This window comes from Stylophora pistillata, chromosome 8 (assembly GCF_964205215.1).
Source record: "Stylophora pistillata chromosome 8, jaStyPist1.2, whole genome shotgun sequence".
Classification (NCBI taxonomy): domain Eukaryota; kingdom Metazoa; phylum Cnidaria; class Anthozoa; order Scleractinia; family Pocilloporidae; genus Stylophora; species Stylophora pistillata.
In genome coordinates, this window is record NC_142526.1 from 4,458,774 (window position 1) to 4,578,533 (window position 119,760).

The following is a 119,760-nucleotide window of genomic DNA, read 5'->3' on the forward strand; positions in this document are numbered from 1 at the left end:
CTTAGGCAAGACACTTTACACTCACAGTGCCTCTTTACACAAAGAAGTAGAAATGGCTGCCACTTGTCTGTTGTAGAAACCTGAACAGAATTCTGATGGGGGGGGGGGTGAGGGGGTACCCTGCAATGGACTTGCTTCCCCTCTTGAAAAAATAGTTAATTAGCTAAATTGTACATGCCTTTGATTGGTTTTCACTTATAATTAGTTCTATTGGAGAACAGACACACACGTATAGATGAAGTCAACATTAACAACACTTTGTTTTTTCATCACATGCAACAAATAAATTCCATGTTCCTGTGAGTTTGTAACAGATCAAAGAAGGCACCCAATTGTGGTAACAAAATCGGTGACAGGCTCAGCTGCACCTTGCATGCCACTCACTACATTTATTCTTACTACATTTTGTCGTCCTCTGTGAACATGTATAACTCAACAGACACTCAAACATGGAATCCATTCGCAAAAAACACTCTTGTAAATTATAAAGGTTCACAACACAAAAAGAATCTAACCTGTTCTTTTGTCTTTAGCTCTGTATACAACCCCATATGTCCCCTCTTCAATTCTATTCAGCCATTGAAACTCTTCCACATTCCTACAGCCACGAACCGCTGGATAGTATGGAGGCAGTTTCACTTTTTCCTCTTCTTCGTCCTCCTCTTGTTCACCACCAGAAAGCTTCATTTCAACATCTGAGGGTGCTCCTTCTTTATTGTCTTCCGCACTACTACCCTCACTTTCTATGTCAACAACTTCATTGGTAAACTGTCTCCTCTCACGATCTGTTAGGATCAGCGATTTTCCTTCCTCTTTCTTTGGTTTATTTTGCTGGGTATCTTCTTCACTGTCTCTACTTTCCTTATTGGTCTTCTCCAAAGCAGAACTACTCCTTTTACTTCCACTGTGGTTTTTCCTATCTTTGCCTTTTGTTTCACGGTTTGAAGATTCCTCGGCAGAAGGCTTGATGCGCTTCTCTGAGTCCTTTCGTGATCTATCCTTTTTTCTCTCAACGCTAATCTCAGACTGTTTTTCTCTTGCATGTGGTCTCTCTGATTTTGGCTTGCTGCTATCTTTTGAGTAAGACCTGTGCTTATCTCTGCTTTCCTTTTGTTTAGGATCCACTGCAACCTGATCAGATCTTCCCCTCTCGTAAGATCTTTTCTTATTTTTGCTTTGTGAATGTCGACTTTCCTCAACAACTTGATATCTTGCTTGGCTGTTTTCTTTCTCCCTGAACCTTTCTTTATCACTCCTAACATCAGAGGAGCCTTGTCCCTTTCCTCTGCGTTCTCTTTCTTCATAACGACGTCTCTCTGTTTTTAGTTTATGTCTTTGTCTCTCATCACTTGGTCTTTGACGTTTCAGCTGTTGTAATTCCTTATGAAGATCTTCTGTTTCAACCTCCTCTGTCTTCATGGTTTCAGTCTTTTCTGTAACTTGTTTCTTTACTTCTTCTTGTTCACTTTCTTCGGAACTTTCACTCTCACTTTCCTCTTCTTCACTTTCTTCTTCTTCATTGTCTTCCTCACTGCTGTCTTCCTCTTCACTGGAACTTTCATCTTCTTTATTATTTTTCTTTAAAACCACCTCTTTTGGTGCATTTTTCTTCACCCCAGTCTCCCTCTGCTGCTTTACTTTGCTTTCTTTTTGCTCACCCTTAGAAACTTCTTCCTGTATCTTCTCATTCCCATCATCATTGTCATCATCATCACTGCTACTCTCTTCACTACCACTCTCAGATTCAGAGACACTGCTTTCTTTCTTCACCTCCGCTGTCTCCTTCCTCCCTTGCTGAGCTCTTTTAGTAGCAGCTGCTGTCTCAGTGTCTTCTTCACTTTCTTCGTCATTAGAAGACTCTTCTTCACTAGACTCATCTGTCCTCTTTTCTTGTTTTATATCTACATGGACAAATTCAAAATTACAATACAAACAAGGAAGCTATAAATGTGGCAAAACAAAAACCAAAAGAATCGCACCAACCCTTCAACTCTGAGATGTGATTAACATGTTACTTCTCCCTACAATATACATTCATTAGCCAGCAAACAGGTAGCGAGAATTTCAAACTTATCAGGTAGAAGTTGTTCTCTTGATCTAACTCCACACTCTTATAACTCATTTACCAGGAATTATTATAACAGCAAGAAGGGAGAATACACAATCAGATCTTGGGAGTTTGAGGGTTTTACACACAAAGGCGCATTACAAAAGGAATGTGCCTTGTCAATCAACTGTTACGCTCTACAGACCTGTATATTCAAAACAGCTTGAGCTGCAGCCAATCTGAAGCAAATGAACTGCAGGTGGATTTCTCAACTAGTATGTTTCTTCAATGTATGTTTTCATCATAATAGAGGAATTTGCAGAGGTTTGTACCACCTTCCTCCAATCAAAATCATCCTCATTTGTGAAGGTAAATTTGAAATTCAAAATAATTTGCTCTGTCATCACAAAATAATACCACAGCATTGTTTCAAGCCTGTTTCTAAATACTGTACGTAGATGATGGCAACAATGAAAAGGAAAGGGGCTGAAACATTGAAGGCCCTTCTTCAACAATGGTCTGATTACTGCATTTGAGCTGAAACCAAGGGGCAGAACCAAACTATTTGTAGTGCGCCTTTGTGTTTAAGGGTTTTAGCACCCACTAATGCAGTCTTACCTTTATCTCTTGGTTCTGCTGCTTCAATTTTCTCATCAACATCAGGATTGCTGATCAATGAGTACCTTCTGGATCTATTCTCCCCCCTTCTACTTTCTGAATCAGATGGGTCGCTTACAATTTCACCTTCCTCTTCTTCTGTTTTTCTCCTCCTGTTCACCTGGACTCCACTGGTTGCACCGTCATGGTGTGAAGGTTGTTTCAACTTTTTTGGAGTTCTGCTTGGCGATGATGCTGAAATTATAACAGTCATGATTGAAATTATATAGTAGGGCTCACGCAGAACAGGAACTTCTGAAAAATCATTCCTCTCAATTTCCAGGCAGAGTTCACAGGTAACTGTCTATTCACTTTATGGTCAATTCACCCCCACAACAAACTGGATTTCACTGTGTTTGTGTGCATTTTTATTATTATTATTATTTTTTTTTGCATTATTAAAACCAAAACAAGATCTGAACTTGCAAAACAAGATCTGAGCTTTCATATGATGAAAGTTTCATTAGATTTGATTTCGAATTGCGGGCTAGTTAAGTGTTCTGGTCACGTTAGTAATCATTTGTACTGATCTACCTACCTGAAGACAAACTAGTTTGTTCAGGACTAAGCTGATATATGACTTCGCTTTCTGTTCCCTGAACCGCCGGAGAACTTTGTTTCGAAGAAGACTTCTGATCTCGTCTAGCTGAATCTACTGGGCTAGCAGTTCCCAAAATGTCTGTTGGTGATCCATTGCGTTCCTCTCCGGTTGCATCGTCTTTTTCCAGGCGTCTTCTTTTTTCTTGTCGAATTTCATCCAGAGTTTTTATCCGAAAATGTTCTTCCGCCTTATCCATGCTTCCATCTTCTTCATCGTTGATTTCTGACTCAGCGGCTCTTTTGAGGCTTTGCTTAGAAGGATTTGAAGACATACTGCGCTGAAATGACAGGTGAAGTATCAACAATCTGTCTGTTAACTTTTCATTCGAGAACTTCAGAACACACGACCGCCATCACAACGTTCCTTGTTAGTTCTCACTCTTCTTTGTGGCATGCGAGGATGCTAAGCTTCCGGTCGAATTGTAGGTACGTAATGCGCGCAAAAATAAGTCACTCGATCATCTTACTGAAAATGCATCATCAAAGGGGGTGAAAAGAAGGAAGAGAGGAAGTCTTAAGCACTCTAAACAACAAACATGTCTAGTCACAATGATAAGGTTGAGATCGGACGTCGGCATTATTAGGCGCCTCTGGCAGCCGCTTCAGTCCATGTAATGATCTCACCTTCCAGCTTCCCGCCCATCCCACCCCAGTGGAGGACATCCACCACACTGATAATCTCGATCGTGGGAAATTAACGGTTTATTCGTCTTCATCCGAGAAGACTAGAATATCTATCCATTTCTTGATATTATAGAAAGCTAGTAAATTCTCCTCAGTTATTTTAAGACCATGAGTATTGGTCCGGCCGAGGCTCGAACCCTCGACCTCCCGCACAACAATCCGGCGCTCTAACCGATTGAGCTAACCGGAAGGAGGTTAATCAAACTCGGGGCTGCCTATCCTTGCAAAATCGAGTGCTTTGTAAAACGAGCATTTCATAACCGTTAAAAAATTGAAGAATAAATTCATCCAGTCCAAATTCAAAACTCGAACGCCGTAAATTAGGCCGCCATTTAACAATCAAAGCTTTTTTAGTTGGTGATCATTTCCTTTATTCTTATGACCTTAGATGAGTGATTCAGGGGGGATACCCTGGGGAGAAATTAGGTGTCAATCACTCTTGGAGTTAAACGGGTTAAAATTGGGACGATACCTCGACAAATATTTTTCTGGTCCTTGTTTCTCTCGCGACATAACTCTTCTCAACTGCGCATACAGAAACAAATCCACATAAAATATAAAAGGTGACATCAAATTCTAACTTTATTCTCTTCTTCTCCTTACAGAAAGTAACTTAAGTTGGTATATTTAATTTACTTTTTAGTTTAATATTATAACTACAGACAAATTTCAGAAAATGTTTTCTGACTTAGTTCATAAATTACAGTGAAAAGCTTATTTCACTTGTCAACCATAACCAAGGCAATTCTTAACAACGAAACAAACGTTAGTGGACTTATTCAAGAAGTTCTTTTTTCGAGAATCACAATTCAGAGTGTGGAGATTCTCTGTGTATGGAATCCAAGCTATCTGATGGTAGCGTTTGTCGCATGATCTCTTTATCTTCAGCCAACTCTTTTTCATAGAAAATTCCTGAAAGAAAGAAAGAAAAAAAAACTGACAGCGTTCGGAGTGAAACCCTCCCAAGTTTGCAGTTAAAACGATTCGCGGAAAAAACAGGGGCATCAGAAAGGATGCTGACTCCGATAAATAAGAATATAAGTCGCATTTTCTGACTGGAAAAATAAATTAATTCAAAGGTTTTTCATATTTAAGAACTTTTTTGTAGTTGCCCAGCGCGCCCTTCTTGGATAATTTCAACGACGTCTCAATCATGTTCAAAATGATTTCAATTTTTTTTAAGACTTCTTGGTCACATGTTAAATGCAATTGACTAAGTTTGATCGGGCCTGACGGGGTCGTTTTTAACTTTCGTTTGCAAAGCACGGACTTCACTGCGGTCTTCCCACTAAGTCAATACATATAGGAGCGCTTGAGAGTCGTAAAACCAAAACCAAATGAATCACAACACCCAATCAGAAAAAAGGAAAAATTCCCAAAGAGCCAGTGACAACTCAAAGTAAAAACAAGAAAACTGCCTAAAGCGCGGGAAAACGCGGCGACCAAGTCGCGACTGGTTTTAGTTTAGCATCTGATTGGCTGAGTAAATGGCGCGAGTTTTCTGGACCAATCACAGAGCGGAGTGAAGCAAAACCAATGCAATCCCGCGCTACTTTCGACACTCATCTGAAAATTACCCTCAAATTTTGAGATAGGTTTACAGACCTGATTTATCGTCATCTTTCTTTTTCAAATAGAGCTTCAAGACATGATCAAGACGCTCCCTCAATTCTTCTTTCGACACAAAATCGGCATTTTTAGGCTGAAGCATGTCGTAAAGTTCCCTCGCCACTTTAGCAGAGCCACCGAAATCCTGCAAGATACGAATAACACTGAGTCGGGACTATCACGGAAAACAGTACATTATTAGTAAATAAGCCCTTTTACGCAGCTGGTTTGTCGGCTGATAATATCTGCGGCTGAGAGCTTGCCCTTAAAACGAATATCCGGACGAGTAATTTCTGAGATTCCTGGACAAATTATAAAGCGAAGTAAAGCAACCCAGTGGAAAATTGTTATACCTGCCAGTGTTTTAGTTTGACAGCAATTTGAACAATTTGTAGATTTCATTTTAATTACCTCGTAACGTGCTATTAAGTTGTCCACAGTCAGTTTTCCACGTCCATCATGCAAAGCTTGGTCAAAAACAGACCTGAAAGGGGGAAGGAAAACTCCTATGAGAACTCGGTTTAGCGGAAGGAAAAACATAGGAGACCACGAGAAAATATCTGAGGGAGGACTGGAACCAACAATAGACACATCGAAGTGACGTCAGGTCTGACCACAGCGTCATCCCTGTTTGTTGTCGCAAACAACACCAACCCCCCTCCCCACCCAAATTCGGGGAAAACGGACGGAAAATGGGAGGTTGGAAAAATGGGACGGTGGGACGATGGGACGGGGGCAGGTCTATCTACAAGTAGGCTACCCTTCTTCTTCCGTTCTCGTCCCACTAGTAGTCTTTTTTCCCGAATTTGCGTGAAAATAGTCCCTTCATCAAATTCTAGAAACTGACGTTAAAAAAGGGGGAAATACAGCGGTATTGAATTAGCAAGAATTGTTACACATCTCTTACTTGACTTCATTCAGATCAAAAATAGCAAATTCATATTCCTCAGTGTTTGCAGGGTCTGGATCAACCTCATTTGCTATTTGTTTCACTTGTTCTACAGTTAGGGCCTCGATGTCTTGTTTGGTTACATAACCTTTGTTGCCAGCATCCATTATTCTAAGAACCTTCAAAAGTCAAAGGCAAAGGGTAATTTTCATTGAAATGTCAAAACTAGTCTAAGATTTCATTAAGGTTTTACAACACTTCTCTATGTGTTTTACCAAAGGTGCAGATCGCTAAATTACAGCGTGTTCAAAATGCAGCACCAAGACTTATCCTTGGCATCGGAAAGTTTTCTTACATTACACCGGCGCTTTTTGAGTTGCACTGGCTGCCGGTTTCTTTACCAATTGACTATAAGATTTTACTTTTGACTTTCAAATGCATTTATGGCCTAGCGCCAACTTATCTTAGTGATCTTATTAGTATAAAATCGAATTCATTATACAATCTTAGTTCTACTGGTAAGCTCTTATTGGACCATCCCAAGGGAAAGATGCTTACGACATTGGGAGCAAGATCATTCTCAGCAGCAGCTCCGAAACTCTGGAATGGCCTACCTATGGAGCTTCCTCAAGTAACATCACTAAACAGTTTTAAATCTCGACTTAAAAACCTATCTTTTTAAGAAGTATTTTTATAGTTTGTAACTTAGTTTAAAATGTTTTTATTTTATTCTCACAGTAATGCATTTTTGCTTTCTCTTAAACATGATTGTAAAGCACTACTGATCACCACGTGTAAATACGCACTATATAAATTGGTAAATTATTATATTATTATAATTATCTCAAAAACTTGAACCACTTTCTCAACCAACAGAGACATTTTCAATGGAGCATTGAAAGCATGCACACACACATGCACACACACATGCACACACACGCACGCACACACACACAAACACAAAATAATTGCCAAATTTGAAGTGAACACAATCGCTCTTCTCTTTACCTAGTATTTGTGTCTTTTCAATGGTAATTGTCAACTCTCAGCTTGTTTTCACTCATCCCCCCCTCTTTAATTTGACTGTAATATTTCAACTGTTTTCCAAGTCTGCTGCCGTTGCCCTATGCCATCAGAAATTTTCTAACTTACTTTTTCAGAAATGTTTCTTCTAACATCTTCATGCTCTTCCATAACTTCACCCTGCAAGGACAGCAGATCAGTAAGTCCTAGAGTCTGTACGCAAGCTAAGCGGTCAACCAGCCACAGCTTATCTTGGTTTCCTTGGCATAAAGTGACTAAGGAGAAAGAATTATTCCCCCCTGAATGGGATACCAGTCCATGGTAAGGTCACTCCCCAGCATTCTGTCAGGTTTCACCCCCCTGACAATTTTCTGGTACAAAGCACTCATATATTATAGTTGAAATTTAAAAACGATCTCTGGCTAAAATGATTAAAAACTATGAGCTTTCAACTGCCCAAACTGCAGTCTTCAACGGGTAAAATGAATGATAAGAAAGCGATGAGAAAATTTAAATAAAGACATGAACTGCGAAATAATGAGAATGTACATGTAAATTTTCTCATCACTTTCTTATCATTCATTTTACCTGTTGAAGACTGCAGTCCGGGCAGTCGAAAGCTTGTAGTTTTTAATCATTTTAGCCAGAGATCCTTTTTATATTTTATTTCAACTATGTTTCATCCTGGCTACGGCCCTCCAAGATTTTCACTCATATAATTTATACTCCTGGCGGAGAGAGGAACTGTGAGAGTAAAGTGTCTTGCTTAACCCCTTTGACTCCCAGAAGTGATTAACATGTAACTTCTCCCATTTAATATCCATGCACTATCCAGCAAACAGGTAATGAGAATGTTCAAACTCGTCAGGTAGAGTTTGTTACCTTGATCCAAAACCACATTCTCGTAACGAATTTACAAGAAATTGTGTAGCAGGTAGAGGGAGAGGTAACAATTAGATCTTGGGAGTTAAACACAAAGGTGCGCTATATAAGGAAGTCTTCCCTGGGAAGACCGAGACCCATTTGTCACTCACCGTTGACGTGTGTGGATCAAATTTAAATGCTGGTAGACGAACAAAAGGAGCTAATGAGATATCTATTGTTTACTTCCACCAGCATGGTGGCATGAGGTAACGTGCGAACCACCTACTTCGATCTCAAATTTACCACCACAAATAAAGTCAGTTTCCACTGGAGAAAGGAAATACAAATCTCAAAAATTCTTAAATTGTGATGAAGATATAAAACAATTTTGAGGAATGCGCCCACTGTTCTCTACTTTGGAGTATCTGTAGCTCAAGCTGACTTGACTCTGAGATTTCTATATCACATGAAGATTGATTGACAAATGGTCCTGTGGAACCTAAGGCTCCTCTCCTTTATAGCGTGCCTTCGTGTTTAAAGACTAAAACCACAACACAATGATCTGGCCAGGTCTTAAACCTGGACCTATGCACTACTATGTTCCCCACCTGTGGCTAAAGTGGTATCATATTATTTATATTCAAAAATCATTCTCAGGATGCTCAAATACACACAGGTTTCCTTACTTCAGTGAGAAGTTGAAAAATGTCCTCTAAGTTCAGTCTCTTTCTCTTGCTACTTTCCACAAGACTGATATAATGATCTCTAAGAAAAAGTAAACAAAGATAAAACCAGCAGTAACCCCAAGGAGCATAATGTCGTACATGCATGCAAGATCCATACGTACTTTGATCGGAAATAACAGACTTATCGAAGAGTTGGTGAAATGGAGATGCATGGAAAACTTTTAAGTTGATTGAACCAAATAATAAGATTGCTTTGGTTTTGTCTACCTTTGCTTCTGTAGGAAGAAATAAGAATCTCCATTGACTCAGAAGAAAAAGGACTAACTCCTCAATCAAAAGTTTCCTAAAGGTCTGTGTGAATTTTTTGTAACACCTGGGATATTTGACCTGTTGTGAACAGTTCCCAGTCGAACATGTAATCTGACCAAACAACATGATGGTGTCCACATAAACCTGGCCACCACTGCTATTACTTAGTTTATTGCTACTAATTAATACATACTTCATTTCAAATGGATCTAAGTTCCCCATTGTTTGTGGCCCATGTCCTGGGTAGGTCCATACCATATTCACATCAGAAAGGGGAGTGTATTCTAGCTTGGCATTCTCACATCCAAATGGGTCAAACTCTGTCAGGCGTGAGAACAGAACTGAAACAGCCATGTTCTTTGAACCATATGATCGTACTTGATGCCAGTAACCTAAAACAATAATAAAAATTCATCTTTAAACAGTACAGTTAATGGAAGGTAACTTTTCAACTCTTTCAATTTTAAGATCTCATTTATAATTCTCATTTCTGTCTGCCATACAATTTGCATATACATATTGTAATTTTGGAAAATTTGGTATTAGATTAAGTACTAATCCCAATTGATATTTTCTTCATTCTCATCTCTTACCTGCTTGATATTTCACAATTATTCGCCAAAGGTGAGGTGAATATCGTCGAATAATCCCCGAGATAAAGTCGAGGGGATTATTCGACAATATTCACCTCACCTCAGGCGAATAATTGTTTTAGTATAATTTCAGAGCTGAACAACAGAGAAATTTCTAAAATCAAAACATTTTAGTAGCATTTATTAACATTTTATTTTAACATTTTATATAAACCGCACGGAGCAGTTTACATAGCGTCGTATAAGGAACCACTCGACCAATCAGATCGCTGGAAGCTCTTTGCCCAGCTCTGAAATTATACTAATGTATTGATAATGTCAGGAAAAATTCTGTCTTGGTCACTCATGGGATTGAAAGAGTTAAACAAGCAGCAGACATTTGTACTCACTTAGTAATGCACTGATTGTGAACATGCATGGTGTTTCAGAAACTATGTACATACCCATTTACTTCCCTAAAAAAAAATTTCCCCCAAAATTTACATATATACACATTGCCTAGTCATTCATGAAAGGATACACACAAATACAAACCCTGCTCTTGTGTGTTGTTTGTGTTGTAAATAATCAAATAGTCTTAGTATCAAATGTGAGTACTGTTAGAATGGTAGGTACTGTGCAAGTAAATACAATACTACCAGTAACAGTGTAAAATTAAGTAAACATTTAGACCACATGACTGGTAAGTAGTGCTTACTGTAAGGCAAGAACAAGCAATCCCCTGGTGTCATATTGGCATATTTCCATCTCACTTGTTTGAATTTGGGATACTTGATAAGATTCACACTTTGAACATCCAATGTGGCAAAGCCTCCATAGCCTCTGTCCCCATCAGCGACTGGTATCTGCAATCCACAAATAATGGTAAAGACAATGGATCTCCTGTGAATAGCTGTTATAACTCAAAAGCTTGTGTCAAGATTGTTTTCCTTACATATGGAAGCAAGAACTTTCTTTTGTATCAGGATATTTTTCCTAAATGAGTTGAGAACCCAACTCTCAAGTTGAGAATTTCCTTAAAACTTACTCTAAAGTTTCTTAACTGTTCTCTCTCAATAGTATAAATTAAAGTGTCAACTGAAGAAAGCTCAAATATCTGGAAAAAATGTAGACTTAAGGGAAAGAAAATATCCTCTTTAGAAACTGCAGTTGTCCACAGGAATATTCCATATTTCTTTTGCTTTGCAAACATTTGTAAAAATCCAGAGGCTTTTTCAATTAGTTTTATATTTTCTAAAGATTGTGAATTAAAAGAAATATTTAGTGGACTGTTTCTCGAAGAAATCGTGTCTATACAGTTGTATAACTGTGGATATTTACCGAGCTTGGTTTACCACGATCGGTTATTAATTACTCAGCGGAGTTCATGAGAATTTAAAAATTGAGCGAGTAAAGGTACATGTTGAATTGTTACAGATTTTAAACACTTCTTCCTTACCATGGCAAAGGTTCATGTTGTGAAAAATTGGTTTCTAAGGTAAATTTGCGAGCAATGTGATGTTTTGGAAGGTGTCAATGACAAACTAACAACTTTTTTGAGATGCAGATTTCTGTACGTACAAAAGGTCTGAGCACCGGAAGAATTAAAAAAGGAAGCATAGAAAATTTTCAACTCTGATTGAAGCGACGATTTTCAATTCAACTAGACTTGTTTTTGTCAAAAAGCACCTTTTCAAGTCATCTTTTCCTCAACAAATTAAAAAAGAGATTTAAAATAATTCTTATCGGCAAGATCGTACGTTTGGTTCGTTCTCTGGATGAATGAGTATCCAATCCTTAGTGCCATTCAGTAAGCAATTAATGGCATTGTCTGCATCTTTATGCAACATACTGCGAGTTCCGCCTGAACTCAACCAAAGATTCGCTTCTAAAATTCTCTCACTGAAAGAACCACACATTAGGGAGGGTAACACAAAAACTTCTGTTGACAACGGGTCTGGTAGCTGAGACACAGTATAGGTATCTTTTAGTTTATAAGTTTCAAGAAAACTTCGAATCGTGTCACGACCAAGACCTCTTTCTCCAACGGGAACATGATCTTTCTCGCGTTTAGCCTCCAGTTTAACTTCTAGCTCTCCATAATTTTCTTTTAAATATTGATCGGTCCATAAGTGGAAGGCAGGAAATTTTTTGGCGGCCCCGCGAAAAACAACGGGTTTTCGCAGACTTGCGTATTGATCCCAAAACTCTTGAGGTGATGGAAGTTGATGTAAAATCTCCACATGCCCATCGCTTTCTCTGTGTTTTCCAAGTTCTTTTCCATGGCCGCGAGGAAGTTCTTGATGATTCGCAGATGTTAGAGTTTGTCCCAAGATAAACAAAACAAACAAGAAAAACTTCATGTCGAAAGTGTACTGCAGTATATTTTAAAAACTTTGTTGTTTTGAGATTATGTGTGAACGAGAGAACCCGGTTCTGAGCATGGAGGCGAGGCAAACAGCTGGTAAAATCTGACTTATTGTCTTGGACTGGATTCACAGATATACGGTGAGATGCCCTATATTTCCTCTTTCATCAAAAGCCTTTGGAGTTGTCTACTGCCGCCTGTAGGACCTTTCAGCGCTATCTGTTTATCTTGCAAGCAATTTGCGTGGTTGAGTTTCTCCTTAAGGTACAGACGTGAAAAAAGAAGAAAAAAATATCTAAAATTTTGCGAATCTTCTGGAAATAATGTAAGTGATACATGAAATATTTTAGGATAAAGCAAGTCGGCGGAGGAACACCAGCTGAAAAAACGGCCAATTATAAGGTTGCAGTACATTTCATTTTAAATACCTCCTCCAATAGGCAGAAACACTGGAAGTAAGATAAACTATAAAACCTGATTTCGAAACCGCAAACATATTTCATTTCTGTTGACTATAGCACACATCGACACGCTCGAATACTTTCATTTGTGTTTACCTAAGGCCACTTGCGTTAATCGATATGGTATCACAAAAGACAATAATGATTCGCACCGATAACACACCGACTTTGGGACAATTACTTTAGAAATCGGAGGACCACCGCTGTTTATTATTTTTCGATTCTATGCGGATTTTAGAGAAGATAAATGTGAAGTTTGAATCTTGAAGTCATGATGTAAAGAACCTAAAGCATTTTTAAGTGCTTTTAATGAGATTGATCGGCTGAAAAATGAAACAGATTGACCTCGATGACAGATGGTATTATAGTAATGCGTTGACAAGGTTAAGGGTTCGAAATGTAAACAAACATAGTAAAGAATGTGGTTTGGTGTATGATCGCATGTTGTCAGCTGCATTGATCTTGAACTGAAACAACAATTGGTGTACAGGAAAAACAAAAGAAAAACACTCGCAACGTCTGGCGATAGGATGTTAACCCAAGATGCTACCATATTATGGAAAACCATCAAATTTGGAAACTTACCCAACGACACCGAAGATATACCGAAGAGGATTAGCGAAAACGTTCTTTCGTCGTGGGCAGAGGACCGACCCAGAGCGACAACTTAATCCCTCAGAAGATTCTGACGGTATTGCCTGTGAGACTCTGCCACGCAAGGAGAAAAAGATACGATTCAATGTCTGTGGAAAATCATACATAATCACTGTTCAACAACTGCTGCGATTTCCTACAAGTTTGCTTGCAGACCCGGAAAAAAGAGCACCTTTTTACGATGAAGAGAACGACGAATTTTTCTTCGACAGAAATCGAACGACATTTGAAAGCATTTATTACTTTTATGCAACAAATGGAATCCTAGTTTTTCCGAGTAAAACGTTCTCGCTGCAGCTTTTAGCAGACGATTTTTATTTCTTTGGCCTGTACGACAATTTGAGCTCGGAGGAAAAGCAAGACAGGTTGCCAATTCCGATTGCGCTTTTGCCCAAGAAAGTGATATCCCCAAAGGTAGTTTGTCGTAAAAGGTTTTGGGAAATTTGCGAGTTTCCAGATTCAAGCTTTGCTGCACGAATCACAACGTTGTTGTCGCTGATGGTAATTTTGCTCGCAACTGTTATTTTGTGCATTGAAAGTCTCCCAAGCATACGAAACTCGAATCTTGTTGAGGAAGTCATCGATAGTCGAGTGAAGTTTAACATCAGTAACACTTCAATAGTTACCCGCGATAGCAATTCCTTTACAGTGAAATATTTTATCTCAAGAGCTGAGGAATTTTGCATTGCTTGGTTCACACTGGAACTACTTATTCGTTTCCTTGTGACGCCGGAAAAGCGAAGATTCCTGCTCAAATTTCTAAACATCGTGGACATTGTCGCTATTTTGCCATTCTACATTCATTTGATCGTGTCTGCAAAGTCAAAAGCACCCCCAGTTTATCTGATCAAGGTCTTTCATATCTCAAAAATATTTCAAGTGCTCAAAATCTCTCGCTGTGCTTCAACGATGATAGTGCTTAAAAAAACTGTTACAGCTTGTCTGTCAGATCTCTGGACGATGGTTTCGTTAACTTTAACGGGGACAATTCTTTTTGGGATCCTCGTGTATTACTGCGAACTTTGGGACCAAGAAACGGAATTTCGAAGTATTCCTCACTCGTTCTGGTGGGCTGTTGTGACAATAACCACCGTTGGGTATGGAGATATGGTTCCAAGCACTCTTGGTAAGTGTAAATTTATTGTTTCTGTATCAAAGTACCACACAGTGAATTTCAATTTTTCAAAGTAAAGTTTGCGACGTAATCTCTGCGATGTAGAGATGAACGTCGATAGAATAAGGACCTTCATTCCTTCAGACAGCTCCAAGCTTTACAACCAATCAAAAAGGCCATCAGTGCACGTGTGACTCGTGCGACAAGTGCACGATTACAAGGTATGACATCACTCGCTCAGAACTGATTGGCTGAGGCAACGGATACTGAGATAGAGATCCAAACTGTTAGACGCTTGTCATTTACTTAATTCTTAGAGCATAAGTGACTTTCTTATCACGATTTCATGATCTTTCTAGAATAAAAGTTCTTGCACACGGCCGCGTATGTCTCAGAAGACATAAGAAACATGTTTTTTTTTTTTGGTGCCGTCTACGCTGCCATTAAGAAAACGGATCAATGTCACTATGTCAGGATGAAGTTGCCCTTTCTGTACTTGAAAGGATTCTATTCTTCCTTTTTCTGCAGGTGGGAAGATTCTTGGTGGACTGTGCACTGTCTCAGGTGTTATATTCATTACACCTCTTCTGCCCATCATTTATAATAAATTTGTCCGGTTTCAAAAACTGGAAGACAGCAAGCCGTTCTGTCAATGTCGCTAAAGTTAACTGGTTACTGAATTGAATGTGATACACGTTGTGATCATCTGATGACATGAAAACAAATTATCTTACACTTTTTCGTAATTATAAGTTCCTCGTTTAGAGTTAGAGCTTCTAGTTTATAACGAGCCCATTAATATTCCCCCTCTTAAACTGGCCCTGCTCAGAAAATGAGCCTGAATCGGAAGGGTAGAATACAGGATCTAATTTAGCCCACATTCCCGACTCCGGCTCCATCCGCTAAGCAAAAACTCTATAGAAAAACGCGTGGCTAAAATATGGTGTGAGATTTCGATGAATCTAATTTTATTTTTCTGCGGCTTACGCTGTCAAGTGTATACTTCCTCTAAGACAGTTGTTGTGCCTCTTTGCCAGGTTTTGATTTTAGGATAAAGAACATGTACGTGTACTTTTAGATTCAGTGATTCCCCTGATCACGTGTGCAGATTTTAATAAGCAATGAGCAATGAAATGTACGAGTGATAGTTACTTCATCAAAGCTGGGCGACAGCCCAAAAGGAAAATATCGACTCGTAAGGAGGGGGGGAGGGTGAAAGGTTTGTCATATCGTACACTCTAGATTAGGGTATAAAGACAAAGGCTGTAAAAAGATTGTGGGCCTGTTCTAGCCTCTAAGTCGGCGGAGAAGAGTCAGGGAGCAGGCGAGCAAGACCTATGCAAGGTCTCTTTTCTCTGATATTTGTTTTTCCTCGCTTGGCTACCGTTATTCTCTTTCCCAAATCAATTCGTATCCAAAAGAGCCGATGACCCTGGGAACGACAAAAGGACCTCCTGGTTCGTCTGCGCATACTCTTTCACTCTTTTCCACTGACCGAAAACCTTACAGAGGCAATAGGGTTCTAATATCAAATCAATTTCAATTCTATCGTATGAAAATAGTACTGATCGCTCCAAATGACAAATAGCTGTGAACGACGGGAGTAAAAAAGATTTATTCAAGTCATAGTCTTTAATTTATCAATTCTAAAATAAATCAATACTTTACACCGAGTGATCGATGTAATCTTCATAACAAAATGCAAAAATTTTTTTCCAACGGATAAAAAAATTTTAAGAAAAAATACATGTTAATCTAAGATTGATTTCTCACAAACTCAAAAAAAACCTTTACCTTTCTACACCTTTAGCAGCTTTCATGGTCACCATAGAAATTTTTCCCAAAAATTAATACGACTAGAGATATTCATTTTCTGCAATGTTATATCAATACTAACAAACACGATGGTTAAAAAATAAATATTAAAATTTCATTTAAATATCTATTCGCATCATCTGTAAAATCATCTCAAAAAAATAGAAAATCTAAAGCTGAAAAAATAAGTATCCAAATAAAACGATGCTGTTATTCGAAACTGATTATTCTATTTAAGAATCAACTTGCACTCTATAAAACCTCCTAGATTTTCACGCAAGCATATTGCTAGCTAAAGCGAGATATTTCTCTTTCTTCAGTTTAATTCTGTACATTTTCTCGCTCAAAAAACATCGATCATTCCCTTCAATCATAAACCAAGTAGGTCACGACTCGTTATATTTCTGCATCCACAGCCTAAAGAGTTTCTTAGTCTTGTACATTTGCCATCCTTTGAGCAAGCGACGGCGCACGAGCGTGAGCTGGTACCAAGCCATGAAAACCTATCAGGTGAAAGAGCAGTAAATAAGTGACCTGCTTTTCTACTTGAAGCAAAAACATTACGAACATGGTAAAGCATCCTGGGTACTTTCAATATGTTATTCTATTAATCTCGTGCTCCATAATCTCGAACTTGGACCGAGTCTCCTTACGTGGATTTTTTGCCCGGACAGTCTTTGGCTTTTATTCTACCCTGGATATCTTGCCTCTAAGATATCTGACAACCCCCGATGGCTCTCTATAACTCCCAAGCCCCCCGGTAACAAGACATTTCTGAACCTCCGCCAATCCAAACCTCCTTCCTCTATATGAATCATTTTTGCTTGGCCCCAGGCAATTTATAGATGGGGCCTCACGTCTTACCTCGGATAGCTGCTTCTTGTCCTCATGTTTCATCATCATTTCTGACACTCTTTTCCTTATCAACTGGTGACGCCATTTCGTCCAAAACTTTTCAAATACACGATGATCAACCTGAAAAAGTTAAAAGTACTAATGAAATAAAATAAAGTCAAACTTAGTTTAAGAATTAGTTTCCTTCTGAAAGATTCGATTATTTCCCAAACTTCTTTTTATCTTTCTGTCGCGATCCACAGAGCCCTTAGTCTCCCTCGCAGCCGCTTTTAGTCTCGTCACGCAACGCTCCTCCCCAAGCGTGCGTGACGAGACTAAAAACGGCTGCGAGGGAGACTACAAAGCCCTCGTTTCGGAACTGATCATTATTGGTGCCAGATCCCCCGGCAAGAATCTTCTAGACTCGTACCAAACCTTCCCCGATGCAGAGCCTGCCCGCTGGCAATGATCCACATGGATAGTACCTACTTCGCGAGACAAACGATTACTGCCATTGTAATTGGAACTCAAGTTGTTAAAGCTTTTTGTCTTCTTCAATTTAAGGTGTTTTCAGTGGCAACGTGTAGAAACCAAGTGAGCGTCTCCTCAACCGGGCGACGTTCAGCGCAATACACAACTTATCAGGTCTCACCATTTCAGTGGCGATCGAGTTCAAGTCAATTCTCTTCTTCCACATCATGAAGTGCTTCTCTACAATATGCTCTCCCTTCTTTCTTTTGTGTATCTCAAGTTTTGTGTCATGAAACCAGGCGCGGAAACACATTTTGCTGAAGATAACAAAAGATAAAAGCGTAAGACATAATTCCTTAATCACAGTCAAAATTAACCTTCAAACGAACCGAACCACTAATTTCCTCCCAAAGCCACAAACCAAGACTCTTCAACCCTTGTACTCTAAAAACAGTATGCATATTCAGTTCTCTATACTGTTCTCTACGCATTTCCTGTGGTTTTAACAGGTAAAATTTAAAAAACAATCAAGAGCTTCGTTGGTTAACGATCATTTCCTTTGCTCTCATATTACCTCAATGCTCTCTGGTAATGTTTGTTGGCGATTTCCTCTTGTTGCTGCAACGAAATAAATTCATATTACACGACTTGAAGGCCGATTTGGAACCAAATGTGAACTTATTTATAGTACTATAAATACAATCGAAAACTCATGAGAGGCTGAAAAAACGTTTATCTGCACGCGAACGTTAGGATCTGCTTGCGATAAACAGGAACAAATTTTAAGAGGGCATGTTTAAAAAATTCGCGAACCGTAAGAAGATGCGCCACACAGAGCGCGCGAACAATGTTGTCGAGAAAAGTAGGGTTTTAGAGTAGAATTACCTCAGCTTTTTTTTTCTCTGCCTGCTTCAGTTCTGTCCTTGCTTTCCAGTTGGTGAAAAACTGAATCAAATAAAAGATAGAAAAACAATAGTGGATAACGTGAGGTTCACATACAACTGTAAACAAAGACGAATCTTCCAGTACGTCAGGTAAGGTAATATAACGGAATATCACAATTACAGTGCATCTCAACTGAATGTCGTACGGTAGAGCCACCACCAAAGTTAATACAACGGCCAATCAGAGCGAAGGAAATGTCAGAAGGAGCCAATGAGAACTCAGAGTGAAAACAAGCGCGGGAAAACGCGGTTGACTAACTCGTAATTGGTTTTAGTTTAGCATCTGATTCGTTGACGGGTGGCACGAATTTTCTGGACCAATCACAAAGCGAAATAAAGCTCTATAGACTGTAACAAATCTAAACCTTAGATGTGACTGTCTTGTTATGATGCTTCTCCGCGCGGCTCTTTTGTGTAAACTTTTTCCATTCCCGCATACAGCCCTGTTTAACTCGTCTGTTGTGATGAACCATCTGTCCGTCTATCAGCTCCTTGTGCTTGCGGACGACTTTAAGCGCCTCGCGCCAGTCATAGAACATGCGAGAAACCTGGCAAAAGTTTAAAAAAGAAAAGGAATACTCGTGATGGAAATAGCCTTGATATTCACAGTAAAACACGAAGTCACAAAATCGACGTTTCCAAATTTATACAGCTTCAGAAAGCAAGAAGCGCTTCGGAAATCCTCGTAACACACCTTTTTATTCATTTTCTGTTCTTGAAAAGATTTAATTTTCTTTCGTTCATCTATTTTCCTTCTTGACTCTTGGCGCAATTCTGCAAGCGACCTGCGGCAAATAAAACGCAACAATCTGTTTAGGTATTGGTCAACAGTTTGAGTTTGTTGTATGATAATAAGCCCGCAGTTTTGTTAAATCTTGAAGAACGCAAGTTTTAGTTGCAACAAACCTCTTTAATACTGTGCGGTTGTGCAAATCCTTTGCTTGTTGCATCTGCCGCGTTTTTTCCGTCCACTGTACAAAGTATGAATGTACCAAATGTCGGCCATGTTTTGTTTGAAGATCGTCTGCCATCTCAGCTTGTTTCTTCACCTCTGTGAACGGAAAACACGCAATAAGTAAAGCTGTCACAAAAAGTAACTTTCAACCGTATTTTGCAAAAACCAAAACCAAAGTAATCAGAAGGGTCGTTCAGGAGAAAAAAAACAACAACAAAACTAAAACTAGCAAACTGCCCGAAGGACGGAAATACGCGAGCAATCAAGTCACGATTGCTTTTAAAGCAGTATTTAATTGAGTATCGAAAAACTAAAACCAATCACAACAAAGGTCACCATCATCATTATCCAATGAAAAACTCAAAATAAAAACGGGTAACCTGTTTGAAGCGCGGAAAAACGCAAGTGTTGGGATTAATTTCAGTCTTCCATTTGATTGGATGAGATGGTGGCGCGAGTTTTCTGGACCAATCACAGAGCGAAGTAAAGCAAAACAAAAGCAAAGCTGAATTACTTGCGACGCCCAATTGAAAATGTCTGTAGTTTCGCATGTGATTGGTTGAGAAAGGAGGCGCGCTTTTTCTCGACCAATCACGGATCGTGGTGAAATAAAAACGATGAAATCACAGACAAAGTGCGACACTTAACAAAAAACTTCTGATCAATAAACACCGTTTACTCACTAATCGTCCATTGTTTCCAGTGTCGACCAGCTTCTCGAGTTTTTCTGATAAGCATTTTCTGCAAATTGTAAGGTGAAAAAAGACACATCAGCGACCCTCTCTCGTTAATTAGCACCAATAAAAACTCCTTTTGCAAATGTACTTTGGTATTCACGACAGAGCACGGGAACGAGCGAACTCTTTCTGGATACTGAGCCATGTTTTCCACAGAACCATTCATAGCATTTTCCCAGATAGGAAATGCCTAATATCTAGCAAAGCTCTCCAAAGAAAAAGGCGAGAGGAGAGAGAATACTTTCACCCCCCAATTTTCTCGGTTTTTTGCCAGAGAATAAACAAATTTGAAATCCTTACCTCTTGCAGTTTTTCAGAACCCTTCTTGGTGTACAATGCAAACCACCATCTTGAAAAACACTAACGGAAACAGAAAGACAAAACTGTGATTAAAAGACACCGCTACTCAAAAATATCAAGGAAAAATAGACAAATATTTGGTATTTGCCATGATTTTTCAAACCACAGTTTTTGGTGGCGGATTGTCTCCGTTTGTGGACACAGCTGTCAAACGCCTACGCATGTAGGCGTTGCGCGTATTTCAGGGGGTTAGAACCAAGTTGTCTCGCATGAGTTACAAATTTCCAACACCAACCAGTAAGTCAAGGTGTTTTGAAAGCGTATGACGTTTTTGGTAAAGCTCATTGCAGAATGGTAAATCAACAGGATAACTGTACTTGCTGGTGCGGATCCAGGATTTAGTCAAGGGGGTTTCGGAGAATTGTTCCCGTTCTGAGGGGTCCAAGATTTTGAAAATTAGGTCTTCGGAAACATGATTTCCAGCGTTCTGAGGGAAAATTTAGGAGGTTCGACCGAACCACCCCTGGATCCGCCCCAGACTTGAATAGGTTTTGTGTTCGAAAAGTCTCGAGATTTCTTTTTCCTTACTTTTGTTTCCATTTTACAGATTTCAATGAACGTTTTAATTTTATTTTCGCTTGTTTTGCGAGACAGCGGCTGTTTCTTCTGTCTTCGTTCGAAACTTTGCGCGGGAAATTGGCGCGCAGGCGGCCAGATCCCCTTGCGCATGCCCGACGTTTGACCGCTGTTTACAACTGTGTCGTGTTCGAGCGACGTTTAGCTGAGACTATGCACATCTAACAAAATCGAATATCAACTCCAGACTAATTTAAACTAGTATTTTCAGTTTCACTTCTCAAGGTTAAGCTTGAGATCACTTGACATACTGCAAACCGGCAGATGTCGTGGGTTTGGCTGATAGAGGTCATAAAAAAAAACCTGAAATAACAATTTCACGTTTTGGATAATACATTTCTTATTAGACGTTTTGTTGAGTAGTATCGCTGAGTGTTTTCATTCGTTGTTTGTATTTTGACTCGCCATTAGAGCTCGTAAAAATACTCAGCGATACTACACAACAAAACGTCTAATAAGATATATTTAACCAAGGTTCTTTACTTGAATATTGTTACTCAGTAATTTAGCAACCGTTCATACTGATAAATTTCTCAAGAACTATTTCATTCTGTCCGAGATCCTTCCTTTATCTTTTATAGTTTTCTAAGCCTTAAAAATTAGTGTCGAAAGATTCTGAAAGAACCAATCCACATTCCAACTTCGTAAACTGACCTTGTGTACGAGTTTTTTCTCGTAAGATTTTTCTGCTTTGCATCGCAGCATGTACTTCACCCATTTTACAAGACAATAGTGTAGTAACTCAGACTCTTTCTTCTGAAGATGCTCCTCCAGGACTTCTAGGTTTCTCATACTGCGTTGGAATCTTTCTCTCCAAGTTTTGAAGGAGTTTGATACCTGGAAGCAAAAAAAATTGACAAAAACATTAATTTGTCAAAAAAAAAAGTTTCTGTGTTTAAACTTGCGGCTGCGAAAACTTTAGTTCTTTCTTTCACTAATGGTACACATAACTTCATCTTCTCTCGTTTAAAATCCAATAAAATTATTGGTCTTCATAGCAACTAAACCATAGTTGATTCGTCGGTGGACGATTGAGTGCTAATTACTACACAAAACAACTTTAAATAATGAATAAAAACAAGAAAAAAGATAACGGAATAACATTTTTTGGTTGCAAAGTAAACAGTCTAATTGCGATAAAATAGCCACGGTTTCCTCGCAAGTGAAACATCCTGAGCGGTATTTCCGAGTCCGAATCTAAATAACGACGGAGAAACTTCGAAAGGTTCTCGTTACCTCCGAAGCAGCTCTTTGGATCAACGAACAAGTATCGGATGCATTCGTGACTACCTCGGAAAGTTGTTACACTTACCAATTCTTCTTCCTTGCTCTGCAGTAGTTCCTGTAAGATTTTGCGTTTCTCAACTCGTGATTGTACATACTGATGCAATCCGAGAAAAGTCCTATTGAAGAAAAAAAATCAGATACTTAAGCAAAAATAATAACTCCACCTGTTCAACATTAGTGAAGAGAAGTTTTTCGTCCTCTTTTAATTCTAAATTCTCATCAGTAAGGCAAGGCCGGGGGAGGGGGTAAAGTTTGTACTCGAGCGAAGTCCCCATCCCCCCCCCCCCCCCAAAGCCGGCGCTTGTGATGGTTTCCTTAGCATGAAGCGACTAGAAGTATTACTAATCTCCCTTGGATGGGATGCCAGTCCATCGCAAAGTCCCCCCCCCCGCTAGTATTTCATCCGGCTTCCCTGACAAGTTGCCGGTACCCATTCTAATCTTTGTTGGGTAGAGTCAGGCACTGTGAAAGTTTAGCGTTTTTCCCTCAAACACAATGACCCAGCCAGGTTTAGAACCCAGACCTCTCGACCGGGAGTCCAACGCACTAAAGTATTTGGTCACCGTATCTCCCACTAAATTCCCCATCAGTACCTTCGCATCATCTTTCCGCTTGCATGACTCTTTGCTTTCTGTACTTTATGAGCTTCCTGCACCCAGTAATCGAACATACGCCGTAACATCTTCTTTTCCGACCCTTCGGCGAGGTGCATGGCTCTGTTGTTTAATACTTTAGCTTCTGCAATGAAATTTGAAAAAGAGAGGAACTAAGACTTAGCCCACACGTATCTGTCATGTTTTAAAGGGCAGATTTGTTGACGACTCTAGCTCGCAGACGCGTATGGGAATATTCTCGCAAACGGCTTGTAAACCGGATAAGTTTATACACACATAGCTTATTCTTTGACTTAGAAACGATTGACGAATTATTCCTGTATCAAATTTGGTACACGTTTAGTAGGGCTGTGTACTGGCAAAGCCTGGCTGCCACAGGCAACTAAAACAAGTCTTTGGGCGAAAAATTTACAAGTAAGCCAGTTTTGTTGTTCTTGTTCGCGTCTAAACTATAGAGCACTGGCCATTATTGAACATATTCTAAAACAAACATTATTGCATACCTTCTGTTATACTTTTCCAACTATGAATAAGACGACGGGTCTAAAACAGAAAAAAATTACAGTTCAATGAAAGCGTTTACAAACGGAGAAATTAGAAAGTCGTTGTTTGGCGCTCGGTAAGCCTTTAATTGCAACTCATTAAGTTAATTGTTGTATACTACACATTTTCTTTGCCATAAATCTAAAAGTGAATTCGTGTTTCATGGTTTACATCGAATGAACACCGTTTGACAATTCAAAGCTCTTTTCGGCTTGCCACTGTAATGGAGCTTCGTCCGCTCTGATGGTTTCCCAGCAAATACTTCAAGCTCACTTTAATATCAATTTCAGTTATTTTAAAGAGCCATGAAAATGCAATGAACATTACTCACGGTTTTTCGGGACGTGTATTCGACGTACCAACACACGAACATCTGAAAGATAGAACGCATACAAACATTCCTCAACCCAAGAATCATAAACAAAATTCTTAGAACACAGTATCGTAAAACACGAACCAAGAACGGTGTAACGCGATGTGAAAATTATAAGTTTTATGCTATTAGGACACTACTCAAAGCGGCTTGACTTTTAGTACATTCGTTCCCGACGTAAGTGGAAAAGAAGGTTAAAAAACAAAGATTTAAACATGGCGAAATTTTGGGCGAAAGATACCCAGGAAATAAAGTGCTTTTACCATAAAACAAAAAGCTATAATAGTATTCTTTAAATACCTACCAAGCACTCAAACGAGTAAGTTGCAATTTTAACTCGCGGCAGCTAAATATACCGACAGCTAACGACGATAATCATATCAAATTGTATTGCGTCAAAATCAATTATAACACAAACTTGAGCTGGACCAAATTAATCATTTATTGACAGTTAAGCCACGGGTAACAAAAAAAACCCTTCAATTTGATGTTTAATAAACAATAGCTGTGACAGAAAGAAAAAAGAAGAGAAAATTACTGCCAAAATGTAACAGAAAGAAGCAGTTTCTATTCAGTTTGGACGAAAGTGAGTAAACAAATTAAAGAGAATTAATTAAATTTTCTGGACACGTAAAATAATTCTTATTAAAACTAGCAAAACTTAGTCTCGCTAATTGATTACGATGCACATGATTAATATTATGTTTGAGTTTTTGCTTTCAATTCATTTATGAATGTTTCTCCGCGCTTATCAAAATTCACGAATTATTTCATTTCTGATACAAAATTGGTTAAAATAAGGTTAGTGAAAACGCGAGAAATTACGCAAGTCTTGAAGCCAAAAAAAAAAAAAGGAAATAGGAAAAGATAACATTCAAAACATTTAAAAAAAAAAAAAAACAGTTTAATTGCTTACGACTGACTTATACCAACACACAGGGGTTTTAAGGCAGCTGGACATCTATATCGCTTTAAACAAGTAAGGTCGTACCTTTTTTTGCATCGCCATGACAAAAAACTTCTCTGCCCGGATCTCCAGCGTGTAACTTCTCCATTCCTCAAAACATTCCCTTAGTGCATTATGATCACGGTGTTGAGTGTGAGCCCGCGATAACTCTGAGTGTGCCAGAAGCTGTTGCCAGAAACGGAAGCTTCGAGCAAGCTGAGAAAACAAGGAAAAGTTTCAGAATTTTAAGAGTGAAAATTTTTAGATTCAAAGAGTTATTGAGCCCGTCACTTATCGATCGATTTATCGATTAGTTGGTTAACCAGTCAGTTAATCAGTCAATATAGTAGAGCAGAGCCACATAATCTTTACTAGAAATAGCATTATTTACCAAGTTTGCGTCAACGTTTTTCTTGAACTCTTGCATTGCGCGTTTGTTTCTTGTCCTTTCCAGAGCCACATCCCTCCAGCCGACAAACACGCTGTGAAAACAGCTGGAAACCATCAGTATAAACTTGAAAAAAGTACCTTATAAAGCTGCTTTCCAATAATCTTTTCATTAACATGATTCAAGAAAACGCATCTCTGTCCGACTTACCAGTAACCAATGTTTTAAGGTAATCGATGACAGTGACATAAAAAAAAACACGATTTTGAAATAAAGGCAGTCCTTGAATAAATGCCGTATCAAAAATGCTAAAAAATCTAGCGTTTTATCGAGAAAATACTCTAATTTTTCCTACCATTTCATAATGTGCAATTCGTGTGTTCGTTTGGCTATCTGAAGCTGTTGAGCGCCTGTCAACCAGTTGATAAAAATCTCTCTTGTGATTTTCAATTCCACAGAGCGACGGAACAGACGAGATTGTTTCCTCCGCGTGTTCATACCTAACAAGCAGCAAACAGAAAAGAAATCAAACATGTCCGACGTGGTCTTTATCATTTTGAAAGAGGAACGAGTTAGTAACACACAAAATTTTTAATCTCTTCAGATTCTGAAACAAGCTGCTTCATCAGTATCCGATCTATAATCCAAAGGACTTTTAAACATTTCAAGGCTTAAGAAGGTACTCACCACTCGCCCAGTTATGCCACACTCGAAGAATTTCTAACTGTCGATCAGCTTCCTTAATCTGAGAACATAAAACATAAGGATTACGTTAAAATTTGTCGTGTTTCTGTCTTCTTCGCATAGGTATTCCGCTATTTGTTCAAATCGTTACAACTAAGACATGTATGTTGCCCTGACCTCGATAAACTCGTCCACACGGCTGATGGCCTGGAATCGAGTTTGCCATTCTCTGAACGCCTGCAAGAGAGAACTGGAGGTTACAAACAGCGGGAAGAACAGGCTGGATAATTGAGATTCCTACGACAGAACTTATCTCTTGCCTTAAAGCAATAGCGGGCCGTGGTTTCCTAAAATTCAAGCTCGTGTCAAATGAAACATCTTTAACATAGCACATCACGTATTAATGCATCTCACAACACAAATAACACGTCATGCATCTGACAGCACAACGATGACAAATCATGCGTGACAAATCACACGAAAGGTAACACATCGCGCATAACATATAACGCATCACATATCACATAAAACGCATCATACACCACATATAACGCATCACACACAACGCATACCATGACACAAATGACACGTCACACACCTTACAGCACACCAATCACAAATTATAGATCACAAATCAAACAACGAGGAATACATCACGCATCACACATCACACTTAAGCATTTTTTACCATGGTCAAGAGCCTTCTTTCTCCAAACAGCACCACTTTCTTCCGATTAGAAACCCGGGTGGAGGCAAGGACATGCCACGCCTTAAAACACCTGTAAGAAAAAAGAGACAGTTACCACACATGAAACTTCTTTTGCAAAGTACTTGCTTAGAGAAATTTTCCCGTAACTGAAAGATTCGGCTTACTTTGGTAGAAGTCTCTCTGTATACAGTCGCTTGGCCTCTTGACTCTTCCTTGTCATTTGCACCCAGTAGGTGAAAGTGTGCCGCAAAAACCTTGCGTTTTGCTTTTTCTGAATGACCTGAGTAAAGCCTTTGTCTTTCTCAGTTACTAAAGATGAAGAAAAAAGTGGAAGGTGTTATAAAATGTTTGTCCTACGCTCTTGACAAATGCTCAACATTGCTGATTCAGACAGTGTGAAGCAACACAGCGATCAGACGTCTGCGCATGAGCGATCGTTAAAACGATTAGGTGATGTTTTTTCAGGCTGTCAGGACCAAGTTGCGTCACACGAGTTACAAACAAGCACACAAACTAGTAAGTCACGGTGTTTTCAACGCGTATAACAATTTTGACAAATCTCAGTATTGAATGGCAAATCATCAGAATATTCATGTTATCAGCACCTAAAGAAATGTAGAGAGAACACCATGGAGAGCATGCATATTGGTGTTTGGGTGTGAGGTTAACGACCTGCAAAAACTTAAACTCCGCTCAACACTAACCCATGGCCTTCTTTTGCCACTGTCCGATTAGCTCTTGTAGCTTCTTCTTAGCGGAGCTCTAAAAAAAATAAAATGAAATAATAATAGCAATTTTTTATAGAGTTCTTTTTCAGTCGAAATGACAGTGCATTAGCAAAAGAAAAAAAATTAATAATTTCGATAATAACAATAATAATAATAGGTCAAGTAATAGTCATAATAATAATACTATCAATGATAATTTACAGAATAAATTTGAAGAAAGAATTAAGCACTATGGAACATTAAGAGTCATATAAAACATAAAAAAATTCAGTCACTGTATTAATGATTTTCCAAATACATTTCTTGTGATTCAGATGCGATTAGTAACACTTGAAGGGAGTCCGGTCTTTAAGTTAAGTCGTGAAAAAAGACAAAAAATTACAGTTGATACAGAAAAGCTACGTCATAGATGCGTTATAGAGAAGGGCCTTTCAATGAATAATCTCTTGGCCTATTCTTTGCTGCAGCGAGCAAACGACAATGGAGTACAAATGAAACCAAATGGAGGCGAGTATGGTTAACCCTTCAAAAAAAAGATCAAAGTGTAACTTCTCCATGCAATTCCAGTATGGTAGCATGAAAACAGGTTATGAGAACAGACAAGCTGATCAGTTTAAGAGTGTTATTTCGAAAAAAGACAAAATCGTCTTTCTAATTTTCAGGGTAACGTATGATAGTCAGAGGGGGGGGGGCGGGAATTTATCATTGGATCTTGAAAAATTAAGGATGGGATGGGATTGTAAAAAAATTAGAAAATATTTAGATCTGAACCACTTGTCTTAGACGCACCTTTTTCTTCCACTTCTGAAAGCCCCCCTTGAGCCTTATGAGCCTGCAGTGATCATCAGCCAGCATCTTCCTCTCCTCTTGGATCCTCTTTGTGACAGCGTACTCGTGCCAGATCCTTAGGTATTTAAGACGGCTTGAGTCAAGCTGTAGCAAAGAAAGACGGACTTCATTAACGCAGCTGAATTGCTAAAATGAATTTGAGACTTAAACAAAATGCTTCTGTGAGTTTCAAGCAAACGTCCAATTCAAGAGCGACAACGGCACTTAACATCTGAGCGCACTTTTCGAGTGAGTGTCGTAAATCCAAATCCAAAGTTATCATAACGGTCAAAAAGAACAAAGGAAAATGCATTGAAGAGACTATAATAACTCAAAGTAAAAACAACAGAACTGCCCAAACCGCGGGAAAACGTGGGCGACCAAGTCGTGATTGGTTTTGATTTTACATCTGATTGGTTGAGACCAATCACAGCGGAGTGAAGGAAACTGGTGCAATTTCGGATTATTGACGAACCGGATTACATTTGCTTATACCTAGTTAGGGCTTCAACTCGAAGCGTTTCCCTCGAAGCTTAGCGTAATAGCCACTCAGTGATTTCGTCTCTTATGAAGAAGAGATGATTTTGTAAGTACGTTCATTTTATGGAAGTCCTCAGATACTCACTCATAAAAAGGCCGCTTTTTGCGACAAAATTACATTACCTTATATAAATAACAATTTTTCACTTGTAATAACCACAAACAAATAAACACACAACCAACAACATCAGCAGGAAAAAAACCAACTCACCCAGTGTTGTCTTGCAGTGACTTTCGTATACAGCTCTCTTCTCCATTTTTCCAAAGTCTTCGCCATCAATTCCATGGTCTTGTTGTTTGTGATGTAGTTCAAAAGCTCCTTTTGTAGTTTTCTTTGGCGGGTGAATTTTAGCCACGTTCTAAAGGTCAGGCTCAGAGGCAGATTCCTCCAATGCAGTATGGTCTCTGTAGCCATGACTTCACGATCACGTGGGTCACTTTGTGTGCTACGCCCGGTGTAGGACGTACATGAAGCAGTGCTCATACGGTCACAGTCCTAAGGATAAGGAACAAAATTCTGATTACAGGGTTTAATACACTTTTTGTACCATTAATGAGGCATACTTTCTGTACCATTAATGAAGAGAAATTTGTGTTTGACCACATGCCATATTTACTCTTAAGTCAGGATGGCTGGATGTAAGCTTAAATTTGAACCAGTTTTAGCACGATTAAATCCATACAAGACGGGACTGATCCCTTACGTTTGAGGAAAAAGCTTGATGTAAATTCGAGTTGACGCGTCACACATCACACATAACGCGTAACACATCATACGCCACGCATCACACAAAACAGATTACACATTCCATATAAAAAACTCACACATAACGCAAAAAACACCATACGTCATACATCCACTCTCCAAATAACAACTCACACATAGTACTATTTCCAATATGTTGTTAACATTTATTATCGACAACACCATGGTCAGCATGGCTGGATATATAATTGAATTCTCGCTCGGTTGCTAATCAGGAGGTAGGAGACAATGTGCCTTTTATGCTCGCTGATCCTGCCACGCAAGAAATGTTTTCACACTATCAAGTCAAACAACGGTACAAAAGCCACAACTTGCCACAATTCCCGACCTGTATAAATATGAAAGGCACGTCTCCCCTCTGTCCATGCTTACAATGTGCCCCCCCCCCCCCACCTCACCTCACATCCGAATGCTTCTTACCTCGTGATCTGACACGCTGCTTCCAGAGTGAATGCCTGTATCGTCCTCAGACTTCACGGGAGAAAAGTCTTCTAATCTGATGGGCGGGGTTGACGGCAGGGGATGCTCAGGACTAGGGGAAGGGGAAGGGGAGGGACCGAGACTGGTTTGACTTGAATTGAACGGCAGGGGGGACATCGGCCGAGAGTCTCTTAGGATAGATATGGGCGAAACGGGTCGAACAATGGGACTCTCTGGCCTCAAAAGCTGGTCTATACCATCGATTCTTCCTGGCAATGAGGCCGTCTGAAAATAATTACAAAAATATCAGGACTCCACGTTGCTTTAGGTTTTTAGGCCCGGATGAAACATCCCTGAATTCGCATTCAAATAAAAGCTATTGCGCAGTACTTTAACGTGAAAGTTTTTTTCTTTTTTTTATTGTGCTACACTAAGTGGTTCTTGTTTTTCAGTCTTTGGATAAAAACCTGAGCCTTAACTCGCTATCGGGTGACTGTTATTTGGTTAAGGGAAAGGTTGGTGCGCAGTAACTCAGTAAACTGTCATTGACCCGTCTTCTTTATCCACGAACTGTATGTATAATAAGTATAGGACTGCGGAAATCTGATTCCGAGCAGTTATCCCACGTGCTATTGTTCGTTATGATGTAAAGGGCTGTTCTAACGTATCAGTCTGTGGAGCAAACCCTTGAGTGTGAGCATTCAGATGAAAGCTACTGTGCTCGTCTCTCGCGTAATACCGTTCATTATGCCGTAAAAATAAATTCTAACTTTTCATTCTGTGGAAAAAATCCGTGTATTGACCCATCAGCTGAGAGATTAAGAAAAGTAATTTCAAAAGGAACTGAAAACTATGCTGTATAACAGCAATTCTGACTTTAAAACGACGAAATTCAACAGCGTGATCACTTAAATTTATCAGCACTGACTTGGGACAAGTTGTAGTGATACTTACATCATCATCCCTCTCCTTAAGTGCTAACCCAAATGTAAACACGCTACCAGATCCCCTCCGAATGGAGGCACCATATCCCGAGGAAGTCAGGGCGTCAGATACAGTGGAGCCAAGAGTCGAGCCTAAGGTTGAAGCTAACGGCTGGCGAAAAGGAGAAGGAGAGAAAGATCCAAAGGATGAATCCAGACCGGACATTGAGGTGGCAAACCTCTGCATCTCCATCTGTAGTATGGCTCTGGTGAAACGGTGCCATGCTTGGAATAACCTTCGCAGAAAGTCTTCCTTCTTTGTACGAGCGTGATCTCTGTTTGAAGGGTGGTAAAAAAATTGGATTCACCCAATATTACGTAAATCAGAGATTCAACAAAACATTGCATACGATGCATTATAACATTGAAAATACTTGAATTCGAACTAATGGCGAATTGAATTATTAATTCTATCTTATTTATTAATTCTATTAATTGAATTATTAATTCTACTTCTCATTTTCAATGAGAAATAGAATGTTGCAAACTGTTGCACTGCAAAAGTAAAAAGTGTCGAATCGTGATGAATGACGCATAAATCTGTCAAGTCCATTAAAGAAGAAACTGATCCCTTGCGTTAAAACAGCAGGGGAGCCTTAGAGTGGAGGCGTTAACTAAATATCATACAGCACGCATCGCATATCACACATAATGGATATCACACCGTACATCACACATTACATATCATTCATCACACATGACGCAAAATACATCACACATCACACATAACAAATCACACCTATTATATTGCAAGCAAAAATCAGGAAACCATGTCCTTAACTGGTTGACACTGACAAAATATATCCTGAGGAAATTTCGGCGCGGCGATAATAGATTTACAAAATCTTACCACTTCCCCTTATCAAATTTTTCTTACCTAGCCCAGTCCTCTACACGGTAACGTCTCAGCCAAACTACCCAGGCTTTTCTGGTAACTGTGTCCCTGTAGAAGTTGTCCGCAATTTCTTGTTGTCTCAAGCGATACGCTCTCTGACGGTCAGTAGACACTCTCCAAACTCTAAAGGACCATTTGACCAATAACAAACCTCGAGCCTGCAATTTACACAAAACGAAATTGAAACTTTTTTGCGAAATTTTGATTGTCGAAGCTAAGAAAGTATCATTCATTATCATATTGAAAACAAAACCTCATTAAAATTAACTTTCAACGCACTTTAAAACAGGCCTACTACGTGTTTTAAAGTGCGTTGAAAGTTAATTTTAATGAGGTTTTTATTTTCAATATGATAAGAAATTGAAACTTCCACCATTATCTTAAAAATATCCAGTATGCTTTGAATCTCGCGGAAGATTTTCACTAAACCTTAAAAGCTTCTCTGGGTAGAGATAAAAGTCTTACCTCTTTTCCAGTCTCCTCGACCTTCTCCTCTGCTCGGTGTTGAACTTTTTCTTTCCATAAAGAGTAGAACTTTTCCATTAGTTCAAATCGTCGCGCTCGTATTTTCAGCTTGGCGTATCGCTGATCCTTTAAGTAACCTGGAAATGCACATTGCAAGGGGTTAATTCAATTTTTCTGTGAGCAAATATTCAGTAATCTCAAAGACTTTTTTGCCGGCGTGACTTATCGGCCGACCTTACCTCTCCAAGCAGTAAAAGCTCTTGATATTTTATTCCGAAGTAACGTCTCGTTTACCTCCCTTTCTTTTACACGAAGATAAGCCCGATCTCTGTGGCAAAAAAAAAATAATACGAAAATGTTAAGAAACGAATAAAACAGAAAATGTTTACTGTAGCTAAAACTCGAACAAAAACTGTCAGTTGACCATCCCATGTTTCCTATCCGATTCTTAAACTTTAACACTCCCTAGATCTAAATGTCAATTCTTCGCAATGTATGTCATGTTTATCTAATGCTTTAGACTCCGAGAATTTGGTGCCCAATCACAAAAAAATTAAAAGTTCGTAATTTTCTTTTTTCTCGTTACCTTTCTTTCAGAAAGTGAACAGGTTTGGTTCGGATAAAGTCTATTTGTTTAATCCTAGGAGTGAAGGGGTTCTCTTTTACTTCGCCCTGTGATTGGTTCAGAAAATTCGCGCCACTCTGTCAACCAATTAGAGGCACAACTAAAACCAACCTAGACTTGGTCGCCCGTGGGGTTCCGCGCTTTTATTTACTCTGAGTTGATTGGCTATTAAAGTAAAGAGCATTTTCCCCTTCTTTCGAATGGCTTTTGATTGAAGGGGTTCAAGCTAAAATGGAAAGAAATGTTGGTTCTTTAGACTAAAATAAAACAAAGAAAACAATTGGAGATTAACCATTACCTCCAAAACAGAAAGTACTTGTCGAGTGTTTTCTCTGTCGCTCTTGTCTTCTGATCAACAATGTTTTTCTGTCGATGAATGTGAAGCCTCCAAGCATCAAAAACCCTGAAATTGTATTTAATTTAAAGGCCTTTCAGATAACTAGCCTAAGGAGTGAAACTCAGAAACCCAACAGACAACAAACTATTAAGAGGTTGGACTAAAGGTAGTAAATTTCTAAAGAAACTATGGTGCTGTTTCAGTGGGGAGTATCACCAAATAATTTAATTTTTATCGATTTAGTTGATAAGGTAAAATGGCCACCGTAAATAATTTATAAAGCTGACATTTCAAACATTTCTTAAGTAATTACTATGCAAAATATATTCCATTTGTTTAACTCAACCACATGTTGATTTTATGGCAGGGCATGTTTCAAATGCTCTGTAGAAACAATTAATCGATTTCAAAACACCAAACAAATATATGAGCAAAACAATGAGCGCAAAGGATGCAACGAAAACATTCAAGAACGAATACAAGTAAATGGAACGACTACGATGTGCAAACTGCAATTAAATTTTTATCCAAGGATGTTGGTGCGCATATGGAAAAAGCGAAGTCTGGCCGAGAAATTCATGACAAAAAAAACATCTATATTCGTTTGAAGCAATTTTCTCAGCTTGGGAGGCTGCTTTGGACTGCTAGGAGCTTTTGAGCGGCAGTTCACAGTAACCTCCCGGTGTCGTACCTGGCCAATTCTTTCCTTTCTCTCCGAGCAACCATGGGTGAAATGATCTGCTGTTCCTGGTTAACAACTCTCCACGCCTGAAGGACACGAGCTTTGTAGTTCTTTGTCAAGATAGCTCTTGCTCTGAAAACCTTTTCATTCTCTGTGTCTACTTTTCTCTTCTGCTGTTTCCAAGTCCTAAAAATTCCTAAACACGGGATTGTACTATAATCAGGTACCCGAAGAAATAAAAACATAAAGACAAAAACGACGAACACAAATCAGAACTGAGCTCTAGTAAGGGCCTCTCTAAAAAGCCCCCTCTCAAAAAAGACCCCACTAACAAAAAACCCTGTCTCTAGAAAGTCCCCCTCCCCCCCCCCATTCTACCAGGACCCCCTCGAAAAAGTGTAAACAGACGACAAACTTTGGTTTATGTTTGAGAATGCTTCCCTAAACTTACTTTTCATCATCAGTAGCTGCCAGATATCGCGATTCACCATCAATCTTTGCTCCAAGTACTTCTTCTTCAAAAGAAGTTTCCAAGCTTCACATGCTTTCCTGTGGCAAACAAATTGAATTTAGTTGACTCTGTCTTGTGGGTGCAGTTCCAAAAAGATATTTACAAATTAGGCAAGGGAAGTCCCATTTTAAAGTGGACAGCATTTCAACGCAATTTTCCTATTGTTTATAAACTGAAACAGAACTTCATGAACCATCAACTCTTCTTTAAGGCCTGTGAAAGTCAGACTTCACCACTCCCTCGTCGATTTTGATCCTTCAGACAATCCCTACCTGAAGTCTATGAACTACAACGAAACAGTTCGTATTTCTTTTCATTGTCTCTGTGATTTGTTTAAAAAATTTCGATAGATTCTCAACTAATCAGGAACAAAACTGAAACCACGCGCGTCTCGGTCAAGAATCTTCCAGCGTTTTCCCGCGCTAAGAGCTCTGAAGTGCAAACATGTGAACTTTCATTCGCTCACATTTTCCCGCGTTTTTTCGCCTTAAGAGCTCTGAAGCGTACATACAAGTAAATTTTCATTCGTTCACAACGTTTTCCTTCTCGCTGGAGCATTTTAAGTTCTCACAACCTTAGCCTAAGAACTCTTTCGCAGTCGCAACTTACCTTGTACAGCGTATGGACCAATTCACTCTCGCTTTCTTTCTGAAGTTAGCCACCTGCATAGCAAACAACCAGCGATCCACCATTTTTCGCGAAGCGATGTGATTCTTCTTCTGGATCAACTGAAGTTCTTTGCTCCTGTACACAAAGACAAAATAGTTGTCAGAGCCATGACAATTCCAAACAACGAGTCCTTCATAAAGTCTTTACTCTATCGCGCAAACAAAAAAAAAATCAGATGATTCTATATTGCATCTGAGATTTTGCGAGTGAAGTGTTTGGCCCCTAAAAAGCGATCAGGCCTCAAACCCAGGTCTCTCAACCCAGGCTCCAGCACGCCAACTGTCGGGCCACTAGTAACTGAAGTGTCATCCGGGATCTACAAACTAACCTGAGAGCTTTTTTCTCTTTCACGTGTTGTCTCCAGTTATTCAACATGCTGCTGACAAGCATCCGTTCTAAAGAACCAACAAAGGTTCTTCTTCTCTCTTTTTGCTGCTTCGTAAAATTTGACCATTTGTTGAAGAACCTGCGCTTTTTCCCCTGAAATAACAACCACATAGTTTAAATTAATGTGTCGGTACAGCAACGTCGACGCGTTAATGAAGGGAGTAAAGGGTTAATCAGCTTTACTGGACACTAGCAAAGAAGAGATCAGTTGAAAGCGATCTGAAATTGTCATAAAGCGGTGACAAACTATGCGCAGAATATTTAATAAAGAAAAAGTTGTTGAGCTTTCGAAATACAGCAGCCGTTAATAACACAGCAAAAAACAAATGTCCAAATATAGAAAATTTAAAAAGAACGACACGTTCAAGTTTGCTCTTAACTAGACCGGACAATAATTTGTCTCCTGAGAAATTGTAAAGGTGTCGAGCCCCAAGGCGTTGGTGTTTCTTCACTCCCCTCTGGGCTCGCGCGCGGCGGCCACTTTCTCAACCAATTAGATTCAAAACTTTAAACAATCGCGACTAAGTCACTCGTTTCCCAGCATTTCAGGCACTTTGTTTCCTTTTAATTTATGTTCTCATTGGTTCCGTGCTGATTGGCTGCCCCGATTGACACTTTGAAAACAAATCATTAATAAAACACTTTTCCTGAATCATCTCTCTTCATACCTTTTTGGCCAATGCCTTGCACAGATGTCGATGAATCACTTTCCTCTTATATCGCAAAAACCACAACTTGAAAATCTTCCTACATACCAAAAAAAAAAAACATTTGTTTAAAGCGGACTGCACAAAAATGGACCTTCTCCGCTTTGAATCAGCACATTGATTTTTAAACTGATTTTCCGAAAGTAATTTGGCACTTGTTTGGTTTTCCTTTACTTTTCTCTGTGATTGCTCAAAAAAAAAAAAACTCACGTTGCTCTCTAAACCAATCAGATTCAAAGCTAAACGAACGAGCTCCCTCGAAAAATTAGGCTTTCTGACAATATTAGTAGTTTTAAAAGGGTCCTCAAGACCCACCTATTTAAGTTAGCATATAACTTTTCCCCGCGCTTGAAGCAGTTTGTTCGTTGTGTCCTTGTGATATCCACTTTTTTTAATTGGCTGTTATATTAGTTTTACTTTTTGTTTTATGCCACACAGTCTTGGTGCGCTGTAATATTTGCATAAACACGCAAGGTAACCATACGTTAAGGACAAACAAAAAGTCGACCGTTCTTTTTTCTTAGCTTACATCTGAAGTCCATTTCTGTAACACACATCAGCCTGTCGGTTCATCAGACGGATTTTCCAGTGATGAAAAGATTGTTTTACCAACTTGTGACGATGATATTCTTTGCACATGCTCTGGAACCTCAGCCGAATAATCCTGTAAGGACACATTAATAACAAAATCAATGCCATATCTGTGGGTGTTTTTCTTTATATAGGCAGATTACAAAGCAGTAACTTTGCATGGTTTAAAGAGAAATACTACGTGCAAATCGGGCAACTTTTGGAGTGAAAAAATACAAGCGCGTAAGATGTTTTTTAAACTTCAACTTTTTCGATTGTTAACAACCATAAAAAACAAATTGTAATCAGGCGTCGAGAGGATTTCATTGGTTTCGCTTTGTTACGCACTTTGATTGGTCCAGAGAACTGCCGTCGGCCTCTCAACCATCCAACCGGATGCAAAGCTACAACCACGCCAGTCGTGGCTATGCTTGTTTTCCCACGCTTAAGTTCAGTTACGTGCTATTCCTGCCAATTTACGTGTAATTGGCTCCTTATAATGTTCATCTTTGTTCAAATTGGCCAATGTAATTGCTTTAGCTTTGGTTTTGCTTAATGCAAGCGAAAGCGCAAAAATATTGTCCGTAAATACAATGGCTTTGGACCTACTCCTCAATCGCTCCAATCGTCGAGGCATACTAATACGAACAGATTGCCAATTTTTTAGTCTCACCGACTGAGCGGAGTTTGTTTAACTCACTTGGCGTATTGTGTCCAGTTCTTCCAGCAATAGAAAGCTTTTACAAGTACGCGTTTCCTGTAAAAATTCAAAGGAACACAAGTTACTTAACCACGAATGCTAACAATGAAACAAACAAGGTACAAAGAAAATAATTTAAAAAAATATAAAAAGTTCAAATGTACTTCTCAATCAAATGGGGAAAAACCAAGACGAAAAACATTCTCCAAGCCCCTCTATCATTTCTTTTATTCTGTTCCACAACAAGGTTCCTTGTTACACTGCACAGAAATCAATTTGTGTGAAAGAGAGTCAAACGAAATCCGGGAAAGCCTTGGTATTGTTTTACTTCGCCCTGTGATTGGTCTGGAAAATTCACGCCACTCTTTCAAACAATCAGAGGCAAAAGTTAAACCAACCTAGACTTGGCCGCCCGCGCCGTTTTACCGCGCTTTTTTTTTTTTTTCTTTTTTTTTTTTTTACTTTGAGCTCATTGGCAATTAAAGTAAAAATCATTTTTGTCCTTTCTTTTGATTGGCAGATGTAATTCCTTTGGTTTTGGCTCTGGGATTCTTCATCGAGAAGAGTTCTGATCTCTTAACTTCATGAATTAAATGATTGTACATGCAGCTTACGATTTCAAACTGTCTGCGACAACTGCTTTGCGCGTGTTTTCCTTCCAAACGGTAAATAACCTGGCCTGTAAATGTTCTTCATAGTGGACTCTGAAGAGAGAACAGAGAAAACCAAATTTGTTACATAATGAAGTGCCGTACTTAAAATAACAATTGTACAGTGAACATCGATTAAGAATAAATTTCCAGCTGGCAGCCATATTTTTGTGAGCTTCTTTGCTACATAGAGTACTGTTCATTCAACCCTTTAACACAGCATCCAATTTCTTCCCACCATATCATCCCTGAGTTAAACACGATGGTCGTGAGAAAACAGGAAATGATCGTGAACTCAAGAAGAGCTCGATTATTAGACAACGGCTCCCTGTAAGCACAGGGCGGCTGCCCTGAAATGCATAGAGAATAGTTTGGAGAACTTGCATGCTGATGTTAGAGAGTAAACGAGGTTTCTGTAACTAGTAAGCCATTAGACCACGAGAAGTTCCTTCATTTCTGTGAAGTACGTCGCGCGAGTAAAAGAAACATTCCGCGAAGTAAAAACTTGACGTTAGCGCGCCGCGCGGTACACTGGGAGTGAGGTGTATCACTCCCTGAGTTTTGCGCAGCGCGCTTACATTGCGTTGTTGTTGTGTTTTGTTTTCGCTCACTTTTTTTTGTGTGTGTGCTCACGCGACAGACTTCGCCGAAAAAGAGGGACAGGCTCGTAATCTAGTGAGTAAGGCATTTGACCCCTAAATGGGAAGGTCTGAGCTTTTAATCCGATCACTAAGTTTACTTAGATCTTTCTCTTTTCTTTGTCCTTATCTGGTAAAAAATATTCATCATCTCTTTCTATTCCAATATCTGCGTTCTCTCTCTTAACAATCTAGTTTCAAAGTCTACTTTGAAAGCAAATTGTTCCTAAAACCTTTCTACTTTATTCTTTAAAACTGTATTTTTCTTTTTCCGCTTCTTTACCTCGCAACTTCTTTCAGTCTTGTTTTGACCACTCTCTGTGAAGCATATAGTCTCCAACTGTGCCAGCTCCTTGTCAGCAACCCGATTCTGGTCAGAAAAAACAGTCCTTGAAAGTTAATCTTGATGTCTTTGAACTGGTAAGAATTGTGAGCATTTGAAAACGCTCGTGAACGAGACCCCGAAAACGACGAAAATGTGGTTTGAATTTCCCAGTTATGCGAAGTAAATCTTCTTCAGCTAATTCCAGTTCACGTTATACAAAAATTATCGTTCACATAACTAAAGTAATAATAATTAATAATAATTTAATATTTATATTGCGCAAATTAACATGTGGATATGATCAAATGCGCATCACAACACTTTTCGGGGGACTTTGGCCGGACTGCATCAGCAGTTTACAAACAATCGAAGGAAACGTATTTGAAGATGCCCCCCCCCCCCCAATTCCCAGTAAACAGGCCAGACCACATCACAGTAATCTCGTGAGTGGGTTCTTTAACGTCCCCTGCCTAACCAAATTAACTAATTAATAGATGCAGGAGAGTTGTGTCGTATTTTGACGAGCGAGTAGGGCGAGTCAAAATACAAATAACGAGTAAAAATACTCAGCGATACAACACAACAAAACGTCTAATAAGTTATATATTACCCAACACGCCAACCTGTTGTTTCAGCGGCGAATTTCGCAGATATTTATTTACGGGGAGTGCGTGACAGAAGTTTGCGAAGCGGAACGGAATTGGCGCGTTGTTGTGTTGCTGTTTCTATTTTCTTCATTAAATGAAGAAATTTTCTGGTCGACAAGCTTGTTTTCTTCGTTCGATTCATCAAATGAACTTAGATCTATATTTGCCAGCCATTCTGACACTTCGTCGTCGGATTTATGATTCAAATTGTCCGCCACTTTTTTTTTTCGTAACTACAACCAATTCTTCGCTTGCGCGATGCGAGAAAACCTGTTTAACCGGTACTACAACAGACGAGTACAAATACCGCATGATATTTGTACTCGTCTATGGTGTTATTCGTACTCGTCTAGGTGTAGTTGGATAATAAATCTTATTAAACGTTTTCTTGTGTAGTAGCGCTGAGTATTTTTGCGAGTTGTGGCGAATTTTGACGAGCCCGTGCGGCGAGTCAAAATACCAACAATTTTTGTAAAAGAAACAGAGGAAATTTGACCCATACTTGTAGTGTAAAGAAGCCACTCCATTCTTCTGCTCCAAATCGCACTTTATCTTCCATTTAATATAGTTTCTTGACAACAGGTGTCTGTCAGCCATCTGTTCCATCATTGCACCCCTTGATCAGTTATAAGAAAAAAAAAAAAAGCTTTTTAAAACTTTCTGTAGCTGCAAATTCTTTTCTTAGTTCACTTTGCTGTTTTTGCATATTTTTTTCTAATTGCTCGAAAAATACTCCGTAACTCGCAAGAAATCCGCGCGTATTATATGTTAAACCAATAAATAGGGTGTATAAACACCAATGTGCTTCATTTCCTTTTCATGAAGAGGAAAGATTGTTACCTGTTTTGATCCATTTTGAACAAGTGCCACTTGTCAAATGCTTCTCGCAGTCTTACAGTCTCTTTCATTTGCACAGACTTTTGCCACTAAACAACGTAAAGAAAAACCGACGGATATAAAATATGACCCCTTCACATGAGTTTGTTGCACGTTCTTTTCAACTCCATGTACCCTTCATCAACACATTACAGGCTTTCAAACAGGCGATGAGATTTCCCAATGCATGTTCACGTTGGAAAAAATTTGTGCATATTTTAACTCGAAAATTTCCAGAATTACAGTTCATGATAATCTTGTTGGGCTGACACTTTTTAATTTATCAAGATCACATTAGTATAATATCAGTTCACTGGTTCACTCATCTACCACGCTTAACGCAATCATTCAACTTTTTGCTTGTAAAGCAACAGACCGTACTCAGTCTTTCTCGGCCAACCGGCGTAATAACCCACGAGTGTGGTTGGGAGGACACGAAAAACGTTTGCAAATCATTCCCTCCGGCTTGTGATCGAAAAACCTTTCCTTGAATTCTTACATGCAACATCCCAAGTTAACTATAACAACGGTTAACCTACAGAAAGTGCAATCTATTGCTTCACAAGTTCAGTCGATTGCTTTTAAAAAATTATCAGGGGTTTCCCATGCTCAAACAATAAGTTTCTGACCAATTAGAGCGTTCGTAATACGTGTATCTCAATTATTTTATAAAACAAAAAAAAAAACAAAAAACTTACTGGGAAATACATGTACGTCTTACATCAATTACAGGGTGCATTTCATCATAAATTTTTGCCAATAGACTTTTACCCACCTTTAGCCAGTATTTGGCTGTAATCCTGGCACTAGCCCTCGTCTGTACCTCAGAGACGGATTGTTTATGCTGACTCACAGCAAATCGCAGAGCAGTCAATCCTTTCTGTAGCATTAGCTTTCTTCGCAGTTTGTCAGCTTTTTCCAGCTGAACAGTCCTAGCATTTCTCCATGCTTCGAAAAATTTATGTTGCGTCTCTGTTTGCCAGAATGTGACTGCACTGTTAAAAAAATGGTGCAAAAAAAAAAAAAAAAATGAACCAATAACCTAATTTCCCTTAATTGCTCTCACTTTTGACCTATATTCTGTGGCTGTATGCGTAAGTGTAGTTGCGTCTGTAAAACATAGAAGTTTTTCCTGTTTAATAAACTTTCCATTACTTGAATTAATGGATTTGAAAAAATTTTAGATAAAAATTTATCACCTGGAGTAGGGCAAACGGAAGCCTAAAACACTCAGCCCAGATTTACGTTATACATGTACGATAAACAATACTTGCAAGAGGTATCCTGTTTTATTTACCCCTAAGGCCGTCATATTGCCTTCCAGGGAAGATCCCCGATAGTTTTTCATTCTCGCGATCCCGACTAAAATTTTCTCTCAGTCCCGTAATCTCAACGGTTTATGTCGCTCAATCCCGATCCCGATCATAAGTTTTTGTCTTAGTCCATTGCCTAGATAGACTAGACGCCTGGTGTTTTCATGGACTGAGAAGATCAATTTCTTTACAAATTCTCATCAGAGGACATCCTGGTTCTGGGTTCGTTTAAGTGATCATTTCCCGAATCCCGCCCCTCAGAATCACCGATTCCCGTTTCCCGTTCATGATAACATTTCCGTATCTCGCTCCCTTCTTACTCTTGATTCACGGACCCCGGCCTTCAAATAAGCCAATCCAGGATCCATAAAAAGATGTTGGGGACCCTCTGGATATCTGGAAATTTCAACCGCAATGCGTCATCTTACACACTCACGAGTTCCGCGTGTTTCTCCATCTCCGTGTTCCCTTTGTAGTCTTTGACCAGTTAGCACTGTTCTGGTGCCTAGGTAGACTACCATTCACCTGCTGCGCCTGAATGCATTTCTTGGCACCACCAACCTCTCAGGTACCTAAATTATGCTGATTTATTTTTAATGAGTTAAACAAATTATAAAATACCTTTGTAATTTGACATCGTCCTCCTGTTTGATAAGTCTTTTTAGCCTCGTTTTCTGATACCAGCGTCGAAAAAGGCGACCCTGAAAAAATACATGCAACAGCGAACATCTTAACGATTGTACATAGAGGAAACTGCTTAATTCAACAAATTAAGCTTTGGTGAAAAAAAAGTACAACATATATAACATCAGCTACCTTGAGTAGCAGCTCTTGGTAAGAATTTGGACTGGACGTACGAGACGCCCACAATGCAGAGGAAATTCTCTGTGATGTATCCACTGGAAATGAGTTTCTCATGCTAGAAAATAAAAGCAAGATGCAAATCAAAGTGACATAAATTCATGTACACTATGCAGGCTAAGTAAGGCTCGTGATCGTGGAGAGATTTTGCAGCGCGTTTACGTGAAACGGCAAACGTCAGCTGGCCTTTACACGTTTCACGTAAAATAGCGTGAACTTTACTGCTTTGGCTTCGCGTGAGCTTACGTCACTTCGGAATGGACTGGAAGCCGTCTCATGAGTTAAAGCGAGCTCTTGCAGCTGTCTGCCGAGGAAAAGTGCGGCATTTGAGGTATTTTCAATATGGAAACTTCATCTTCCCTTGTCTATCTTACAGGAAATAGTTTTGGTGCATTTTTCCGGCAATTTAACTTCTACTCTGTGAGAGAAAAAGTAAAGAAAAATTTACGTACACGGCAACACGAAGCAACCTACTTTCACATTAGGGCGGCAAACCGCGACTAGCAAACGTGAAAAAATAGCTGGAAAATCGTGGTCACTTTTGCCGTTCACGTTTCCCTTAACGCGGTGCTAGGTCTCTCTATTAATAAAAGCCTGCTCGCAGGATAAAATAAGATAAATACACGCATCCTTTCTTCTGGAGCTAGGGTTTTCTATAAGAATCAGAGTAGAAGTAAAAAGTTTGGGAGTATTTCGAAAATGGAGACCTAACTCCTTATGAGGGATCCAAAATAAAAAGAGCTTTCAAATTTTAAAATCATATTACCCGAGATCCTGTAGCAGATTTCCGCTTTTATCCAGGTAATCGTCAAGAGAATGTTCTCTTTTACTACTCTTCTCAAACTGAGGAGTGAACTTGGAAGGCGGTGAATTCTCAGGACTCGACTTCACACTTCCGCTGCTTAACAACTCCTCGATTGTGAGACTGTTGTCCCTACTTAATTCTCCCGACATTAAGTAAGGCCTTGAACTCAGAACCACTTTACTGTTTGTTTGCTGGACAAATGATTTCCCTGATGATCTGAGTGACGCTCCTGACAAAGTTTTACTTCCACTGAATCCCAAACTGACATTGGATTGTCTAGGTGGTGAGGCTAAATTCCTGGACAGATTTGATTCAAACAAGCTATGCTCACCATACATAGACAACATCTGAACCGAGTGTGAACTCCGTTGTGTCTGGTTCGTATCTCTTGTGGGAGGGGAGGGTGGAAGGGCAATATCATAAGAGTCACCATGCTTGCCATCTTCCTTACTCAGACCATTCCCATCAGCCATCGTAATTTCTTCTCTTGGTTCTTGATCAAAGCTTTCCTTCACTGCACTGTTTTGTGATCCAGATCCACTAAAGCTATAGCCGAGCCTTCCACTTAACACCACGTTGCTCTGTACGGTATGCTCTCGCTGATCAGAGAAGCCATTCTGAGCATGTCCTTCCTTGGGTCTGCTGTTTCTCAACTGACCTTTTACCTCTTCTTTACCAGATGAAGATGTTTTGCTTTGTTTCTCAATGCCCTTTACAGAATTTGCAAATGAAACCGATTTAGAAGAATGTTCTTTTTTGAATGTACTTCCCGGAACATCTTTCTGCTTTTCCCTCCTGTGCAAGACTTCCCTTGATCGCTGCATAAATTTATTAGCAAGTATTTCCTGAGAACTGGAACCAGCTGTAATGTTTCTATTCGATGGGAAACTCTTTTTGAGTCTCCCCAAATAGCTGGCATTTTCACTTTTATCAACACCACCATGACCACTTTGTCCCGTTTTAAACCGTTTGTGCACAGAGACCTCAGATGGAACAACACGAATGGCTGGGTGACCTTTCATTGAAGCTTGACTTAGCAAGCTTGACGCGTTGGAAGTACTTACAGCAAGGCCTCCATTCTGTTGAAGCTTTTCAGATCTAGTCTCTTTTCTGTGTTTACCACTAAGCACTAAGTCAGAATGTCTGTAAAATAAACTTCCATCAAATGCCTTGTTTGAGGGAATCACATCCTGACAAGCAGTCGTAGTACTGTTCCCACTTGTTGTGGTACTTTGCGTGGTTTGATTACTGTTCTGGGATGCAGTCCCTTGTGACAGTGATTGATTAGCTGAGTCTTCCATTGTTATGCTAAATGGATTGCTAACCTCAGTGTCTAGCAATGTGTGCACTCGATGAGCTGAAGTGCAAACAAAAACAAGGCACTGTAACATGAAGTATAGTACTGCTCACGTATACGTTAACCAAAAAACGCGCATAAAACGCGCATAAAAAGCGCATAAAACGCGCCAAAAATCGCATGTAAGTACGAATAAATAAAAATCTGTGCGTTAAAGTTTCGCACGTGCGCGCTTAAGCTTGACAAATCTGCTTAATTAGTATGTATTAGCTATGCCTTTTGTTTTTCTATTGTTGACAGTTAATTGTTTTAAAGAATAGGATACAATGTACAGTCTCTAAAATACTTCACGGCCACCTACGACAAGTAAAATGGTTCGTTTCAATCACCGTTTGAACCGACCTTCCCCATACACAACATATTAATGCGACATCGTAATCGAAAAATGTAAATGATTCATTATTTATTTACAAACGGAATTCCCCACTCAAGCCGTAAGGGTTAACAACTTGCAAAAAAGATTATTCCAGCCTCTGTATGATCAAGTGACCAAGAGTATTGCCACATGTACATAAGTCCATGCACTTTTTTTAAGGCTTCCTTTAATCACTGCTATGTATTTATTTTCCAGGTGGAGAGAAGAATTTGTGATAGCAGAGTGTCTTGCCCACAGGCGCAACACAATGACCCTGATGAGCTCAATGGACTGAATCGAATTGTTTAGGCTCAAGACCTGGTTGGGTCACTCAGTTGTGTTATTGCGCAAAACATGTACAGGTTTGTTGTCATAAGAATATATAATAGACACATGATCTGAACTGGGCAGGCGGCTTAACTGAATAATGGTTGCATAGCTGGCAAGGCATGTTGCAGGAAAGAAAATGCATTTCTAGGGTGGGGGGAGGGGGCTGGGGTATGCTCCCCATAAAAATTTTTAAATTTGAAAGTCATTGAGAGAGATGATGTCTAGCATTCTGCAACATCTTTGAGTTACAGTTTACTTGTCCACCCTTCAAACAACAAGGGCCAAGATAAGGGGCAGCAGTTAAAGGGGCTTCTTAAACACACAGCTGATAATTACACTTATTGTGTCAATTAACCATTGAGCATAGTTTCACCATAGTTATTATTAGTAACGCACCTTTAGCAGTTGAAGGCATGGTGACCTCATGATTAGTGTGCTCGACTCTGGATTGAGTGGTCTGGGTTCGAGCCCTGGTCGGGGACATTGTGTTTTGTTCTTTAGTTGGGCAAGGCACTTTACTCTCAAAGTGCTTCTGTTCACCTGGGAGAATAAATGGGTACCCCCAAATTTATAATGCTAGGGGTAACCCTGAGATGGACTAGTATTCCATCCAGGGGGGAATAGAAATACTCCTTGTTGCTTCAAGCTATGGAAACCAGAGTGCTGGCCAGATGGGCCACTTGGATCATAAGCAGGCTTTACTCTTTACCTACCTTTAGCAGTAGCATGATATGGAGGTCTAGATACCATGTGAGTGGGTATCATGTGTTCTGCAGGATGAACTGGCCTATGGAAAGAGTCCTGAAAAAAACAAAAACAAAATATGTAACTTATCCCGTCTAATAACATCAAAGTACTTTACATAAGAAACTGAAGCAAAATGTTAGCAACATAACAGAAGCAACACACGACTGTACAAACCTCACCAACCTTTAAGGTCTCTGGTAAATCATAAAAAGAGAAATCAGACCATTCTTCATCTGAGCTCTCTTTGCTGGATTGATGTGTGCACTTCTCATCAGTTAATGGAAGATCCTGTATTGAGGCTTCCCGGCAAGGGTCATGAGGGAAATCGCAAGCTGCTGTAGCAATGAGATAGGAGATAATTTTATATAAATAAGCTAAATGATGCATACATATTGGTTGCATATGATCTGTTGGAGCACAGTTGCATACATCAGGGCTCAACACTAACTTTTCAACTTACTAGCCAAGTGGCTAGTGACAACTTAGATGCTGTGACAATTTTAGTTTGTTTAACAGCCAAACTGGCTGGTGGAAATCGAAAACCACTAGTCAAAACTGAATTTCTACCAGTCTATGGCTAGTTGGCTACTGTTAGTGTCAAGCACTGAAACATGAAATATGCAGATGAAGTCATCATTGACAATGTTTTTGCTTCCTTATTATATAAAGTAACCAAATAGATTAAATGTTGCTGTGGGTCTGTTCAGTAACAGATCGAAGAAAATGACTGTCAAAATGTGACATCAGTGACCACTTTTTCGTTCTTGCCACATTATGATGTCATCTTTGATATATTACAGAACAGACTCACTGCAACAAGGAATAAAAGAGTAAACTGTCAGTTGCCAAAAAATTTAATTGTCTGAGCAGTTATTATTATATAATGACAACAGCAACAGCAACAATTCATGTAACAATTTAAGAGTGAATGCAAGGAATTTAAGCAATATGTAATTTTCAACACTTTCTGAAAAAAATGTTGGCTCACTTGCAAGTGACACTAAAATTGTACAATCATGTAAGTCTGATCTCCATACAACTGTATGTCGGAAACATGCACATTGAAAATTAGCAAGCCACCTGTCACAGATTCTTCGGATATTGGATTTCATTCATGGTGACTAAGGGTTTCTGGAGTTTACAGAAACTAGACAACAGGTTAAGCCTCATATTGTGAATGATTGTCAACCATTGCAGAAATCTGGGAAGCATCAAGAAAACGGAAACATTGAACTTCTCAATTTAACAAACTCTCATCAGTCTGGAAAATCTGAGATTGCTTGGAAACAATAAATTATCTCCAGCTGTCTGGGATTTTTTGGGATTTTTCCAACTTCTGAAAACCAGTCTTGAGAGTAAGTGCATGTAGTTTCTATACTGGATTTTGTTGGAGAGTTGCACCTTGATGATTTTTCTGTACAAGTTGTTTAATTTGGTGGTGTTTTGGCTGATTATTTATGCAGGTTTTGTTGTAAATGTTCACAAATTGTTAAAATATACATTTAATACATTGAATTTCATACCTCTCTTTTTATGAAAATCCAGTTTAGCGTCTTTAGAGCCATTCTGTTAAAAAAAAAAAAAACATCTGGTAAATAACTAAATGAAGTAATGCAATTATAATTGCAGTTTTTAACGGATCAAATTTTCCTCATTTAGCAATAAAATACAGACTATACCATTACCTACAAGGTTGAAATACAATGCCTATTACTTTTGAAGATCACAGCACTATTTAAAGTTCTTTGTAACATGAATCAACTAAAGTAAACTACAGCTGTATGTACGTTTTGAAGTAGTCAAGAACTGTCAAAGATTGGATGTTTTTATTGACTACTTACATACAAGAGGGTTGAAAAACAATGTGTATTACTTTTGAACATCACAGCACTATTTCAAGTTATTAGTAGCACGAATCAACCAAAGTAAACCACAGATGTAGGTAAATTTTGTAGTAGCCAAGAATTGTCAAGGATTTCCTATCTCAACTGACTTAAGATAATTACACTGTCATTTGAGCATACAAAAGCATGTAAGAAACAGACTGATATAAGGGATTGATTCACACCAAAATACATGTACATGTAGCAACAAGCGCTTAAGTTATCCATTCGCATTTAGCTTTGAGCTGTTTGTAAGTGAGTTAGACACCAAAACACCATCACAGACATTTGTGTTCTGTACACCATGAAGTAACATCTACAAATATCAAGTCACACATGAGAAAAGAGCACTAACCAGACTGAGCATTGATGACTAATGTTGCCCAGGGAACAAATGCACACATCAAACAAGATGACAGTGCCTTACGCAATATAAGCTGATGCTAGATATGCAACATTTTTCTGAAAATAAATCTGCCTTAAGAAATTTATTTTAGAGGATCAAACATGCTGTAAATGATTCTCTGAAAAGAGGCTTTCTTAGGGAATCAAAGTTGCCTTTGGTAACTTAATATTCAATATGCTTAGATACCAACTTAACATTAAAAACATAGTTTCATGGACATCAAAATATAACTAAGTCAATGCCAAATGAATGTTTCAAGTATTATATTTTTCAATGAGCTGTGGTACGTGCAGTAGAAAACAAAATTTTAAACCTCCCTTAAAGCTTGGGAATAGAAAATTGGCTTTGATGTAAATCACTCGGTTTACGTGTACATATATCTCAAAAGGGAAAGTAGATTTCATTTGAATCTACTATCAGCCAAGGAGTTTTGACAAACAATTAGGGTATGAGAATTATGATTCAACTGTAGTAATCCGAGCTTTAGACAAATAATACCTCTGATCCTTACAAAAAATGAAACACATTATTGTACCCTGTACAGTATGCGAATGTTAGTGGATACTATTGATTACAATAAGTTGTAATACAAGGGAGTTAAACACCTTTACTTCTTCCAAAAATGCTAATTTACTAACTCACTGTCCTGCATATTGAACATCTATGTAGGTGTACACTATCATTTAATCTTACAAATGTTCATTGCCAGCATGACAAAACTACTCCAAGATAAGGAAATTAAAGCCAAAAAGTCTCCCCGCAAATTTGCCTATTAAGAAGTTTCGGAATGACAACTCGGCCTAAAAGAAGGTTATGTAGTACATATGAACAAGAAACAAGGTTACAATTGGTAAGGTTTTCACCATAAGGGCACAAGAAATGTTGCTTAAATTAAACAGATAATAGCACGAAATCTTAGAAATGATATTGGATGACTTCCAAGCCTAACAAGCCAAGCTAAATGTTTACCAGTTGCCAAACAACAATTGATTTCAGCTGGTTCATTATAGTACAGAGAACAAAGGAACAGTACTCACCAAATGCTACCATTTTAAAAATTAGAAGAGGAGAACATTTGCTTTCACATGTACAGACATCAATGACACTTTAAATTATGCAGTGATGGGAAGATTGTTCAAGATAAATGTTATGTTCTTGATTATTTAAGTCAGAGTGGAAGCCATTGATTACAGTGTTCTAAAACTCATTTGCAACCCAAATTATCAAAGACAAAAAAACCTGATATTGACTCTCCATTAAAAGTTTTGACAGCTTGGTGTAAACTGTCATATATGAAATAAGATAGAGCAGAACATTGTCACGTTTCATTTCTACAAAAGGAGGACACAGCAATTTAACTAGAAAAAGTTAAGTTGTGTGCTTGGAAGAAATCTAGTAATCCTGAAATGCATTTTCCTTTGACAGAATTAAGTGAACATTGAAATAGGTGTTATTCAGATAAATGTATCAATTAAACAGATGCATTGTAAAAGTCTTGGGTGTTGATATATGGTTTTTGTATAAATTAGCACTGCTTGCATTACAAAATTCCTTAATCACCAATCAATACAACATGATGTTTAGCTTGGTTACAGCAACTCACAAAATCTACAGAAACTATTTAATGAGATAAAGCCAAGATTTTGTGAAATACTCTTCCTGGATTAGACACATTACATTTTAATTTCAAAGATACTTGAAAATCAGCCTCAAACAAACAAAAAATTGAAAATTTTCAATTGCAATCAGAACAAAGTAATAAATACTCTTTCCTTGTAAATTTACTTCTTATCAATTTCTTGGTGTCTGATGAGGTTCAAGATAAAATCTCTCTGCAAATAGTACTTTGCCTCTGATCAAGACTGACAGAATTTTTAGATACAAAAAATCAGTACAGTAATGGTTTACTGCATGTTATAAAGAGAAAATAAATCTCGTAATTAATTGAAATATTTAGCCATGTAATCACTTGGGCCATTTCTTCCTAACACTGAACTGCTCCAGAGATATTGAGCATCACAATTTTCTGATGTTTGAAAATCCTGTCCATGTACTGGATCAAAATGAAATTGACTAGTCATGTATTACAAATTTATTAGCATATTTTCTTGAGAATTGTACACTAACTCCTTGCTTCCTGTATAGAGAAGCCAAAGTACCTTAATTAACAAAAATTACCAAGATAATTTGAAATAATTAAAATGACAATAGAGAGATTAATCAAATAACCCTGTTATTTTATGAAAAAAAATTCCAGACTATTTTAAAATACAAATACGCTTTCTTTACCATTCTTCGAAATTTTTTATAAAATTACCTTGATAACTTTATCGATTTTTTCCAAGACCTTATGAACAAAGTAGGATTTTAAAAAGTCACACGCGAATCCGATGTGAGTTGAAAAAAAAAAACTGCATACACCAGCTATAGCTACAAACTGCTTTTCACAACAAATGTATTTCACAGCAACCGAATATGGGAAGCGCGATGTTACGATTTGGGTGACTAAAGGTTTCTTTATTTTTAATCGTGCCTCAGCTGGCGGTCAAATATCATACTACAAGTTTTCTAACGGCGCTCAAAACAGCCTAATTAACGAGGAAGTAAACAAAATTGAATATTAATTACAGCCATCTAAGCTTGAAAATATTTATGAACGCAACTCTATCGCTAACCATTTGACTTTTAACTGAGATTTATAAACAATTCAAATCCGTGTACATACCTCTTGATATCGGGGAAAAACTATAAATGATTCATGTCATTAAATCGCATTTAGCGCGACAATTTTATGACACAGTTTAGTAGAGCAAACCGCAATCTAAGGACATATTTCTGCGTGCGGCAACAAATCTTCCTTGCCAATCGCTGATAAAGAAATCATGCTCTTACCTTAGATCCGAGTCCTCTCTCTCGTCTTCTTCGATTGGCAAAAGTAAAGCTGTTGTCCATTGAAAAGTAAAGCACTGGTTATGTCAATTATACCACCATCGTGTCCTGTCCTTCGCACAAGGAAACTATAGGAAAAACATTACTTGGGGAAGACACATTCTTCGATCCAACTTTTTGATTCTCTCCTTTCCTATCTACCTTCGCTTCGCGGAAATCTTAAATCATCTATCGCAGCTTGAAATCAAAATAGCGCAAATTGCAGTTCATACCGCCATTCAAGCCAAATGTCTTCTTTCCACGAGGATCGCAAAAGCCTGAAAAGATTATTATTTCAGACAATGCGTTCAGCACAGCGTGAAACATGGCGTCCTTTGTTGGAAAAACAAACGAATGGTGCTGAATTCGAAATAGACAATGGCGGGAAATTGTTACTATGGTTTCGAACAAAAGAATGTTCTCATGCGGAACTAAAGCAGGGTTTCGTAAGTCAACACGGCCGAAGATCAAGAAATAAGAAGCTTTCTACAGTTCCCTGGTATAGTTTTGCATTAAAAATCTTTGCATATTTTGTATGAGGTGTAAAATGTATTCGATCTTATCGATTACTGATTAGAAATTCTAAATGTTTTCCTCATTTGGCCTGAGCATGAAGAACATAACTGGGTCTTAGCCAGGGGCCAGGAGCCCTTTACCCATGGGTAATGGGCTCGAGCTGCCGGTCTAACGAAATTAGTTACCAGGCCTTTCTTTAGTTATACTGGATAAATAAGAAATCACGATGACTCAAGGAAAAAGTTCGCCAAAAGCTTTTGTAGTCGATTACATCCTCACTGCCATCTGATGTAAAATTTTGTTTTATACGAAAAAAGCAAAATGGATTTTCGTAAGCGCCGTTCGAAAGAAAGAAAATTGCAATAGCGTAGGTTTGAAATGGCAAACCGAGTGGCGAACCATCGCATGACTGTGTTGACACTTGATTAAACTACCATCCTATACTAGAGAACTGTAGAGAAATCAGTGTGGAAGTCACCATTGAAATAATTCGAAAGCATCTTCATCAGAAATTCTCAACTTAGTGGCATGAATTGTTAACGCTCCAAAGCGTATAGTGTCGCTTCATCACCTTTTGCATAATTACAGTCAACCGTTATTTGGCTAAAAAAAAAAATATTACGTAAAAATAAAAAGCTTCAGACAGCAGAGTTATCTCGTAATCACGAGAGCGGCGCTGTTTCACACGCCTAAGCTGTCATCATTAGATATCCCTTCCATTAGGCGGTTATACTATTTAAAGCACCTCATCGATATCACCTCATCAACGTGGTGTACGAAAACCAGTCCGACAATCAGATTTACAAAAACGCATGCGCTCTCGATAGTTAAAGAAGATATCGCCTGATAGAAGGCTGATGTCGACCAAAATTGCCGTAAAAGCACTCGATTGAAAAGAATGACTTTCTTAAAGCCAAATTCAAAACTTTTCCTTGTGGAGAAAAAAAAACACGAGCAATTGAGTTGAAATTCGAAGCCAGGAGTTTCTTGTATAAATTAACATTCCTTTCAATTTTTTTGCGGGAAGGGGGGAAAGAGGAGAGCAAAAGAGGACTTTGTTTGTTTCGTGATAAAATTTACCCATTCCCTCCCTAAGACTCTGTGGCGGTCAATTTTCTAGTCCACCTTTATTCTCCTTTGGCGACGACTGATCGCAGCTCCGGTCCGTTCCCCTTGTTAACCATGTGATCGCCCTTAAATCCTCACACTACCTCCCCCAGACAATAGATGGGGAGCAGGGATGGCGCAGTGGTGAGAGCGCTCGCCTCCCACCGCAGTCAGTGACTCGGGTTCGATTCCCGGATCTGGGTTGAGTTTGTTGTTGGTTCGCGTCCTTGCTCCAAGGGTCTTTCTCCGGATCCTCTAGTTTTCCTCCCCTCCCCCCCCCTCCGCAAAAACTAACATTCTGAATTCCAATTCGATCTGGACAAAGTGGACAAGAAGAGCCACCTCGTAGAATGCCCACTGCTAAATTTCCAATTTTTTCCTATTTCTCCTAGTTAAATAATGACTGGCCCTCAGGAAAATACTGATGTACTTTAGCCTGACTTAGAAGCTTTGAAGTGGTTCACATGAGGCGTAAGGAGACGAAAATTAGCAGGGGCCTGGGGGGGGGGGGGGGGTTTCTACATCTGCAAGTATTTGTTGAAAAGAAACTGGCTCTTGGCGGAGCTAAATTTCTTACTTTTAAGAATTAATTCTTCAAACGTACAAAATGAATTGACTTATTGTATTTCAGTTATTATACATTGCAACCGACAGGCAATTGGTGGGTAAATATACATTAAAGTACATATGTAGTAGGTGATTTAGTTATGAACCTTTAAAAATGTGTTGAATTTTCTTGGAGTACGTAATTTAGTTAGCTAGCACTTCTATGATCTGAGTAACAACGCTATATACCGGTGTAAAATGTTGAATATACGATGCGCAATTTAAACTAAACAAAACCGAAGGAGTTGGTAAACATTGAAAAACTGCGAGCAGACTGGGCTCTTTTTCTTTATCCTTTCCCTTTTTTTTCTCTTTAAAGTCTACATTTTCTTGAAAACGAATGGAGTCACAGGGATCCCAGTAAAATCTCTTCCGAGCTCGCGCTCCACCGTAAATTAAGCCGTATCTAACATTGATAAATGTATTTTTAGCCAACAAAAAATTGTTTTGTCTAGACCTAATATACTAAAAAGTAAAACGCAATTCTATAATTCAGATTATTCACCAAATGTGAAATACTACTATGCCTCATGGAGGACTGAAAACATTTTTGTTTAAAAATTCTACTATTGCACCTAAAAAGATTTTCTTTTTCCATCTGACGCAGGAAGGAATCATAAATATATTCAGGTAGTGTTACTTAGAAAAAGTAATTTCCGTTTGAATTGTTTATAGCTGATTTCATTGACTAAGTACTTTTAAAAATCATTGTTATTTTCATAATGTTATTAGTGATCAGAGCAATTAAAAAGGAGTCTTTAGGAACAGGGAAAATTGTATTCTAATTGAGTTCATTCTGCGGTGTTTACATTCTATCCTTGGCACACACTTCAAAGGGGCCTGGCATTAACACAACGCCCACCTCCCCGCTTAGATCTGGAAGAGGTTTACCAACGGGATTTTCGAATTTGAATTGATGTAGGAGCCTGGACGCCACTAAGAACATTTCGGTCTTCGCCAGCGATTCTCCTAGGCAACCGCGCCTACCAGCACTGAATGGTAAATAGCTGCGTACTCCAGCGGCGGAGAATTTTCGCTCTGAGCCAAGAAGCTTTCCGTCTTTGTCCAAGAACCTAGATGGGTCGAACACTTCGGGATTCAGCCATTCATCCTTGTCGTGGTGCATGGCCCATATGTTTGAAATAAGCATTGTGTCTTTAGGTACATCGTAGCCTCCGAGAGTTGTATCACATGTTGCCTTGTGAGGCAGAGAAAGTGGCACTATAGCTCTGATGCGGAGGACCTCTGCAATAGTGGATTCCAAATATGGAAGATTCCCACGATCGTTCAAGCACGGCATGCGGCCACTGCCAATGACGTCATCTAACTCTGCATGCACACGTGCTTGGATTTCTGGGTAGGTAACCATGAAAGCGAGCAGCCATCGTAGTGTTGTTGCTGACGTCTCTAGACCGGCATTGAATACGTCATTCATTGTCATCACCAGATGATCTTCAGTCAGCAACTGTGATACTTTTCCGTCTTCTTCCTGCGCCTCGTGGTAGGCCTTCAGGAGCGCGTCAGTCAAATCTTCGATTTCAAAGTTGTTATTTGCGCTATCCTCTTCAAACCTCTTTTTGTGTTCTTGATATTTTGCGCCGAGGATGTCATCTCTGATTTGGCGAGACTCGCGGAGGGTTTTCATGTCTTGCAGTGGGAGAAATCTCAGCCATGGAAGCAGGTCTAAGATGTTATAGCTTCCAAATAGTCTGATAAAATCATCATTGTACTGAATTATCCGCAGGAATTCTTCGTCTTCAATGTCGTAGCTTTCCCCATAAACAACAGCACAAATGACGTTCAGAATGGTCAGTTGAATTTCTTTCTTTGGGTCAAAAGGTTTCCCCTGTTGGGAAGAGATGCGTTTGGCCATGTGATCAACTTCGCTGCTTATAAGACATTCGAGATGCTTCAAGCCACTTCCGTACATGCGCAGTGCTGAGTGTGCAATCTTTCGCAGAAGGATCATTGATTGCGTGAAGTCGGCGCAGATGATATTACGGCCTCCCCGGGACAAGTAGTCTCCAACAAAGGTCACAGGCCGCCCTGAAAATTCATCTCTCCTGGTGAGTAGCGCCTCTCGGGCCAGATCAATAGAGTTGATAACGACACACCGCTGACCGCCGGGTAGGTAGAGTGTATAGATTTTCCCATACTCCTCAGCTAGCTCAGTCATGGCCAAGTGACCTGGTTTTCCCGCCAGACGAGGCATGTTGCCAATCAGGGGATAAGGCCTGGGGCCAGGGGCCAGGTTCTTTGATTTCTGCGCATGGGCGCGGTGGACAAAGAAAGCGATCGTTGTAACACAAACGATGACAAATGCGATTTCTAGAATCATCTTTCAGGTTTTCTGCAACAGAAGATTACAAACCGATTATTATCAATAACATTTCTACTTCTAAAAGTTTTTAGGTAACTTTTAGCTTACCCAAAAAAAAATTTAGCAAAACTTAAAATATGCCCTTAAAACTAATTGATTCGGGTTATAGGGTTCTTCGCCAGATTTCCATTCATTAAACTGAAGGTAAATGGAAAACGAAAAAAGGAGGGAAAATCGGGAGCGAAAGCGAGGCGATCTCAAAAGTACCCAGTCTCTTGCACTTCATTTTCATTTACCCGCGCATTTTTGTTGTGAAAATGATACTTATAGCTCCAATGAACTGTGAAATTATTCGTCGCGACAATCTGGTTATGATCTGAGAGCTTAAAAATGTTTACAGCTTTAAAGGTCAGAGGTGTACCATTATGAGCTAAATATGAATACCTAACCTTGAATAACGTAAATTTTTTCCCTATCGACACGCGACCTTCGTGAAAAGTGTTATTATCGAGTTATATTTAGTGACCTCAATTCGCCATCGAAGCGGCCACATAGCTGTTAGCTGGTCCACCTTCAAGTTAATGTTACACAAACTGTTCACCTTTCAATATGGAAGGTATCTGCTAGATAGATTGACACTGGAAACAACACTGGCTTATGTAACATGAATTCCTAACCTATTTGGAGTTTACTAACGGGCCAATTAACGATTAGATTACATTAAAGGCCACTTAGACGATTATAGAACGTCGAGAAACATTGCAACTGTCTAAAAGATGTACCAAGTATTTCTCGAGTACCACGATATTTCAATTGCCTTGCTGCATCGACCTCTGGAAAATGGGAAAACAAACATAAGAGCACAGCCTTTACAAATTGGGTCCTCATGAATAATTATGTCGAAACAAATGTATCCGTATTTCTGAAACACTCCAAACAGATAATTTCGACAGCAGTTGAATCCACTTAAGCTGTTTTTTTTTTTCTTCTTCTTTCTTGATCTTCGGACCCACTTCACACGATGTCTATCATTTTAGAAACCATTTTAAGGGATGAAAGGTAAGGTAAAAGTGCGCTCGTAACAAAAACACGAAAAAGAGCTCGCTGGTTATTCTATCAGGCACTGATCACGTTCTACTCAAAACACATGGCCTCTAACTAGCCAATCATAGACAGTATGGTGTCTTTGAAATTATGGCGTTATGACGAAGGAATTCGTTCGTTGATTTTTAATCCTGACCCCTGATTTGTGTCGACAATAACATCACGTGAATAGCCACGCGCTTCCAGATCAAACTTCAGAGTTCACATTATCACACCGGTATTACGTAACTATTTTATGTAGCTGTCACATAAAGGCACTAATCAGCTTTAGTTTGACCATGTCTAAATCTGTCCGTTTCGGTGCCATGAACGTATAAATCACGTTTTTCAACGTACAACGTTGTACGAGACTATTTCCTGTGCTAAACTGAACAAACAATTTGATTTGTAGTCATTGGCCCCGAAGGAATTTACTCCAGTTTCGATCTTTCACATTGGATCGAACACGTCAATTCAAATAAAAAAAAAAAAAAAGAAAGAAAAAGAAGAAAAAGATATTGGTGAGGAATTGAGACAAATCCGGAATTAAACCGAAGCTATGATCATGTGTAATGAACTCTTCGAGAACTGGCAACAAGTTTAAAATTCCTTTACTTAAACTTAACAATACGATGAGGAGATTTATTCTATATCAGCTGGAATCTTACTATTCCGGAAAAAAGATTTTGTCACCAAAACCTTTGTTAGAATATCGACGTAGCCACATACAACAAGATGTTATCGGTGGCGCAGCCTTGAATGAGATATAACAAAGTAGAAGTCTCAAGCTGTATTACAAGCACTAAAAACATTTCCACCTTTTAAGATTTTCCGAGAAGCGCATAAAATTTTGTAAATTCTTAATGATGCAAGTTTCTATTTGCTCTTTCTTTCACATCAAATCGTGTATAACAGATGTACTTCCCTGTTTGCGAAAGCTTTGAACGAAACAAAGATATTGAATGTAAGCCATTAACTATATTTAAAACAACAAATGCCCTGAGAAAAGCGCAAAATTGAACAAAATGAACGCAAAATTGTCCACATTTCTTCATCTACTGTTCACGATTTGGAAGCTAGGTTTTCAAAGTATGTAAATAGTGGAATGTAATCATTACATAGTGTAAACACATTGAATAACTTCGAGAAATTTCGAACTGTTCTTAGACTAGGGAGCCGGTAAAATATACGGTTCGTTAAAGACATGCACACGGAATTTGTAACAAATGGCTTCGACTTTGGCAGCAATGATTACAGTATAAGAAAATCAAATGCTAAATTTTGTTCAATTGAATCGGTACCCTTGATCAGAGGGGCGTTTACAAGGCGAAACTGAGCGGTAAAAGGACTGAAAAAAAACACACTGCTAAAGTAAAGTTATGTTTGCTTGTTGTTTACACGAGTTAGAGGTTAATTTCTAATCATCTCAAAAAGGATCAAAATTATTTTAAAGAAAGAAGTAAATCCACAAAATCCTTTGGTGTACGAAGCAAAGTTTGATCTGGTGATAGCAACATTACCTGAACCCAGTCGGGTAAGGTCACAGGATTCGATAGAACTTTTTGTGCGGTCACGCTAAAAAGTTTGCGATAAGTTTGTTCAGTGATGGGTGCTGTTTGCATAAAATTTTAGCGAGCATACCTTAGTTGGTTCTAAAAATCGGTGTGACTTTTCTTCTCGTTTGCTGGATCGGATCGTTGCTCACAGATCGTTCTCCTAGCGAGTGTCTGACCACAGAACAGACAAGAAAGTATGTCCTTATATAGACCCCGTCTACGTGACAACCTATACGTTCCTAGCATGTTTACACGCGTCTAATTACGGCTGTCTCGGTTGAGGATAAATTTAGAAACTCCGATCTCCGCGTAGCGTGAAATTTCATTCATCCAAAAGAATAGCGCCGGGTTGATTAATAATGTCATTACTTCAAATTTGAACGCCCACCTGCAGGCGGATCCAAGAGTCTCTAGCAAAATCACGCTGTTAGAGCAGTGCTGTTTAAAATGTGTTTCAACGCGCAAAATAATCAGATTGCAAAATGAAAGCAGTTTTGAAAGCTCCACGTGTTGAAATCAGTTCAAATCTAATCATAACATACGCGGTGATGTTTGGCAGCGAGTCACGTTTTTTGTTCCACTTGAAAAATCAACGAGGGTACATCAGCATATTCCTTAGACAGTCCTGATTTATTTTAGTTTTCGTCTAACCTTGTTTGTTTGGTACCATGGCGATAAGTCGAACTCTCGAAAAGCTAATATTTGCTCATTTGCCCTGTATTACGTGATAATCTGAAGTGGAGGTTTCGAAACCGTTGCATCAAGTTGCAAAAAGGATATTTCGACGCACAAACCCGTTCTTGCGCACGAGACATTTTGCCATTGGTGGCTTAGTCGGTTACGCTTCACAAAAGACGTTTAATTTGTTTTGCAGTTTAGGGTACACACTCATTCACAGCTGTTTTTCTTGCTTATCTGTGGGCAGATATTTAGTGTCTAGAATAGAAGCGAGACTGGCAAATCGCATGTGTGCACCATCCCGGGCTTTGGATAGATACCCCTGGATCTGCGCGATCTATAAGGGGACCGAAGGTCAAGTCACGCGAAGCTTGTTATTTTCCACAATCCACGTGTTGGAAGGTCAGGATCACGTTTGATTCTCCCATTGCTCTACATGCATGACTGTGCAGAAGAACGTAAACAAATCAAAAGCCTTCTCAGCTCACGTAGACCGAAAAAAAAAGACACCGGTTTGCTAAGCGTTGACAAAGAAACCTCGCGTGTCTTTGCCCTAAAGAGGCAACTGTAAGCCATGCTGAGACAGCTGGCTGTTCACATTGCTGAAGCTAGCAATGGAATTTCGCTCGAAAATAGCACCCTTTCTTTCATGTATCTGTTATCTTTGAGTATGCAATAACATAATACACACCGCCTTTCCACAAGCTTCTTACTTTCAGACCACGATGACTATTTAATATATGCATTCATAGCATTCATACGTTCACAACAAATGCTTTCTTTTACCCTAGGCGAACATGCAAGAAAAAGCGATTAAATAATACTTAGCTTAAGTTAAACAGCAAATGAAAACCTTATGACCTTTATAGCTCAGGGTACAATCCACTAACAAATTGCCGGTGTTAAAAATAGCGTGGATTCTAGCTCTTAGACATGCAATCTCGAGGTGATTATAAAAGAAAGACAGCACTTGCCCACCATGGTGAAATATCTTTGATGGACTGATATTGTTACAAGTTAATCAGTCTGGGCAGCACCAAAGCACGTACAGTTTTTTCGAGTCATTATCGGCCGTTCAGGATTAACCAAAATTACGAGGTAAATCCCATGTCCGTATCAAGGAAAACACGTCCAACAAAAGCGGTTACCTGACAACGCCTAACTTTTCCTTGTTGCGGGCTTTCGAACCAACGCACTAAATCTTGAACTATTAGCATAGTGATTTTCATGGAAACTTAGCTGATCCAAGGAATAACAAACTTCACGAGCTCTTGAAGTAGAATGTTATACAATTTCTTCGTTCTAAAGTGTTTTCAATTTCAGAGCAAACCTACTTAGTTATGCTAGTTGAAAATAACCTTTTCCAAGTTCTGATATTGCGAGCTAAAGATGACGGCACAGTTAGATGTTGGGTGAAAATTTCCGAGAAAACATTTAAGGAAGGATGAAGTGTTTTGTTTTTTATTAGTAGAACCCATCTGAGTTTGTCAATTTGTTACAAACAGCTTTGACGAGTTCACCGATTTACGTGTGCTAAAATGCGTGAATTGCGCCACAGTATACAAACGATGGTAAAAGTGTTTTCTTTCTTTCGTTGTTTTCTCTTAATAAATTAAATTAAAAACCGGCAGTAAAAACCCAGTTTATGGCGTAATAAGAGCTTTGAGGGAGTGCCATTGAAATACAGCCAAACTTGAGGTTTTTCGCTTCAAATGCTAGACAAGTGAAGGAAAAGGCGTCAAGAGAAACCATCACGTAGCAAAACATAAGGAAGTGATGGAACAGACGCGTGAAGATACGAAAATTTGACGTAAAGGTATTATTTTTGAATGGGAAAGAGTTGCAGACGTGATACGGAATCACGGATCTGAAGCACTTTAGCCTCAATGGAACACTAACACGTCTAACTCACTTTACGTGTTACGAGAAAGTGAAAAGTTGACTTTGTCTGCAACCTGGCAAAAGCGAAAAACAAACTAGATCCTTTGAAATAGTTCTTAAAAAAAACTTTCACAACAGGTTCAAAACTGAGAAAGGGTCAGAAAAACAATGAGATCGTTTTTCAGTGTCTGAAGTTTTGTTTGTCAAGATTATTTTCGTAAAAATTGTTAACATATTTCCGCGTTCGCTACTCAATCAAGGTTAAGATTTTTCGGCTCAGCTGGGATGATTGTCAACCCTAAATTAACACGTCATGTTTAAAATCAAGCGATTCGTACAGAAGTCACGAAGTTGTTGAACTAACTTAGTTTTATCCCAAGAGAATGATATCTCAAACGAAGTTTTTCACTTGTATCTTTGAACAAATGCTCAGACTGGAGAATGAAGCGACCACTTCCATAGTTCGTGTCTTCTTTATCAACGATCAGTTTACTTGTCATGCATGGAGTTCGCCTAATCATTTAGATAACTCAACTCACTTGTTACTAAGGGATCAGCAGGTCTCTCTCTTTTATTCTCTTTCAAACAATTTTGCAGTGATGGAGCGCTTGTTTCGAAAACGAAATTTTCGAAATTGGGTCCAATGGCTTTTTTACATTTTTTTCCCAAAACGTGCGTGCTTCACTTAGGTACGAAAACACGTGCAAATATATATTTGGAAATGTCAGACAGTCTATAAACACCGGCTTTTCACGGAAAGAAAGCACCCATAAAAACCCAATGCTCAGAAGACAACAAATTGAATAAGTCTTGACTCATGACAATTTATTATTCATAGAATGATACTGTCCACTTCAATTTTGAAATCAATAAAGGCAAACTTTGTTATCTTAGAAAACGAATGATGGTTTACGCTATTTATTCTAGCATTGTAATTTTATTTTATTTTCATGAGTGAATTTAGAGGTTTTTTCACTTACTGACCTGATTTCTAAGCTTATGGACTGTTTTCTTGATAAAAAGTGAAAAGCAAATATTATATGGCGGATCAGTAAAAAATGTCTGAGCATAAGTTATGAAATCCAATTACTAAAATCGCATAGAATTTGATACTACCTCCAAAAACTGTTATAAGCCCTTTTCCAGGGAACTTCATTGTAAATCTTAATAATTACTAACGATAAATACGTCTTACATTTTTTTCCAATCTAAAAGCACAAAAGGCTAGTTGATGAAGCACTTAAGGGTCATTCAGTTATGCTAATAATAGCGTTAAACTAGCAAGCGAAAGTTGTCCTGATTCCTACTTGTGGTTATTATTCGAAATACGCACTTATTTTCTGCTCTCTTGTACGGAAAGGGCTTACTTCTTGTACGCTTAATAATTGAGTGATTATGCTCTTCAAACGTTCTCACACACTTTCTTGGCTGTGCGTCTGTTACGGCAATCCAGTTTCAAAAGAGAAATTTGTTAACATTGACCCCGTTATCAATTCATATATAATCATTGTGTGTTGTACAAACAGGGGCTTAATGGTTCCCCCAGTGTCATATTCCTCACTAAGACGAGAAGGGTAAAACTCTAACAAACAAGAATCAACGCTGCTCACTAGTCTTTGATGGCTATTGTCACAGAAATCTTACAATAATTTCGTCTCTTTCGAAAACTCTAAACTTCTCAAACTTGTATAACTATATCATCATGTTTAAGGCTTTTGAAACCCTTGATTTTTCTCAGTGAATAAGTGCTAGGGCAATAAATCGTTATATTTGCCCGTGTACTGACGTTTTGTCCTTACGAGTGCACATTGGAAAAACGATTTCGCGAGTTCTGAGCATGAATCGACAAAACGTGTTTTCCTGTCCATAATTTTCATTATGTTATATTTAACTTTTTGTCACACTCGATATTGATCTGTGACATTTTAAATTGTTTGTGTGTGTGCAAAGTCTAGGAGCAATTATTTTACTATCGTCAATCTGATCACGTAGTTCGCTTAGCTATGACACCGTGAACGAATCTTGAAAAATTAACTGCACAAACTATTCAAAAATGCCACTGGCAATCCGCCTGAATTCTTTGGCTTTCCAGTGAGCTCCTTGTAAGTAAACTCTTGCCTCTTTGAAGTGCTTCTTTCCTCATTTCATTCAATTTCAAGTTAAAAACCATTTACCTCTAATGGTATATCAAAATGGTATATTCAGATATTTTGCTGCTCTGAACAACATAAAGCGGAAAGGTGTTGAAAGCAAGCCGCAAAAAATATCTACAAGCACGAAAATTAGATATATTAAGGATGAGATCCCACGTCTTGTATAGTGTTTGTACGCGAAAGATGGTTGTAGATATTTAGAAAGCACAATAATAGATCACTGATATGTTATTCGCGGTGAGACGTGCGTCACTGATATGAACAGTCAGGGGTTAATTATGTCTTACGCAGGTGCTCTGGTGAACCCACGATGAACAAATGATGTCGATTGAAAACCTGAAAGGGGCGTTCTGCAAGTCATTGCAAGTCGTTATAAAGCGTACATGCAACGAAGTTCGTGGGACATGTGCAACAAAACACAGGAGAAGGCAGTCACTGATGGGTAGGCTTTTTTCTTCTCCGAGCAATGTTTGTTTGTTAAAAATTTTTTAGGTTTGCCTTAATCTTCTAAACCTTCATTTATCCTTCATCGATTTCTCATCCCCCCCCCCCCTTTACATTTTTCTTTCTTACTGAGCCAACACTTCGAAATCTTTTTTTAAATTGAAGGAAGTCCATGTTCTGCTCTGTACTGTATTAGAGGAGATCTCGTGAAGTGGCATTGTGGTCAATAATTTCCCACGAATTTTTCTGCTTGGATGGCAACCCATGGCAGAATTAGTAAGAAATGTCTTAGGAGAAATTTTCAACTGAGCGCCGAAAGAAATCCGGGATAGCTTTGCTTTACTTCGTGCTATAATTGGTCCAGAAAACTCGAGCCCTTTCCTTAACCAATCGGATTCAAAACTAGTACCAACGGCGACTTGGTCACCCGCGAGTTTCCTCGCTTCAGGAAACTCTCGTGTTTTTTTTTTTTTTCGGTTTTGTTTTTCTTTAAGTGTTCAATGGCTTTTTGTAATGTTTCCCTTTCTACTGATTGACTGTTCGGATTTTTTCGTCTGTTGACTTTAATTGTTACCACACTCAATTGTTATAAAGCTCTGTAATTAAGCCATGAAGAATTTTTCCACAGCTAGTGACGAAACTCACTGCCATAATGCGACCTGACCCGAAAAGTCCAAAGTATCATCTAATTAAAGCGACCGAAAAGACGGAAAATCATCAATTGATGAACTAAAAAAAAACTAAATTGGTTAAAATACATCATAAAGAAACGATGATGATCAATGGTAGAGGAAATTGACGCGGATTTTAAATCACAAAACTAGAAAATTGGTGTAAACTAAATTTTCCGTCAAGATACACCAAACTCGACCCAGTTTCTTTAGGCCAGAAATGAGCATTACTCGTTGTCAAGTATATACTGAGGTTTTACTTTGATATTTAAGATTCCCCCCCCCCCCGACACAATAAACGTGGCGGTTAACCTGTTCATCAGTTGAAAAGCTTCCCTTGAAAAGCTGAGAGCGGAGCACAAATATATGTTGTATAATCGCTAATTCGTGTACAGTGTACCGTATTTTTACTTTTATACGTCTTTTCGCACAAGTTAGAAGAAATCATTTAACAATTTCATTGTCGAGGGGTCGACGAGTTTTGTTGACATTGAGAAGTCCATTTATTTTGTATCTAAGGCTTAATTAAATAATTCCCGGTGGAATGGGCTTTTCAGGAACCCTTCAGACCAGGGAGTTTCGTTCGTATAACTGTGGAAAATGCGCTCAGCTTTTCGTAACGTCATCATTCAGGTACAGCACTCCTTGCGCTAGAACGACTCGAAGTACTTCCCGCTTGCTAAATCTTATAGAAAGCTTGCATATTTATAGTTCTACACTTTTGCCTCTTTGTGTTTTTTGATTCATGATTGTTGAACCAGTGTTTACAGCCTTCTTAATATGTTGAATGTAGCTTTGCACAGTACGGAATATGACTGGAAAGATCGTGTCGTGCAAAGCTTTAGCTTATTTAACCTCATTACCATAAGAAGAATGTACCTAGCAAGGACCCGTTCCTGCATTTTCGTGGTTCAGTTGGTCTTAAACAGTTGAATTGTCCCCTTTGACGCATACCGTTGATAAAGATCGTTAAGCAAAACTTACTTATCAAGATTCTTTTGGACTCACCTGAACTGGGCGCGCTTGATACGAAAACGCTTCGACTATGACTGTTTTGATCAAAAATGCTCTTATTTATGCAGTTACAATGGAAATACTTATATAAGCGCCCACTTTGAATATAACGTTTTCGGTTCATTTGATAACGTCAGACTTCTTAACTGACAGGACGTTATAATGCGATTTACGTTTGTTGAGGTTTTATCGCGATTGTTAACAAACTTAACAATACAACTGCAGACAGGACCACTGCTATGAAGTAATTAAATGAATTGTGTTTGAACCATTACTGCACCACTTCAGTGCTGAGCTTGGCACATAATCAATTATTTCGCAAGAGCCTTCATTTGCAGTTCACTCAGCTACAATTGAAAACTGTTGCAGCGTGCACCAAATGTTGTTAGCGGTATTGGTCCGATTGCAAGTTCTTATAAAACCAATTCCGGCCATAAATCAAATCGTTACAAAAAAGTTACAAATTATTGAGCTTGGACACACGACTTGTGGCTATTTACCATTTTAAGTGAGCGAAGATGAAATTAGTTGCAAGAAGAAGTTTGGCATAATTTGTGGTTTTCTCCCATTGTTCTACGTGAAGGAAGTTCTCGGAGCTCACGTACGCGACACATTTTTGTACAAGAGAAATAATAAATGAAAACAAATTCTACTTGTCAATCTTATGAAAGAGGTGATAACGCGAGAATTCCAATGGCTAACATGTGAAAAAAAGGGAAAGAAAAAGAACTTGCTATCCTCCTTTCCCTTATAATTTGATATCGAGTAGAGCAGTTTGTATGGACGACAAAATTAAATGTTGTTACTGTTTGCTAAGACTTGGCTTTAAAACCAAACGAATTTTAATCTGAACAAAGTAAATATACAGGAAAATTTTTTAAGGATGAAAGATCAAAGTAATCTCGGTGTATTGTAACAACTTTATGATGTGTGTTAGCTGTCCTTATTTGATATCGATGAATCAAAAAAGAAGGAAAAAAGTCACGCAAAAATTGGAGTTTATTTGAGAGAGAGTTCCTTTGTGAAGTGAGCTGCTAAATTTGAGAGGAATCATCTCGATGGCCCAAAATGTAGACTTTGCGACACTTTGTATGCACTAGTGCGCTTATACTGATGTAGATAGCACTAGAAAATTGCCCTGCGGTTTTTCACGAAGTTGTTTATCACATTCACCTTGACAACATCTCTTTATGTCGGCAAGAACAGAGAGACTCATCTGAAAATTGTCGAGTGAGATATGGTATGTAAATGTGGACTTCTGTTTGTGCACCCAGGAACTTAAACCGGCAATACTTGATGCATGGTACAAGCCCTTATAATGAAAATGGCTGGTCAGACATACAACTGATGGTCAGAATTTAACTACGTGCATGACGAAGCAGAATTTTTGAACAGGGCGGAATTAAAGGAAAGGGAGCATCAAACTCTATACAGATTTAGTATGAGAAGGGGTAATTTTTTTCTCAGCCTCCAGCATATGGAGTGAACGTGTTTTTTCCGGTGTGCTTTGAACTCTAGTGTTTTGTAATCCGTTTATAAGGAAATAATAAAACGTCTCAACTGAATGAAAAGTCTAGCTTGTCATTGTCCCACGGCTAAATGTTCTTATGGACAAGAGGAAATTGCGGTTTGGCTTCATTATGTTATCAAATATTGTACTAGGACAATGCGTCGATTAGAGATAGAGCCAATTTTCATTCCACCAGAGACACACGATGGAAGACAGTGAACCCGTGTTGTTGTAAAACACTAGCCTGCAAGATTTTGTAGAGTCGCTATGAAAAACACTTGATTTATTGCCCCATGAAACGTCTTTTTAGCCCCTCAATTATCGGATTATAATAAATCTTTAGCGCACGTGGGCAATGAGTGACCCCAGAGAAAATTGTTGCACTTTTGGGTGGTCTGAGAAGTCCGAGTTTGTTTAAGGTATTTTTCTTATCCTATTACCTATTTGAACGATTTATATTTAAAACCATATTTATCTTGTCGCTCAAGTCGTGTTTTTCTAGCGGAAAACTTAGGGGTCCGACGGATGGAATTTACTCCTGCAAGGTCATACAACTATTTATTTACTGAGCATATCAAAGATCGTTCTGGCGCGTAGAATCGTTGAAAAGAGCGAAAACAGACTTCAAGAAACTATTTCTAATCGTCAGAATGTTATGGTTATTTGTTGCAAATGCGTTGGTTGATTTCCAGAATTAATGATTCACGTCAATTAAAGCCACAATCAAAACAAAAGCGTGGGCCATTTTCATCGTCAATTTTATGCAATAAAACAAAAGAACTCTCGTCAAAAATGGTCTCAGAGATTTCGTGGAAATATTTCAAAACTGCACACTAGTTATTTGAATTGGATCACTTTCAACCGGACAACTAATATGCCGAGGTATTTTTTGGAATCGTGTTGCCACTTCTTGACAATTTTGTACGTGACCCCTCAGGAAGCTGGTATCTCCAGCACGTAAACCACACTTCTGTTATGTCTGGGTTTTTGAGGGACACTTTAATTTTAACAGCTGAAGCGTGTAATTGTCTGCTAGACTTAGCCGGACACGCTCCACGTTTTTCATCGAGAAGTGATCCGAACTAAGTGTTGAAATGGTTGTATATGTTTTGGAAAATGAATTAGTCCCGCGGGTCTAAAATCTAGCGCCTAGGTTGAGATGAGCCATGAATATTTGTTTAGATTTGGCATAATTCTTGAAATGATTTTTGCCTGCTGTTGTTCATTCCGTGAACGTGTGCTGCGTAATCATGGCATGCGAACTCACTCACTCAATAAAAATGTTAATGATAAAAAAAAAAAAAAAAAACCTTTCGCCATGCCGCTAAGATCACGCTACCTCGCATGAGCCAATCATTAGAAAATCCCGCAGGTTATCGTTCTCACGGAAGTTGAGTATATTGCGAAAGATTTTGCAGGTGTTTCGCCAATTTCTTGATGGCTTTCTTTGTTGTGAGAACAAATTGGCGCGATCTAACACTAAACAGAAAATCTAATAAAGTTTTCTTATCAACGGCACATGTGTCACGGATCATGGACCTTCAAAATGAAAGCGCTTTTGTGTTCCTCCGTATCACCCTGATTGTTTACTTTTAAGAATGATCAGAATGCAAATTTAATCAAATTTTTCTCTTTTCGTGGACCACAAATACAAAAAATTTTAAATGTAAAAGCTACAAAAGGCCTCCTGGTGGTATCTAACGCCAAAGAATTGCAACTGTACCTTGACATTTTGCAACAACTTACAGCAGAATACGAAAGGAGGTTTCTGGGCTTTAATTTTGCTTTCAGAGAAAAGCGTTTTTGTGACTCGTATAAATTAAACCTTGTCCTCGAATCAACTCTTTAACCATCCAACTCCAGGTGGGAAGAAATTTTTGAGGTGAAATGGGATTTGTTATAGAACAGGCTATGTTAATCAAAGTAATTCTCCTTACGTATCGAGCGCCAGTTTGGTTAATTTGCCAGAAACAGAGTTCGCGTTGCACCCGGAGATTGGGTCCCAGCGGCACACCCTACCCGAATCCCCCCTTCCCAGGGGTTTTTAAGTCTCGATGAATCCATTCAACTTAGTCAAAGCTTCTAGGACCTAATTACCTAAGCTGGGCTGGCTCGGTTTTTTGCCGAGATCTCTTCAATTTAGTTTAACGCAACAAACATCAACTTCGGGATTTCATAACGAACAAGCCAGCTTGGTTAGCCGGGATCCTGGAATCGCGAGTCGTGATGAAACATGCGCTTTACAACGAGAACCTCCAGTTTTCATTTGACAAAATACGCAAGCACGATTCCCGATCATTGGCCATTAAATTAGCAGGAAAGAAGTCATTGTGAGAACAGAGGAGCGTAGTTACATTCTGGTTTAGCTCTCTGTTTTTCTATTTTCAGCCATCTTTGTTTATGGACTACGGGGTTATCATGTTTTGAATTCTTAAAGACATGTTAAAGAAGTGTTATCTTAAGAAAAATGTAGTGGACCTGAGAACAAATTCTCCGAAATTAAAGACCCACACTTCTTTGATAGTTACTTCGTGAGAGTTTGAACTCGCAAGAATTAAAAATTTCCAAGAAACTCTTTGTAAGTTCTCACAACGAGTATGCACCAAAGGGTTTTAAAGTTGACAGACGGTTAGCTCAATGGATAGAGCGCTGGACTGATGTGCGGTAGGTCGAGGGTTCGAGCCCCGGCCGGACCAACGCTCAAGGTCTTAAAATAATTGAGAAGAATATGCTGCCTTTCTACAACATCAAGAAATGGTTTAGATATTCTAGTCTTCTCGGATAGGGACGAATAAATGGAGGTCCCGTCTCCCGCAGGGTTAGGAGACGTTAATTTCCCACGCACGAGATTACTGTATGATGGATGTCCTCCCCTGGGGTGGGATGAGAGGGTTGTTGTCTTAAGTTTCATACACGAGCCTCTGGCTCGGGCAATATGGGTAACCATGCCCCACGTAAAGACATTAAACTTTGATTACTATTACTATTTCTGAAGTGTCAAATGATTACTTTAGGAAATAAACCTCGCGCTAAATCAGCTGAGGAAAAAGAAAGTATCTTGTTTGGATGGCTTGCCCCTGGCGAGCTGGCAACAAACGACTGCCATATTTGAATAAAGAGGCAAGCTTCTAAAGAAACTGTGGTATCGCATCAGTGGGGGGTACGACAAGGAAATTTGGTAATAAATTTGTCACCTTTGATTTTTTCTAACACTGAAGTGTTGAACTTTAGTCCTTCGTCAGAACCTTGACTACTTCGGCAATTTTACTTGAATGAACAGCTATAAGTATGTTTTCATTACTGATTCCTTCGTCGCTGTCAGTCTATCTTCGATTCTAAAAGCTACTTACCTTCAGTACCGCAATTTCAAATTGAGAGACTTCAAAGCCGACCAAACTTTCGCCAACTTGACTGATCAATTAATGTCTCGAGTCAACGGAACTCGAGAACTTATACCGGTTTTCACTGATTTATAATTGGCGTTTTCAACTGATGTGTAAAATTAAAAAAAATATAGCTATTTATAGACTTGTTTTTAAACCCACAGACTCGCTTAGCCCAATGCTTAATTACCACGATTTTGAAGAAACAAGTTTAAAGATACAAGCTCGATGAAATAAGACGGGAATGTATAAAATATACATATATCTAAGATTTCCTCTATAGGTACAACTCTTTTCAAATGACAAATTTACAACCCTCCTGATCAAAAATCAGTGAAGTGCAGCGAATCGAAATTCTACAGTTTGTTTCTTCTTATACAAGTAACGCGAAGCTGTTCCTAAAAATAGATTCTATTGACACCCACCACCATGAAAAGAAAACAGAGAAAATATAAAGCTATCGATGATTAGAAGTAAAAATATCTCATAAAATCTAATCATTGTTAATTAGCGCTTAATTTAGCGAGACTGGCGACGAGGGGTTAACGTGCCCCAAGAGCTTTAAACCCGTTTTATCTGTTTTGTTTCTTTAAATAGACTCAAATTATAAACTCAATTATATTTATTACAATGGTTCAATTGTTCACTCTTCAGTTCTGATCAAGTTCAAAATCCTTGAAGGTCATTTAAACGTTCAAAACTTCTCGAATGAATTTTGTTTTAGACAGATTCGGGGCCAATATAATATCCACTTAAAAAGATTAATGCTAAGGGAAATTGGCGCTTAAGAGAGTAATATCGATTTTTATTTCAAATCATTTGCAAGAATTATAGCAAAATGGTACATGAAAGATTTTCAAATACATGTTTGCAAACAATCAAATTTGTATTTACATTTACAGAATATTTTTCTAAAAAACAGAAAAAATGCGGCATTCCACATATTTATGAATACCCTCTCCCATAAGAGAAAGATGGTTCAAGAATATATTGTCTCATTGACATTCAACCGATAAGGAAATGGTTACAAATAATAATTTTAGCAATGATAATACTGATAATAATTGTAATATAATAATAATTTAAAAAAGCTAGGGTTTGCTCGAAAGTCTCCTGGTTACCCAATTCTCTGGGCTCCAATGATTACGTATGCTTCTTTTCATCAATATTTCGCCTGTTAAATCTTAAATTTCCTATTTTATTGAAATTCGATTTTAAAACTTTTGTTTTATACAAAAAGGGATTCCGCGTCTTGAGTTATCCCGCCAATCCACCGATCGACTATTCTATCATTCCGTTGAATAACTCAAATTATTACACGACTCGGGCAGAGGGCCAACAACTAAAATCAACCAATCAAAATACTCTATTGCCGGTCCAATATTCTCTAAGTATTGGACCGGGCACTGTCCCGAATGGTCCCGAATGATACCGCACTTGTGTCCCTTTGAACTTCAGTCGTATAATAAATCTCTTATCAACCAAGCTTGCTCGGGACCGTACTGGAAGAATATCGGCCCTCGGTCTTTTTTGTACAGACCTTGCTGCGCTCGGTCCGTACTGTCAAGACCTCGGGCCGATATTCTCCCAGTACGGCCCTCGCGCTTGGTTAATGAGATATATGTATCGTTCGCAACATGCTCCCTTTACAAATTTTGCAGCTCTTTTCGGCGTAAGTCACTGATTCAAATTTAAATTATGCGTCGGTGGATGCCAACTGTGAAATTGTTTTGAGATGTTTATCATCTTTTGTAGTGTCACGGCAAGAACTGAAAAGGTTATATCTTCGGATCTACATAATTTACTGATCTAAACCGTAAAATGCTCTCTCTTCAAAGAAAAAAAATTATCCCTAATGTTTCATGATGCACCGATCGCACTTATGCAAGACATTTCTGTAAGGAAAACTTTGCTTTACATCGCCCTGGAATAATTGTGAGCTGTTTGTCGTTTTCTGCTGTCGTTCGTTGCTTATGGTTACGAGCCAGATACAACAAAAGGAGAGAACTCAACAGCATATCAAGTGTAAATGTCGAACTACTAGGATAGCAGCGGGAAAAATCGTGTCGAGGTCGGAATTCTATAGTTACACTCACTAACTCACTCACTCGCTCATCTCGACAACATATGTGGCTTCGCCTTCTATGGGAGACAGTCGCCAAAAATTAAAAAAAAAAAAGATGTAAGGAAATCGAATTCCAAAGAGATGTCATAAATATAAGCAAATCTATCCTGTGAAATATAGCTTGCGGGTAGGCACTCATTGTTAGCACCTCGTTTGCGTGAAACGCGAACTGTAACGTTAGCCACGTGACCTTGTTTTTTCCCGCCATTTTCCACGTTTGCCGGTTGCCCATGCCCAGCTTTGCCGTTTCTACGTGAAAGTAACCTGTCTCGCGTTTGCAGAGACTGGTAAGATTTTCTTCAATTTTTCTCTCACAAAGTGGAAGTTAATCTATTGCTGGAAAAAAGGGCACCAAAACTATTCCTTGTAAGTCATACAAGAGCGCCTTCAAATCAACCATGACGTGAGCTCGAAAGAAGCCAAAGCAGTAAGGTTCGCGCTATTTTACGTGAAACGCGCGGGAAATAACAAGCTGACTATTAGCGCTGCAGGACGCGCGTTTTAACGCCCGCGGGAATATTTAAGACAAGTGGAGGCGAGGTTTTACCGCTGGTCAGACAGTACAACGTCTTTTGTAGACCTCTCACCGGCTCGCGTTACTCAAGGTTTCATTCTCGTCCCGAAGCGCTTATATTAAGGAGCTTAAGCAACCACGACGACGAACGGAGGACGACGACCGGAAGTAGCAAGAACGTCACTGCGTAAGCGCGAACCAAGAATTCCGTCGTCGTCTTGTCGTGGACGACTTGAGAAGGACCTGTTTCACGTCGTCGTGAACTTTTGAACTTCAAAGCAGTTTTTCTCATCAAGAGGTGCGGGTTTATTGTCAGTTTTTAGACAGTCTATGGCCGGTTGGAGTTTGTATTCGCTTCTTCGTTTGATTTAAACCACCCTGTTCAATTTTCTAAACAAATAAAATTCGAAAACCCACCAACTCATATTCCTTCCTCCGCACAACAGATGTCAAGTCAAGCGGTAAAAGCGACCACGTAAGGTTTAAATTTATTTGAGTATATTTTATGAAAGAGTGCTGTTTATCATTTTTATGGAATGAAAAGTTTTAAATGGCAGTGTAATACACCTCTCAGTTCGGTCAAAAGCTGTGTATGGAACTGCCGGATTATTGCTACTTAAAAATTTTGCGTGTTGCTGTTCTTCAATCGAGACGCTTTAAACAACAAAGAATTCTTCAGATCGGTGTGTTAACATGAGCTTGAATACCTGCCAGGTTTTCCGAATCTATTTTCAAAATGTTTGATATAGATTTACAGCCATAAAAATTATTTCGAGAAAATCACACGGGAAAAAATAGTATTCTTAGGTGAAGCGCGACGCCTGCTATCTGTGCCGATCGCTAGCTAGTATTAAATTGACAGACTTACGTCGTTTGCTCGCCAAAGGAAGGAGCATCAAAGGTAGAACATAGTCTAAAGCATGTTGAAAATCAGACAAACCTAGTGCAAAATAGGTTTGTTTATATCAGCAACACTTAGAACTGAATTTAAATCTCAAATAACTTGCGTAAAATTTAATATTTTAAACTTTTGCGATGCGTAAATTATTGTAAATGAAGCTAAAGCTTAATAATTCCTTGGACTGTTGATGTTCAAGAATTGAATAACCTACTCTCGAACTTTCGATATATATGCGGAAATTTGATCCATGAGTGAGAAGAAGAAGGTTTTGGACGTCTATGAACGATGTCATTTCTTAAACTGACGAAGCGAGAATAAACAAGATTTCAGACGTCGTCGTCCTTGAGCAACTTCACACTGCTTAGTTTCATTTTCCCGCTAAAAACGACGTCCTCGTTCCAGACCCTCCGCAATTACTTAACGTCGTCGTCGTCGTCGTCGTCTCTTTCGTCGTGGTTGCCTAAGCTCCCTAATAAGAGCTGCTCACGAACTACGTAAAAACTTCTCGGCAGGGAATGGAACGAAAAAAGAGCGCCAGAAGACAGTGAAACTGATTTAGGACCGCGAAGAGAGCCGTGAGGAAGAGAGGTTTATTTTGAAGTAACTCATGAAAAACAAAAATAATACAAACTAAAATAAGTTGTTGCCTTCCAGTGCTTCCAATCTATTTTTAATGAAATAGTCAACGAATATTTAAAGCGTAGTCTGACGTCGTGATTCGATAATAAATTTTTCAAGATAAATTCAAACTATAACAAGAGCGTTTGGAAATGACGTGGAATGAAATGAAGGTGCACGCATGAGTAATATCGAAACATGCTACGTAAATTTAAATTGTTGTTTGCTTCTTACAAATTGTAACACGTTTCATTTTAAATTATATTTTATGCTTGTGTCTTTTTAGCATTTGAACGAAGATACACCACTCTTTATATTTACCTCGTTTTACCCCCTTCCCCCAAAAACAATACTTGTTGATTCTATAAAATTTTAGCCAACATTTAATGAGGGAGGAGGGGGGATCTTGTTAAGGACTTAGAAAAGGGACTGGTAGAAAAGGGAGTGTTATTTTGCAAAAAAATAGACCTCTTCGAACATGGTGTGTCGACTAGTTTTTGACACTAATTGCAGCTAAGTAGCGGGGTTCTAAGGATGCCGGTGACGTCGAGAAATTTTACTCTTGTGGTCAATAACACAGGAATCTTATCATTCAGGTTTGCCATGAAGCACGAATCCGGCGAAAATCTAGCTACTTAGCATAGGTCTATTCTTACCGAAAGAAAACGAGACCACTGAAGCACATAGAAGAATAGCCGTATAAACACAGCAGTCAAACGTTGGGCATGCGCGCGGGGATCAATTTGGCCGCCCGCGCGTCAATTTCCCGCGAAAAATTTCAAAGGCAAACATAAGAGACAAACGAAAGATAATCGAAACGTTCATAGAAATCTGTCAGAGGAAACAAAAGTGGGGAAAAGTTATACTCGAGATGTATTTCTCACAATGCTTATTATTCAAGTACGAGTACCCTATTGATTTACCACTCTGTTTTGAGTGGGGGTGAAAGGATTTTTTGCGCTATGATATTCAGGTGGCTCGTACCGGTTTTCATCTTTTTGATGGTTTGTAACTTTGAAAATATACAACAGAAAGACTGACCAAGGCCAGTTGAAAACTTTTACGGGGTTGAATTACATAATCATAGGTTATCCAAAAATAAGTGTCATTTCGTCACTAGCAGTTTCCATGGCAACGCTTTCATAGGCTTATTCAGACGCATTTTTTAGCTTGTGGCTTAAATAATTCGAAAACTAACGCGGTGACCTGATTTTTTTTCAGTGATTGCTTTTGGCACTTGAAAAGGAAAATGCGCAAAGACTTTTAAAAAATTCTACGAAGCGGAATTTCAGAAAATCTACAAAAAGGGCAATTTTCACACATCGCAAATTTCCTTCCGTAGAATTTTCTAGTTTTTTTTCTGATGATTCCTTTCGACGTTATTATCATATTGGAACAATAAAAAGAAGGGGTCACCGGACTTGTTTTCATGCAATAGCTTTCGTGAGTTTAGCAATTTCCACGCGCGTTCTCGCACATTTAAAAGTCTGAATTCCAGAAGATCGACATTCGCTCAAGATCTGTTTTAGCTACCACTGACAATTGCGTGTGCTCGCGCCAGCACCTACGATCTGATGTTTTAAAAATCCTACACATGAATTCTGGCTATATCATACCATTTTCCTTGAAGTTTCAAAGTCTTCTTCTACTTCAGGTAGATTATCCTTCACTTGAGTTCTTCTTTTTTCGCGTCGCAAGATTTCATATCGGTTGAATACTTCTTTTAAATGTGAAGTGAAGCAACCTTTACTTCTCCGAAAATCGTCTTCATTATCTTAGTTTCTATCTCCTGCATTCACAATGACCGCTAAACAAATCAAATACAAGCTCTTAGGTAAACTTCTCACAAAAGTAGAAAAAAATTCCACGCGCCGCCATCTTTGTTTTGAATTTTGATCTTTTGATCTCGCGCTTCTTTCGTACGTTTCTCTCGCGCGCGTCACGCAAGAGTGACCTGTTCCCCGCGCGAGGAAACTGGTACGAGCCACCTTAAGTGTTTTTAATTTTCGTGGCCCGAGAAAACACGAAACTAAAACCCAGTGAACTGTGAATTTTTTGCTTTTCGCGATACTTGAATCTTAGATATGTCTATCCCATTTTTCGCGTTGCTTTATTTCAAAATTTTTGTGTACCTGATATGTGTGCAGGACTACCTTTGACTTAATGGCTTGTGTGGTTCTCATTGTATAAGATTTGCCACAATACCTTGCCTCGATGAGTGAAAAAGTTGAAAACTGAATTGGGAAAGCGGTGAGTCTTTACCTAAGCTGAATTTGATGAGTTCCTTTTGCAAGTCGACTGTCCTCCGCGGGAAACACTGCGCAACGTAGTAGACGAGACTTAGACTGGTCTGTGTCATCACATGATATCCACACCTTCTAAATAATGCAACGAAATCACATATAACTCTAGCTGAAAGTCGCTCTTTCGACTGTCGCACACACACACTTTATATTTCCAGTACGTTGTCACACAGATTTGCAAAAAGGTTAATTTACGAGAAACAGGCATAAACTCGCTGAGATACTTTTAAGCCACGCGGGATTTGAATAAACTCGCATTTAATCGTCATCCAAACTGAAATCAGGCTAAAACACAAGCAGATGTATTCTATGAACCGGCTCCCCGATGCACGCGATGGTGGATGGAGCAAAAAAGCGCGCAAAGAGGGAGAAGAGAGAGGTTTGGAGATGAAGAACACTGAGATGAGACCGTGCATACAGTTCTGCTCTTTATATCTCCAGGCCACTCAAGCATCACCATCTTAAAGAAATTTTCTTTGTAGTCACCTCACTTTCGTCCGTTTCTTCTCACTCAAAGTTTCTACCTAGTGCCTTTTGGTGAAACAAAGTTTGTCAGGCCTTGGTGTCAAATTTCCACGCGAAATGGATTCTGGTGGTGGCTCCAGATCTGGCAGAGCAGAGCCTGCGCGAAACTCTGGTCTGAACTCCTGGAGAAGGCCAGCTAGAAAAAGAAAAAACTCTATTCTAGCCAAGGACTGACCCACACATCCACGGGGACCGCCACCAAATGGAATGAAACTAAAGGTGGCTGGGCAAACGAAGTTTCCATCGTCGTCTAGGAACTGCATCGGGTCAAATGTGTTTTGGGTCGTGATGAATAGCTCTAAGGTCGACAATCACCTGAGAATTCTCTGGGATGTCGTACTTTCCAAGTGTTGTATCGCTTCGCGCCCGATGAGGGATGATAAAGTAGACAAATGAGCTATGACGCATGATCTCCATAGTGGTAGCCTCCAAATATGGTAAACTGCTTTTGTCCTGTAAGCGAAGCAGACGGTCAAAGCCAATGAAGTTATCAAGCTGCTGGTGTATCTTCACTTGGACATCTGGGAAGGACGCCAAATAAAGAAGCGACCAAGTCAAAAACTTTGTGGTTGTATCTGTGCCAGCAACAGTGAGATCCGCCAGCGTTTCCATGATCAACTTTTCGTCTAGCATGCCTCTCACACTGGAATCTTCCATTTCTGCCTCTTGCTTTGCCCTAATAAGGGCATCTGTGATGTCCCGGATGGTGCCCTCTTCGTACGTTGAAGCAGAACGACTGTTAAATCCACTCTCCACTCATCGAGGAAATGCGATCGATCCCAAAGATGACATCAGCCTAATGGTTTTAAACGTGATTTGCGCAGTTATTTATGGAGAAAATTATGCGCTTGAAGACGAAGAATTCCAGCGAATTATTAAGTATCACGATCACTTCATCTGTCTTTTCAAAGGTTTTAATATTCTTGAAATACTTCCATGGCTGCGTTTTTCCCAATTGACGAGGGACGAATCTATAGAGGGGCAAAAGAGTTAAGAGACGCAGTCTTAGTTACCAAGTACATTGTACTGCGAACGCAAAAAGAAGTTTGAGGAAAGTGCGAACAGACTAGACGAAAATATCCAGGATCTGACCGATGCGTTCTTAAAAGCTTTCTACGAAGCACAAGAAGAAGATAGAAAAGTTTCACAGGTATTGACGGAAGACCACCTGGTAATGATAACGAATGACATGTTCATAAAAAACTAACGACTTTTATTAAACTCGATTATTGAATATCCCTAAGAACTAATCTCTGTAAATATCAAACAACTTGGGAAAAAAATACATTTCCACAACTCCACCCCCCCCCCTGACATTTTGCGTGCAGTTAGACACTCAAGGGAATTTGCATAAAATACAGAGTTTTCAATGGATTGATTAAATTGACCCAAAGTTGCGTTTCATTGTCTCTCAGTCACAGACAATTTATAGGGACTGGCTGTCAAGACTGCGCGTGGTATGGGGTCCACTGGCGGTTCCAAATCTGGCTGGGAGGAGTCTGGAGGAAACTCAAATTTAAAACGCTGAAGAAGGCCAGCTAGAAATAAAAAAGACTCTATCCTAGCCAAGGACTGACCCACACAACCGCGAGGACCGCCACCAAATGGGATGAAACTGAAAGTGGCTGGACAAATGAAGTTACCTTCCTCGTTCAAGAACCGCGTTGGGTCAAATGCGTCTGGTTCCTTCCAATGCTTCGGATCGTGATGAATAGCTCTGAGATCGACAAACACTAGGGAATTTTCGGGGATGTCGTGATTCCCGAGGGTTGTGTTGCTTCGCACTCGATGAGGGACGCTCACGTTGGTAAAAGAGCTATGACGTATGATCTCCGAGATGGTGGCCTCCAAATATGGCAAACTGCTTCTATCCTGGAAGCAAGGCAGACGGTCGCGGCCTATGACGTCATCAAGCTGCTGATGTATCTTCGTTTGGATATCTGGGTAGGATGCCAAATAAAGAAGTGACCAAGTTAAAAACTCTGTGGTTGTATCTGTCCCAGCGACAGCGAGATCTCCCAGCGTTTCCATAATCAAATTTTCATTCAACATACCCCTCACTCTGGAATCTTCCATTTCCGCCTGGTGCTTTGCCGTAATAAGGGCATCTGTGATGTCCCGGATGACACCCTCTTTATACGTGTGTTTATGCTCTTGGACAAAAGGCCAGAGAAGTTTCTCTTTCAGGTCGTAGCAACTTTTGAGGCGCTTGTGAATGCTCAGCGGAAGATATTTCATGAATGGAAATACTTCAAGCAACGCACCAGTTCCAAGGAGACGCATACATTCTTCGTTCAACCTTTGGAATTCTTCCAGATGCTCGTCCTCGGTCGAGAAGTGCGTGTCAAAAAGGCACGAGAATATCACATTTGTCACTCCGAGAGCGAGACGTTTCTTTGGATAGAAAGGGAAACCTTGTAACTCTCTGAAATAACCGCACATCTCACACACCTCACGCTGAACTTTTTCCTCCAAGTTTTGAACGCCACTTCCGAACATTCGAAGAGCTGAATGGGTGATCTTTCTTAGTAGCTTCCAGCGCGGTCCATAGTCACCGAAAACGATGGCTCCTCCTTTGGGCTGTAGAGCTTCATAGATAAACAGTTTCGGCCTTCCTGCGAAGATGTTTCCTTTCCGAATAAGGGCATCCCATGCCAACTCAATATCAGTAACAACAAATATCTTTTGCCCCATCACTGTCATCATGTAGATCTCGCCATATTGTCTCGCGAACTTTCGCATGGTCACGTGGTTAAATTTTGCCATGTCTAGAAGGTTGCCGATTAGAGGTAACTGGCGCGGTCCTGGCGGATAGCGGTACTTTCGCTCTGACCAGCGGCGCACCACAAAAAGATACACCACAGTGGAAATGGCGACGAGAATCAATGCTTCCCAATACATTGGCTATAGGGCTAGCTCAGCTGAAATTGAAATATTTTCACTTTACCATCTAATGTGATTATTGGGGTTCCTCCCCAATAATAGGCTAATGGAGATTTGTCGCTGGATGGGGTCGCATTTTCACGACTGGATTGACTACAATGAGGATGCAATGAGTAAGTAAAACGAGTTTCACATTTTTGGGATTTTGGGGGAAAAAAAATCCTAGTAGGTGGGGATTTCAAATTGGGAAGATCTGCCGTTAAAAAGTTGTTACCATGTCACCAAAATAAACTGACTGATTGGCTACGGTATTAGCTATAATGGGGGAGGGGGGGTGGCTCTGGGAGGCCAGTGGTATATAACCAGCAAAAGAGATAGTCAAAAACTGCTTGTGGTAAAAGTACAATTTTTACAGCATTCAAAAGAACTAGAGGTTGTATAATAACGCAGCTCACATATTTATGAGCATCCTGTTCCACGTCCACAGGAGAAAGATGATTCAAGAATATATTGTCTAACCAATATTCCTCACCTCGCAGTTGAAGAGAAGAGTCTCGTGTAAACAGAATTGTGTCGTCTGCTTGCTGACGTTTACTCAATCAGTTTCCGAGTTACTACCTCAAGGCGCAGAGTTCAGGGTTTCGACATCCAAGTTCTACTCACATACATACAATGGTAGCTTGCTCCACGTGATCATGGGGACATACGTGACTTCCTTTCTAGTAAACAATGAAATTGAAACCTGGGCATAACTTGATGTAGCATTCACAAATCCATGTCCTGTGGAACCACAGGCATCCCAAGCTCACGCTTCGTGAAACTGCGCAAAAATTACCACCTATTTCTTCTTGAAAGCGACAAATTTTCCGAACTTTTATTGTGGTAATAGTAGTAGTCAGTGGTCGCGTAATTTCTTCACAAGGAAAAAAACAACACTTCTTATTTTACAAAGTAAAAGGTTTAAAAGTAGTAAAAAAAAAAAGAAACAAATTGTGAAAAATTTAGAAACAGTTATGAACTTACATGCCTCTTAGTATTTAAAAATTAGACGATTAACATAAGAATCTTTTAAAACGGTCTGTATCTAACAAATGGTAAACACCACAGCGTACACTATTGAGTTATGGATGCACTTGGGAGGTTGCTAAGCACGAAAGAAGCGTAAGAGTCGCTCGAGGCGATAGCCGAGAGCGACTCTAGCTTCTTAAGTGCTTAGCAAACCTCCCAAGTGCATCCATAACTCAATAGTGTACGCTGTGGTGTTTACCATTTGTTTTATAACATAACATTGATACATTGTAGCTAAAGAGTTCCCTTTTATTTAACAAATCTTACGTGACCAGAAAAAAACAAGCGCGCGCGGAAAAATAGTCTTTGCATTTGCTCACGTCAGCAGCGTACACCCATGGGCAAATGGGGGACGCTAAATTGACCAATCAGAGCGCGCGCTTTACTTTGGTTATGTCATAATAACTTTTGGGGAACGGCATGATTTGTTCCTAAAATTATTATTCGTTTCATTTTGCATTAAAGCTCGGCGCTCTGTGCTTATTTGGAAATGTGTAACTTAGAGGCTTGTTGCGAGCTTCCGAACACGAAATTTAACAATATTCCGTGTCCGGCAGTCGAAAGTTTTCCTCAATGTTCGGGCTTACTGCACAATTAGGCTCGAATAATACTATGCTGGGCATAGCTGTTTTTGTTTAGGTTGCTGTAAATTCACGGGTATGCTTACTGCCTTCACAAATACGGATCGAGGTACAATTCTTTCATTTACCGCAAGCTTCCGGACACGAATTAAAAAAATACTCTGTGTCCGGCAGTCGAAAGTACTCCTCAATTTTAGGTTTTTCTTCTCGATGAGCTCAAAACATGATGCTGTTATTGTTTACGTTGATAATACATTCACGATTGCCGCTTATGTTTTTCACAAATGTAAATGGTAATTGCTTTTTACTCGATCGGTTCGAATCATTCCATCCTAAGCAATTGATTTATCGTTACCACTGAACTATACAAGATTTGCGATTATCGCTATTTCGCTGTTCGTGTAAAAAAAAAAAGGGACAAATTTCGTCCCGGGCGTATATTTGACCTTGTTGTAGATTTTTAGAGCGTGATTTGGTAGCAAATGCTAAATAATGCAACAATTATCGAACAACTTTTCTCACGCTTACCTTTCACGAAGCTGAATTGGAAACGAAAAGTCTCGATTTGGGCCGATTTCTCCTTAGTCTGGGATGATTGCGTAGTAGCATGCGAGGTACGAGGAAATAATTAGATATTTTTGTTTTACATTGCATTTATCGATCACGCGTTGGTCATGTCGCACGCACTAAAAGGATGCATAAATAATTACTCTTTTGCCCCTTTGACCTCACAGCGCAAACAAGTTACGATAAGAACGCGCAATGAATTGCACCCCTCCCCCCCCCACATATTAAGTGGTTGCCGTGTGATAACAATGGGCCAATCAACAGTTGACCTGTATACTTAGTTGCTAAGCCTTTAATTTTGGAGTGAGGCTGCTGGTGACGTTGTTGTGATAGAGATCAGTATCTAATGAATTACATTTGAAAACGTTTGTATAATAACAAGGTCACCCTTAGCCTCACTCCTGTTCAAAGGCTCGGCAACCCAGCACGCCTCTGCAATGAATATTGTTGAGCGTAACACAACACTAATTAGGGTTGCGGCTGCGTGACTGAACACTAACTTACGTAATGATCTATACCATACACGGCCGAGGAAACCTACCGATTTGGAAAGAGCCAAAGGTGAGTTATATATTCTTTTCTTTAAATGTGATATCTCTGCTCAGAATTACTGCAAAGGTTATTGACTAACAACGAGAGAGAACAATTAACTGTTTCCATGCCCTCTAGGGTGACAAAGATCAATCAGCTATGAACTCAAAATACGTTCATAGCCGCTTAGCGATGTGAATATTTTTTTATGACCCGGAGGTTGAACGTTTCCTCTATAACCTTTAGAAAAAATAGATACAAGCCGTTGAAAGAAATAATGGATATTTGAACACAGTGCTACTGAGAGAAGGTATGAGGTTCAGTGCTGTTTTGGATTTTCATCTCTACGTACTAGTGAATAATGATCGCGTGTCGTTGCTGAAACAGATGAGGCGTTTTAAAGATCAAGCTGGGTAACTCTACGCGAAAGTGGTGCAAAATAGAAACAACTTGTGATGCTAAAGCAAACCGAAAAGGGCCTTTGATCTCATGAATGAACCTATTTTATTTATTATTGCGAATTGATACTAAAATTACAGCAAATATTGTGAGCGTGAGTTGTTAGAGCCGAAATTCTATTCATTGATTCGAGTGGAACGGTTTACGTCATTAGTAACTTGAATTGGTTGCCAGGGAAAAGTGCTCCAATCAGAGCCGAAGAGGGCGCTGGAGGTGTCAAGATCAAGATCCCTTGTCGATCTACGAAATGAAGCGTTTGTCATTCAGAGCGAGTCTCGAAGTTATTGATCGTCTTGTCCTCACGAAAGTTTGGCCCTTGTACAGATCATCACATATTGCACTGCAGAAGAAACCCTCTGTTACCTAACTGAATGAGTGAAAAAGATAAAACGATAAAATCTTGTGTTAAAAGAAAAGAACGAGAATATCTGCAAATGAAGAAAAGGCTAACGCAGATTATAGAAAAAAAAGTCAGGTCCTACGCGAGAGTTTGAACCAATGCATACTCAGTCTGTTGTATGCAGGTCCCAAAAACGTTCACTTTATACTCAACTTAGATCTTTATTCATTATTGTTTTTTATTGTTCTCATTTGTCTTGCAGTTGCAACATGATCTTGGAAGCCACTATCTTCATTTCTCTCTTCACACTGGGATGGTGGTTGTTTCTTGCCCCTACAACGCCCAAAAATCTCCCTCCGGGTCCTCGTCCGTACCCTGTGATAGGCAATTTGACTCAGTTGGTAGGAAAACCGATTCACTTGGCCGTGACTGACCTCGCAAAGGAATATGGGAACATCTTCACGCTGTACTTACCGGGTGGTCAGCAGTGTATCCTAATCAATTCCATTGACTTGGCTCGCGAGGCCTTGCTAGTTAAGAAAGATGATTTCGCTGGGAGGCCCCGGACATTCATTGGAGATTACCTTACACGAGAGGCTAAAGACATTTTCTTTGCGGATTTCTCAAAGACCATGATTTTGCAACGGAAACTGGTTCACTCTGCTCTACGCATGTACGGAAGTGGTCTCAAACAGTTGGAGGAAAGGATCTGCGGTGAAGCAGAACGACTGTTAGATCGACTCTCCGCTCATCAAGGAAATGCGATCGATCCCAGGGATGACATCAGTCTAATGGTTTTAAATGTGATTTGCGCAGTTACTTATGGAGAAAGTTATGCGCTCGAAGACGAAGAATTCCAGCGAATTATAAAGTATAACGATCACTTCATCCGCCTTTTCAAAGGTTTTAATATTCTCGAAATGCTTCCATGGCTGCGTTTTTTCCCAATTGAAGAGGGACGAATCCTTAGAGAGGCAAAAGAGTTAAGAGACGCAGTCTTAGATACCAAGTACTACGAACACAAAAAGAAGTTTGATGAAAGTGCGAACAGAAAAGACATAAATATCCAAGATCTGACCGATGCGCTCTTAAAAGCTTTCTACGAAGCACAAGAAGAAGACGGAGTTTCACAGGTATTGACGGAAGACCACCTGGTAATGATAATGAATGACGTATTCAACGCTGGCATTCAGTCCACTATCGCAACGTTGCTGTGGTTACTAGCTTACATGGTTAATTACCCTGATATCCAATCGCGCGTCCATGTAGAATTGGATGATATCATTGGTCGTGATAGAAAACCGCGACTCGAAGATCGAGGTCGTCTTCCTTATTTGGAGAGTACCGTGGCAGAAGTGCTGCGAATCGCAACCCCTACCCCTTTATCGATCCCTCACAAATCAACACGGGAAAGTTCCCTGGGGGGATATAACATCCCCAAGGATACAATGATGATGACGAATCTGTGGGCGATTCATCACGATCCAAAGGAATGGGAAGATCCGGATGTGTTCAAGCCTGAACGGTTTCTTGATGCGGGAGGTAACTCCTCAGTTTCAGGCCCCGAGGGTTATCGAAGTTACTTGCCATTCAGTGCCGGAAGAAGAGTGTGTTTAGGCGAGTCGCTGGCCAAGATAGAGCTGTTTCTAGTAGCTTCTAGGCTTCTGCACCAGTTCAAGTTCGAGCCAGCACCAGGGGCACCGCTTCCCGAACTTTCTGGTATCGTGGGGGTTGTGCTTGTTCCGAGTTCTTACAAAATCTGCATAAAGAACAGACACTAACTGCATGTTGCATGTTATAGTACGTACCTTGCTTGTAGTACGGCAAGACCAAATTTCGTGTAGCGTGGGTCATTATGCAAGAACTGTTATTTTTTTTTTTTACTAGACCTTAAAAGTCACTTTTAACAGAAAGACTTAGCATTACGCTAATTAGATGTTTACTTTTAGTACATGGAGTAATAAATTAACCTTTTAAACCCTGACATAAGTATGCCTATTCTCTAAACATGCAGTTCTCCCTACATCTCATATGATAATGACGTAGAGCCTTTGTATAGCAATCAAGTGCTTCTTTTTCTGGCGATAAGTATATCTTATTAGACGTTTTGTTGTGTCGTATCGCTGAGTATTTTTACGAGTTGTGCCGTATTTTGAAGAGCCCGTAGGGCGAGTCAAAATACAAATAACGAGTAAAAATACTCAGCGATACTACACAACAAAACGTCTAATAAGTTATTTATTATCCAACACGCCAAACTGTTATTTCAATGCGGGCGAATTTCGCGGATATTTATTCACGGGGAGTGCGTGACAGAAGTATGCAAAGCGGAACGGATTTGGCGCGTTGTTGTGTTACTGTTTCCATTTTCTTCATTAAATGAAGAAATTTTCTGGTCGTCTAGCTGCTTTTCTTCGTTCGATTCATCTAATGAACTTGGATCTATATTTGCCAGCCATTCTGACTCTTCGTAGTCGGAAATATGATTCAAATTGTCCACCATTTGTTTTGTTTTTTTTCGTAACTACAATCCAATTCTTCGCTTGCGCGATGCGAGAAAACCTGTTCTACCGGTACTCTACAATAGGCGAGTACAAATACCGCGTGATATTTGTACTCGTCTATGGCGTTATTTGTACTCGTCTAGGTGTAGTTGGATAATAATCTCCTTTATTCATAACGATAACGTTTGAATCCGCAGGGACATTGAAAGAATAGAATTGGATGCCTGTCACAGCTCTTCTGATGCTTGAGTACTGTGCAAACAAAGGTATTTAAATCCACCGGGTTAAAATAAAGTAAGATACTCCTCTTGGTAAACTTATACTGAACACAGTGCTATGTCTAAGTAGAGAGCATTCAGAACACACTTGACGAATATGAGTGTTCCAAAGATGAAACTCGAAATATAAAAAGCTTGGAAAAGAGTATGTCTCGTGGCAGATTCGTCAATAATTACGAGAAGTTCGTTGTAAGCTCCTCCAGATTGCTTGGCTAAGGGTAAAATATACTCTCTGATATCTTGAATGTAACTGATATACTCCTTTTTATTTTGAGAAAGATCATCCAGGAGGTCTTGGGCGTGATTAAGCTCTGATTTCGACAGGTCACGCAACAAGTTCCAATGACTAATAAAGTAATGAGACATAAAATGTTTGTCGTAAGCTTCCCTCACTTTGTTTATCATAAGTTCAAACAAGGCGCCTAAGCGGGGATCAGCGAGGTTATGGTAACCGAAGCCAGTATCTGTTTCGGCAAGCCAAAGGAATATTGTCTTCAAATAGTACGACGCTAAAATCTTCTTGTTTCCCAGCCTTGGTTTCAGGTGTTTCTTGTAAGCATACCTCAACATGATGTAACAGAGTTTTAAAGCGTGTTTGTCACTGTGATACTGGAGCAATGTTTTCTCTGCTTTAGAGAATGAAAACCTCCAATCTAAATGGGAATTTTCAGAGGAGCCTGATGGCTTGTATACCAAATGACACCCACCTCTGGCAATTTTTTGTATCGTACCAGTACTTAGAAGCCGGAAGTCTCTGCTTTCTCGATTCAACCATTCTACTGCACTTCGAGGCCAACCAGAGAAACTCAAAGCGACAGCAATGTCCATGACTCTCATGTAGCCATACCTTCGTGCATTTATTTCTTTTGCTCTCAATGTTATAGCCGGTTCATTCTGTACAACGTCGAAGTCGCCATCATTAAAATTCTCTTGCGTGACTCGGAGGAAATGACTGTAAATTGCACTCGCACTTACAAATTGCTGATTCGCTTTCTTCAGAATTTGAAGCAAGTTTGATCCAGAGTTTTTCATCCGTTGTAATAATTCGTCGATTTGCACCCAAACAAACCCCACAGGGGTACGGCTAACGTCAATGTCGTCTTCGTGAACACTTAGAATCGTTGGTGAAACCATGATATCAATGTCTTGTTCCCTTCCTGTCACATCAACTGAGAAGAAGCCATAACCTTCCATAACACTACCACATTTCTCGATCGAGTACAAATCGTCATCTTTTCCCATCACCGACGGGAGTAAATCGAAATCTTCTCGGTAAAGATTCGTCGCCAGTTGCTTTTGAATGAATTCATCGACTTTAGAAGTCTTTCTGAGGCGGCTGTTCAATGGATGTTCTGTAAATCGTTTGCACACGAGTAACGCGATAAAGATGCATGCTCCGCTGAACACAGACACATTTAAAATGTCAGTAAAGCTCAGGCGACGAACAAGTGTCCCATCCATGTCGAAGTTATTGATATAATTTTCTCTTGTCGAGGACCACTGTCAGAAGGTTTCACGTACAACTCTGAATGTTATAAACCCATAGGGGCCTGGGCCTCATATATTCCGCGTTTAATGGTTAATGCAGGCTCAAACCAACACCGATAGTCGATTGAATCAAAGGGAAGTCTTCCTTGTATTTTCAAAAATTTCATCGCAATTTTGGATTATTCTTTTCGTGAGGCAATTGATTTTGTACAACTGCGCGTAGAAACTAACAGCTTCTCCGATTTTTCACTTGAATATGGCTTGTTCCGGCTATCCTGCCAACAGTTTATGAATATTACTTCAATTATGAAGATTAATTCTTTCGTTTTTGTTGAGCGTGTGAGGTAGTCAGCGATGCTGAGACTCTCCGCCAGCTGAGATCTCTTGATGTAGTTCACCAATTAAAATATAAATGCTGTTTTCAAATTATAACAGGCCACTTAGTTTACCAAAAAGCGCAGAAAACGACGATTAATGTCGGGCGGAAAAATTATTTTATAGACCGTTAGTCACACGGATTTCCTAAGCAACAAAAAGAAGATTTAATTTTTTAAAAGATGATAATGTTGACTTATACACTAAAAGATCTCAGCGAGAAATTGTTAAAGAACCCAGGAAGTATATATCTCCTGGAAAAATATATTTTAGCCAACATATCGCCCTAATATACGCTGTAATTTGAGATATGCAGAGTTTTTGACAAGAAGACATTATGGAAGGAGACGTTTGGAAATAAAAGAGCATAAAATGACTTTTTTGCAATAATTAAAATTTAGAACGGTGATACCATGTAGAAAAGAAAGAAAATAGGATAAAATGGAAAAAAAATTATCTGGCGAATGAAAACCATATGCAAGATGTTGATTTTATTAACAGGAACCAAACGTGAAAGGCATATCTGATGAACTTCATTTGCGTATGCTAATTTCTAGTTTCTTTGTTTCGTTGACGTTTTTGTAGGTGAATTATTTTATTTCTCGAGTAAGTTGTTTTTATAGTTTTCACTGAGCCTCTCGCATCGATTGTCGGTCGAGAAAAGCTGAATATTGCCGAAGTGAATCCTTGAGAAGGCTGTGTGAATTGTGCAAAGACTTCTTACAAAAAGAAGACCATATGGCGGGAATTTCGATAGCTGTGTGAAGAAACAAGCTCATTTCTGAGGAAAAACACCTGAGCGTAATGGCTGAGAGGTATAAAAGGAATTAACATTTTCAAAAGTTCGCTTTTAAAGTCTAGGAAAACGCCACAAAAACATCACTTTTAAATTACCGTGTATTTTATTTGAACTTTCGGTATTCATACAAACGTATTCACTGTATAGATGAGCAACTGCATTGGGTATCCAAGGACATGCTGCCAATACTATAAACATTCTCCATGTCAAACTTTAACGACGAAAACACCTCGTCAAATTAACGTCTCTGACAATTTGAAACGAATTCGTATATTCGAGCAATTACATTGAGTATCCAAGCCTGCTGACAATACTGTAAACATTCGAGTTGTCAAACTTTAGAACAACAAGGCCTCGCCGAATGAACGTTTCACAAACGCTTCGCATAATTATAGAAGTTTGGCAAAATGTATGGTAACTGCCAGGGGTTTCAATATGGGAAAAATTATCGCAACTCTTCAACTGGTGAATCTGACTAAAGCTAAATTATTTTTAGGAAGTGATTCGTTTAAATATAATGTTTTACACTTACATGTTGTGTTCTTTTCTTTTGGTTGACAATTTTTATAAGATGTTTAAGATCGTATGAGGTTGCATCAGTTAAAAAAAAGCCTTCATGGACCTCACGATCTGATCTTCGCTTGTAACTGAATGAAAAGACTGTCTAGAAAAAAATCAAAGTTTTGGCAGAAACATTTCAAACCGAAGAATGTCGGTTTTTTTTGCAATGGGCAGAAACTAAATTTTATTATCGATAGATCTCTGAAGTATATGGCCAACAATTTCTAATTTTTTTTGGCCTAATGCACAGTTCCAAACTCACTCAAACGGACAAGGAAGATGGCAGAAAAACATATATGGAGATATGGCGAAGGAGACTGACAGAAACATACGAGCAGGGCAGCTTCCAGGAGTGCTGCAGGTAGAACTGAATATTTATCTGCTAAACGTGTTAATGACTCATGATCATTTTGAGGTGAGTGATCGATAAGAAGCTCAAATGTATTCTGCTTTCATAGACAGACAATGTGGCCTCGCAACGTCAGTTTTGCTAAAGTGAATGGGTGAAAAGCCGAAAGTTATTTTAATCCAACATAGTTTTCTGAAGAAACCAAACGCTCTCTTTTTTTTTTCATAGTATAACACTTTGTTTCAAATATAAGGTTTCAACGACCCAAGACCTATTGTTTGTGTCAAACGGAGTACCGTTGCAAGCAAAAAAAAAACGCCATGTATATTTTATTCAAAATTTAGTCCAAGTCAGTGACTGAGGAGCTTTATGATGACATCCGGACGCCAATCATTTGCTAAAAGCCGCATCTTAAAGACGTTGAAAACATCACGATATCTTGAATAACTAGAAATTTTGGTTTTTTTTTCCCTCTAGTCAAGCAAAGTTTTTATCTCAGTTGATTCTTGGTAAACTCAGATAAATTTTGTCGGTCTAATTTGGGGCATAATTCTATTGTCAGAGAGCATAGAGCATAATGCTGGCATAAAGACTATCTTCTTAAAAATTATTGTTGATTATTCAACCATATTCATTGATCCTGAAGCGAACAAGGGTTTTAGTATAATTGCCTTTGAACTCTGTTTCAAATCCATTTTGTTGTTGAAACCATTCTGTTAAAATTGTTTTGATAACTCGTATATAGATAACTAACAGGCTCCAACTAGAATTTTACAGGTTTTTTAATTCAATCAGTAAAAACTTCATGTTTCTTTTAAAAGGTATTACGCCAAACCAAACTTAGTTCACCTGTAGTGTGCATCTTTTGTGCTCTTCAGAATTGTATTACCTTCTATCACTTTTATCACTTCTTGCATAAAATCGATAAAACACGGGGCAGCCATTTTGAAATTTAGTGCCCTTACTAAAATCACCTCGAGCGAGGTGATTTTAGCGAGATATGACGCTACCCTTGACCAATAAGAACGAAATTTCCTTTTCTTTTGCATTTGAAATTTTTCAATCAAAGCATGTTACAAATTGAAACTGTGTTTTAAACACGCTGACTATCAAATGAATCCACATTGTTTTCCCTTTTCAAGCGTCCTTCGTCACTCATTGGCTGAAATGTTGACCGGGGTCACGTGGCAGGTCAGTATAGTCGTCCTGGTCTTAATTGAAGTCATTATCAACCTCGTCCTCATGCTGATGGAATTTAATGTTATCAAAGGTAATCAAAATTCTATTTATAATCGTTAAAAGACAGAGTGGAGTCCTATTCGGTTAATCAGACGACCTGGAACTGAATCATCTCTTTGTTTGAAAAACTGACGACCGCAAAGCTCAGGCTTGATTTGCCATCAAGAGAATAATTACAAAATTCTGCTGACAGTAAGTCCTGTTACCAGTCAAACAAAACTATGACAAAATTTGAGAAACACACCATTATTGGTTGGAAGAATTTATTCATAAAAACTTAGCAGGCGACATTTTTATTTCCCACAAAAAATTAGTCCGGGGAGGAAATTAAATGACACTAATTATCCAACTATAAAGGCATAGCACGTTTACCGTCTTACTGACACTGTCCAATTACAATTATGACAAGCCAACTGTCTTGTTGAGTTGTTAATCACGGTTAAGAATTTCTTGTTAGTTGCGATTAGTGAGTCTTACATAAGTAGCAGTCATTTTTTCAGAGACGTACGAAAGTTGTAGGGCTTACGTTGATGGGCCTACACCTTGGAATTCTTGGAAATGTTGTTTTAAGCATTTATGACTATGAAACCAGATTAAATTCTGAGGTTCTACGGGATCCAACTCGAATTTCCATCGATAATCACTTCGTATATACGGTTTCGTACCTAAGGGGATCCTGGCGGGGTATTTCCATGTTGCTGAACACGTGATAATTGACAGGGGTACCTGTGGGCAATAAACCCATGATAGAAAGGAAAAGAAATAATTGGTTCTTTTCTTTCTTCAGATGAGACCCATGTGTCCCGGCATCTGCTTCATTTTGTTGGTCTGTCCATCCTTGCAATCTTCGTCTTTGAGGTACGTCTTCTTCAGAGCTGTCAATCAGTTAGCAGAAGGCAAATGAGATATAGTGGGTGGCCATTGATGAAGTTACGTGGATACCATGTTGTTCCGTCAGATTACGCGCGAGACTGGGAACTACTCAGTTAAAATGTTACAGGCGTGTCATGCAAATCCTACAAACCTTCGACCAGATTCTGAACTTGGGATGAATTCACACGTTCAGACCTGACTGGTAAATCATGTTTTCAATTCCACTAACATGGAAATGCCTGTTCTTCAAATTTGTTTGAGTCTCCATCTACAGTTATGGTGACAAATGAGGCAAAAATAGCCGGTTAAGATGCCGGTTTTACAATGTTACAATACAATGTACAATAAAATACAATGTTCTTTATTTCGAGAGGGTAGATACATGATTAACCCAGTAAAGAGTTTTCTAGCACATGGCCCTCTAATAAACCCACCCAACCCACCCCAGGGGAGGACATCCATCACACAGTAATCTCGTGTGGGAAATTAACGTCTCTTACCTCAACCCTGCAGGAGACGGGACCTCCATTTATTCGTCCCTATCCGAGAAGACTAGAATATCTAATCATTTCTTGATGTTATAGAAAGGCAGCAAATTCTTCTCAATTATTTTAAGACCCTGAGTGTTAGTCCGGCCGGGGCTCGAACCCTCGACCTCCCGCACAACAGTCCAGCGGTCTATCCATTGAGCTAACCGCGAGGCGGTTACAAGCGATTTTAGCTGGCTCACGGGAGTGAATTGACAGCTCGAGCTCTGCCTCAATGGATAAGTTTACATATTTGAATCGCAGCGGAAGTAGATCTCCATCATTACGATAATGAATTTTACGTAAGGACAAAGAGTGATCTCCATTCTTCGGATTGGTTACATTTGCTCATTTTTGTAGGTTTTACTCAAGTTTTACGCGATGGGATGCGAGTATTTTTCGAAAGAGAAATTGGAGGTAGGTAAAGACCTCAACAAAAGAACGTGTTTTCCTTAATGATTATAACATAAACTTCAGTCATTTTAAAACCTAACTTTCTACTTCTTGTCTATAGTTATTTGATGCGTTTATCGTGGTATCGGCATTTGTAATCGAAATAGTGTTGAGGTGAGTGTCTGCAATTAAGTGAACTCAGTTCCTGTTAGAGGTAATTTTTAAGAAACATCGTTCATTTTTCTACAATCCGTAAAATCTCTAGGGCCTAATTCAGTCAGTCCTCATCGTTAAGTCATTCTGTACTTATTTTTTTGCATTCGATGTTTCTTATTTTTTCTTCAGCGTTATCCGCGCAAAGAAGGCCTGGAAAGGCTTTGCTTTCATCATAGTTCTTCGACTGTGGCGAGTTTTAAGGGTCATTGTCAGTAAGTGTTGGGCGTTATTGTATATAATTTAGATAGCAGCAGACATTCGCAACTGAATCCGTATTGCCAGCATTTCCCCTCTAGCTTGCAGAATAAGCACAGGAACTAGTTATCAACTTCAATTGCCAGCGAGAACTTACTCAAGGGCTTGAATATTCCGCAAAATATAAAATTGTGAAAAAAATACCAAGTTTTTTTAGTTGTATGAATTTTAAATTTCCTCAACAATTATCCTTTCGAAGTCGTGTACACTTTCGAACTTAAAATTTTAAACTTCAATTTGAAGTTTGGCTCTTTACCGAGTTTTCTTGTTGAGCCAATCACAGAACTGCTTTGGATTGTTGCGAGGCTGCCCTGAAACCTCGACCCAAGGGGTTTCTGGGTCAGTTTGTAGAATGGCGGCCATCTTGAAACCGGCCACCATCTCGGAAAATAATGGGGAAAAAAAATCCCTGATGTCGGAGTTTTGCTGCCTTCTTATTCAAAAACGTTCGGGTGACTTGCCGAGAAAAAACTTGTATTTACTCTGACTTTTAGACCAATGCGAGTCAGAGTTATCTAAAACTTCTCAAGTACTTTTCAACTAACTTTCGGATTTCACGGATTCCTTTTTCTCCTCAGTGGTATTCACCTTCAGAGGAGAATTGTACGAATTGATTGAAGATGAAGTTGATGCTCCCAAACAAGAAATCGAAGAAGAAAAAAAAGAGGCCGGGAAAAACAAAGATGAACAAAAACACTGAAGAGTTGAAGTCGAGTTCAAACGGAAAAAGGGTTGAAAATATAAATGAAATAAATATTTGCACAGCTACCGATTGCCCTGGGGTGCTTCGTTCTACTAATCTGAACGTCTTCAATGGGCTAGTTGTCTATAAAGAACGAGAGAATTCACAGCGCCCAGTTATAACTAGGGGAATAAACATTATCAACTGAGTTTATAACGTATATTGGGCACACTAAAGAGTAAACAAAGCTTAAGTTTCCAACGTAAAACCTTTGTCAGAGCGGAATGGATAAGGATGCTCACTTGATTTACATACATTAGTTGAATTTCAACAGACACGGTTACGTATTTTAATGTAAATCTAATCGTGATTTTGAAGGAACACAACGAAAAACTAAAAATGCGAGTAAAAATTCATTTATTGATCAAAAATAACAATTTAAACAGCTAACACTACTTCTGCTATCGCTATATAATCTATGATTGGGAAAATCAATATAAACGAGTTTCTTTCGTCCAATTAAAAGAAAATTCTACACAATATTTACAAGTCGTTTTTTTTTAAAAGCCAGCATTGCCACGCAAAATGGACCAAGTTTAGTTTAACAGCAAAGGATAACGCTGCAAAGTCGTTCGTTACCACTTTTGTACATTCAACTTCTTCTCCCACTAGATTCCTACACATTTGCCTGGGAAGCACGGTGACATCTTTCTTGTTTACGAAACAAGCAAAAAAATCATGACTTGCCGACCATTTCAGTGCGTCACTGTTGCCTTCGAAACGTGTACACTGAGCGGTGATGCGAATGTACTTAAAATCATCTCTGATACAGCGCCAAATTTTCAATTTTCCGCAAGTTATTTCTTTCCTCGTCTCCGGGCCGCTAGGCGAACCCTTGATCTTGCTGTCAGATTACTGCCTCCCCCTTGCGGTGTGCTTGACGCCCCAAAGGCTGGTGCGGGTGTAGGTGCTGCAAAAGGACTTGCCGATGTGCCAACTGGGGCGAAGTTAAAACCCCCACTAGGCGCAGGTGCTGCAGGAACTGCCATGAAAATAGACAGTGATGAAAAACGTTACATTAGATTCTGCGCGACTGCGAAATTTTTATGAAGCTCAAAAAAAACAAATTAAAATAAAATTCCAATGCGACTTTCTACTACTAATAGGGGGAGGGGGGGGTAAGGAGGGAGAGAGAAAGAAAGATACTGACAGGAATGGAGGGGCAAGCGGTGAGACCTTTCAAAATAGGTTTACCCATTTACTTGCACTACGTGAAAGCTCACTTGTTCAACTGACAGCCTGCAATTTCTGATATATATTCCCTAAATGATAAATTTCTTAATTCTTACTGACTGTATGCTTGACAAGGTATTGACAGAGTGAGAAGAATTTTCACACAGATAACTGGTAAAAGGCAAAGGGTTAGAAGAACCGGTGCACCGTGTATCCTCCTGACTGGTTTGCTTGCCTAACCTACTACTGTCCAACCTAATTAAAAGCTTCAAAGAGAACAAATTTAGGAATTGAAGGACTTCATATCGAAGCCATTTATATTTCCTTGCTGATGAAAAATTTATTCCTCTTTTAAACAACTTCACCTAAATAACAGACGCGTGATTTTGATTTGGGAGTGCGGCCCTCAAAAATACACCTGCCACTGACATCCTTCCTTACGGCCTCACCTGTGACAAACCAAAGATAGGAACCCGAGAGCTCATGATATACTTACCTGCAGAAGGAGCTGTAGCTTGCCCAAACTGCCCGAAGCTATTGCTACTCACTGAAGACCCTATGAAAACAAGGCAACGAAACTTCAGTGCCAATACTTCTCGCGGGGTCGCTTACTAATTACTAAAATAAACAATCTGTTTACAGACCTTCTATCTAACAAAAAGATTCCATTTTTCCGTCCGTCTCTTCAGAAATAGATCACAGATTTGGTAAAACAAACAAGCGGTACATGAGACGCAGCCGAGCGTATCACTACTGTTCTTACAACATTTTGACGTCATTTATGACCTATTACTGATTGTAAATATACGAAAATCATAGATGTGAACAGCGGTTAAGAAATGAATATCACAGCGATCTTCGCAGCGATGAACTCTACTTAAGCAGTAGTGGAATAAGGTCCAGCACTTCCTGATAAATATCATGGCTTACTTTTTGTTTTAAGCTTTTCACTGCCTCTTCGTAATCGACGAGAGTTTTTATGAAGGAAAACACTATTCGATCTACTAATTCCATCTTTGGGCAAGAACTGCATCGTTGCTTTTGATTGGTTAACTTTAAACCCAAGCTTGTCTTTAAACAATATCCCGAAGTTTGGACGCTTCTAGGTTCTATGAAAGGTTGTACGAGAGTTTTACCAAGCCTACCCCTCACAGTTTTGTAACGTTGAGCAGTACTACCAAATTTGGGCTAGGGCTACCAAATAAGGTGGTGAGCACGTGCGTGTGGAAAAGAGAACAAAAAGGTTGTGAGAGCGCAAGCTTATGGAAAGTTTTTCCATCGAATTTAGTGAGAGTTTCGTGAATTAGATTGAAGCGGAATAAACCAGGAGATTGTGTTATTGTTAGTTCTATGGGCTGTTTTATTGTTCGGCTCAAGGTTACGTTTTAAATGTTGTGGAAAAAAAAAAAGGGAAATAGTGAAACAAATTAATTCAAACAAGAGCAATGACTTTGTCCAGATCTTACCAAATTGGAATCCTCCTGTTTTGTTCGCAGCGCCACTGAAATTAAAACCACCGGATGTTGGGTTATTTGCCGTCGCATTCGAATTGAAACTGAATCCACCAGAAGAAGCCGCAGCATTCTGGGAGGGCGCTGTTCCAAAGGCATTCTGGGTACCAGCTTTGTCTCCAAACCCACCGAAAGGCGAACTGGAAGCGTTTTGCGACGTATTTGCAGCAAAAGTGAACGATTTCTGGTTAGAAGCTGCCCCGAAAGCACTTTGGGTAGTGTTTTGATTTGGTTGACCTCCGAAGCTAAACTGCGTCGATTGGGTGCCAAAAGCATTTTGGGTACCACTTTGATTTGGTTTCGGTCCAAATACATTTTGATTGGCCTGGTTTCCGAAGAGGTTTTGCGTCGTTTTCTGTTGTGAACCAAAACCATTTTGCAAAGACTGAGTACCAAAACCACTTTGAGAAGTCTTTTGAGTTGCGTTTAAGGAACTGTTAGCATTTTGCGCTCCAAACGCACTTGGAGTCACGTGTTGGTTTTGTTGCGGCGCTCCAAAGGCACTATGCGCAGGATTCGCTCTAAACGCACTCTGGGAAGCATTCTGGTTAGACGGCGCTCCAAAAGTATTTTGGGTCAACGGACTTTGTTTAGAATTCGTGCTATTTGAAGCTTGAGGTGCGTTTTGCAAAGGCTTGGCTCCAAAGCCACTCCCACTGAACGAGGAAACAAACGAAGTTTGACCTTGTTGTCCAGTTACAGACTGCATGTTGCCTACACCGAAAGTACCTCTGTTTTGGATTGTTGATGCAAGGGAATTCTGGGGCGCCACGGCGCTTTGACCAAATACATTTGTCGATGGAATCGCAGTTAGAACAGAGCTACTCTGTGTGGTCTTAGGTAGTGTTTGAAAAGGACTTTGAGATGCAGCAGTTATATTGCCATTTGCCAACGCTTCACGAGTTTTTGAGGTATTTTTTCCTAAAAAGAAAGAAGTTGAAGAATTCAAAGAGGTTGTGACCTGGGTATTTTGTGTTGATTTCTGACCAGAAACAGTTTGTGTACTATTAGAAGCTGAAAAATTGAATCCTGCTTGCACGTTCGAATTTGTTGTAGCAGTGGACAACGGCATCCCTGATACGTTCGATGAAGGAACTGTAGAGAAACTGAAACCTGCTTTTTGGGAAGTAATAATATTGGTGTCCAAAGTTGGTGGATTCGTTGATGCTAGCTTAGCAAAGGGTGACGCCCCAAATGGGGAAGATGATGAAAGCTGAAATCCTGAGGAAACCTGTCCTGTTGTAACAGTTGACGTTTGCGCTGGGTTTGCCTGTGACTGAGCAGCAGCAATTGATGAGCTTGTGGTACCAGTCTTCCCCTGTAGTGTAGAAGGATTTTTTAGTCCTTGACCTGTAAAAGCAGTCGAAGGTCCAACGATTTTCGACGATTTGGAAAACAAATCAACTCCTGGCCGCTGTTGGGATGATGGTAACGCGGGTAGTGTAGAACTTTGGGATTGCGTAGCAGTGGCATTGCTGTGCACTGTGGGATTGGAACTAGAGACACTTGACGAAGGGACGCCCTGATTACCTGTGGTCCTTCGAGGATCTCCCAAACTAGGGACTGGGGTGATGAGGCTCTGGGCAGTTGTGGTAGTTATTGTTCCTCTGCTTGTCACAACACCAGCAGTGGGAACTTTGAATAACGAAGCTGAAGTGGAAGTAGCCACAGCTGAAGAAACTGTTGTCGTATCTGACAAGATAACATAAACGACAATCCTTAATCATAAAGTAACTTGACGATAACAAACGATAATATCAACCATAATCCTAAGTTATAGTATTTTTTTCCATCTACTTTTAGGGTTTATAAAATAGACGCACCCATTCGAGTGGATAGTGAAAAGGAGAGGTCGTCAAGTTTATCATGTAGAGAGTGGAGTAGAAATGTGTCACGCAACGAAGGAGAACCAGGAATCATCCCCTCGACACGCACAGGGTGTTTGTGACAAAGGTATCAGTCACATGACATGTAACACAATAGATCTTGTACGCTAACAATGAGGTTGGAGAAGACAACTTGAGTTTCATGAAGTCATCAATTTCATAAGGATATAACTAAAATATGTCGTTCCTTAAATAAACTATTCAGCTGCAGAATTAAAACATTTTCTCTAGCTTTGCAATGGCCTCTCTAAGAGACCCGGGGGGAGCTTATCAATGCTCAGGCGGTTTCAAAGGTAGAGAGCTTATTGGAAAGAGGGGCTATATAAAGAGGGGTCATTAGAGTTATGAGTATTGCCCCCCCCCCGGAAAAAAGTGTAATTTTGATATTTTTTACCTGATTTTTCTTTTTCTTTCACTTCATCTTCATCATCATCATCATTGCCACCAAGCAGCTCATTAACCCGCTCCCAAGCTAGCTTGCGATCGATCTTAATTTGCTCCTGGTTGATTTTTCTCGATACAATTCTTCTTTGAGGCTAAAAATACAGCAAAACAATTTTGTAAGTGAACCAAGCGCGAGGAAACACGGTTGACCAATTCGGCCCGGCCTCGCAACCTTATTTCTGATACGGATTAGTAGAGTAGATAGAGCACCAAATATTTCTAGGTAGCAATTCAATCACAAACCGCGTACCGGCCCTTAAGAGCGGGAAATAAATTTTACTACATCGAGGTATGTAGCGGTGTTACATAAATTCAATGTCATTTGTTTGAGACAGTGGCGCGAATATTTGTGAACCAATCGAAGGATGACATTAGACGTGTCACCCTGCGCCAAGTGCAGGAACGTTTTTCTGAATGAGTCAAAGCCCGCTGGTTTTGTTTAGCTTGTTCAACACTTTCAATTTAACAAAAAAAACATAAGTGATTTTAATACATGTCCCAAAACTTTGGTTTAAAAATACACCTAAAGAGACTTTTAAAAGTGAACCTCACCATCTCAGATTCTTCATTAGAAGCACAATACACTGGTGCAACCCTTCTTCTGGAATCGTCTTTGGATGCAAATCTTGGGACTGTAAATCGTTTCTGCACTTTCTTTGCCAGTGGCTTAAGTAAAGGGCTGACATCTTTCAAATACTCAGTCTTTCTTCTACAAATGAGATTAACAATGGAAACGAGCGTCAGTTGATATGCCACCTCCCGCCCGAAAAATTGCAAAACAAAAAAAAAAACAAATCCTGATGACAAAGACATGTAACCTGCAATAACCTAGCCAATTTAACAACGTTGTTATATTATTCGTGTTTAGTAATTAGTTATTATTAACCGAGCGGGAGGTCTTTATGGGAGAATCTTGACCGAGGTCGCCAGTACAGACCGAACGCAGTGAGGTCTGTACCAGCGACCGATGTCAAGATTCTCCCATACAGACTGACCTAGCTCGGTTAATAAGATGTTTATTATATGGCCGTGTCTTATATGCTAATTTTTCATATTCTTTGTACCTTTTTTTTTGTAGACTAGTCTAGATGCCGGTCTAGATGGGAAAATCCAGACCGCTTTCAATATTGATTTCAGCCAATCAAATTCGTGAATTCGGTAGTTCCCAGTCGTTGTCAGACACAGCCATATAATAATAAGCAATACAAACAGTTTAGAAGTCTACCAACCTTTTATCTTCCTCATTGTCTGTCATTGGTTCTGACTCCTTAGTCTTCTTTGACGTACTCTCGCTTTTGTCATCCTTTTTGAAGAAACAACATAACCGAATTTATTGAATAAAACAAGAACAGCCAAAATAAAGCAAGAAAATACAGTCATAACCCAAGAAAAAGTGTATTTATCATATGGCTGCCCAGCTAGCAGGCTCTCATTAATTAATTATTTTTAATTGTTATCGTTATCATTAATTAGTGCCGTGGCACGAGCGTTCTATCGCCTGTGTGAAAGTTTGAGGCTCGCAAAGCGAGCCGGTGGGAGGTCTGCGAGAGGTCTGGCACTGATACATGTAATTACCGTCCCAGATCCCTCGCGGACCTTTCCCGCGCTCACATTGCTTGCGGGCTCGAAACGCGCAGGCTCTGCCAATGTTATGGCAGCACGCAAACCACTGTATACTTTATGAAAGTGATTTCCACTTACACTAGTTTTTGTTGCATCTCTTTCCTCAGCTGCTTCTTTTCTTTTCCGTGAGGCAGAGTCATTTTGATTGTGTTCAGTGTCCATGGACTTGTCACCATAATCCCAGTTCTTATTCCTTTCTTTATCGGAGCCAACTTCCTCTTCCCCTGTATTTTCTGCACTTACTGCTATGTCTTCGCTCTGAGAATGATTAGTAAAACGTTACGAATGGGTTAGGAGAGAATGACAGTAGCCTTTTAGACAAACTAAACACGCCATTACTTGCTTCCACCGATTGGGGGGGGGGGGAGGGGGGGTAGTCGTCTTGCATGTAGAACCCTAGGTCTTACTTACAGTGCCAGTTCTTGCTGAGGTTCATTAGAGTTATTTAAAGGAAAAATTACCCAAATGAGGTTAGTGGCCATAGGCTCACATTTTACCAGCCACAGGGACACAAGTCTATCAGGGGCGCTAGCTGTACAAAATAGGAGCCCCTGAGAGGCTTACACATTAACCTTCCTTTAGTGCAAGGCAGCAGTTGGAATTACGCAAAAACGTAAAACCATGCTACTTCCCTTGGTTGGGAATCCACTGCTAGTATCTCTAACAGCCCACTGTTACCCTCTCAAAATTTTTGGAAAAGGCCAAAAGAAAGCAATGTGTCTGTTTTGTCGTAGAACACATTACAAACCTAAGATGGATTAAATCCAACACTCTTGAATTGGAGTATGGCTTCCCAAAATCTCTCTTCACTGATGAAACAACAATAACTAAAAGATGTAAAATTACAGAGGATTGATCTTTAATATGACACAAGTGTTTTACTTACAACAGGTGGTTCTGATTCAGTTTCCATGTTTTTTCTCTTCTGTGTAACAGTCTCTGTGTGACTTTCATTCTGTTCATTGTCTGAAGAATCACATGCACTATCCTCCACAACTCTGCTTTTCTTTTTGGAGCTCCTATCAGCTGCTTTTTCAGTTCTTTCTGAGATTGCTACTCGTTTGCGGCCTCTAAGAAGAGGGCTGTTAAATGGGTAAGATTCTACTGGCTTGGTATCTCTCCTGAAATAAGAAATAGGTCTGAATTCATTACACAATGAGTCAATGAAGGGGGGATGGGAGGGGGGATGTTTCAGTTCAGAGGGGGGGTCAGAGGGGGGACCAGATTCTACTGGCTTGGTATCTCTCCTGAAATAAGTAATAGGTCTGAATTCATTACACAATGAGTCAATGAAGGGGGGATGGGAGGGGGGATGTGTCAGTTCAGAGGGGGGGTCAGAGGGGGGACCAGATTCTACTGGCTTGGTATCTCTCCTGAAATAAGAAATAGGTCTGAATTCATCACACAATGAGTCGATGAAGGGGGGATGGGAGGGGGGTGTGTCAGTTCAGAGGGGGGGTCAGAGGGGGGGCCAGTTCAGAGTTATCAATCAGAAATGTACATGAAAGATAATTTGGTGCTGCAGCACACACAGGCAGTATCATGTGATTGATTGGCCACTGGAAAATAATTGTATGTTGTAGTTAAAAGTACTCCAAAGAAAACACTAATCTGAAGTAGAACTGTTGCATTTAAAGATTAATTTATAATGCAGCATGGTATTTGTGCTTTAAATGCTAAATGAATATAGGTGGAAGACAATTTGGTTTTATCAACTGGGTTGAGAGTGCAAATTGGTCACAAGATTGGCCTGTTTGCATTGTCTTCCACCTGTAACGAACAGTCACCTTAAGCGGAACCACTACAATCAAACTAAGAAAAATCTTTCAAATAAATTATAGTCCATGTTTCTCTCCCAAAATCAACATTAGTTGTATTTTTTAACATAATATTGGGTGATCAGTTATGATACAAAATGTTCTTTTTTAACATTTTTATAATACTGTTATCCTGTGTAACCTTTATTAAAGTGCATATGACATGAAATTTATTCTCTTATTTCTTGTAGTTGGATATCTATAGAAAATGTTTTGAAGCCTTAAAAGTGCTGGAAAAATGTAAAAAGCCTTTTTTTTGCTTTCAAAATACGTGCAATTTGCCTTCAAATTTGTCCTGGAGACTGGGACCTAGTTTATCGCTGTTGAAATTATTCGTAACATCACACTGTGTATCTTTGCCGCAAAGGTCTGTTTTCGCTAAGAGGATTCTGCAGTACTTTGTAGTAGATAGATAGTGCATTGAAAGGCAAAGATGTCCAGTGAATTTCTAATGATTCCTTTGAGTCCAACCCTTCTGAAAGTTCCATTGATGTACACAATGTGACATCACATTACAATATCACGTGCGATTTTGGCCGCGCGATGACCGGGACAAATTTGAAGGCAAATTGCGTGTATTTTGAAAGCAAAAAAAGTGCTTTTTACATTTTTCCAGCACTTTTAAGGCTTCGAAACGTTTTCTATAGATATCCAACTACAAGAAACAAGAGAAAAAAATTTCATGTCAGATGCACTTTAAGCGGTCAACCTGCATTAGGTGGTCACCTCATCATTCCCCACAGGTGACCCCTTAGTACAGGTTTAACTGTGTACAGTTTACTACAAACCTCTTAGATGGTCTTGACACCTCTTCCTCATCTTCATCAAAAACAGCAACACTTCTTTTCCTACTTTCTTTAAGTGCAGAGAGGACAGTGACTCTGCTACATGGATTCACATCAACTCCTGCTCTCTTTAACGGACTGTTGGATCTACAGTGTTACATGTACATAAACAAATGTAGTTTGGAAAACATTTCAACAGAATGCAAGCGGTTTAATAGAATGATCTTCACTACTTTTTCATATAAATTTGATATTTCAGTGAAGTATACAGTTAGTAATTGTGGTAGACATGTGTGGTCAGTGCACAGGACTCCATGTTGAGAGGTTCACATTCAAAACCTGATCACTTTATTCTCACAGTGCCTTTCTCTACCCAGAACTATAAATGGGGTACTAGCTAATTCTCAGGGAAGCAGGATGAAATGTTGTGGGGTAACCTTGCATCCCATCCAGGGGGGGGAGTTGTGATACTCCTAGTTGCTGCATGCTATTTGGATACCAGGAGGTGGGCAACTAGGCTTGAGTACAGACTTAACCTTTTGCCTCATACAGTTAGTAATTACAGGGTTGCCATTAGAAGCCAGTAGGCAATACAATACCCTTAGTTTTTTTTCTAAGACCCTGATTGTTCTCCAGTCTGAAGCTTGAACCCTCGACTTCCAATACACAGTTTGGTGCTCAATATGAACAACTTGAGCTAACCAGGTGGCAATTAGTTGAGCCAAGCAGCTCATCTGGCCAAAGGTTATCATAGACACAACAGAATAAAATGACTAAGAGTCTTAGGCTGATAGTTTCTAAGGAAACTGTTTGGGGTTGCGTTGGTGGGGGTAACGAAATAATTTGGATATATCAACAAAGTTGAAATGGTAAATTGGCCACCATAACGATTACAAAAGATGATGTTTCAAGCGTTAGCCCTTCGTCGGAGCGAATAAAGTTACAGTTCACTCCGACGAAGGGCTAACACTCGAAACATCAGCTTTTATAACTGTAACCGTGGCCAATTTACCATTTCAACTTTGTTGATATATTCAAATTATACCCCTTTAGGTGATGCTGGTCCATCCCCGGTTACCTCCAGGCAATTTATCAGGCTTCTCTGATAAAATGGCAGTAGCCATTTAAAATCCTTGGGGTATTGGGGAAATGTCAGAGGAAAGTGTCCCACCCAAGAAGACACCACAATGATGTGACTGTGTCTTGAACCCCCACCTCCCTGTCCGAATCCAATGCGGCAATCACATTACCACTACATGCACTACATGTCCAACCGATGTTGCTTTATTATGAATCTAAGTTGTAGCAAAATGATTGCACTGCAATTATTTTCAACACTTGACCTGCCACTTGATAGGAGACACAATTTCCCACACACGAGATTACTGTGTGATGGATATCCTCCCTGGGGTGGGATGGGTGGGTAAAAAAGGGGTTAGGTGTCAATTGGAACGAAAGTTCTGTTCCTTTCTCCTGCCATTCCTGTGGCGAATGAATTAAACTTAAACTTAAACTTAAACTTGATGAGGAAAACTGATCACTCACAATGTAAATGTCCGATTAACTGTAACATCTGGTGAAGCTATTTTAACAGTAGATGGCCTCTGTAGGGCTGGATTCAAAAGACTAAAATTGTGCGGCTTGCGGTGATAAGCAAAGGCACTTCCCCTTGCTGGATATTGAGTTCCAGTCATTTCTCTGCTATTCCAGGCTTTTCTTGTTTGAAAAGGTGTCGTGGAACTGAAAATAGAAATCATTTTTATTTGACTAATAAATATTTGGCTTCACTGAAAAAAAAAAAAATACAGAAAAAAATTTAGCATTTCAACACAATTTTGGTCTGGGGGAAGGGTGCCGGGATTTGAACAAACCATTCTGCAAAATTTCGAATTTCTTAGGGGGGGGGGGTGAGGGGAATGTTGAAGCTTTGAATTGATTGAAGCATAATATTTGTTGGTCACAAAGTAGGCTCTTACAAAGTGAAAACGAAAAGGTAAAGGAAACTGCATCCAGTGATAGAAGTTGTTACTGACCAAGAAAGGGAAATCAAATTTACGGCTCCGATGAGGAATAAGTTGAATACGCAAGTATTTACACTGTCTTCTTTGTCATGTGCATTTTTTCAAAAAATAATAGCGTCAAAAAATTAGGAGTCCCACATTTCAGCTGCAAATTCTACATTTCCTTTATTTCCCTTTTAATATTTTTTTAAGTAGCTATGTCCTAATAAGAGCATGGCTCATTCTGTCGAATGATGAGTTTAAAAGTTCGATTAAGACCTTTCGCTGCCTACAGATAGAACAAAAATCTCACCTTGTGTTAAAACTAAGCTTTTTGGTCACCGACATTAAAGGCGCGGGTGATCGCAAAGAATATCTTTCTGTGGGTAAACCAGTAAAATCCAAGTCTTGAAGCGCCGGGTAATCATTCCTCGATTTCTCGTGAAACGTCAAATCTGGTTCGCTGTCAACTTCTTCGTGAGCTCGTTGAATTTTCCCATTCCCATGTCTTCCGAAATTATATGCGTATATCAGAAACGAAAAAACGAGAAGAAGGCTCCAAAATAAGCCGAAAAACGACCATAAAATCAAAATAACCAAGCCGAGTAAGGCTAGAACACGGAGTTCACTTCTAGTCAAAGCCATTTCCACTTCGAAGCGAACATCTGACCGGCAGAAATTCAAAATGTCGGTCGAAAATTCGTGATTGCGCATGGCACAAAGAAGGCGCCATTTTTTTAAACCTACCTCGTTTTCATGGTGACAAAATTTCTTCGTCGGGGGACAAGGTCGATAATAAATGGCCTTTGGGATACAAATGCTGGTATACGGTATTGCCCATTAGGCCTTTAAAGATTATGCTAGTTAAAGTACCATATTATGCTAGTAGCATTGCTTTTTTTTCGGCGAAATTATGCCAAAATTGTGCTCTTTTTTCCAAATTATGCCCCCCTTTTTTTTAATTATGCTCTTTGAAAAAATTGCAAATAAGTCCAAAAAATACATTTTCTAATTAGAAGCCGTTGGTCTACAAGAAAGAAACGCAACAAATCCACAATTAAATTCAAATAAACATGTGGTTCATGTTAACATGTACACTAGTACTAGACTATACTCTCACCATATCTGCTTATCTGCGATATTGCGCCATTTTGTAATTTGATTTGTGGCCTTGCCTGATGAGAGGTACTGGGATCAACATGGCCCATAATGTGGCCCACAATCCGGTTCCGGTGCACCCCAGACCCGGGCTCAGACTCTTTCAAACGCCGCTCAGTGATTCACAGTGAACTACAAATGCTACTACTTGAACTAAAACTTAAAACATCGAATAATGTCACCAAGTGCTTGGGAGTAGAGATGAACAAAGATCAAATTGTAGCATCAAAAATGATCCGATAATTATCAAAATATGCGAATTATGCTAGCATTGTTACTTGGCAGAAATTATGCCAGTTTGCTCAAATTATGCCAAAAATTATGCTAACATAATATATAAAGGCCTATTAGCCATTCATAATACCTTGCAATTGCCTTTAGTCATTCAAACTCACGTTAACCTGTTTGATATTTTCTTGTCGTTTCCATAATTAGTAACGTTACCGCATAAGTTTTTTTGCATGTATCGTCAAGGGAAGCCATGATTGTCGGAAGTTTTTCAACAGTTTTCAACTTGCACGAACCTTGGGACCGATCATTATTTATTTTGGTCGTGTCACAATGAAATCAACTTGATCTCGCATAAGGCTCTGTAGGTAGACTGTAGCATTAATGTATTAACACATTATTGAGAAAACGAATCGACAGGGCTAGGTTAGTTTTGCGGTGGTCCATCGCAAAATAACTTGGCATTCATATGTAAATGTGGCAGTTTTTTTTTATTTTTCATTTTGCATAGATTAATTTTCGTTCTTCACGAGGGGCCACATGTAGATTGTGATATTTCGCGCTACCTTCAATAAAGAAAATATGTACGTATTGACTGAATGGGAGGGCCGGACAGGAAGTATTTAGCAAGGTCATAAAGTACCCACCGAGCGCACACGCAGCCACACGAGCCCAAAAAAGCACAAAAAAAGCTCAGAACAAGAAGCTCCCAATTCCTTGAAAAACGCTTTCTTTTTTCGTTTCTGTTTTCTTTTAAGTTTTCGGTGCAACAAAGCGACGCGAGGGCAGCAAGGCTGAACGGCTTTTTCCGATCTTGCTCACATCAACCCGTCCAGTCCGTTATCAACCTGTCTTACGCCTTGATAACAACATTAAAAAGCGTTTACTTTTCCTCAAAATTAATAGATTTCAAAACTGTCAAATCTATTAATTCAACCAAAAGAAAAATCAGCTATTAACACAACACGCACGTGTGATTTTCTTTGCTGCAGTATTTAAGCTTCACATACAATACTCAACACTTCACTTAGCTTTGAACCGATCACCAACACTATAGAACCACGTCACATTTAAGTAGACGGATTGCTCTTCCAGATGAAATGAAAGTTCTGCCAAGTTTGCTTGTTTTTGCGTTGCTTCTCTTTTCGCTTCGTTGCTTTGAAGGACTGAACTGCTTAATCTGGGCGAGGCATAGGCAGTGCTCGTCTGTGAAGAGGAATCCAAGAAAATTGCAAGCAGTGGTAAGTAGGTTTTTTAGACGACTTTGGTTTAAATAATAAATCAACTGGCTCTTAGTAAATAAGTATATGAACGGGCGGCACTGAGGGCGGGCACTATTCGTAACTAGGTGACTAAGAACAGATATCAGTTTTGTCCACAGAATTAGATGTTTCTGATATCAATTAAAAAAAAAAAGGAATGTATCTCCATAATAACGAACGACTCGTAAAAAGAAAAAGATGAGTCTAACTTAAACTTTTAATATATATGTGGTGTCGCCCCCTGCAAATTCAAGAAAGATCCTTTCAAAAAGTCCATTGAAAAAAGGACAAAAAAAAAACTGTAAATAGTTTGTAAAATTCCTCATTTCGTTTGTAGCATATTCACTCATGGGTCGCACACGGGGAGTAAGGTCTTGTCAACCATAAAGCAACTTAAAGGATCGTCCTGTTTAACATGACAAAGGAAAGGGAGAGTTTGTAAAACGTAATTTGATTTGTTTTGGTAATGATAGATGGGCAAGCTTCCTGCAGAGGATATATTCCTACAGAAGAGGAGGAGAATTCCAGAAAAAGCGGGAGCGCAGCTTTACCAATCGAAGAGAGAGAGATCAGTAACAAATGATATGTAATGATTGTATAGAACAAACGAAACGGAATTTTAGGACTAATGGAAATATGCTGGAATGCTTTTGACTCAAAGATGAGAGCAAACTCAAGTTTGTCATTTGAGTAATGTGAAATTCAACGAATGAAACTCAATAAAATGGATAATGAATGAATAATGGTGTCGGATCCAATAAACTTCTACGAAGCCATCCATTGTTGTTCTACATTATTGCATATGTCTAAAAGCAATCTTGGGCCACAGGATATATCTGGGTACGAAATAAATGTCTCAGCTGCTAAAATACGCGGTAGCCTGATGCCAAGCGAGGACTGCGCATTGATAAAGAAGTCCTGGGCTCGAGCGTTAGCGGTGTGTCATACTCTTGTCATACTCTCGAGCAAAAATTCTCTTGGGCAAAACTCTTTTCTCCCAAAGTGCCTCACTCCACCCAAGTATATAAATGGATGGTAGAAAACAGCGAGGGAAGGTTGACGAAATGCTGACGAGTAACCTGTATATGTAAATGCTTACTGAGGGATTAGTAATACTTGAGAGAGAACTTTGTGCACTGGCGGAAGTTAAATACCGGCTAAGAATCTTCTGAAGGCATATGAATTGTTATCAGTTGCATACAGCGGAAGCCATTCGTAATTAAGACGTCTAAAATAATGGCAGATTTTTAGTTTTCAAAGCCCTTACCTCGTCCAAAAATCGCTCTCTGTCTTTTATAAGGCCGATTCAAAACAAAATAACAACTAGCACTTTCTTTTCGGAGATGGATCTTTAAATTGCTTCCTGACGATGAAAGGTGGGCTAGGCCTTTTTCCCTATCAGCTTAATTCCGAAACAAAAGCCGTTTCTGCGATCTACGATTAACGCCGGCATCGGTAGGAATTTCGCTGTCTTTTTATGATCGATCAATGGATGTATAAATTATGAATCCGGAACAACTATTTAATTCAATTCACCATCATACGCTCACTCAGTTATCGAGTAACGCAACAAATAAACGTATAAGGTCGGGTCGATTTCTCAAAAAACATTTGCGCGTCATTTTTTTTGACATGTAAGCATTGGGGACCTTCAGTAAACCAAGGCGGCGTAGGGGAAAGAGAACACATTTGGGGAAACAACAGCGCAGCATTAGTGTCTTCGAATATTGTTCATTTTCTAGCCCCCTCTCAGCAAAGCGACGACGTGAAGTCTTCAAATTTACGGTCTGATAGCGTTGAGAACGTTCTTATTTGGAACTCAGCGCGGCTCTCGCAATAATATAACGTGCCCAAGTTGAGATGTGGTAGCGTAAGAAACGGTAAACGCATCTAAACACATCCAGCCATTTTCGAATAGTGTAAGTTCATTTTCTTAATCGATTTTTTCCGCGGTGTTGCAGTCCTGTCTGCACAAGATAATTTTGTTTTACCAACTGAGTTTATAATCCAAATTGGCCACCGTATAGTGTTTCTAAAGCTGTTCTTTCAACACAATGAAGAGGAGAAATAAGAAGCGATTAAAATCCTTGGTGCTAATTTATCAGTACATTAAAATTATAGCGATATGTATGTCTGGCGAAAAGCAAAGGGCCGACGGTCTTTGTGTTAAATATCATCTATTGAAATACCAACTAAACCAAGCAGAGGAACGTTCAGAAAGCACCTGAGCTTGTTTCGGCTCTGTTTGACAAGTTCTACATTTGTGGATAAAAGCGCGTAACGCCTTGTAGAGCTAAACATAGACAGTGAACGCCTTTAGCACAAGCTTCATTACCAACAGGAGGAAATAAATGCATTAGTCTCACAGAAACAGATGAAACTTTTCGCTATTTCCTCTTGATTAATTCTCAAATAAAATTGTCCAAATGGCAATCTTTTGTTATAGTGAGAAGAGTTGCTAAGTAATTAGTGCTTTCGGCAATGAACTTGATCAATTAAATTGAAGAGGATCCATTACTTTTAGGTTGTTAATCAGTTAAACTGCACGATCAATAAATATTCTTTACAACTGTAATGGTGGAATTGGTTAGAGCCGTTTAATTCACCTGACAGACTCGGCTGTAAATGACGACTCCAGTTGATTTATTATAACTTTTGATTATCAACAGTTCGAACAAAGGAATTTTAAATTTTTTACCGAGTAGCATGAAAATTGTGAAGTAGCTTAAATGGCGTATTGGGGATTTTTTTCGAGGTTTGCCAGGGAAAATTGTTGTGGTTCAAGATTACCGGAGGTTGCGTTAAGGACTAATCTCGCGATGTTCCGTTCAAGCGGTAAAACAATAACAAGGAAACGACCGTCACATCCTCAAGTTTGTTCCTTGTTGGCGTCATTTATTTCCACCCAAGGAAATTTTAAAGCTTTAATTTCCCTGGCCATGAGTCTGACGCAACAATGAACTTAAGCAAACAATCTATTTTTTATCCTCTACCAATTCCCCTGCGGATTTTTTTTTAGACAAGAGTTTGGGAATTTTTGCCACGTTATAGGAAAGAAATATAGTTTTGCGGATTGAGGAGAATACATAACAGCCGCGACAGGAATATAAAATGCACACTTGAAATTTTCAACTTCGCCTCAGTACGTAGTTTAAATTTTAATGAAAGTGTTCTAAAGGACGTCATTTTCTCAAAGGAGCTTCCATCAACTCCAGATGAGCCACATGTTAAAATAAGAGAACTGGAACCTAGAATTACCCTATATATATATATTTTTTCAGGCCTTTTATGCCTGACAAAGAGGTCAACAGAAAAGAAATCCCCGCCTGAGGGAAAGATTGTGAAAGTTTGCGTATGCTCGGATATTGATCTTGGCGAAGTTCTGAAGTTCTATGATGGTCTATGCTTTGAGAGTAGAATTTCGAAATTCGGTGGAATTTCCTAAGATTTGGTAGAGCGTTTAACATAGTTTTTCCCTACCTATAATCAATTATTGAAGAAAATTTTTAAGACCGATTCTGAGTGAGAATCAGGAAACAAAAATTTACAAAAAGGAAAGAAACTGCTTTTCTAAACTCTGTTAATTTCAATGATCTCATTTTATTATCACCGCGGAAGAATAGTATACGTTTTGAGATTTTGTGAAACATTTCAACAGAAGTACCGCAAAGTACAAGACGCTAAGTTCTAGACTTTTGCCTTTTTGAAGCAAATTTTTAAACAAATTCGAGGAACCCGTCCTTTAAGGTGCTAGAAAAATAGCGCAAATTTTTCTTCAAAACGTCTATCTGAATTAGTTGAAATATGGAACACTCGCTATTTCTGAGTCTGGAGAAATCAGCATTTTTTTAGCTTTAAATTTGTCTCACAAAATGTTTTGAAATGTTAGGTGTATTCATTACATCTTAGGCGCGGCGTCAAACCTCTGAAAAGTTAAATAATTTGCAATCCTCTATGCTGGAGTATTTTGTGACTAACGAAAAACTGGTGATGTTCGTTCAGAAGTTTGTTGCTTGAAAATTCAAACCTAAAACTGGAATAAAACCAACGTTTGGTTCGTTCTGTGCAGCATTTTTTTGCCAAACTTTCTGTCCATATTTTCACTCCGTTCTACAGAGTAATACCGTAGAATATTTTGCACGTTCCGATGCCCTAATATGGTGAAATAGCGAGACGGGATTATTAATTACATAAGTACATTTTGTGTTCTTTTATGTTTTTTTTTTTTTAATATTTTAGATGAAGGATAAATTACGTAAGTACATTTTGTGTTCTTGTATGTTTCCATTCCCAAGAGAACCATTTTATTTGAGGTAAATGTTTCAAAAGTTTCGCTTGGTTCAAAGGACTTTCTTGCCACGTGAAAATCAGTGGAAAAACATGGTACAGTGAAGCATATAAATGCTTGTTCCGATGCCCTGATAAGGTAAAATAGAATAGAAATGGGATGATAAATTACGTGAGGACGTTTTATGTTCTTTTACGTTTGTTTTCCCACGAGTACCATTCTCTTTGAGATAAATGTTTCAAAGGTTCCGCTTGGTTTGAAGTACCTGCGTGCCACGTGAAAATCAATGGAAAAAACATAGTACAGCGAAGCATATTTCTTTGAACAATGCCACCTTAATTAAGCTCCATTCAAGAACTCATAAGAGATCTTTTACTATTAAAAGCATATATCTAGAAAATAATGAAAGCGGCTGTCGCATTTTTCATCAAAACTAAATCCTTTGAAACCTTGAAAGAAAAATGTCTTAAAAACCACCCTCCTTTCGTGAATTACTTTTTCTCGCAATTTTAAATATTTCACTATTATTCGTAGGTAAGGAATAGCTGTTATTCACAAAAAGATAGGTGCCTTTTGTTAGTCCCACCTGTATCGTTTTCAACTTGCTTCTCTTAATTTTGAAAAGCGAAGAATGAAAGCATTTAAAAGTAAATTTGTATTAATTAGTATTTGTCGTTCGATCTTTAAATTAAGGGAACTAAAGCGTTCTTCTGCCAGCAAAAGCTTCAGTTTCGCTTAACGTCTCTTCAGAATGTCGTATAAAATCTTCGCTATTGCAGTAGGCTTATTCGTCGCGCTCTCTCCTCCCAATTCAAGTTCATCGCTAGTCACAGGGGATGACGCCAACAAGTTAGGTCAAAATTTTCAAGAGGTCCAAGTAAGGCCGAGATCTCAATGTGGTATTATAGAACCTCGCTACAGAACGAAAAGATGTCGTCGGCAAGGGAAACGAGAACTTGTCAAAAGGAAAAGCCCTGAGAAAGGTATTTAAGTGCTTGGTACAGCATTTGTTTATGAGAGTTCTTGAAAACTGTTATCAATTTCTGTGTCCGGTGTTATATCATGGCACTGCCTAGCGATAAAATACTCAGGGAACCCAGTTATCAGAACTGGACAATACCAGTTTTGGAAAAGTGTTTCTTAATTTCTCTTCTTACTTCAATCACGAGTGGACTGATTTATTCATCCTCTAGTTTTCTTCTTTGAATCTTTTGAAAAATTTTTCATTTTATTGCTTTCTTTGTTACTAACGATATATTGTAGGAAAATTCATTACTTGACGAGGGAATTCCGCATTAAATTGCCCGCGAAAACCGATATCGCACGAATCGCGAAGCGATGACGAAAGATTCTGACCCGACCCACGATGAGTCACGAATATCTCGAACGAGTGGTGGTTTATAAGGTTGGCAAACGTTGCTACGAGTTGCCCAAGATTTGCGATCTACTTTCACACTACTTGTTAACGTAAAATGAATTAGATTGAGTATTGGAATCCTAGAGTGAATTAGCGCGTAATTACCACAATTCGAAAAATATTGAGCCTGCAGTGTTCTTCTAGTGAGTTAGCAGTGCTGATAAACGGGATGCTACTGAGAAATTCGGTTGAAGCTTTATAAATAAAGGGGGGAGGTTTTTCGAGAAACTATGGTGCTACGTAATTGAGTGGTATTATAAGGAGTTGCCAAGACTGATGACGTTTCGAGATTAATGTGCTTTTGAATCTGACCGTTAAGATAATTTATCATAAGTTTTTCTGTCTTCTTTTTATCAGATAGTCCAAGGCGTGGAAAGGCAGACGAGGAACTACAAACGGACTTGACTGAGTAGATAAATAAGGCAAAGAAAAACTGATGAAATCAAAAACCGTAAACCCGTAAAAGTTCCTGTCATTACAACGGAATCTACATAGTGAAAAGAAAGGACGGTTGACGAATGAAGTCCATACTAGCTACGCACGGAGTTTTCTCAACTATCAAAGATCATGAATCTAAAGATATTTCATTAATTATCAAGACTGCTGTAACGAGAAATATTCCAAATTAATTTTGTGATCTTGGTTTATCAGAACTATATTTGGGAATTGTCAGTTACTTTAATACTAAAACGTTCAGTTCCTATATTTTAAAGCCGTTCAGCAACCATGCATGCAAACTCATTCTAATCAAAAAATATATGACAAGGTAAAACTATTCTTGTATATAACCACTGTTTTAATTAACAAATGATTCAAGTCTTCAGCCTTCAGTCAGCTTCTCCTAATATTTTTGAAAAATAATTTATCGATCGGTCTCTAAAAAAAAGCCGGCGGCTGTTTATAGCCAGCGAGCATGGCTTTCGTGTCAAGGTTTCACCATCGGCCTCTTTACCAGTCACTGCCGCTTGTGGAAAAAATTTGTTGAAACTGTTGTCTCTTTTACTGTACCCTTGACCAGGTCGGGTTGTTTGTTCTAGCTTGTTCATCAGGGTTTGTCTACAATCGAAAACTATTACTATAGGTTTCATAGATTTAAAGACAATTTTCAGCGAGCCAAGACAAAAAAATTAAAAAACCCCGCCGGAAAGCGTAATATAACTGCTGCCAGCCGATGCAAGTATATCAGAAATGCTTCCAAAGCTTTCAGCAACAGGGCACACCATTAAAACCAGTACGCCGGTACTATAATTTTAGTCAGCTGATAAATAAAGATCACTATTTTTGTGGGCATGTATAATTTTATTAAGGAAATTTTCCTACAACCGGTCTATTTACCCACTTGAGAGACAAGCTTCTAGTCATGAAACGGACATCTTGATTTTAATCTGCAAGTGTTTTGGCGTAGGGCACTCACAATCCAATATTTCCTCATTGTAAAATCTCTTAATATGAAAGCCCCGTCAACAGGTGGTTCACTATTGTCTTTCAATACGTCTAAATTTTATTCTCTACTATTCAAGGAAATGTGGCAGGGTGTGACGTCATCTAAGCATCTGTTAAACATTTCCGAGGCCTGATGGATATCTTATGAACTTCGGCAGCTGTGCATGACGAACCAAGCCAAGCAATTCACCATCAAAAACCGCTGTTCGTATAATTGTAATCCAATATCTCGACAGTATTTCTTTTCATGATATCTTTGTGTACAATAGCCACGTTGACATCGCCGTTTTCTCTCTATTCAGACAACAATCGATAAATAGTACACGTTTAACACTAAAACATTTACCACAAAATTTTCCTTGCAATGACTGCCATTTCTTTGCCTGAGTCGGAAGCCTGTGGCTCCCACGGTTTGAGAATGAGTTATCAGCGAAGAGAACCCAATCTATCGATAACCTGAAAAGTCTCGAGTCACATTTCGTTAATAATTTCCTCGCTAGAAAAAAAAAACAAAGAAGCAAAAGTTCGTATTAGCCATTCAAGCCAAATAAAATGATGCCCAGACTGGAGAACGCACGGAAAGGAAAAAAAAACAAAAAACTCCCTATTCAAAGTTTGCTAAGTGTTCATCTCCAGCTCCGTTCCCTTAGTTTTGTCTTCTCCTTTTGATGATATAACTTTTCATCCATGTTATTTATCTTCTAATATTCACTCACACAAAAAAATTTCGGAGACCTGTTTTCCATTCAGACTTTCTTTTGCCTCGATATTTGATTTTCCTCTTTCTTCCCCTCAAACATTTGACTTTCCGGTGACTTTGCCAGGGGTAAATTAATGGAGATCTTGTTCACATCCCAAAACACTTAAAGAGTCTTGAAATAAATGCAAACAAAATTTATTCGGTACTTTGTTCTCTGGAGATTTCAGTTGAAGCAACATAAAAGGAAGCGTAGATTAATAATTCGCAATCAATGGCGTCCATTATTAAGGTACTATCGCCCATTTGCCAAAATTTAATGATAGTCTTCGTGATAAGATAATATTGTACTGCAATATGAGCAAAGAGAGTATAAAAGAAATTAATTTCACGTAGATGGGTCATTCGACAAAACCGTGTGTCCTAGACACAAATTTCATTCAGTGAGAGCCTTTAGGTCTTTGAATCAAAAAAGACAATATGTTGCCAAAGACTTCTCTTTTTCTCTGTTTTGTTGTAGTTCTATTTATCTTGAACACATGTTTCTCTTTGGAGGACGATGAAAGCTTTATGTCATCATTGGATGAGGAAGCCAAGGTTTTCCAGTTGAAGCCGAGGAAGAGGTCTCCATGTATTATCGGCGTACGATATCGTAGTAAAAGATGCAATGGAAAAAGACTCTTCAAGGCAGAGAACTTCAAGGTATGTCTACGGTGGAAAATCCAAGTTCTATTCATTGCCTCCCCAGACGCAATAACATCGTAGTAAAAATTACTTTTCATCAGAACCTTCTGGTTATCTGCCCTGGATTTCAATTATCTTAGTTTCTGTTTTTGCCAAGTGTTGAAAAAGATGGCACCCTCGAATCTGCTTTTGTGATTTGGAATTGGTTCGAACGTGCAAAATAATGGGACCCTTTTTTTTTCCCCTTGGTTCAAGACTAAAAACAGTAATGCGCCTTTTTCATAACTCATCAGATTTGACGATTCTATCACGGGTGATTTTCCGCGAAAGGTTTCACATGGTTTGTTAGTTCTGTCATTTTTCTAGTTTTTATCACATGTCGCTATGTTTATTTGGGTAGCGTTTGAAAATTGCCTGAATGCATTTTACGGTTTGATTATGAATTTTGCCTAGAGTACTCCTATAAATTATCAAATAGCATTCCAAATACGAGAAGATATACGTTTAAATTTGAAATAACTGGAAGCAAATGGACCGATCGAGTGCAGCTTTTAACCTTGTCTCGAGCGGGCTGTCCAATCACAGCACCGTTTTGAGGTAAAAATTATAGAAATCCCCACAAAAGAGATCTTGCGGTTTTTCGGCGCTTTTACTCTTCCAAAAGGAAAAGATCTATGGTTCTATGGAGGGCTTCTAGACGCTAACTCAGAGATAAAGGAAGTTAGCATGCTTTTCTATTGCGGCGAACCGCGCAAAACCTAGAATTGTCGAGCTCTGCAAATGAGGACAGAACTGCAAATGGATCCGAAGGACAAATTAAACGTAACCTTAATGATCTCGGAGAAGGACAACAAATGATCCACAAATAAAATAACAAATGATTACGCTCTTCAAATGATGGCAAAATTGATTAAACCGCAAATGATCTTTGTAACGCAAATGATCTTTGCAACGCAAATGATCCCAAAGGAGGACACCGCAAATGATCCCTTAGAGAAATCTGGAATGGCATTGACAAAAAATGACTGTAAGACTGCAGACGTCTGCGGTTTCTTATGATTTATTGGGCTCAATTTTAGCGGACATAACCATCTTCCATCGTAGCAATGAAAAGAGATGAAAGCGCAGACGTTTCGCAACAGGCACAGTTTGTTGAATCTTTAAAAAAGACATCCGATTATGGAGTAACATCCAAAAAGGCATCTACAAATCTGCATTTCTTCTTTCCTCTTCAATCCATATGCCTGAAGAATTCTATTTGCTACAGTCTTAAAACCCGTGAAGTTAACCCCCTACCTTCAATAAGACTCTGCTCTAATTACAGGAATCATTAAACTAGAGGTTGAAAATCATTTGATTTCCAATCTGAATTTCCGCACACGCAAGCCAAATCAGCAAAGTCAATGTATTATAATTGCTAACACGAAAGTTCGGTTAAATCAGTTCATGATCGCAGGATTCGAAATTTAACAAAGCAGCAAAAGATATCAACCTTTTGATACTGATTAACTCTCTTTTAATCAAAAACATGACACGATCTTATATTTTAAATGGAAGGTTACCCAACATTTTTTGTCCTTTTTAGCCCATAGAGCTTAATTGCTAAACCCTCCACATTCACATGATTAACGTAGCATTTCAGAACAATCTCTTTCTTTTAGCGCATAAAATTACAAAAGAAATTTACCAGTTTTAGTTCAATCTAATAATTTCAAACCTGATTCATTTTGGTTTTCTTTAGATTTCCAAGGATTCAACACAAGGACGAAAAGATGCTGAATGACTGGATTAAAAATAAACAAATAACAACAACAATGACAATTTTAAAAGCAATCGATCCCTCAAACTCCTGCCTCAGTCAAGACTGTGATCCAAAAGGAAGCGAAAGTGAGACCTGTCAGCTCGACACATCGTTTATAAATAGACTACAAGCAGTTCCTCCTCCTCTTACCCCTCACTCCCAGAGTTCTTCACGGCACGTTCAGCTCGCTTTTTTTCAGTTCACTGATTTTTTTTTTTTTTTCTGTACTCGCCTGGCGGACTTCGCCGAAAACCAAGGTACTGCTCGTAGTCTACAGCATATTGACGAAAGGAGTCTGCTGTTATGTGACAGTGTTTTCTAGGGATTACGGTTCATGAGTATTATTTGTAAATTAAAGACTAACTAAGAAAATTGAATTAAAACTTGATATCGTAAGTGTGTCCCGTACATGTCTACACATAGTCACTTAGGACTCACAGTTAGAATTTTCTCGAGCTTGAGTTGTTTTTAGTCCTCTCAACCCCCAGAAATGATTAACCTGTGACTTTTCCCTATAATATCCATACATTATCCCGCAAAAAGGTAATGAGAATACTTAAACTTATCAGGTGTAGAGGTTGAAATCCTGATCTAGAACCAGCAAATAAACTGATTCACAAAGAAATGCGTAGCAATCAGAGGGGAGAATTAACAATCAGATCTTGGGAGTAAATAACTGATTCACAAAGAAATGCGTAGCAATCAGAGGGGAGAATTAACAATCAGATCTTGGGAGTTCAGTAAGGTTGAAGAACTGGTTATAGATAAAACCAGCTTAGCAATCAAGAGATAAGAGTAAAAAGGCGATTGAGATTTTTTCTATAGGCATACGTTGTCAAATTCAGTCAGAAATATACGATTGAATACTTGTTTGAGAAAAAAAAAACTTCAAAATCCTTCG

General features: G+C 39.1%; 11 protein-coding genes and 3 long non-coding RNA genes across 24 annotated transcripts in view; 6 read left to right on the top strand and 8 right to left on the bottom strand.

Moving 5' to 3' along the window:
• Positions 1-3,692, bottom strand: part of LOC111336857 (uncharacterized) — a 13,926-nt gene extending 10,234 nt beyond the window's left edge. For all 5 annotated transcript variants that reach the window (XR_015990574.1, XR_015990575.1, XM_088730095.1 and 2 more), the window contains exons 1-3: positions 3,243-3,692; positions 2,666-2,899; positions 516-1,901 (exon numbers count right to left, since the gene is read on the bottom strand). Coding sequence is in view for 3 of the 5 variants with exons in the window: in XM_088730095.1 (XP_088586221.1) it covers positions 516-1,901; positions 2,666-2,899; positions 3,243-3,576 (1,954 nt within the window). In the remaining 2 variants the exon portion in view is untranslated. The remainder of the gene's footprint in view (positions 1-515; positions 1,902-2,665; positions 2,900-3,242) is intronic.
• An 853-nt stretch (positions 3,693-4,545) lies between these two features.
• LOC111336872 (uncharacterized) lies at positions 4,546-12,362 on the bottom strand. Its single transcript, XM_088730212.1, has 9 exons — positions 11,700-12,362; positions 10,658-10,805; positions 9,561-9,759; positions 9,059-9,137; positions 7,638-7,688; positions 6,504-6,664; positions 6,008-6,080; positions 5,594-5,741; positions 4,546-4,900 (listed from the first exon to the last, which is right to left on the bottom strand). The coding sequence occupies exons 1-9, from the start codon at positions 12,300-12,302 to the stop codon at positions 4,791-4,793; spliced, it is 1,572 nt and encodes a 523-aa protein (XP_088586338.1). The 5' UTR covers positions 12,303-12,362; the 3' UTR covers positions 4,546-4,790.
• Positions 12,363-12,646: 284 nt separating this feature from the next.
• Positions 12,647-16,158, top strand: LOC111336871 (potassium voltage-gated channel subfamily A member 2-like). Its single transcript, XM_022943041.2, has 2 exons — positions 12,647-14,548; positions 15,065-16,158. Exons 1-2 carry the CDS (start codon positions 13,312-13,314, stop codon positions 15,196-15,198), a joined length of 1,371 nt encoding a protein of 456 aa, XP_022798776.2. The 5' UTR covers positions 12,647-13,311; the 3' UTR covers positions 15,199-16,158.
• Positions 16,133-52,069, bottom strand: LOC111336869 (uncharacterized). 5 transcript variants are annotated; one of them, XM_088730207.1, is made up of 51 exons: positions 51,940-52,064; positions 51,671-51,780; positions 48,013-48,055; positions 46,664-46,821; positions 46,456-46,543; positions 43,662-45,057; positions 42,851-42,953; positions 42,656-42,735; positions 41,497-41,716; positions 40,686-40,771; positions 40,348-40,461; positions 39,157-39,243; positions 38,200-38,289; positions 37,586-37,642; positions 36,845-36,979; positions 36,277-36,355; positions 35,550-35,701; positions 35,162-35,296; positions 34,493-34,590; positions 34,051-34,237; positions 33,321-33,425; positions 32,637-32,725; positions 32,398-32,534; positions 31,915-32,090; positions 31,009-31,312; positions 30,055-30,339; positions 29,080-29,364; positions 28,290-28,433; positions 27,477-27,534; positions 26,937-27,081; positions 26,752-26,842; positions 26,241-26,300; positions 26,067-26,124; positions 25,735-25,879; positions 25,383-25,473; positions 25,037-25,207; positions 24,004-24,045; positions 23,633-23,672; positions 23,109-23,253; positions 22,541-22,631; positions 21,883-22,065; positions 20,593-20,652; positions 20,239-20,296; positions 19,507-19,651; positions 19,295-19,385; positions 18,966-19,148; positions 18,542-18,601; positions 18,231-18,274; positions 17,838-17,973; positions 17,216-17,326; positions 16,133-16,854 (listed from the first exon to the last, which is right to left on the bottom strand). In XM_088730207.1, exons 2-51 carry the CDS (start codon positions 51,728-51,730, stop codon positions 16,738-16,740), a joined length of 7,218 nt encoding a protein of 2,405 aa, XP_088586333.1. In that variant the 5' UTR covers positions 51,731-51,780; positions 51,940-52,064; the 3' UTR covers positions 16,133-16,737. The 5 variants fall into 5 exon arrangements, with proteins under 5 accessions (XP_088586333.1, XP_088586334.1, XP_088586332.1 ...); XM_088730208.1 differs by having other exon boundaries at positions 46,673-46,824; positions 51,940-52,063; XM_088730206.1 differs by having other exon boundaries at positions 46,664-46,824; positions 51,940-52,063.
• A 1,861-nt stretch (positions 52,070-53,930) lies between these two features.
• On the bottom strand, positions 53,931-70,718 carry LOC111336861 (steroid 17-alpha-hydroxylase/17,20 lyase). Of its 3 annotated transcripts, none has more exons than XM_022943032.2 (2): positions 70,596-70,718; positions 53,931-56,285 (listed from the first exon to the last, which is right to left on the bottom strand). In XM_022943032.2, the coding sequence occupies exon 2, from the start codon at positions 56,271-56,273 to the stop codon at positions 54,741-54,743; it is 1,533 nt and encodes a 510-aa protein (XP_022798767.1). In that variant the 5' UTR covers positions 56,274-56,285; positions 70,596-70,718; the 3' UTR covers positions 53,931-54,740. The 3 variants fall into 3 exon arrangements, with proteins under 3 accessions (XP_022798767.1, XP_022798768.1, XP_022798766.1); XM_022943033.2 differs by lacking the exon at positions 70,596-70,718 and adding an exon at positions 65,730-65,825; XM_022943031.2 differs by lacking the exon at positions 70,596-70,718 and adding an exon at positions 58,980-59,137.
• Positions 63,418-70,233, top strand: LOC148724536 (uncharacterized). The gene is made up of 2 exons (XR_015990515.1): positions 63,418-63,555; positions 63,898-70,233. It is a non-coding gene; the product is annotated as an uncharacterized LOC148724536 (long non-coding RNA).
• A 6,895-nt stretch (positions 70,719-77,613) lies between the features above and the next one.
• LOC111345498 (cytochrome P450 1A2) lies at positions 77,614-78,271 on the bottom strand. The gene is made up of 2 exons (XM_088730370.1): positions 77,930-78,271; positions 77,614-77,736 (listed from the first exon to the last, which is right to left on the bottom strand). Exons 1-2 carry the CDS (start codon positions 78,269-78,271, stop codon positions 77,614-77,616), a joined length of 465 nt encoding a protein of 154 aa, XP_088586496.1.
• A 535-nt stretch (positions 78,272-78,806) lies between these two features.
• Positions 78,807-82,824, bottom strand: LOC111345495 (steroid 17-alpha-hydroxylase/17,20 lyase). The gene is made up of 3 exons (XM_022952781.2): positions 82,675-82,824; positions 81,030-81,216; positions 78,807-80,535 (listed from the first exon to the last, which is right to left on the bottom strand). The coding sequence occupies exon 3, from the start codon at positions 80,513-80,515 to the stop codon at positions 79,016-79,018; it is 1,500 nt and encodes a 499-aa protein (XP_022808516.2). The 5' UTR covers positions 80,516-80,535; positions 81,030-81,216; positions 82,675-82,824; the 3' UTR covers positions 78,807-79,015.
• Positions 82,825-82,980: 156 nt separating this feature from the next.
• Positions 82,981-87,195, top strand: LOC111345494 (steroid 17-alpha-hydroxylase/17,20 lyase). The gene is made up of 2 exons (XM_022952780.2): positions 82,981-83,274; positions 84,306-87,195. Exon 2 carries the CDS (start codon positions 84,313-84,315, stop codon positions 85,822-85,824), a length of 1,512 nt encoding a protein of 503 aa, XP_022808515.1. The 5' UTR covers positions 82,981-83,274; positions 84,306-84,312; the 3' UTR covers positions 85,825-87,195.
• LOC111345504 (uncharacterized) lies at positions 85,894-88,341 on the bottom strand. Its single transcript, XM_022952790.2, has one exon. It carries the CDS (start codon positions 88,284-88,286, stop codon positions 86,865-86,867), a length of 1,422 nt encoding a protein of 473 aa, XP_022808525.2. The 5' UTR covers positions 88,287-88,341; the 3' UTR covers positions 85,894-86,864.
• A 916-nt stretch (positions 88,342-89,257) lies between these two features.
• On the top strand, positions 89,258-95,124 carry LOC111345503 (voltage-gated hydrogen channel 1). Its single transcript, XM_022952789.2, has 8 exons — positions 89,258-89,503; positions 90,299-90,409; positions 91,540-91,667; positions 92,424-92,494; positions 93,397-93,453; positions 93,551-93,603; positions 93,775-93,857; positions 94,479-95,124. Exons 1-8 carry the CDS (start codon positions 89,493-89,495, stop codon positions 94,598-94,600), a joined length of 636 nt encoding a protein of 211 aa, XP_022808524.2. The 5' UTR covers positions 89,258-89,492; the 3' UTR covers positions 94,601-95,124.
• On the bottom strand, positions 94,983-106,589 carry LOC111345502 (uncharacterized). The gene is made up of 11 exons (XM_088730631.1): positions 106,195-106,589; positions 105,427-105,621; positions 103,885-104,028; positions 102,166-102,400; positions 101,358-101,537; positions 100,886-100,959; positions 100,209-100,365; positions 99,607-99,748; positions 97,282-99,018; positions 96,312-96,371; positions 94,983-95,624 (listed from the first exon to the last, which is right to left on the bottom strand). Exons 1-11 carry the CDS (start codon positions 106,524-106,526, stop codon positions 95,440-95,442), a joined length of 3,441 nt encoding a protein of 1,146 aa, XP_088586757.1. The 5' UTR covers positions 106,527-106,589; the 3' UTR covers positions 94,983-95,439.
• A 7,011-nt stretch (positions 106,590-113,600) lies between these two features.
• On the top strand, positions 113,601-115,064 carry LOC148724537 (uncharacterized). The gene is made up of 2 exons (XR_015990750.1): positions 113,601-113,800; positions 114,592-115,064. It is a non-coding gene; the product is annotated as an uncharacterized LOC148724537 (long non-coding RNA).
• A 1,699-nt stretch (positions 115,065-116,763) lies between these two features.
• LOC111345501 (uncharacterized) lies at positions 116,764-119,255 on the top strand. Its single transcript, XR_015990748.1, has 2 exons — positions 116,764-117,076; positions 118,800-119,255. It is a non-coding gene; the product is annotated as an uncharacterized LOC111345501 (long non-coding RNA).
• Positions 119,256-119,760: the final 505 nt, after the last annotated feature.

Bases quoted from the DNA above. Each gene is read 5' to 3' on its own strand.
- LOC111336861 (XM_022943032.2), bottom strand. From the start codon at position 56,273: ATGATTCTAGAAATCGCATTTGTCATCGTTTGTGTTACAACGATCGCT.
- LOC111345495 (XM_022952781.2), bottom strand. From the start codon at position 80,515: ATGTATTGGGAAGCATTGATTCTCGTCGCCATTTCCACTGTGGTGTAT.
- LOC111336869 (XM_088730206.1), bottom strand. From the start codon at position 51,730: ATGGACAACAGCTTTACTTTTGCCAATCGAAGAAGACGAGAGAGAGGA. The intron at 26,843-26,936 runs GTAAGCCGAATC...TTTTTCTTACAG, and splicing joins ACAGAGAGACTTCTACCAAA to GTGTTTTAAGGCGTGGCATG. The intron at 26,301-26,751 runs GTAAAAAATGCT...TCTCTCTTGCAG, and splicing joins AAAGAAGGCTCTTGACCATG to GCGTTCAGAGAATGGCAAAC.
- LOC111345498 (XM_088730370.1), bottom strand. From the start codon at position 78,271: ATGGAAGATTCCAGTGTGAGAGGCATGCTAGACGAAAAGTTGATCATG. The intron at 77,737-77,929 runs GTGATTGTCGAC...GGCCTTCTCCAG, and splicing joins ACATCCCAGAGAATTCTCAG to GAGTTCAGACCAGAGTTTCG.
- LOC111336872 (XM_088730212.1), bottom strand. From the start codon at position 12,302: ATGAAGTTTTTCTTGTTTGTTTTGTTTATCTTGGGACAAACTCTAACA. The intron at 9,138-9,560 runs GTATGTATTAAT...ACTTTTTCTTAG, and splicing joins TTAGATCCATTTGAAATGAA to AGATCATTATATCAGTCTTG. The intron at 4,901-5,593 runs GTCTGTAAACCT...TCTTTCTTTCAG, and splicing joins GAAAGATGACGATAAATCAG to GAATTTTCTATGAAAAAGAG.
- LOC111336871 (XM_022943041.2), top strand. From the start codon at position 13,312: ATGCTACCATATTATGGAAAACCATCAAATTTGGAAACTTACCCAACG. The intron at 14,549-15,064 runs GTAAGTGTAAAT...CTTTTTCTGCAG, and splicing joins TATGGTTCCAAGCACTCTTG to GTGGGAAGATTCTTGGTGGA.
- LOC111345502 (XM_088730631.1), bottom strand. From the start codon at position 106,526: ATGGCTTTGACTAGAAGTGAACTCCGTGTTCTAGCCTTACTCGGCTTG. The intron at 100,366-100,885 runs GTTGGTAGACTT...TCTCATTTGTAG, and splicing joins GACAATGAGGAAGATAAAAG to AAGAAAGACTGAGTATTTGA. The intron at 99,749-100,208 runs GTGAGGTTCACT...CTGTATTTTTAG, and splicing joins CTAATGAAGAATCTGAGATG to CCTCAAAGAAGAATTGTATC.
- LOC111345504 (XM_022952790.2), bottom strand. From the start codon at position 88,286: ATGGATGGGACACTTGTTCGTCGCCTGAGCTTTACTGACATTTTAAAT.
- LOC111345503 (XM_022952789.2), top strand. The intron at 90,410-91,539 runs GTAGAACTGAAT...TCCCTTTTCAAG, and splicing joins AGCTTCCAGGAGTGCTGCAG to CGTCCTTCGTCACTCATTGG. The intron at 92,495-93,396 runs GTACGTCTTCTT...TCATTTTTGTAG, and splicing joins TTGCAATCTTCGTCTTTGAG to GTTTTACTCAAGTTTTACGC.
- LOC111345494 (XM_022952780.2), top strand. From the start codon at position 84,313: ATGATCTTGGAAGCCACTATCTTCATTTCTCTCTTCACACTGGGATGG.